General features: G+C 41.0%; 4 protein-coding genes across 5 annotated transcripts; 2 read left to right on the forward strand and 2 right to left on the reverse strand.

The window, feature by feature from the left end:
- The first annotated feature begins 8,897 nt into the window (after positions 1-8,897).
- Positions 8,898-18,467, forward strand: LOC124149492 (oligoribonuclease, mitochondrial-like). Its single transcript, XM_046521116.2, has 6 exons — positions 8,898-9,097; positions 12,066-12,149; positions 13,362-13,439; positions 13,903-14,123; positions 15,420-15,473; positions 16,650-18,467. The coding sequence occupies exons 1-6, from the start codon at positions 8,966-8,968 to the stop codon at positions 16,717-16,719; spliced, it is 639 nt and encodes a 212-aa protein (XP_046377072.2). The 5' UTR covers positions 8,898-8,965; the 3' UTR covers positions 16,720-18,467.
- Positions 18,468-23,736: 5,269 nt separating this feature from the next.
- On the reverse strand, positions 23,737-55,837 carry LOC124149494 (sialin-like). Its single transcript, XM_048394220.1, has 12 exons — positions 55,465-55,837; positions 47,465-47,661; positions 46,630-46,707; positions 37,795-37,953; positions 35,555-35,642; positions 34,267-34,362; positions 33,087-33,208; positions 31,486-31,635; positions 29,296-29,428; positions 28,422-28,577; positions 26,693-26,778; positions 23,737-24,556 (listed from the first exon to the last, which is right to left on the reverse strand). Exons 1-12 carry the CDS (start codon positions 55,514-55,516, stop codon positions 24,326-24,328), a joined length of 1,548 nt encoding a protein of 515 aa, XP_048250177.1. The 5' UTR covers positions 55,517-55,837; the 3' UTR covers positions 23,737-24,325.
- On the forward strand, positions 52,025-76,965 carry LOC124149493 (sialin-like). 2 transcript variants are annotated; one of them, XM_046521118.2, is made up of 11 exons: positions 52,025-52,275; positions 57,731-57,924; positions 60,760-60,993; positions 62,301-62,388; positions 66,307-66,402; positions 67,645-67,766; positions 68,841-68,990; positions 71,778-71,910; positions 72,214-72,369; positions 75,231-75,316; positions 76,056-76,965. In XM_046521118.2, the coding sequence occupies exons 1-11, from the start codon at positions 52,272-52,274 to the stop codon at positions 76,293-76,295; spliced, it is 1,503 nt and encodes a 500-aa protein (XP_046377074.2). In that variant the 5' UTR covers positions 52,025-52,271; the 3' UTR covers positions 76,296-76,965. The 2 variants fall into 2 exon arrangements, with proteins under 2 accessions (XP_046377074.2, XP_046377073.2); XM_046521117.2 differs by lacking the exon at positions 52,025-52,275 and adding an exon at positions 55,975-56,562.
- Positions 76,966-82,064: 5,099 nt separating this feature from the next.
- LOC124149495 (sialin-like) lies at positions 82,065-118,069 on the reverse strand. The gene is made up of 11 exons (XM_046521121.2): positions 117,946-118,069; positions 100,073-100,272; positions 99,357-99,590; positions 98,096-98,183; positions 97,281-97,376; positions 93,770-93,903; positions 89,909-90,064; positions 87,269-87,398; positions 86,459-86,614; positions 84,167-84,252; positions 82,065-83,243 (listed from the first exon to the last, which is right to left on the reverse strand). The coding sequence occupies exons 1-11, from the start codon at positions 118,025-118,027 to the stop codon at positions 82,944-82,946; spliced, it is 1,662 nt and encodes a 553-aa protein (XP_046377077.1). The 5' UTR covers positions 118,028-118,069; the 3' UTR covers positions 82,065-82,943.
- Positions 118,070-137,615: the final 19,546 nt, after the last annotated feature.

Consider the following 137,615-nt stretch of genomic DNA (forward strand, 5'->3'; position numbering starts at 1 on the left):
TTGTCAGAGCAGTGTCCCCTGGAAAACGGCACCCCTCAAGGCAGCATTCTTAGCCCCACACTTTTTAACATAATGATAAACGACCTATTTGATGGCTTATCCCCCAAAATAAACACCTCAAAATTTGCGGATGACGGAGCCCTATGGATCCGCTCCAAAAGTATCTTAACATCTCAGGACTTACTACAAAAATCCCTAAACAAAATACAAAACTGGGCAGACAAATGGGGCTTCTCCCTAAACTCCGAAAAAACGACAGGAATAGTATTCAAACACAAAAATATGAGACGGGCCTCCCCTCTCCTCAAACTAAACAATAAACCAATCATATTTCAAAAGCAAACTAAATTCCTAGGTCTAATCTTCGACGAGCATCTCTCCTGGGATGCTCACGTCCAAAACCTAACCACCAGATGTAGCAAAGATCTAAACACACTAAGATGCCTAACCGGCTCCAACTGGGGAGCCTCTAAAGATACCCTCCTCAGCCTCTACACATCCCTAATCAGATCTAAACTAGACTACGGCTGTGCCATATACGATACCCTAAACGAAACCCTAACCAAAAAACTAGATTCAATACAATATCAAGCCCTCAAACTAGTAACACGTACTCAACATGGCACCTCCCTCACATCACTTCAGGCCCTTACAGGAGAAATGCCACTAAATTTACGTAGACAACACTTAACACTAAACTTCTGGGCAGCATCTCAATCAAACCCCCTTCTCCAAAACATGCTAAACCAAAACATACGTCCCCAAAACCAGGCACTAACTAGAAAACACCCTCTACTCACCCCAATATCCCAACGAATAATAAACTACCATAACGAACACCAAATAGGAAACCAACAACAAAACTGCAAACAATCAAACGTATTCACCCCAAAACTTAAAATCCCCAAAATAGACACATCCCTAGCCAACACAATAAACAAACAAACCGACCCAAACCTAGCTAAAAGCACATCACTAGCTTACATCCATCATAAATGGCCAAATTGGTGTCACATATACACAGACGGATCCGCTGATCCGATCACAAATCACACAGGTTTCGGAGTCCATATAGCCCAACCAGTCAAAAATACTCAATCCTTCCGACTCCCAAACAACCAATCTATATTCACCGCAGAGCTCATGGGTATCGCCACGGCGCTCCACAGCCATCACACCAAAAACCAAAAAAAAATCTTAATACTCTCAGACTCACTAAGCGGACTTCAGGCCCTCCAAAACAAAAACACCAAAAACCGCCCCAAATTAATAAACCAAATTCTCAAAAGCGTAAACAAACTAACAGAGGCAGGCAAAAACATACAACTTATCTGGATACCAGCTCACGTAGGAATTTACGGGAATGAAAACGCAGACAGAGCCGCAAAACAATCCCTAAAAATACCAGACATAAGCCTTAAGCTACCAATATCTAAAGCAGAAATCAAAAGTATAAACAAACGTAAAATCACCCAAAAATGGCATAACCTCTATCAAAACACAAAAACCCAAATCCTAAAAACCCTCAAAAAACCCCTCACCAAACCAAAAATCCTCCATCCCTCCAAAAAAATCGATAGAATAATCACCAAACTCCAAACAGGACACACCAAACTAAATAACCACCTTCTAAAACTAAAAAAACACGCAAACGGGAAGTGCCCACACTGCACTCACCCAGAAACAATAGACCACGTACTACTACATTGCACCCACTACCGCACACAACGTACAACATTACAAACCAACCTAAATCCAAATAACGCTCTTACCTTAGAAGCAATCCTTAACCCCCAAAATAAAATAGAAAACTTCAAAGCCCTAGGCATTTACCTAACCAAAACAGAACTAATTAACCGTATTTAAAACTTCACTAAACCACCAACACTAAACATCCAAAAAACATCAACTCACCCCCACACACTCCCTTAGTCCCAACCACTCCCCCAAGGCATGTATTCCAAATCTCAAAATTTCAAAACTTTATATAAGCAACCACTAAACCCCCCTCCTTGGTTGCACTCCTCTCGCTACCACTTTTATACCACTAAATGGCCCGGCCGGGCCCGTGTGCGAAATACGCTCCAGTCGGAAAGCGCACGTAAAATCTCCTAATATAAGTAAGTAAGTAAGTAAGGATTACAAAGATTTTTTTAATGATATCTCTCATAAGCACATGTCAGTTGGCTGCAAATTATTTGCTGAACATGTGTGTCTTCCGTGTCTTCTTTATTTCAATTTACATTCGCCACAGCCATGGACGACTTCATTCACTTGGACGATTTCGTCTTGGACCTAGATATGCCACTTGAAGAATTCCCTCTCTTCGACCAGGGGTTGGTTTCGGATGACTCTTGGTCTAAATAGAATGACAGTGATGTTACCGCTACCAAGCCGTTGGTAAATACCTCCCAAAAAGATTCACTCAAAGAAAAAGATAGGAAATGAAAATATGACGTATGTCCACAAGCGTAAGTTTTCGAGGGCGTATGAAGAAAAAGCCGTTCCGATATCAAAAGTATTTTATAACGTATTCTATTTGTTTTAAAAATCAGTTAAAATATCTAATTTTTATGCTGCAATTGTTAACTATTATAAATAAACAAATATACCAAATCTACTACGAACGCCACAGAAAACTACGATCCGGTAAACTGCACAGGAACTCAGGAAGTGTAAATAAAACTCATCCAGAAGCAGGGAAAACACTTGTAACATATCACCATATTCCCGATGTTCACAAAATATATCTCCATATTAACTTCATATCTTATAATAAGTCCAGACTAGATTTACTTGCAAAAATGCATGATCACCGACTGGTGTAAATGCTTTACTATTAGCCAGAAAAAAAATGACGCCATATTAATGTTTTTATTTCATGTAAATTCGCTACTATTTTATAATGCTAATAGTTCCAATGAATTAGAAATACACATTAAACTACGAGCGTTGTTAAATGAGTTTTCGATGTGTCCGACAATGGGCTTCGAAAGAATCAAAAGTTATTGGTTAATGCTAGTTTGGGGCTAGCAGTGATAATGGGGTTTGCTGGAGCGAGGTAAGTTTTTTTTCAAAGGGAGGCTACTGTTAAATTCCAAATATTCCGATATTACCCGATTAGATTGATATTTCAGCATACAAATAATTAGGTATTTCAGGTATAACAATATAGCTTCAACGAGCATGGTACCAGATATGTACTAGTATATCGTAAACTGTAGTAACGTTTGTTGTTTTCAAAATTCTTTCATCATAGTTTTCTATATCTGATCAATGATAAACAAACTTTAAACTCTAACCTGGAACAAAGCATGCAACTACACATGTATTACTATTAAAACAAAACAAAACATCACAAACTCTGACATATGTAAATGTATTTTTCACAGAAAAGGACAATAGACCATCTATATATTTTACTGAATGACACCTTCGACCTTGTTGTCTGGAACTTCTCTCCCGACGAGTGCCGATATAATCCTTCTTCTTTCTTGGCATTTACAAAGCAAATGATAATTTTATTATACAAATATTTCATGTAACGGATTTTTATTTTTGTATGATGTTTTCATTGTTGTGTAAATACACGAAGTAAGTAGTACCTTCATCATATTTACATTATTATGATTGGGTTTAGGCCAATATAATTTTGCTTATAATCAATATTTACACGGCATAAAAACAATAATCGATAAAATGTAGTCATGATTTATACAGACAAAACCTACAGAAGATAACAAATATGTAGTATTGTAGTATGTAGTATATGCGCGATATGTGATTAGGCCTAACTGAAACAAAGTTAAACTTACGAAGAAATGGCGAAAGCAATGGTAAAAAAAATACGCGTTTTACAAAAACAATTCTAATATCATACAATATAAGTCACTTTGTAGAATGTTTCACAGGATATATGCGGATGATAATCACAGACAAAATGCATGTTATGTCGTCTGCTATATGGTAATTTAACTTAAAATATGTGACGTAAAATATGGCCTTGCGCCAAAAATCATACCAAAAAAACTACCGATCGTACCTAAATAACGTTGGTACCAAGCCATAGGGGAAATCGTGATGAATGTAAAACTATTAAATTCAGGACCGATAATAGGAACACATTCGTCTGAAAGCATGCGAAAATTAAGAGTTGTGGTGTAATTATTTCGGGAAAATTCAGATTTAGTCCCATTTCTGGAGTCAAAATCTGAAATTTCGGATCCGCCCTAAATTTGTTAATGGCACTAAGCCAATTTTTAACATATCTCCTTTTTATACACCTAGGTAACCAAGGACTTTCATTGCGAATTAGAGGCCGTTATTGAAAATCCAAATCTGCACTTTTGCCGATTTTACATGTGCGCCATTTTGTTCTCTCGGACAAAGACAAAGCGTGATCACAGTCATCAAATACAGTGACAACGACATGCTTTAGGGCACCAACAAATCTCAGTTGTAATGTTAACAATGTTAAGAAATATATGAGTGTAATTATGTATTGTGAAATATATCTTTTGCATGGGAAAAAAAGGCAACAACGATGACTGCAGTGAACGCGTTTCTGCTCGCTTCCGGACAGGCTGCGCAGTACAAGCCGTAGCACTGATGGTTTCGCGCATAGGCTAGAGGGCCGTCCCTCTATTATATGGTCTCTGGTATCGGTCAGAAAGGCGGCAAATGGTGCTGTGGTGGACGTTGAAGTGGCGTGCAACAAAAGACTGCGACTCCCTTCTTTGGATACGTCCTATGGCGATGTTCCGATCGGCAGCGCTGAGTCCCGGCATTTTCGAACTTGAAAATGTTGACAATTGAATGACAAATTATTGGCTTGTACTTGCCTTTTTATAGCCCCTAACACGAGTTACGAATGCCATAACTTGCACGTGCATTTTGCTTTACTGTTTTCCTCCATGACATTTTTTAACAAGTGTGAAAACAATGCCATTAAAGGGGCACTGATCTAACCCAATTCCCCGGACTGGTTGTTGCCTTTGTTATTGTTTTTTCCCCCGTGAGTACCCGGATGATACGCAACGCAACTGAGCGTGACCAGAGACTGGGCTACCGTCTGCAAGGACAGCTAAATACACTTGGAGGCCGGAGGCAATATTTGTTTTACGAATTTTTGCATAAACACTGATTGGTTAACTGTGATCTATAAGGATTTCGACAAAGGGGGCATGTAAATTAATTTCTTCAGCCTAAACAAACAGACAAAAAGAAAGGCGGAGCTCAGCGGATTTGGAAATACCCCAGATGGTTATACATGTAGTTTAATACTACAAAAAAATATCTATGCAGTGAAAGCATTTTCGGATTTCGGATTGCGTCGATAATACGACTACTACTCCCTTGTTGTCATCCACGTTTTCTGGTATAACCCTACACTTGTGTATTTGTCGTCATTCACTTGATGCTCAGTTAATGAATTTATTACAGGTACAATTAGTTGTAGCACCACTTAGATTACCTGACAAAGGTTCCCATTTTGCATTTATTGTGTCTGGGGTAATTATTCAATCTAAATCAAGGTTTGAAGTTAGGTGAAATGTGTGTTATGTAATATGCACGTGGCAGACCAGCAAGAGGTGAATGATCAATTGATTTACTTTTTTTTGTAAATCAACGGATCGTTCCAAGTCATCAAAGGATTAACAGAAAATACGTTGATTGATTAATTACTGTTATCTTGCACAGTGGATATGTCAAAAGTGAGTGTTTACATGTCTAGGTTTACTAAAACAAAGGGAATACACTCATTTCATGGCGTGAAGTGCCGATGTAAAAACAACATACTTTGTTCAAAGGGTTAACTGATAATACGTTCATTGATTGATCATTGTTATCTATCACTCAATGGATTTTTTAGGAACCGTGGACGTTATGAAAATAGTTGTCACGTGGGCTTTCTCAGCCGACCCTTAGACTTGACACCTATGTGAACGCCTGACACAATCCAAGTGATCAGTTGAGTAACGAACACGGGTTATAATATCCCGAAACGATATATATCTTTTAAAATATTTGATTGTTACAGAGACACGTGACATCGAATAAGTTTCTTTGTACAGCTGAAGGACGAGTGGGATATTGTTCCTTTGTGTGGATATTCACGGATACATTCCTCGAACTAGGAAGCTCCTAAAATTTATACACATACATTTGGAAGGTTGCAATTATGGTATTTGCATTTTGTTTTCCTTCATTTGAACCGATTCGTTCTTGTTTCTCAACGTCTTGGTTGGGAAATTCTTCAATGCACGATAGACGTTGTTTTCACAGGTCTTTTCCTTTGTAAGCGTGTATATATTACCGTCAATTTGTAAATGTGATTCTCTCAGGCAATTTATAAAATGTGTAAATATTTCAGTCATTTTGACTAAAACATCTGTCCAGATTGATTAAGATGATCAAAAGGGCCTACAAACATCACAACAGATTATTATGTAGGATTAGAAGCCAAACAACATAGAAATGTACTTTTCAACGTATCATTTTCAGTCTCTTGGTGGTGACATTAAACATAATAATGTTTGGAATTCGTTAACATAATAATACAAATGGAAATGTTTTTTAGTCACTTTTAATAAATTTGAAAATGTTACACATTTTGACAGTAAAAAAATATACACACTATAAAAAAGCAATGCTCAGGTGAAATATTTACTTTGTGTTGCAAGTCAAAATAGTGTAAACGAAAATCGCAAAATTACCAAGCAAGTGACTTCGTCACCATTACCGATGCTACCCACAAATATACCTACATTTCCTTATTATCTCGAAAACTGTATTTCATTTTGTTGATCAATGTGACCATACGCCCTTATTACTACCCATGAAAGTGACTGATGCGCTTACGAATTGCGCAGCAGAGGTCGCGAACTAGTCTAGATTTTTGCTATACATCCGGGTACTCACTGGGAAACAATAACAAAGGCAACAACCAGTCCCGGGGAATTGCGTTAGATCAGTGCCCCTTTTAGAAAATTGTCAATGGCTGCGTTTTGACGCACCATTCGTCGAATATCAGACCACCAACATTTTCCAATAACATATATCCAATTTATATACCGGATGTTTTATGTAGTCAGGTTCAATGAACTACATACTACCTGTGCGTTTCTTTTTTTGAAGAGTGTACTGGTTTGAACATGCAAAAAGAAAAAACACTGCGCGCTCACACTATATTTCCAAAAGTCTTTGCCTGAGAACCATTTATTTTAGCCTGTTAATGCCAAGCGCCAGCAGGGTAACAAATAACATATTTTAGTGTCTTTATATGACCCGGTGAGGGGATCAAACCACCGACTTCCCAGTCTCTTGTCTACCACTTTATCCATTACACCACATAGTCAAAGGCAATATGATGTGTGTGGGTGCTAAAAATGCTAAATTAGATGACATGAAATTAGACAAGCGACCAATTACGACATGGGGAAAAACACTAGGTTTCACGAGTTTTAGTCTATACTACAAATTGTACAAATTTGGATATGGTTATAACATGTAGACATGCCAAAACGTTTTAAAGCTGTTTTACCCACTGGTGAATGTAAAAGATAAGTTTATTCAGAAATGGCATGGTTCACTGTCAACTTCTTGAAAATCCAAGTACTTCACTAAATATTAAATTCAACTTTATCACTGAGCGTTGATAAGTTATCTCTCATATGTAAATTTACTCAAGTTAAGGAAAGTTATTTCACTATTTTGTACGTTCTAGCATATATGATCTTTTTTCATTGAAAATAGCAGATATGAATGTACTTTATGGGAGCAAAGACTTTAAAAATGTATATATTATGTAAAATTAGCTTAACTGAAGAAGAATATCACGTTATATGTTTGTCCAATTTACATTGTCTAAGAGCCAATATATACACGACTGTTCTACCTGAACCCGAATGTAAATAAATGTTTTTTTATTAGGCCATAAAAAAATGAAAGAATTGGTTCTCAATCAATGGCTTTTGAAAATAGTGCGGGAGGGTGGTGGGTTTTCTTTTTGGGGGGTTGTTCAGACTGGTATGTTACCAAATAAAAAGTTGTGTGCAATCAACCTGGGAAAGGGCCTCCCAACATAAGTGTATTCTAAGTGGAGTAAAATAAAGTATGCGACTGCCAGTGTGTGCATAATATACTAGTATAGCAAAGAATGAGCTTGGACTTTATTTGACAATGCTAAGACAGGCTATCGGACAATAGAAGTGTTCATTGTGTATCTTGACCTCCGTGGTCTAATGGTAGAGCGTCCGCCCGGAGAGCGGATGGTCCGGGGTTCCATCCCCGGCCGCGTCATACCAAAAGACGTTAAACGATGGTACTTGTTGTTGTCCTGTCTGGCGCTAGGCGTTAAGGGTCTAAAACAAGGACTGGTCGGCTCGGAGTCAGTATACTGTGTCTGAGTGGGGTATTCATGTTAAACTGCGGCATGGTATCTCAGTGTGCTAGCACTATAAATCGGCATCAGTCCGGACTAGTACACAACACACACGCACGCACGCACGCACGCACGCACGCACGCACGCACACACACACACACACACACACACACACACATGCTCTCTCCATCCTAGCATTCATTCACCTGATGAAGGAGTAATTAATTAAATGGATACTCCGAGCGTTGTGTTCCTCATAATATAAAGAAGTTGACATCCATAATTTTTCTCTCTTATCATGAAAATTTCATAATATTTTCAAACTTTTGGTAAATGTTTTCATTGACAGATTATATTTCCAGTTGGTCAAAATGTTACCTTAATATCATAAATCGAGATATATCGCGTTCTGTTTTAGAGACACTCTACCATAACACATTTGAAGTAGTATAAGATTCAGAGTTACTCCCCCTCGTGGGCCAAGCTCCCATGCAGCGCGAGAAACTTTCGTTATCATCCCGGTATCATGGTATAGAGAGCCCCGCAAACTGGCTATCACTGTGAGGAGATTGGTTTCAATCATGCTGTCGAATGTTGTCAAGCGAAGCGTCAGCCAGTTCGGTGTTTTCGTGAGGCAGATGAGCAAAGTGAATAATTCCTTGTCGGCGACACAGGATGGACAGAAAAATAGAATACTATGGATTGACCTGGAGGTGTGTTGAAGTCCAGGTTCTGGGATAAAATAGTTGTCATCAAACCGAAAGTAGGCCCTACACTAAAAAAAAGAAAACTTCCATGAAGCGGTACACACCATTTAATCACTTGAACTCGATGTTAGCGTGCACAGCGTAATATATTCGTATAGAAAATAAATCAAACCCATATGTATAGAGGGGTGATTTTTTACACTTGCTCATCCACAACAGTATGTGCTATGGATTTCGGGATATATACGGGGTTGTGCATTATTGGAAAATAGCTCAAATAAGTTTTAGAATTGTAATTTGGGGAAGAAATGACAGACAGATAGTTGGCTATGACAGAAATGAATAAGGCTGTGTATTGACCTGGATTTTGTAACGCAATATATTGCCATACTTTAACCTGTATTGCGATACGTATTGAAAGATATTGCCAATTTACATTTTCATGAGTTAATCAGTTATAACTTATACCCTGTATTTATGTCAGATACCATCAAGCTACTTCCCAGCGCTTGATATCTTTGTTATATTGTACTGTTGGTATGGAGAGGTCCGCGGGCGGGCTATCGCTGTGAGGAGCTTGATAGTCACGATGCGTACACACTAATTGATAAAAAGATCGTCAGAGGCAAGTTGTACTTAAGGTTAGGGTTAGGTTCCCGATTAGTGGCTATTAGATTACCCCAAACTTCACCTTAGCCCTTGGGTCTCCTTTATGATTACCGTATTCGACGTAATAAGCGCCCCGCTCTAATAAGCGCCCACGGCGGTATTTGCTAATATATTGGCTAGTGAACAATCCCAATCAGCACCCCTTCCGATTGATCAATGTTCACAAGACTTATTAATTCGCGTACAATACGCACTCGTGTGTTATTTGCACCCTTGATTATGGAGATTAAATTCTAGAAAAATATATCTTTCGTACATAAACATTTCAGGCTGTCAGCATAAACCACGAAATGTATCTTTCAACTCATTTTTTTTTCACCAAAATAATATTCTAATAAGAGCCCCCTATTTCTAGTTTTGAGAGCGCCCTGGGCGCTTATTACGTCGATTACGGTTTTTAGGGTTAGGTACCCGTTTAGTGGCTATGATTGATTCTATAGCTGCTCCTAATATTCTTCACACAAAAACGTCGAGAGAAAAAAAGGATGAAATGGTTGAGTGTCGAATATTTTGGCTATTGGAAACTGTCCTGGAACATTCACACAAGCCTCTTTCACCTGCTACATTTATTCAGTACTGATTCAAAAGCAAACTCACCCTTGTGTCGTCACTAGTCATGCTCATGCCTCCCTCGTTCCGCACAATTATCCACATTATCCTTACAGTGTTCCCTACCGCACTTTACTGTCACAAACACCACCTGACAAATTATTAAATCCCATGTCATTCATGCATACCCGTGAGTTCGACATCTGATGCCTGATGCCAAGAGCCGTTTTCAGTTCTTGCCATATTGACTCATTCCTCACCACTCAATATCTTGTAGATTACGGAATGGGACGAGTATGCCAAATGGCATTGGGATCACTCGTGTACGTAGACTAAAGTCACAGGACACCATACCTACCCGTAACATTCGGAAGTGTCCATCACCTATTCAACCCTTTTCATTCAGTTCCGTAACGGAGTAGGCATGACAATGTAAATTTGAACTTAGTAAAATTTATAAATATTGATCTGCGAGTTTGTTATTATGGAATAGTAGTTACATCGTCCTGTAAGTAGCTATAATTAACCAGTACATCCCAGTGTAAATGGACATGGAGGTGTACACTTAGGACATATGCCTTCTACAGGGTAATAAATTTACATCACCACCAGGAGATGGGTTGACTTAATTGTTTGTTTGCATTGCTCTAAATGTATTGTCTCACTTGCTGTAGTTAGTATTTTGCAACCATCCCAGACGTTGGGACAACATTGGTAAGTTATTATTTACGTTGGGCCAATGATATTTTTTGGACTTACGTTGATAGCCAACGTTGGCCGAAAGTGGATGGCCAATGTTGGCCCAATGTTAGATTAACGTCTGTTTTATTCATTCACCTCCCAGGCAGCCTGAAATGTTTGTACCAATCTAGTTAAGACATCAGGTAACAAGCAATACATTCTGCAAGCTGAATTCACTTTAAACTCTATCCATGAAACACAAGTCCATGAAATGCACTAGCTTGGTTCAGGGTAATGTTATTAGTTACATGTACAATTAGGTTATTTAATATTTATTTTCCAAAACATCTTTCAAGGCTATGTGCAAATTGTTCACAAATGTTTCTATGCAATTAAAAGGTGTTTTTTTTTATATTTTCCCAATAGTTAGCAACTTATCCATCCACAATAAGCCTTGCACAAATTGAAACATTTACATTTTCTTGGCCTCACCCCATACATTCACCATTGAGAGCAAGACTGAGACAAGCAGAATAGTCTATGCATCTGATGTCCTGTGATCCATTTCCTTGATCCATTAGTCATGTTTTCTGTCCAAAATGTATGCCTCAGATACATGTACTGTGGATATTGTAGAAACTGCAAATCTCTATATTTATATTTAACTGCACATATTAAATTATTTATAAATGCCTACTGACAAAGACTGAGAAAGAACTACTTTTCTATAAATAAAAGCTTACGCAGTGATGCGACCATCAAATCAGTGATTGAATCTGATTTGATACCTCTGATTGACCAATCAGGATGGAGTAATTTCTAACTCATGGCAGAATGTAGCTTCTTGATGCTGTTGGACCAGGCAAATTTACATATTCTCCAAAGGCGTGTTTAGATTGGCCTTTATCATATCAGAGAAAAAGCAATATCTGTAAATCTGATTGTGTGTTTGCATTGTTTCTGAATTGAAAAAAACATAACTTCTGCATTCCCTGCTAGAGTGGGAGTGCCCAGGAGTGTTAAGGGTTCCACTGACTAGATAATGCACGTGATTAAGAGAATGTTTGTTTTTCAGATGACAGGGTTGAATGTAAAAACAGATCAGATCCTAGAGATTGCCTGTCTTGTCACGGATGCACAGCTCAACATTGTTGCAGAGGTGGGATACAAATACTGAAACATGTGGGATACAAATACTGAAACATGAAGTAAATGCATGTGAAATGAATGACACATGTACATACGTCTTGTAAAATTCCTTTGTGTGTGTGTAAGCAGCAGTAATTTAGTTCAATATGATTTCATTCAGTTCTAAAGTTGATGTAGATTGAAAATCACATTTGTAGTAAATATTCCAAGTGTTCAGTATCGCAGAACATCATCAGAATGATTCAATATTACCATAAGACACTAATATTGGTGAAAGTTTGTTTGTTTTGTTTGTTTTGTTTGTTTGTTGTTTAACGCCGCACTCAGCAATATTCCAGCTATATGACGGCAGTCTGTAAATTATCGAGTCTGTACCAGACAATCCAGTGATTGATATCTTGAGCATTGATCCACGCAATTGAAATACGATGACATACATCAGCGAGCCTGACCACCCGATCCCGTTACTCGCCTCTTACGACAAGCATAGTCGCCTTTTACAGCAAGGATGGGTTGCTGAAGACCTATTCTACCCCGAATCTTCATGGGTCTGGTGAAAGTAGTTTCGGTAATTTTAACAATACATGATGATTGTTCCACTTTATCCAGTCGTTTAATGCAGCATCTACCTTGAGGTCATTTCAACGTATTGTTGCAAAGCATTAATGTATATATAATTACTGTAAATCGCTGTGTATAAAGCGACCCCACGTATAAGACAACCCCCCCCTGTATACGCCTTTAAAATCGGCCTCAAATCCTATACTCCCTGTATAAGGCGACCTGGAATGAAGCACATCACAAGTGCGCACACAAACCTTATATTAGCAATAAAAATATGTTTACCCTTATTGTTTTTTCTACGATGATTGGTCACGTGTGTAACTCCAGCACAGGTCGCCATTTTGTGTTTACACAGCACGACACCAAATTAGTAATGTAGATACAATTAAAGTTGATATCTTCAGTTTTTCATTACATCACAGACACTTTTATGTTATTCTTCCTACATATATTGCCTGTTTTCCACTTAAACTTTCTTCACTAAAAACAGCTCAGGACTCTGGGCGTGATCCTAAATTCCTCCTAGCTCATAGGTTATTCTATAAATAAGTCATAATGGTATTTATAGTTAGTTGACAACATGGTGATGTAAGGAACTAGTTTCCTAGATAACAGTATTCATGGTATTGCAATGATTGCTTGAACTGTTGTTGTTCAGGGCCCGAGCCTGGTCATCCATCATCCTGACTCTGCCCTGGATGCCATGGACGACTGGTGCACACAGCATCATGGGAAGGTATTAACTCCTGACCACAAGTGCAACACATATAAAAATACACTAAAGATTTTAGCTTGTAAAGCAAATATGTCAGCTCTGTCCTTGGGGTTAGATACCAGTGCTGCGTCAAGGCCACTACTGGACCATGAGAGGAATCATGTGGGAACGTCACTTTTTAAGGGACTCGATTTGACTATGTAGGTTTATAAAAAAATGGCCTTAATGTGCTCATTATTGTGACTTGTTGTTTGAACAACATTTTTTCAGTTGGTAAAAAAAACTAGCATTGATCTAACTCAAGCACTTACTGGGTGGTCGGATAGCCCAGTGGTTGAAGCGTTGACTTGAATACAGGTTCAATTCCCTACTTGGGTATAATGTGTTAGGCTCTATATTGCTACCAGCAGCACAAATCTGTTTTCACTCTCACTGACGCAACCAATCATACAAAACCCCCACTATAAATAAGCCTCTGTTTCAGTCTGGTTTGACAGAAGCTGTGAAGAAGAGTAAGATCACGTTGCCTAACGCTGAAGAGGAAGTTCTGCAGTTTGCCACAACGCACACGCTCCCTGGGGTGTGTCCTTTAGGGGGCAACTCTGTACATGCTGACAAGGTGTTTCTGACCAAGTACATGCCACGGCTTGCCAACCACCTGCACTATCGCATCATAGATGTGAGCACAGTGAAGGAACTCTGCAGGTAGCAGCACCATCCTGTAACGTATAACATCCAGTGGTGGGCGTTATGGGGAAAGTGTCCCCTGTGTTGGGTGTTATGGGGAAAGTGTCCCCTGTGGTGGGTGTTATGGTGAAAGTGTCCCCTGTAGTGGTTGTTGCAGCACTATCTTGTTACGTGTGGCATCCTGTGGTGGGCGTTATGGGGAAAGTGTCCCCTGTGGTGGGTGTTATGGGGAAAGTGTCCCCTGTGGTGGGTGTTATGGGGAAAGTGTCCCCTGTGTTAGGTGTTGTGGCGAAAGTGTCCCCTGTGGTGGGTGTTAGCTACATATGACAGAGTGAAACACTGTTTAACTACATTCAAACTTTTGACTTGTGGCTAGTGAATAACAAGCAATTTGTTTGGATGATGGCTTCTCAGTTTACAGTTTGCTGATGCAAGCACCTTTATCAAAGCAACATCTGCCCAGCAACATTGTATACAAGGAAGTTGTCCTCCATACAAATTGCTCGTAATAACCTCACCCAACTTCTACTATGTACTAGAGTATTATTGTGAGTCAACTAAAGTGGGGTCCCATGGCCACAACAATCTGAGTATGACAGTTGTTGTGAGTCGGTGTTGAAACAGAATGGGGCAGTTATCAGTCTGAAGCACCGGGTTTGACTCCACATGTACATGTGAGGTCTCTTCTTGGTGTTCCCCATCCCGATATGGCTGGAATATTGCTATATCAAGTAACACTCCGCAGAAACGAACTCACTCATGTTATGGACTGTTGCCATGTCTGAATGTGATGGGGGGCGGTCGGGTAGCCTAGTGGTTAAAGCGTTCGCTCGTCACGCCGAAGACCCGGGTTCGATTCCCGACATGGGTACAATGTGTGAAGCCCATTTCTGGTGTCCCTTGCCGTGATATTGCTAGAATATTGCTAAAAGCGGCGTAAAACCGTACTCACTCACTCACTCTGAATGTGATGGCCATCTATGACATATCAACTCAGTCCTCCACCCAACAAGGGTAGCCGTGAGTGAGTGAGTGTTGTTTTACACTGCTTTTAGCAGTATTCCAGCAATATTATGGCGTGAGACACCAGAAATGGGCTTCACACTTTGTACCCATGTTGGGAATCGAACCGGGGTTTTCGTCGTGATGAGCGAACACTTTAACCACTAGGCTACCTGTTGGCCATCTGTGACATGTCCACTTACTCCTCCCTCCAGGTTGGGTAGCAGGTCCCTGTTGTGTAGCTGTTGTGTGGTTGTAGTGCTGACCATGGTTTTAATGACTTGCATAATGTAAAGAGAAATATGTTTGCAGGAGGTGGTACCCTGAGAAATATGAAGCAGCACCCAGGAAGAAGCTTTGCCACAGGTTTGTAAACATCTGTCATGACTATTCTGTGTTCTTCCCTGGCTTTCTATCAGGAGAGACAGTTTGTTTGATACATGTTGATGGATGGGGGACATTTGGTTTGATTCTCTGGTAATGTTTATGTCACATAAGTGGTGAAAACCATTGATGATTGTTTGGCCTCATCAAGTGGTTAGTTCCATGTCTGTTTGGCATCACGTGGCACTCGTTAAGCTGAAACACTGTTGTATCACTGAATTACCGACAGCTGTTGTATATCTGAATAACTGACAGCTGTTGCATAACTGAGTTACAGACAGCTGTTGTATAACTGAATTACTGACAGCTGTTGCATAACTGAATTACAGACAGCAGTTGTATAACTGAATAACTGACAGCAGTTGCATGACTGAAATACTGACAGCTGTTGTATATCCGGATTACTGACAGTTGTATAACTGAATTACTGACAGTTGTATAACTGAATTACAGACAGCAGTTGTATAACTGAATTACAGACAGCTGTTGTATAACTGAATAAATGACAGCAGTTGTCTAACTGAATTACTGACAGTTGTCTAACTGAATTACTGACAGCTGTTGTATAACTGAATTACTGACAGCTGTTGTATAACTGAATTACTGACAGTTGTTGTATAACTGAATTACTGACAGCTGTTGTATAACTGAATAACTGACAGCAGTTGTATAACTGAATTACAGACAGCTGTTGTATAACTGAATTACAGACAGTTGTTGTATAACTGAATAACTGACAGCAGTTGTCTAACTGAATTACTGACAGTTGTATAACTGAAATACTGACAGCTGTTGTATAACTGAATTACAGACAGCTGTTGTATAACTGAATTTTTGACAGCTGTTGTGTAACTTAATTACAGACAGCAGCTGCATAACTGATTTACTGACAGCTGTTGTATAACTGAATTACTGGCAGGTTGTTTACTATTACAGATTTTCTGACAGGGGGTCTATGCAATAGAATTAATATTCAAAGTTGTGTAAAAGCCACACTCACTGCCTCAACAGTGACCAAATATAACATGATATTCATGAATTATCCATTTTTATATTTGATTTTACTCTCATGCTGATAGTATTTCATTTGTCAAGTACTTATGTTTTTCACAACAATGCTGCTCTATTCCTGTGAATAAATTGTTTGGGTTGTTTCAGAGCGCTGGATGACATCAAGGAAAGCATCGAGGAACTCAAGTATTACCGCAGCACCATATTCCGCTCCTAAAACATTCACACAGGATTGACATGTACTGAGTGGTGAATGTGAGGGATGTGGACATTCCTGGTCTTTGCTGAACATTCTTAGGATGTAGAATCTGTAACACATTCCTTTCTTACAAGGCTATACTTAACCTAGAGCCGGTCATATAAAGTCATGCAGGTGCAGGGAGGGCGTGGGTGGCCCAGTCGTCTAAGGCACCGCGATTCGCTGTGCAGAGTTGCGTCTTGGGCACGCCAGAAACCTATGATTGTGGGTTCGAATCCTGGTTTGCCCCGATTATTTTTCTAGGTTTGTCAGCACCATACCAGTGCTCGTGGGTTTCACCGAAGTGGTCAACGTCTGAGAACTGCATGACTTCAGGCTTACCTCCCACATTAAGCTGACACGCCGCGATATAACTGGAATACTGTTAAAAGCGGTGTTAAACCCAACTCACTCACTCATTGCTGCAGGGGGCAGCCAATGGCCTCATCCCCCTAAACTTGCTCTGTGACTTGTGCCAGGACCCATTGCATTGTAGACATTGTCTGTTGCTGCTTCATATGTGTTTATGGGGCTGGTATTAAAGCCTGCGTCAATGTCTGTGCTTTCCCCCATTATACTGTTGCCAGGCTGGGTCTATTTTGTGGTACATGGCGGCATCCCAGTAATGCTAACTGTTTTCTCCCAAACATCTGAATTTATGTTATGGGTCTTTGTTTGTTGTCCGTCAGTCCATCCATCCATTATCTCTGAAGCTTAAAATCTCTTCTTCACGAAATCTACTGACTGTATCAATATCATTTTCAAATGACATGTTCTCTGTGGGCTACAGCTACAGCTACAGCAATTGTGTTGATCGATGCTCATGATGTCAATCACTGGATTGTCTGGTCCAGACTCGATTATTTACAGACTGCCGTCATATAGCTGGAATATTGTTGAGTGTGGAGTTAAACAACAAACAAACAAACAAACAAACAAACAGAAGCTACAGAAAAGTAAACTTTTCATTTTCAAAAGTTCAAAATGGTCTCCTCAACAGACGTTAAGGGTCAAAGGGAGACTACTCTTCAAACCTCAGAGGCTAAACCATGTTTATAATTTTAACTTTATACAATCTTCATTAAAGTCATGAACGTGATCCAATAAAACATTAACATCCTTGCACATCAAAATTACTGATATAAAAACACAAAACAGTGTCGAATAACACATTTCTGTACCAGAATTGTCATGTGAAATATGTGAGGTGGGTGTTGGAAAATCCAAAATGGCTGTTACTGACGGTATAATTATAGAAGTAAGAACCATCTTTTTTACGGATGATATAAGGGCTCATATGGGGTTAGTAGTTCTGCTCTCTGATTGGTCAAACTCACTTTGAGGCATAATAAAATCTCATATGCAGCAACTATGTGGTTTTTGGAATAATATATCATAGCTTTTTTGGCATCTTTAGATATTTTATCAGGCTACAACCTTTGACTTTCACGTACAATATTTATACTGCTTCTGCATTTTCAGCATCTTTACCTCATATTCTTATTGAGGGAGGTGGAACCTTAATCGAAGACAGAAACAGATGACATATCTGAAATGTTTTGCTAAGTAACTGTGCAGGTAAATAAATATTGCAATTAAGTCGCTGCTGAAAAAGTTCTTTCATAGTCACTGTCACCTCATTATAAGGCGATGATGGAAACTTCCAACCTACTTACATTGTGCATGTAGTGTCATTAATTCATAGATAAAGGATACACTGAATGTTGGTGATTACATTGTTGTATTTTACGACTTAGAAGACGTTACGTAAAATGTTTTGTCTCAATCACTATGAATAGTGTGAAGCAAGCACCTGTTGCCCATAAAACTGTTGATGATAACTGAAAGTTCAGTATATGGAAGTTATCTGTGCCTGTAGCAGTGACAGGGTGGGTAGCCTAGTGGTTAAAGCGTGTCACCGAAGACACGGGTTTGATTCCCGACATAGGTAAAATGTGTGAAACCTATTTCTGGTGTGCCCTGCCGGGATATTGCTGGAATATTGCTAAAAGGGGCGTAAATCCATACTCACTCACTCACTGTAGCAGTGACCTACGTCAGTGCATGTGATGTCATGTCACATGACACCAGACAGTGTGAAATGTACATTTACTCGTTTCACATACACACAAGAAAATGTCTGAATGACACTGCCTTTCAAATAAAAGATATGCATCACATGAACTGACCCAGGTTGTGTTTTAACCTTTTAACCACAAAAGCAATACAGATAGCTCGGACGACAGAATTTTCCCATGATCATTCACAATTCTGAAATTACATATCTGGCTAGGCTAAAACAAACAATAGTCTTGGTTATCAGGCACCGCCCACATCGTCATAAAGTTTCCCGCATGTTTCGTTTTTGTTTCCATTTTTAAAAAAGAAAAAAAAATCCATAAAATTTCTAAGTCCAACGGGAGTCAAATTCTGTATTCCTGTATTTTGCTCATCAAGGAATACATTTATGTAGGGAGGCTCTTTCCCAGATTGATTGAACACATTTGTTTATTCGGTTATACAACTGTTTATTTGGTTACATTCTAGTTTGAACAACCAAAAATACTCAAAAAAACACTGCCCATCCACACTATATTTTCTAAAGCCATTGCCTGAGAACCGATTCTTTCATTTTTTAAGCCTTATGTACAAGTATTTCTAAGTTCCTTACCATATTTGAAGAGTTAGAGGGTAGAACTTAACTAAATTGTACAAACACCCACACAAAATTACCTTCCTTCCTTCCTATGAGTTACACCAAACTAACAAATAATGCAGATTTTGTCAAATAATGTATGTCTAAATATACATTTTATGATGATCATTAAGTTATTCAAATATGACTGACTATCATAATTTTCATGTTCCTGTATGCATAATAAGTCAACCTTTAAGTCGACTAATATTAATTGCCTGATAGCTTCAGTGGAATTTCAGTTCAACTTGACTACCAGTATTGAAAATAATGCATGACATAAAATTATCAAGCATATCAGCTTTCTAATTATAAGATCAACCAGTAACTGATGTATAATGGATGAATTTACATTAAAATCATGCCAGTGTTAAAAAATACGATTCCACTGAACTCACAGGACACGGGTAATAATAATGACTCGAATGGAATTGTTTATGATACCTCCACATCAGAATGAGATCTGATTGGTTCATGTGATCTTGATAAAATACAGTGTATCCCGCCTTGGAGGGGAATAAAAAATTTTGCGGGAGAATAAATCTCTTATACCCCAACACGAACAAAACAGCTGTAGTTTATGGCCCCTCATGGATGACTAACATACCACTCTGTAACGACCTTGTTGACATGTCATCTTTGACGTCTTTATCCATACTGCATCTCACTTTCAGGACTATGGGTTGGAAGTTTCATTGGAAGTTTGAGGCAACCTACAGGTATGCAGGTCGTTTGAGGCAACCTACAGGTATGCTGGTCGTTTGAGGCAACCTACAGGTATGCAGGCTGTCTGAGGCAACCTACAGGTATGCAGGTCGTTTGAGGCAACCTACAGGTATACTGGTCATTTGAGGCAACCTACAGGTAGGCTGGTCATTGAGGCAACCTACAGGTATGCTGGTCGTTTGAGGCAACCTACAGGTATGCAGGTTGTTTGAGGCAACCTACAGGTATGCAGGTTGTTTGAGGCAACCTACAGGTATGCAGGTCGTTTGAGGCAACCTACAGGTATGCTGGTCATTTGAGGCAACCTACAGGTATGCTGGTCGTTTGAGGCAACCTACAGGTATGCTGGTCGTTTGAGGCAACCTACAGGTATGCTGGTCGTTTGAGGCAACCTACAGGTATGCTGGTCGTTTGAAGCAACCTACAGGTATGCTGGTCATTTGAGGCAACCTACATGGGTGGTGAGTCTTGGTTACAAAGTATTGTTTGATAGCTTGTCATTGTACCCAATCAGCGTGCATCATTGCATATATCAATCAATGAATTGTCTGCCCCAGACTCTGTTATTTACATGCAGAAACCATTTTGCTGGAATATTGCTAAGTGTGGGGTTAAATAACGAACAAATCAACAAAGTTTTCAGGTATGCAAGTGGGAAGCTGTGTTCATCGCTGATTGTTCATGAAAGTGATTCTCGTGAATGCAATGCCCGAGATCCTACTCATCAAGTGTTCCAGTTCTTGGATGATGAGCCTTGGTTTGTCTGAATGATGCCCGTGGCTTTCAGGAAATTGGTAATGGTAATCTTGGCCTTTTCTCACATAAGCTGATGTATCCTGAAATATCCTGAAAATACTGTTCAGTCAAAACTCACTGATACTGTTCAGTCAAAACTCACTGATACTGTTCAGCTAAAACTTACTGATACTGTTCAGTCAAAACTTACTGATACTGTTCAGTCAAAACTCACTGATACTGTTCAGTCAAAACTCACTGATACTGTTCAGTTAAAACTCACTGATACTGTTCAGCTAAAACTTACTGATACTGTTCAGTCAAAGCTCACTGATACTGTTCAGTTGAAACTCACTGATACTGTTCAGTCAAAACTCACTGATACTGTTCAGTCAAAACTCACTGACCCTGTTCAGTCAAAACTCACTGATACTGTTCAGTCAAAACTCACTGATACTGTTCAGTCAAAACTCACTGATACTGTTCAGTCAAAACTCACTGATACTGTTCAGTTAAAACTCACTGATACTGTTCAGTCAAAACTCACTGATACTGTTCATTCACTTTGGGCTAAATATGCAATTTTTGTAAACAAAAACTCAAATCTAATGGGGCGTAAAGTTTATTGAGTATTATGTTATGGTACTTACATTTCCGGTAGTTGGCACACGTTTATTGGAGAATACCCACATAAATAAATACACGTATTGGAAGATACTGGCAAGATGGCATTGATAAAACAGACCTGTACATCGTTCTACCATAAGCATTAAATAGTGTATTATGTTTTTAGCGTTTATGGAGGTGTACACATAAAAAACGTGCATACTGCGTAAATAAGCACAAAAACATTGAGGTCAATTTTTATAAATATATCAATAATACCCAGGTAAAAGCGTCACAGACTGCTTATTCACTCATTAACACAAAAAAAACACCGGTTGACTAGAGAAAAGAATCTGTGACATCAGCAACCCAAGCCCTGCCCATTATACTTTCAGCCAATCAGGAAATAGCAGCCCATAAATGGGCATGGAAAAATTGTTTTCTTGATTAATGGAAAAATAAAAATAAAATAAATTGCTTGCTTAGCCAATCAAATGCCATGGAATTACTTGCAATTTTCAATACAATAACAACACTTCACAATCTTACATCAGATCACAACAAGCATGCCCCAGATCGGACCTGTCAAATCTTTTTTGACATATTGAATAAATTGATGCTTAATAACTTGCATCACCTCGACTGGTTCAGTGTACAGTTCACACTGGGGTGTTGATACAGACGTGCAGGAACACACATCACAGCATTAATACTAGGGCTGGGACGGGTAATTGAGTAGGACCTGGGTACCCACAGGACTACCTGGAGCCGTGGTTAGTCATGTGATATGATCATACTAGTCATATATCGGACATTTTCTACCAATCTCTTGAGAGGTGGAATGGGGTTTAACGTCGCGTCCAAGATTATTGCACTAATAAAGCGACGTGCATGTACGTGTGTGTGTTTGTGTGGCTGCTTGTACTAGTCCGGACTGATGCCGATTTATAGTGCTAGCTCACTGAGATACCATGCCGCAGTTTTACAGTCATGAATACCCCAATCAGACACAGTATACCGACTCCGAGCCAACCAGTCCTTGTTTTAGCCCCTTAATGCCGAGCACCAGACAGGGTAACAACAAGTACCATCTTTTAACGTCTTTTGGTATGACGCGATCGGGGATCGAACTCCGGACCTTCCGCTCTTCGGGCGGACGCTCTACCACTAGACAACGGAGGCGGTCCCATCTCTTGAGACCTACAGCGGGTACCTAGATAGGGTAGGGTAATAAGGGTGTTGGGTACCCGGATAGTAAATTTGGACTTGTTTGTCCCAGCCCTAATCAATACATGCACTGGTCCTACTGACCTCACTACTTTGGTGGATGAATTCTTCTCAAGCATTTTACACTTCTTTCTTTCACAGACCTAACTGGCTTGTGGCAGTATATATATGTTCTGTCACCTTTATGATGTAAATACAGACACAGACACAAAATAATCTGAAGAATATCTGTTGAGCTGACAGCCAGTTATAACTTCCCTGTAAATCAACAACCATTTTGGTTTCAGTAAAAGAATGTGGTATTTTGGAATGTTTGTTTGTTGTTTAACGCCAATCTCAGCAATACTCCAGCTATATGACGGCGGTCTGCAAATAGTCGAGTCTGGACCAGACAATCCAGTGATTGACATCATGAGCATCGATCCATGCAATTGGGATACGAAGACACGCATCAACCAAGTCAGTGAGCCTGGCCACCCGATCCCGTTAGTCGCCTCTTACAACAAGCATGGGTTGCTGAAGACCTATTCTAACCCGGATCTTCTTGGGTCATTTTCGAATGTACTTTATCCAATATGACAACATCTAATCAAGTTACTATCAGACAAGTAAACACATCAAAGTTATGCTCACTGTTACATATCAATATCTCCAGCACAACAGGACAGAGTTGTACAACTTACTCTCAGAAAAATAATGTGATTGTGCTACATTATTACCCTGATCAATAGATTAGTGTGCACTCCTTTTTCATTTTCTACTCCCTGGGGAGTATACAAATCAAACTGCCTTTGAGGTGCTGGAAAGTTAAGAGTCACATCCTACCAGGTACCAAATCCTCGAAACCCTCAGGAGGCGAGGTGCCAAATGTGGTCACCCATGACCACTGTTGCTTAACTTCACCTGATTTGTGACCTGTGCGCTGTGCACAGGACCATGTGCCACCACAATACAGACCAGACACACCTCATTAACCATCCCACGTAAACAACAACATGCACAAACACACAAACACACAAACACACAAACACACACACTGATATGTGTGAGACCCGGGTTACAACAGGTACCAAGCACTCTCCTGCTTGGGTCGGGTGGTCAGGTTCACTAGCTGACTTGTTTGACACTGAACGTGCCACTTCCATGTCAGTACTGAATACTGCTTGTATGACATCTTCAAGAAGTTGGTGATGCAGCGGCTTGGAAATAATCCAGTCTGGACGAGACAAGAGTCCAGTTGGATGTGAGAATTTCTATCTAATCTGTATGTCCATACACAAGAGTAGGTATCAAAACTTGGTTTTCGACTTACGCTCCTAAAGTGAAATGATTATCGACAGACAGACAGACAGACAGATGAGGCGTAGACTATATGCCCGGGGGATAAAAAGGCAGTGATTGATTTTGTCAGCCACAATCCACACCATGGCTACATTCAACTGAGTCTGACCACCCAATCCATTTGGTTCCCTCTTACAACCAGCATAGGTTGCTGGGGACCTGTTCTAAGCAGGAATCCACATGGTCGGTATGGTGTATGAATATGACATATATTGCACTATTTAATACATTTACAACAAACTCAGTGTCACAATATCACGAAGAGCTCTTAGTAGGTGGAGGTATAAGGACCTCCTGATCATAAGGAGCATTCTGCACAGTTGCTTGTATGGAAGACTCGGATTTCTTGAAGACATCTTCCTCCTCAGGTTTCACTTTGGCCCAGGACTGTTCCTCTCCACGAGCAAAGACGATGAAGATGATTGTCCCGACCACATAGACGCCTGCCGTGATGAAGAACACAATTCTCCACCCTGCTATCGTCTCCTGTGGGCAAGTGCACAATGTATGACAAGTATTTCATAGCTCACAAACAAAACTGAATTAAATCAGAAGATTACATATCCCCTTTTTTCTTTTAATATAAGCCCGATAAACGAACACAAAATCCATCCCCTTTTGAGACTTGGTACAAATTGTTTCCATGGAAATTGAGAAAACTTAAAATGCCAAAAATCTGTAAATTGACCATTGACAATATTCCCACCCATTCAATGCCGGAGGATAAATATGATATGCTTCATTTTAGATACTGGTGTATTTGTAACTAAATTCTGCAGTGGCCAGTGTAGAGTTCATACCTGGTTTGAAAATACAGTTGACTCACAATAAGTGGCAAATCTCAAGGGATGAGCCTAAAGTATCTACTTATTCAGTTTGCCATTTATCTGACTTGTTTCCAACTTTTATATCCTTGTAGTTAACACAAACTACAAAGAGTCTGTTCCATTAATAAATTGTTTTCACTGTCAGTACAGGAGTACAGACCACAAATAACTCGGTGAGATACAGTTAGTGTTCTCTCTGTTAATCCATTAAATGTCACTAAAAAATACAAGTCTCATGATTGAAACTGTAAATTTGATGAAGGACATACTAATCTGTAAATCTGAGTGTCAAGAGGGTTATTTTTATTTCTACCCATTCCACCAATACATTCTACATGGTCATCTCTTACCAATCGTGTTGGTGTTCAGTAACTGTATCCATCCTTGTGGAAAATATCATATGCACACACACCTTCTCACTTACGTTTCGTGTATGCTCCCGATCAACCCCGGAGGCAAGAGTGTCCACTTCCCTGTTTATCAAAGTCATGTAGAAACTAGGCTTTGATACAGGCTAGTGGACACGCTCGCCCCGGGAAGATGGCTCCTGATGAGAAATAATGTGATTGTAAATATACAGAAGTGTGTATGATTCTGTTGGGCCATACAATAACCACACACTTGAGGATGAACAATAACAAACAAGCATGCAATGCTCATATCCCCCGTCCGGAAACAAACACTATAGCCATTTTCAAAGTCAAAGTCAAAGTCATTGATATGGCTACTTGAAAATGTCAAAAATCCCCAAATATCAAAAGTTTACCACTAGACCTATCTATGTGCCATGTTTGGTGAAAAAATATTGTACTGATTCCAAGATCTGCCCCGGTCGTTGCCATGGAATTTCGAAAAATACAGGAGCCTTTCGATCTGGATTTTGGACAGGTCACCAACAGTACAAGTCCTATTAAATTTGAAGAAGTCTGTGTTAACACCAATGAAATATGGCAAATAATCAACAGTCGTGTTATTGGTTTCCAAGATAAGTTTGAAGAAATCTAAGTTTGAGATCGAAGAGGTACGACTTTATTCTTGCATGAAAGTGCCCTGATGTGACCTGATGGACAGCCCTAGGTTGATTGTGAGAGCCGACATGTTTGTAGAGGAATATTGGCAAGTAAGTATGGTGGAAATAACACTCGAAGTTCATCGTTTCATTTTGGATTATGTGATGTAACAATATTTTGACTATTCTTTTATTTGCAATTTTGTTTCACTAAAGTTTACATTGGAAAACATTCACGAAAACCGTAGATCTGTTGTAGCAGTGAGATTTCTTTGTATCCTGGATTTGACGAATGACATGCTTGCTGTATGACATAGCCTAATTTAAATACATATGAAAAAGCCAAGCATGAACTTGTGCAACATGATAAAAAACTTTGCACAATCAGATATACATTGTCTAATTCATCATGTTTCTTTTGATTTGGAAGGAGACGAGCGAAATCATCTTGGATTGTGTTGACAATATTTGTGATTTATATCTAATTTAAATTCAAGAATAAATATGTATCCGATCTCAACACGGCTATGTCATGTCATTGCGTTAAACTGTCATGGTATAATGAGTGCATGACTGGTTGTAGTTTTATGAATGAAAAGTAGTGATAACTCTGATAACTTCTCAGTCAATCAAACACATCATGTACACATATTAATGTGATAATCACACTGCTGGAAAGGGATATTTTCTCACTGAGAAATTACCCCAAAGTAAATTCACTTTTGGGTAATGATACAGTACGCGCCCTGAAACAGATCAGTGCAGACACATCGCAGGTGTACTTACATTATTGTTGGTGATGATGCCAACCACTTGGGGGCCCAGGAAGCCGGGAATCGTAGCAATCCCATTGGTTATACCCAGCAACACTCCTGTAACCATAGCAACATCGGTTACTACATCTGTCACAAGTTCCAAGAATGGTAGAGTGTTGAACAAATAAGTTAATAATGAAATTAAATTCATTGATCATTATACATATTACAGCAACATATTTGTTTGTTTGATGTTTACTACAATATAAGTGTAGCGGCTATAAAATTTCCGAGTCCCGTGATGGGATTCGAACAACGGACCTTCTGATCAGAGGTCGGACGCCTTGTCCACATGACCAAAGAGGTTAACCCCGTCAGTAAGCTGACAAGGTAAGGATGTCATCTGTGGGATGACTCCACGCCCTGCTACATACTCCCCAGTCAACAGAAGGCACGTCCTGGGCCGCATAGTATAGGGTACTGAGACTTATTTTGCTCAAATTTAATATGAACATGCTCAGCCCCATGTTGGGCTCCAATGTAGAGGCCATAAAATTTTCGAGTCCCGTGATCGAATTCGAACCATGGACCTTCTGATCTGAGGTCGGACGCCTTGTCCACATGACCAAAGAGGTTAACCCCGTCAGTAAGCTGACAAGGTAAGGATGTCATTTGTGGGATGACTCCACGCCCTGCTACATAAGCATTTCCCTATAACCCCATCCAGCACGGGTCAGGGGTTGACAAGCCAGGATCTGGGCTTCAAACAAAGAAACTATAAACCCATGCACAGCTTAGGGTCTCAACTCAAACTAAGGTGTCACAGGCCATGTATACAGTTTCTTCGTGTGCTGTTTAACACAGCACTCAGCAATATTCTAGCTATATGACAACAGCCTGTAGATGAGGTGAAATGGGGTTTAACGTCATGTCCAAGATTATTGCACTTATATAGCGACATGCATGTACGTGTGTGAGTGGCTGCTTGTACTAGTCTGGACTGATGCCGTAGTGATAGCCCACTGAGATACCATGCCGCAGTTTAACATGAATACCCCACTCAAACAGTATAGTGACACCGAGCCAACCAGTCCTTGTTTTAGCCCCTTAATGCATAGCGCCAGACAGGGTAACAACAAGTACCATCTTTTAAGGTCTTTTGGTATGACGAGGCTGGAGATCGAACCCCGGACCTTCCGCTCTCAGGGCGAACACTCTACCACTAGACCTCGGAGGCGGTCCAGCAGCCTGTAAATAAACCACCAGACAATCCAGTGATTGATATTATGAGCAATGATCCATGCTATCAACTATACGTCAACCTTGACGACGTGATCCATTAAATGGCCTCTTACAAACAGCATAGGCTGATAATGACAAATCCTACCTGGAAACCCCACGGATGGAGTCTTCTGTATACTGATGCAATGATTGAGACAACACTAATATCTGACAATAGGTTTTGCATTTTCATGTCTTGTGATGTCATTTATCACATCCCACTCAAAAGTTTCTCTCTATTGGGATGCCAGGTTAGAATTAGCCGCCAGCAACCCATGCTTGTCGTAAGAGGTGACTTAATGGATCTGCTGGTCAGACTCGGGACTTGGTTGATTGCGTGTCATTGTGCCCTGAGATTTTGTGAACCGTTGCTCACAATATCAGACACTGCATTATCTGGTTAGTCTTTAGTGATAGTCTTTATCCTTATGTGATTAAACAAGAGTTTATATTCAGACACACTGAAGATGTCGAGATACCCGAGAACTTGGGCGCAATGTCCAGATGGTTGATCATGTATCCCCCCATTGTGATCCCACTGGTTCCCAAGGCCAAGGTCAACAGCGTAACTGCCCACACGTGGTTACAGCCCACGTAGCTGACGCCGATCACCATGCCAGCAGGGAGCATCAGTCCTGAAGGCATTCAAAAGGAATTTCTACAGAAAAATAGGAATTCACAGAATGTACGAAAAAAGGTTGAGTATCTGTATCTGTATCTCACAGATCACCCCAAAAGTCCCAGATGTTTTCACATGTCAGACATCCAATACCTACATTTACAATTGAAATCTACTAGGTGAGGTGAGGTGAGGTGAAATAGGGTTTAACGTCATGTCCAAGGTTATTGCACTTATATAGCGACATGCATGTACGTGTGTGTGTTTGTGTGGCTGCTTGTACTAGTCCGGACTGATGCCGATTTATAGTGCTTGCTCACTGAGATACCATGCTGCAGTTTAACATGAATACCCCAATCAGACACAGTATACTGACTCCGAGCCAACCAGTCCTTGTTTTAGCCCCTTAGTGCCGAGCGCCAGACAGGGTAACAACAAGTACCACCTTTTAAGGTCTTTTGGTATGACGCAGCCGGGGATCGAACCCCGGACCTTCCGCTCTCCGGGCGGATGCTCTACCACTAGACCATGGAGGCGGTCTGAAATCTACTAAGCGTAATTAAACAATTATACAAGCAATGACAAAAATAATATTTGCTGTCCTCTGATTTTATCCCATCCCCCCAAAATTAGAAAAGGATTGAAAAGCGGGATGTTTGAAAAAATGTGTATGCCCCACAAATGTGTGCTAAAAAATCCCACCCCTTACTGAAAGTAAGATGTCTTTAACTTACCTAATGAGTTCATGAGTTTGCGGGTGGCAACGGTTGTAAGGTAACCATGGGATCGGAGATAGTCGGCAACGAACCCAATCAGAACTTGCACAGACCACAGGGCTGCATATGGCACAGCAGACAGCAAACCATCCTGACAGAAGGAAAGAAAATTTGACCATGAATTTGGAAATTACTTCATACCGATTGGTCAATCAGAGGTATCAAATCACAATAGCCACATCTGATTTAAACAGCTGATCCGATGGCCGCATTACTACAGAAGCTAATATTTATCGAAAAGTAGTTCTTTCTCAGTCATTGTCGGTAGGCATTTTCAAATAATAGTATGTGAAATAATAAGTTACAAAATGCAGATTTGTGGTATTTATAATGCTCAAAGTATGTGTGGCAATACATTTTGGCCAGAAAACAGATAAAATGGACTAGAAGAGTGTGTTTCAAGTTTTAAGGAGCTTAAAATTTGACACTTATTTACAGCTGACTGTGAGGTCATATTTTCTGTGTCACAGTGGGCAGTGTGACATTGATGGGATGTGCAGAGTAGAGCTCAACCTTGCAAGGCTTGTTTCATTTTCTTTAGGGGTGCCCAAGTTATGTCGCTTACTAAGTTGCTGTGCTACACCCTTTCAATGCCTGTTGTATATGCAAATATAAGATAGCGATGCGATAAATAGCAAAGAACAGTGAAGAATGAAGTGTGGTTTATTGTTCTATCATGACGTCATTTCTGGAGATTCGAATATGCGCTCATGACTTGATGACGCCGTACATTGGACAACGTTATTTTTGAAAGGGAAGTATCTAGTGATTTAGCTAGGCAATGTAAATAAACGCAGGGGTCGAATGATAGCATCGAAAAGTGGGAGAGCTATGACAATCAGTATTGGGAGAAAAGGTACAGGTAATCGACGTGAGGACTGTGAGAATATGCAGAAAACACCGACACCAAACCCATCTGTTAATAAAATGGACTTGTGTTCTTGTCTCATGTAAGAAACAAATGACTCGTGGTCGCTGTGCCCCTCATTGTTTATTCTCCCTGCAGTGTTTTATTGTACGATAAACAACTCCCACTCATCGTTTATTTCTTATATGACATATCAACATCATGTACATCCCATTTAAGCATGTTGGTAAAATGTACAAGTTTTAAAAATATTTTCCAAAATTTAAATACCTTATTCGACGTAATAAGCGCCCCGCTCTAATAAGCGCCCATTGCGATATTTGCTAATATATTGGCTAGTGAACAATCCCAATCAGCACCCCTTCCGATTGATCAATGTACACAGGACTTATTTATTCGTGTATAATAGGCACTCGTGTGTTATATTACCCTTAATTATGGGCAATTAAATTCTTGAAAAATATATCTGTCGTATGTAAACACTTCAGGCTGTTAGCATAAACAACGAAATTTATGATCTTTCAACTCAAAATAATATTCTAATAAGCGCCCCCTATTTGTAATTTTGAGAGCGCCCTGGGCGCTTATTACATGGAATACGGTAATGATGATTCCCTGTAGAGAATCTGACCTGGAAATGTCGGACAAGTCCATTAATGAACAGGTGGGTTTGGCTTGCTATTTCACACACATTCTCACAATCCTCACATCAATTAGAGAGAGTGGAGAGTTACTACCGAAGAGACATCCACAAGTTAAGGTATCGTGCATCTACTCGCAACTCTGCACAGCCAAAAATGGTGACAGTTCTTCAAACTCTTCACTTTCAGTTCTACATTAGGGGTTTGTTTGTTTGTTGTCAGGTTAAATTATTTTTGGTAATTCTTGCTGAGTACAATAAGCTTCGCTTCATGCTGATTGGCTTGTTTGTACCAACTGTTTTCGTTGTGTGTGAAGAGGTCACATGAATGCATTGTCGCAAATATTGAAGATGTCATCCATTGTTTGGACGTCACAAATGATATCTTGTGACATGTTTCCCCAAACTAGATAACCTGTCCTGAGATCAGAAAACACACATTAATTTTCAATTATTTCTCACCAAGGCTCTGAACATACAAAATCTATTCACTCAAAACGGATAATCCATAGTTCTGAGTTGCGAGAAGGATCGTCTGTATGTTACGTATAGTCATCTTTTGGAGACATATTGAAAAATGTGGACTTCCAGAGATATCAGCTCCGGAACTCCATAGGTCATTCACTACATTCCAACTTACAGACTGGATATCAAACTTGAGGATTCTCTTCATGAACGTCGGGAGGCAGGTGAGGAATGTATACTGGCCCCAGTTGGTTGCCACATGACCGCCAACAATCCCCCACAATGCCCCAGAGGTGAAGATCTTCCTCCAGGGTGTCTTCAGATGCTGCAAAGTACATGAACAGATTCCTCACAGAGCGTTCCTCACAGCACCTTCCCTACAGACACACAACATTGCACCTGGAATTTCCTACAGGCACATATACAGCACCTTTCCTATATTTCTTTTTTTTTAAATGTATTTGTCTATAAATTGATAAATGTCATTTCAGTAAAAAAAAAAATACAAAGTTATTTTATTTTTTACCAAAAAGAATTTCACCTACATAGATCATGTTAAAGAAACTTATTTTAACTATAATTTCTATTTTGACAATGGTTTTAGAAAGAATACCTAATTTTACAAATTAAACATAATATATATACCGTATTCAACGTAATAAGCGCCCCGCTCTAATAAGCACCCACGGCGATATTTGCTAATATATTGGCTAGTGCACGATCCTAGTTAGGACCCCTTCCGATTGATCAATGTACACAAGACTTATTTATTCGTGTATAATGCGCACTTGTGTGTTATATACACCCTCAATTATGGGCAATTAAATTCTGGAAAAATATATCTGTCGTATGTAAACATTTCAGGCTGTCAGCATAAACCACGAAATTTACGATTTTTCAACTCTGTTTTTTTTAACCAAAATAATATTCTAATAAGAGCCCCCTATTTCTAATTTTGAGAGCGCCCTTGGCGCTTATTACGTCGAATACGGTATATATATATATACTAAAGAAAAAAAGTAACTAAGTTTCATATAAAGTGGACGGCACACAATGATTGTTTAGCTACCAGGTGATCATAGAAACACTTTAGTTTAACTGTAAATAACGCTTACGCAATGCCACAGATTGGTGAAAATCAACGTCCAAGCACTGCAAACAGGACTGGCACAAAACAAAGTGCAATACATTTGAATCATTCACATGTGATGTCAGGTCAACAGAACAACCGTATTCAGTTGGTGCATCAATGGAATTGATACCAAACTGCCACATCAACAGTTGGGATAATTCCTGGGTTAAGACTAATGAGTGGCAGAATCGTATGCAACTAATTGAGGAAGCACAACATCTGACCCCAACTTTTGAAACAACATCTCCTTGGATGTTGTAAATCATCTGGGGACCCGTGGAGATTCCGGGGTAGAATAGGTCTTCAGCAACCCATGCTTGCCGTATAAGGCGACTATGCTTGTCGTAAAAGGCGACTAACGGTATCGGGTGGTCAGGCTCGCTTACTTGGTTGATGCATGTCATCGATCCCAATTGCAGCGTTAAACAACAAACAAACAAACAAACAAAAATAAATCATCTGGTGCCTTCAATGCACCACAGCTGCCTCACCTGTATCAACTAAATGGTGGATACACCACCCTCTTTTAGGGCATATCACCCTGTCTCCTATTAACAGGTATGAGTTTTGTCAGTGAATTTGTTATGACTTCTGTGGGTATATATCATAAGGATTGATAGGGTTTAAATGTATCTGGCACCTACCGTTTTCTTGCCCACAGAGCTTTCAATGTACTCCCTCTCTTCTCTGGTTATTCGAGGGTGGTCAGCAGGAGTTTCATGCACCAAGAGCATCCACATGATGAACCACACACAGCCCATCACCCCTGAAGTGTGATAACAACACTTAGAAAGACACACAGAGACACACACAGGCACATGACACACACAGGCACACAGAGACACACACAGGCACATGACACACACAGGCACACAGAGGCACATGACACACAGTCACACAGAGACACACACAGGCACATGACACACAGGCACACAGAGACACACACAGGCACATGACACACACAGGCACATAGAGACACACACAGGCACATGACACACACAGGCACACAGAGACACACACAGCCCATCACCCCTGAAGTGTGATAACAACACTTAGAAAGACACACAGAGACACACACAGGCACACAGAGACACACACAGGCACATGACACACAGAGACACACACAGGCACATGACACACACAGGCACACAGAGACACACACAGGCACATGACACACACAGGCACACAGAGACACACACAGGCACATGACACACAAACAAGATCGGGTTGTCAGGCTTGCTGACTTGGTTGATGCATGTCATCGTATCCCAATTGTGTAGATCGATGCTCATGATGTCGATCACTGTATTGTCTTGTTCAGATTTGATTATTTACACGCAATCATCCAGTAGTTTTGGCTCTTAGATATCATCAGTATACATGGCAAACACCCAGTATAAGGGTGACATGTATTGTGTCCAATTCACCAAACTTCTTGAGAATTCTATTGACAAATAACTGACAACACGTAATTTGAAAGTTCATGAGAACATAAATTTACACCAAATTTGTAACTATTAATGTAAGGCATATTAAGGAAGTCATTGAAATATATATAATATATACCACATACCATTTAATATAGCCATTCAACCATGACATCCCAAATACCTGCTGAAGGCAAACCTTACTGTGGCAATTGTTACAGCAACCCTAGATGGAAGTCAGCAAAAACCCATCGAGTTGAAGACCCAAACAACGACAACAACAATGATAATAGTAATAATAATAATAATAACAACAACAATAGATTTTTAGTCTGTGTGTTGTTCAATAAGACAAGGGATAGCACAAATTCAGTTGTTCAACAAATATTCAACCTACCAAAGGCATAGAAGACAGACGGCCAGCCTCCAAGAAATGTTGACGCACACAGCAAGCCAGAGATTGGCATGGAAAACACCACACCCAACTGTGCCCCTGTCAAACAATCACACACAAAGAGGATGAGTGAATGTTGTTTTAGGCCAGTGTTCCCAACAGCAGCTACATCCAGCGACCAGCAAACAATATTGTCTTGGCCTGGCCAGCCAGAGGTTGTCAGCACAGGCAGTGATCCATGCCGCTAGGTACAATGCCACACAATTAGCAAGGACACCTTTGCAATCTAGTTCTCATTTCTGGTCACTGGTGAGTCCCCAATGTACTTAAACATCTAGGGGCGCTCGGGTCGCCTAGTAGTTAAAGCGTTCGCTCGTCACGCCAAAGACCCAGGTTCGATTCCTGACATGGGTACAATGAGTTAAGTCCATTTCTGGTGTTTCACGCCATGATATTGTGGTGTTATCATTAAAAGCGGCGTAAAACCATACTCACTCACTCACTCACTCACTCACTCACTCAAGCATCTCTTTCATTATTTTTGGAAAGAATAATTAGATTTAATTTTTTTATTTGCAGTTGTTTGATCATTGAAAGAAAGACAGCTTAGTGTATTGTTTGTGTAACACTCTATCATGTCTAGCAAATTCTGAATTAAATTATTCTCTATTAGAACATTTACATAAATGAAGGTCATAACTGATCAATGAGAGATATAATCCATGCCTTAACAGAGGACAAGTTATATCCTGCAAGATTATATAGTAAATATTACAGTCATTACATAAAGATTGCTTCAATGAAGACTATTCAACTCCTGAACATATTCTTTAGTATACAATATAGCTTGACAGTTGATATACTGACTTATCTTCTCAAGTGAAGTGTCGAGTGAACGCTATAACCAATAGGCTACCCTGCCTAGCTTCATTAGTATTTGTTTGTTTGTTTTTTGTTTAACACCACCCTCAGCAGTATTCCAGCTATATGACAGCAGTCTTTAAATAATCGAGTCTGGACCAGACAGACCAGTGATTGACAATCATGAGCATCGATCTACGCAATTGGAATACAATGACACGAATCAACCAAGTCAGCAAGCCTGACCACCCCTCCCTTTAGTCGCCTCTTACGACAAGCGTAGTCACCTTATATGGCAAGCATGGGTTGCTGAAGACCTATCCTAACCAAGATCGTCATGGGTTAGCTTCATCAGTAAAGATGATAAGGCAAACAACACATTTCAGTATAATAATCTATCATGCAACATGTCTGACAAGGGTTCCAATACCAGCATAGGAAAATCCTGCAAGCTTGCTCCTCTCCAAGATGGGTGCCCAGTTCCCCCACATGGCGTGCATAGATGGGAAGGTCACCCCCTGCAACAGGACACCATGAAGACAGAGGTGGGGAAATGGGCAATAACATTATGTTCACAATTCTTACTCTTCTGTAGTAAGATGAGTGTGTGTGTGTGCATGTGTAGTAATAGACACAGTATACTGACTCTGAGCTGACCAGTTCTTGTTTTTATCCCCGTAATGTAGAGTGCCCGGCTGGGTAACAAGAAGTACCATCTTTTAAAGTATGAAGCGGACAGGGATCAAACCACCGACCTTGCTCTCTCTGGACAGACGCTCTATCAACTAGACCGTGGAGGTGTTCAGTGAGGACAGAAGGGCAATAGTCAAGCAGACCTTGTGTTCTCAGTTGACAGTGATTAACAGAAAGAGATTAATAACAGAAACCTAACATCTAATAGCCAGGTTGGTTAGTGATGACAGATCTCTCCAGTATCTCTTACTTAGTCCTTGATGATCAGCTGCACTCCCCTATCTACTTGTCATGAACTCACCTCCCCTATCCCCTTGTCATGAACTCACATCTCCTATCCCCTTGTCATGAACTCACCTCCCCTATCCCCTTGTCATGAACTCACCTCTCCTATCCCCTTGTCATGAACTCACCTCTCCTATCCCCTTGTCATAAACTCACATCTCCTATCCCCTTGTCATGAACTCACCTCACCTATCTACTTGTCATGAACTCACATCTCCTATCCCCTTGTCATGAACTCACCTCCCCTATCCCCCTGTCATGAACTCACCTCTCTTATCCCCTTGTCATCAACTCACCTCTCCTATCCCCTTGTCATTAACTCACCTCTCCTATCCCCTTGTCATGAACTCACCTCCCCTATCCACTAGCCATGAACTCACCTCCCCTATCCCCTTGTCATGAATTCCCCTCCCCTATCCCCTTGTCATGAATTCCCCTCTCCCATCCCCTTGTCATCAACTCATCTCCCCTATCCCCTTGTCATCAACTCACCTCTCCTATCCCCTTGTCATGAACTCACCTCCCCTATCCCCTTGTCATCAACTCACCTCTATCCCCTTGTCATGAACTCACCTCCCCTATCCCCTTGTCATGAATTCACCTCTCCCATCCCCTTGTCATGAACTCACCTCCCCTATCCCCTTGTCATGAACTCACCTCCCCTATCCCCTTGTCATGAATTCACCTCCCCTATCCCCTTGTCATGAATTCCCCTCTCCCATCCCCTTGTCATGAATTCACCTCTCCTATCCCCTTGTCATCAACTCCCCTCCCCTATCCCCTTGACATGAATTCACCTCTCCTATCCCCTTGTCATGAATTCACCTCTCCCATCCCCTTGTCATCAACTCCCCTCCCCTATCCCCTTGTCATGAATTCACCTCTCCTATCCCCTTGTCATGAATTCACCTCTCCTATCCCCTTGTCATCAACTCCCCTCCCCTATCCCCTTGTCATGAATTCACCTCTCCTATCCCCTTGTCATGAATTCACCTCTCCCATCCCCTTGTCATGAACTCACATCTCCTATCCCCTTGTCATCAACTCCCCTCTCCTATCCCCTTGTCATGAATTCACATCTCCTATCCCCTTGTCATCAACTCCCCTCTCCTATCCCCTTGTCATCAACTCCCCTCTCCTATCCCCTTGTCATGAACTCACCTCTCCCATCCCCTTGTCATGAACTCACCTCTCCCATCCCCTTGTCATAAACTCACCTCTCCTATCCCCTTGTCATCAACTCACCTCTCCTATCCCCTTGTCATCAACTCACCTCTCCCATCCCCTTGTCATGAACTCACCTCTCCTATCCCCTTGTCATGAACTCACCTCTCCCATCCCCTTGTCATGAACTCACCTCTCCCATCCCCTTGTCATGAACTCACCTCTCCTATCCCCTTGTCATGAACTCACCTCTCCTATCCCCTTGTCATGAACTCACCTCTCCTATCCCCTTGACATGAACTCCCCTCCCCTATCCCCTTGTCATCAACTCACCTCTCCTATCCCCTTGTCATGTGCTCACCTTTCCTATCCCCTTGTCATGAACTCACCACTCCTAACCCCTTGGCATGAACTCACCTCTCCTATCCACTTGTCATGAACTCCCCTCCCCTATCCCCTTGTCATGAACTCAACTCTCCAACCCCTTGTCATGAACTCACCTCCCCTATCCCCTTGTCATGAACTCACCTCTCCTATCCCCTCCAGGACTCGCACAGCTATGAAGACAGGCAGCCCCCCAAGTCTTGCCGCCACTGGTGTCAGAAGGGTAAGTATGGAGGTACAAAGGATTCCGAAGCCATACAACTTCTTGGCACCAAACCTCTCAGCTAGATAACCGCCTGGCACCTGCATTGAATCATAAAGACTTTGCCATATTTATGGGACACCTCAAATGACATCGATTTTCTTAATGTATTTTATGCAATATGGTTGTGATAACAACACAGGCCATTTCATGACAGAAACATTACAAGAAAACCACACATGCATGTTAGTCTGATCTGAAGCCACATTTAAAAAATGTGTTTCAAATTCTGTCATTAGAAAGAAAGAGTCAATTTTGTTTAACGCCATGATCAGTTGTATCACCAGACACATATTTCTCACCTGTGTGGTGATGTATAGACACACTTTCTCACCTGTGTGGTGATGTATAGACACATATTTCTCACCTGTGTGGTGATGTACAGACACATATTTCTCACCTGTGTGGTGATGTATAGACAAATCTCACCTGTCTGGTGATGTATAGACACATATTTCTCACCTGTGTGGTGTTGTATAAACACATATTTCTCACCTGTGTGGTGATGTAGAGACAAATCTCACCTGTCTGGTGATGTATAGACACATATTTCTCACCTGTGTGGTGATGTATAGACACACATATCTCACCTGTGTGGTGATGTATAGACAAATCTCACCTGTCTGGTGATGTATAGACACATATTTCTCACCTGTGTGGTGTTGTATAGACACATCTCACCTGTGTGGTGATGTATAGACACATATTTCTCACCTGTGTGGTGATGTATAGACACATATTTCTCACCTATGTGGTGATGTATAGACACATATTTTTCACCTATGTGGTGATGTATAGACACATCTTACCTGTGTGGTGATGTAGAGACATATTTCTCACCTGTGTGGTGATGTATAGACACAAATATCTCACCTGTGTGGTGACGTATAGACACATCTCACCTGTGTGGTGATGTAGAGACACATATTTCTCACCTGTGTGGTGATGTATAGACACATCTCACCTGTGTGGTGTTGTATAAACACATATTTCTCACCTGTGTGGTGATGTATAGACACACATATCTCACATGTGTGGTGATGTAGAGACACATCTAACCTGTGTGGTGTTGTATAGACATATTTCTCACCTGTGTGGTGATGTAGAGACACATATTTCTCACCTGTGTGGTGATGTATAGACACATATTTCTCACCTGTGTGGTGATGTATAGACATATTTCTCACCTGTGTGGTGATGTATAGACACATATTTCTCACCTGTGTGGTGATGTATAGACACATCTCACCTGTGTGGTGTTGTATAGACATATTTCTCACCTGTGTGGTGATGTAGAGACACATATTTCTCACCTGTTTGGTGATGTATAGACACATCTCACCTGTGTGGTGTTGTATAGACATATTTCTCACCTGTGTGGTGATGTATAGACACACATATCTCACCTGTGTAGTGATGTACAGACACATCTCACCTGTGTGGTGATGTAGAGACATATATCTCACCTGTGTGGTGATGTATAGACACATATTTCTCGTCTTTGTGGTGATGTAGAGACATATATCTCACCTGTGTGGTGATGTATAGACACATCTCACCTGTGTGGTGATGTATAGACACATATTTCTCACCTGTGTGGTGTTGTATAAACACATATTTCTCACCTGTGTGGTGATGTATAGACAAATCTCACCTGTCTGGTGATGTATAGACACATATTTCTCACCTGTGTGGTGTTGTATAGACACATATTTCTCACCTGTGTGGTGTTGTATAAACACATCTCACCTGTGTGGTGATGTAGAGACATATATCTCACCTGTGTGGTGATGTATAGACACATATTTCTCGTCTTTGTGGTGATGTAGAGACATATATCTCACCTGTGTGGTGATGTATAGACACATCTCACCTGTGTGGTGATGTATAGACACATATTTCTCACCTGTGTGGTGTTGTATAAACACATATTTCTCACCTGTGTGGTGATGTATAGACAAATCTCACCTGTCTGGTGATGTATAGACACATATTTCTCACCTGTGTGGTGTTGTATAGACACATATTTCTCACCTGTGTGGTGTTGTATAAACACATCTCACCTGTGTGGTGATGTATAAACACATATATCTCACCTGTGTGGTGATGTATAGACACATATTTCTCACCTGTGTGGTGATGTATAGACACATATTTCTCACCTATGTGGTGATGTATAGACACATCTCACCTGTGTGGTGATGTATAGACACATATTTCTCACCTATGTGGTGATGTATAGACACATCTCACCTGTGTGGTGATGTATAGACACATATTTCTCACCTATGTGGTGATGTATAGACACATCTCACCTGTGTGGTGATGTAGAGACACAAATATCTCACCTGTGTGGTGATGTATAGACACATCTCACCTGTGTGGTGTTGTATAGACATATTTCTCACCTGTGTGGTGATGTAGAGACACATATTTCTCACCTGTGTGGTGATGTATAGACACATCTCACCTGTGTGGTGTTGTATAGACATATTTCCCCCCTTTGTGGTGATGTATAGACACACATATCTCACCTGTGTAGTGATGTACAGACACATCTCACCTGTGTGGTGATGTAGAGACACATATTTCTCACCTGTCGTGTGATGTATAGACACATATTTCTCACCTGTGTGGTGATGTATAGACACATCTCACCTGTGTGGTGTTGTATAGACACATATTTTTCACCTGTGTGGTGATGTATAGACACATCTCACCTGTGTGGTGATGTAGAGACACATATTTCTCACCTGTGTGGTGATGTATAGACACATATCTCACCTGTGTTTTGATGTAGAGACACATATCTCACCTGTATGGTGATGTAGAGACACATATTTCTCACCTGTGTGGTGATGTATAGACACATCTCACCTGTGTGGTGTTGTATAGACATATTTCTCACCTGTGTGGTGATGTAGAGACACACATATCTCACCTGTGTGGTGATGTATAGACACATCTCACCTGTGTGGTGATGTAGAGACATATATCTCACCTGTGTGGTGATGTATAGACACATCTCACCTGTGTGGTGATGTAGAGACACATATTTCTCACCTGTGTGGTGATGTATAAACACACATATCTCACCTGTGTGGTGATGTAGAGACACACATATCTCACCTGTGTGGTGATGTATAGACACATATTTCTCACCTGTGTGGTGATGTGGAGACATATATCTCACCTGTGTGGTCATGTATAGACACACATATCTCACCTGTGTGGCGATGTAGAGACACATATCTCACCTGTGTGGTGATGTATAGACACATATCTCACCTGTGTGATGATGTAGAGACATATTTCTCACCTGTGTGGTGATGTAGAGACATATTTCTCACCTGTGTGGTGTTGTATAAACACATATTTCTCACCTGTGTGGTGATGTATAGACACATCTCACCTGTGTGGTGTTGTATAGACATATTTCTCACCTGTGTGGTGTTGTATAGACACATATTTCTCACCTGTGTGGTGTTGTATAAACACATCTCACCTGTGTGGTGATGTAGAGACATATATCTCACCTGTGTGGTGATGTATAGACACATATTTCTCGTCTTTGTGGTGATGTAGAGACATATATCTCACCTGTGTGGTGATGTATAGACACATCTCACCTGTGTGGTGATGTATAGACACATATTTCTCACCTGTGTGGTGTTGTATAAACACATATTTCTCACCTGTGTGGTGATGTATAGACAAATCTCACCTGTCTGGTGATGTATAGACACATATTTCTCACCTGTGTGGTGTTGTATAGACACATATTTCTCACCTGTGTGGTGTTGTATAAACACATCTCACCTGTGTGGTGATGTATAAACACACATATCTCACCTGTGTGGTGATGTATAGACACATATTTCTCACCTGTGTGGTGATGTATAGACACATATTTCTCACCTGTGTGGTGTTGTATAAACACATATTTCTCACCTATGTGGTGATGTATAGACACATCTCACCTGTGTGGTGATGTATAGACACATATTTCTCACCTATGTGGTGATGTATAGACACATCTCACCTGTGTGGTGATGTAGAGACACAAATATCTCACCTGTGTGGTGATGTATAGACACATCTCACCTGTGTGGTGTTGTATAGACATATTTCTCACCTGTGTGGTGATGTAGAGACACATATTTCTCACCTGTGTGGTGATGTATAGACACATCTCACCTGTGTGGTGTTGTATAGACATATTTCCCCCCTTTGTGGTGATGTATAGACACACATATCTCACCTGTGTAGTGATGTACAGACACATCTCACCTGTGTGGTGATGTAGAGACACATATTTCTCACCTGTCGTGTGATGTATAGACACATATTTCTCACCTGTGTGGTGATGTATAGACACATCTCACCTGTGTGGTGTTGTATAGACACATATTTTTCACCTGTGTGGTGATGTATAGACACATCTCACCTGTGTGGTGATGTAGAGACACATATTTCTCACCTGTGTGGTGATGTATAGACACATATCTCACCTGTGTTTTGATGTAGAGACACATATCTCACCTGTATGGTGATGTAGAGACACATATTTCTCACCTGTGTGGTGATGTATAGACACATCTCACCTGTGTGGTGTTGTATAGACATATTTCTCACCTGTGTGGTGATGTATAGACACATCTCACCTGTGTGGTGTTGTATAGACATATTTCTCACCTGTGTGGTGATGTAGAGACACACATATCTCACCTGTGTGGTGATGTATAGACACATCTCACCTGTGTGGTGATGTAGAGACATATATCTCACCTGTGTGGTGATGTATAGACACATCTCACCTGTGTGGTGATGTAGAGACACATATTTCTCACCTGTGTGGTGATGTAGAGACACACATATCTCACCTGTGTGGTGATGTATAGACACATATTTCTCACCTGTGTGGTGATGTGGAGACATATATCTCACCTGTGTGGTCATGTATAGACACACATATCTCACCTGTGTGGCGATGTAGAGACACATATCTCACCTGTGTGGTGATGTAGAGACACATATCTCACCTGTGTGGTGATGTAGAGACACAAATATCTCACCTGTGTGGTGATGTATAGACACATCTCACCTGTGTGGTGTTGTATAGACATATTTCTCACCTGTGTGGTGATGTAGAGACACATATTTCTCACCTGTGTGGTGATGTATAGACACATCTCACCTGTGTGGTGTTGTATAGACATATTTCCCCCCTTTGTGGTGATGTATAGACACACATATCTCACCTGTGTAGTGATGTACAGACACATCTCACCTGTGTGGTGATGTAGAGACACATATTTCTCACCTGTCGTGTGATGTATAGACACATATTTCTCACCTGTGTGGTGATGTATAGACACATCTCACCTGTGTGGTGTTGTATAGACACATATTTTTCACCTGTGTGGTGATGTATAGACACATCTCACCTGTGTGGTGATGTAGAGACACATATTTCTCACCTGTGTGGTGATGTATAGACACATATCTCACCTGTGTTTTGATGTAGAGACACATATCTCACCTGTATGGTGATGTAGAGACACATATTTCTCACCTGTGTGGTGATGTATAGACACATCTCACCTGTGTGGTGTTGTATAGACATATTTCTCACCTGTGTGGTGATGTATAGACACATCTCACCTGTGTGGTGTTGTATAGACATATTTCTCACCTGTGTGGTGATGTAGAGACACACATATCTCACCTGTGTGGTGATGTATAGACACATCTCACCTGTGTGGTGATGTAGAGACATATATCTCACCTGTGTGGTGATGTATAGACACATCTCACCTGTGTGGTGATGTAGAGACACATATTTCTCACCTGTGTGGTGATGTATAAACACACATATCTCACCTGTGTGGTGATGTAGAGACACACATATCTCACCTGTGTGGTGATGTATAGACACATATTTCTCACCTGTGTGGTGATGTGGAGACATATATCTCACCTGTGTGGTCATGTATAGACACACATATCTCACCTGTGTGGCGATGTAGAGACACATATCTCACCTGTGTGGTGATGTATAGACACATATCTCACCTGTGTGATGATGTAGAGACATATATCTCACCTGTGTGGTGATGTATAGACACATATTTCTCGTATTTGTGGTGATGTAGAGACATATATCTCACCTGTGTGGTGATGTATAGACACATCTCACCTGTGTGGTGATGTATAGACACATATTTCTCACCTGTGTGGTGTTGTATAAACACATATTTCTCACCTGTGTGGTGATGTATAGACAAATCTCACCTGTCTGGTGATGTATAGACACATATTTCTCACCTGTGTGGTGTTGTATAGACACATATTTCTCACCTGTGTGGTGTTGTATAAACACATCTCACCTGTGTGGTGATGTAGAGACATATATCTCACCTGTGTGGTGATGTATAGACACATATTTCTCGTCTTTGTGGTGATGTAGAGACATATATCTCACCTGTGTGGTGATGTATAGACACATCTCACCTGTGTGGTGATGTATAGACACATATTTCTCACCTGTGTGGTGTTGTATAAACACATATTTCTCACCTGTGTGGTGATGTATAGACAAATCTCACCTGTCTGGTGATGTATAGACACATATTTCTCACCTGTGTGGTGTTGTATAGACACATATTTCTCACCTGTGTGGTGTTGTATAAACACATCTCACCTGTGTGGTGATGTATAAACACACATATCTCACCTGTGTGGTGATGTATAGACACATATTTCTCACCTGTGTGGTGATGTATAGACACATATTTCTCACCTATGTGGTGATGTATAGACACATCTCACCTGTGTGGTGATGTATAGACACATATTTCTCACCTATGTGGTGATGTATAGACACATCTCACCTGTGTGGTGATGTATAGACACATATTTCTCACCTATGTGGTGATGTATAGACACATCTCACCTGTGTGGTGATGTAGAGACACAAATATCTCACCTGTGTGGTGATGTATAGACACATCTCACCTGTGTGGTGTTGTATAGACATATTTCTCACCTGTGTGGTGATGTAGAGACACATATTTCTCACCTGTGTGGTGATGTATAGACACATCTCACCTGTGTGGTGTTGTATAGACATATTTCCCCCCTTTGTGGTGATGTATAGACACACATATCTCACCTGTGTAGTGATGTACAGACACATCTCACCTGTGTGGTGATGTAGAGACACATATTTCTCACCTGTCGTGTGATGTATAGACACATATTTCTCACCTGTGTGGTGATGTATAGACACATCTCACCTGTGTGGTGTTGTATAGACACATATTTTTCACCTGTGTGGTGATGTATAGACACATCTCACCTGTGTGGTGATGTAGAGACACATATTTCTCACCTGTGTGGTGATGTATAGACACATATCTCACCTGTGTTTTGATGTAGAGACACATATCTCACCTGTATGGTGATGTAGAGACACATATTTCTCACCTGTGTGGTGATGTATAGACACATCTCACCTGTGTGGTGTTGTATAGACATATTTCTCACCTGTGTGGTGATGTAGAGACACACATATCTCACCTGTGTGGTGATGTATAGACACATCTCACCTGTGTGGTGATGTAGAGACATATATCTCACCTGTGTGGTGATGTATAGACACATCTCACCTGTGTGGTGATGTAGAGACACATATTTCTCACCTGTGTGGTGATGTATAAACACACATATCTCACCTGTGTGGTGATGTAGAGACACACATATCTCACCTGTGTGGTGATGTATAGACACATATTTCTCACCTGTGTGGTGATGTGGAGACATATATCTCACCTGTGTGGTCATGTATAGACACACATATCTCACCTGTGTGGCGATGTAGAGACACATATCTCACCTGTGTAGTGATGTATAGACACATCTCACCTGTGTGGTGTTGTATAGACATATTTCTCACCTGTGTGGTGATGTAGAGACACACATATCTCACCTGTGTGGTGATGTATAGACACATCTCACCTGTGTGGTGATGTAGAGACATATATCTCACCTGTGTGGTGATGTATAGACACATCTCACCTGTGTGGTGATGTAGAGACACATATTTCTCACCTGTGTGGTGATGTATAAACACACATATCTCACCTGTGTGGTGATGTAGAGACACACATATCTCACCTGTGTGGTGATGTATAGACACATATTTCTCACCTGTGTGGTGATGTGGAGACATATATCTCACCTGTGTGGTCATGTATAGACACACATATCTCACCTGTGTGGCGATGTAGAGACACATATCTCACCTGTGTGGTGATGTATAGACACATATCTCACCTGTGTGATGATGTAGAGACATATTTCTCACCTGTGTGGTGATGTAGAGACATATTTCTCACCTGTGTGGTGATGTAGAGACACATATTTCTCACCTGTGTGGTGATGTATAGATACATTTCTCACCTGTGTGGTGATGTAGAGACATATTTCTCACCTGTGTGGTGATACAGAGACACATATTTCTCACCTGTGTGGTGATGTATAGATACATTTCTCACCTGTGTGGTGATGTAGAGACATATTTCTCACCTGTGTGGTGATGTAGAGACACATATTTCTCACCTGTGTGGTGATGTATAGTTACATTTTCCCCCTTTGTGGTGTTGTATAGACACACATATCTCACCTGTGTGGTGATGTAGAGACATATTTCTCACCTGTGTGGTGATGTAGCCATAAAAGAAAGAGCCCAGGATCAGTCCTTGAGTCTGCTCATCCCAGTCAAACTCTCCTGTCTGAAACAGACAGCATGTCTCTTGCAGGGACCTGGAAACCTGTTTGTGCCCTGGACTTGTGCTATTGCAACTGCAAAATGTGCTATTTGAAATAGTGCAAATCTGACATTTTCAAATTTGCCAACAGGACATTTTTTAAAAAGTATTAGCAGTGTCCAGCACAGAGTGTGAAGGGGATTTTCAAAACAAAACCTCATTAAGACGCGACTGAGATGGCATTTTTTACTGAAGACAAAAACATTGTGTTACTCAGCAGTAATATTGATATCGGTGTTAGAACCTACACGAAAACGTCGCTCTTAATTGTAATAAAGAAGTTGTTCATCCATAAATTCTTATCCTTACTTAGTACTCCAACTTCTAAATGCCTATCAAAGAAGAAAATATTGAAGCTGTGTGGGTGTTGCCAGTAAGTGATTCAAACCAGTGGGTCATAGAAGGAGCTGTGTTTCAACTCTCGGGTATTATGACACGCAAGAAGCCAGGTTACACCTTCCAACAATCTCACACTTGGACCTTATCACAAGAATAGGTTACTGCTGATATATTTGGTGACCTAGACTCCCTATGTGGTACTTAATATCCCGTGAGCCTGAAGTTCAGAAAAAATAGTGAAGTAATGGAATATTTATTCTCAACCAGCCCAGTCCTGTGGGGATTCCAGGTTAAAATAGTTCCCCAACAACCTATGGTGGTCTAAAGAGGTGATAAAATAGATCTGGTGGTCAGGTTCAATATATATTATTATCTCACTCACAGTGTGAACAGTGGTATTGCTGAAGCCTCCAGGAGCGTGACATTCCGTGCTGTCGTTGACATCGCTTTTAGCCTGAGTACTGTTCACCATAGCAACCAGCGCCACACTCAGGTTGACACGGAGACAATAGACAACAAAGAATCCCAGGAAGGCCCAGAGAGCCAGAACATGTCGTGCTTGGATGAACTGGCATGGTACTAGAAACAAAAAAATAAAAGCATGCTTCTAAAATGTTTAAGAAATGGCTAACTCAAATTGCGGCATCACCTCGATAGGGTTAAGAGGGTTCAGGGTGTTTGACTTACTGAGTAATTTCAACGATCGGGACAGTGCCAAGTTGCCTGTTTCTGCCTCAGATTCTTAATCACAATACAGCTTGTTTGTGTCTTCTCATGTGTTTGATTACCATGTCCACAACTTATGTCAGCTTTTGTCTTATCAGTAACAACTTTGAAGATGAGACCTGTGAAGATTCCGGGGTAGAATAGGTCTTCAGCAACCCATGCTTGCCGTAAAAGGTGACTATGCTTGTGGTAAAAGGCGACTAACGGGATCGGGTGGTCAGGCTCGCTGACTTGGTTGGTTCAAAACTGTTGAGATAACAGTGAGATAAGATTAAATGACCTTTCCTTTCTAGCACAATGGGACCGCCTCCGTGGTCTAGTGGTAGAACATCTGCCCAGTGAGCAAAAGGTCAGGGGTTCAATCCCTGGACGCTTCGTACCAAAGATGTTAAGGGGTTAAAACAAGGACTGTTTGACTCACAGTCAGTATACTGGTATGGTATCTCAGTGGGCTAGCACCATAAACTCGGCATTAGTCCGGACTAGTACAAGCAGCCCCCACCACACACACACACACACACACACACACACCACACACCCACACCCATCCACACACACACACCCCATCCACACACACCCCATCCACACACACCCTATCCACACACACACCCCATCCACACACACACACACACACACCCCCCATCCACACACACACCATCCACCCACTCACACACACACCCCATCCACCCACACACACCCCATCCACACCCCCCATCCACACACTCACACACCCCCCCCATCCATCCACACACACCCCCCATCCACACACACCCCATCCACACACCCCCCTCCCATGCACACACTCACCCCATCCACACCCATCCACACTCACACACACACCCCATCCACACACACACACACACCATCCACACACACACACACACCCCATCCACACACACACCCCCCATCCACACACCCCATCCACACACTCACACACACACCCCATCCATCCACACACACACCCCATCCACACACACCCCATCCACACCCCCCCCTCCCATGCACACACTCACCCCATCCACACCCATCCACACACACACACACACACACACCCCCCCCCCCCCCCCCCCCCAACACACACACACACGTGCATGTCGCTATATCAGTACAATAATCTGGAATGCGACAGTAAACCCATCAAGTTTCTGTGACAACAACACATCTGTACTCTTTACTGTCTATCAAAGTCCGAACATTTCCTACATAGCACACCTATACTGCTCACTGTACATCTCCAGACTGTATCCCAAATAGCAAGTCCACTAATATATATTTATGATTTATCTAAACTATCGATGACCAAGGCAAATGACATAAAAAAATGTGTCATACCCCAATGACATACGCATGCAACTGAAACAACCAGAAACTTTACTTTTTGGCACTGGTGCATGTCAATTGGTGTTTTCATTAACAACAGAACAATATTTCAAAAATATTTATCAAATAGTTCCAGGAACATTTTTTCCACAAAAAGACTTTCCAAAAACATGTTGTTGGGTTATTTATTTTGCTTCACATTGCCATTACATTGCGTATCTCGACACAAAATCTACACACAGGACTTGATTTAAGAAGCATCATTTAACTTGCACCAGGTGTATGTTGATATGAAAACCCAGTTGCACCAGAGTAAACCAGGTTGTAGTGTGGAAAAGTAAGGCTCAGCCAGACACAAGGTCGAATTTTTTTAACATGGTGCATGTAGACATTAATAGTACCTTTATAAATAGTAGGTTTCAGTCTTCAATAATAGGTTGCACTGGTGCAAGTTTTATATTTTAAGTTAAATCGAGCCCTGCTACCATATACTGTTTGTATTTGCTTCTAAATGGGAAAAAACTTAAAAAATTGGTATCTACCTCATCAATTCTTGACAAATTCCAACTAACTCGGTGTATATTTCCTGTTTTAACAAACACTTGTGATAAATGCTCTACATATGTGTACACTGTCACAGAGAATGTGCAAGCTGTTATCTAACCTGACAGGACAATTTTGTGTGCACCATGTACATCATGTACACAAGCACATGCGAGTGACATATTTATCTGCCCCTAAATTCTATCTCATTATTAACGCTTTATGTTTTGTAGAATGCAGTGAAATGACAGAGATATTCTTTTATGGAAATATTTTTAGTACAACAGGATATGCCCCACACCTTACCATTGTTAAACTGTTACCTAACAAGTCCTTACCATTACCAGTGATACGTCACATTTCATTTAATCTATCAGCAAGTGAGTGAGTGAGTATGGTTTTACGCCGAGTATGGTTATTCCAGCAATATCACAGCGGGGGACACCAGAAATGGGCTTCACACATTGTACCCATGTCGGGAATTGAAACCGGGTTTTTGGCGTGATGAGCAAACGCCTTAACCACTAGGCTACCCGACCGCCCCTCTATCAGCAAGTGATCAGTACACTGTTATTATTACATTACACATACACATAGATTAACAAGCTAAAATTGATGAAAACTACTAACAATACCATATATTCTTGAGTATAGTGCACACTTTTTAAAAAAAACCCACAGCTGTGTAGAAAGCGGTGGTGCGCATTACACACAAAATCATGAGTTAATTTTATTCAAAGTTCCTTTTAATATTGTTTTAATTAATTTTGGCGAAATCGTGTGTGAAGTGATCGGAAGATCGCACAACTCACCGTTATTAACAGCAACAAAGGTCAGATTACCGCTATTGACGCCTTGAAACAAACTTTAGTTGACAGAGAATGGATACATGTATCATAAATGCCATACTTTGACTCGTTAAAAGTCATATTTGTTATAGTTTGATGATTCTATGTCAACACGGTGACTGGTCAGACTGGTTCCATGTGAAAAATAATAACCAACAATAGCAATCAGCTGCTTCGCTTAGGGTTATTATTATTTTGAATATGTTTATTAAAAGCTGCAACTAAATTAACAAGATATTGGAATATATTATTCCTGATAAAAAAAATAGTTTCAGATACAATTATTGCCGATTCTTGCATTAAAATCCTGTAAAGTTATATCATTGGGTGTGTCTTGACCTAATCACCGGTAGATTCCAAGAAAACGTGTGTACAGCTGATTGCTGTTTCCGGCTTAGTTTACGAGAAAATACACAAGGTAATCTTAATCCCTAGATGGAAAACAATGCCTAGCAGAACAAAATATACAATTTAAACGGTAAATCAACATGTCTGGTGATTTTTTATCTCAAATTTTGAATTTGTACTGACCAAGTTTCTCATCCTTTACCGGACTTCGCTGAAGAGGTACGGTGTAATTTTTTTCTGTGCTTGATAAGCGAATTATTTTTTTCAAAAATACTGAATCCGCTAAAGGGGGGGGCGCATTATACATGGGTGCGCACTATACTCAAGAAAATACGGTAGTGATAAATGATGACATTGGAGAAAGCCTTGTGTGTGTCACTGTTCTACTATCTAGATGTATTTCTTTTTTACGTCCATTTATTGATGAAAACAATTTCAATTTTGTGATATCACTTAATCATTTTCAGATATCACAAATTCCAAATGTATTTATTGATATAAAAAAAATAAATGAATTATTAATAATTCTCTTCTTGGTACATATCATTTTAAATACGCTATTAGCAATATTGCTGTCTCTCACACATTTAACTTTAAAGTGTTATATGGCAGTGAAATTTACTGTTAAACAATAATTGAAACTGTGTTAGATTGTTTCTGTTGATATTCAGAAGAAGCTCATTGCATTGCATTTGGATGATGATTGGTTGTCAGTGGTTAGGAAGTTATCATATTTAGATGCTTGGATTATCTGTAGCGTAATAGAAACGTGGAATATTCTGTGATGTTCTAGTGACACTTGACTGGTCTAGCACTGTATGGCAAGTGCTGGAAGCTAGTTAGTAGGGCAGGGACGAGTCCAAATTTAATACCCGGGTACCCATCACCCTATTACCCGACCCTACCCGGATACCCGCTTTTGATATCTAGAGATAGGTACAAACTGTCCGATTTGGAAAAGTTTGACCGTAGCCCTGGCAAAATGTTTTTAGATACACATGTAAAGCGATCTGGTCATGCATACGCTGCATGAAGTTTTATCTTAATTCAAATATATAAAAGATAGAAGGAATGCGTGCATAGTCAGAAAGAAATGGAAACATTAGTGACATGTAGTGTAATTATAGAGTTTTAGATAATTTTTGTCATTAAACAATATATCACGTGACTATAACCACGGGTCCGGGTAGTCCTGTGGGTACCCAGGTCATACTTAGGACCCGCTCGACCCGAGTACCCAAGTTACCCATCCCAGCTCTACTAGTTAGACTATTTAAATGGAGCAGGTGCGTGCCTGCCTGTCATCTCACATTTCATCTGATCTTACATCATGACCAGCTTTCGTGTGAAGATCACTTAGCTTCCCGGATTCCCAGCACAGGCCTATCTCGGAAGCTGGTGTGGATGGGTGAATATCATTATCACTGAACTTTTTGCTATTACCACTACCATCATATTTTGTATTTTATACTGCCATTAAATATTGTACTACCACTCTATTGATTACTGACATTGTAATTGATGTGCAGTAATTTGTATTGATTTGTAAACCTAGTAAACTGTGTGATACAATTGTTGATTGAATACCATTCGTTGGTTAATTGTTGGTTTAACACTCAGTTCTTTTACTTACAGATATATATCTGGGTTAACATATAATTTGTGAATTGACAGAGGTTAGGTCTACTATCGCCTGCAGTGCACTTTGCCTACAGCATTATCAGAACAATGTTATGCACCAGTGGCCGTCACTAATGAGCTCCCATTACCTTCAGTATGAATGGCAAAGGCAAAGTGCACTGTAGGCGATAGTAGACTCCACCCCCATCATAAGTGTTGGATAAAGCCAATTGTCGGATTAACGAGTGTCGGATTAACAAGACTTGACTGTATTTCTTTCGGCTTGTGTGTGTATTAGATTTAGGACATTTTGCTGTTTAATAAACATTCTTCTAATATAATGCTCCCAATCTGCACAGTCATGGGATTAGTTAATGTGTTAAAAGTTAATTCAATTTATAGATATCCAAAATTCATCTTATTCTCACAAATGATTTATGCAACGATAATATTCTCAGACAGTACGATATACGATACATACTGGCCTATATCAATTCATAATTTAATCCTGTATCAATTCATATCTTAATCGTGTATCGTTTCATACATGAAACATATAACACAACAGTGGAATGACTTTGTTGGATAAATGGATCCTTTCTACATTCTAATAAATAATTCTATCTCTATTAATTATGCTACATCTACATTATACAATGGACTTAGTTAATGACGTAGATTCTGTTCTAGTCTTTTTCAAACTGGTATTGGCAACTGCAAAAGTTCATGCAAAATTGCTCAAAAGTAAGTATTACAATACATGTCATATCTTGAACTACCGGTATATACCGCGATATGTATCGTAATAGGGGAAAGTTGTATCGTGACATCCCTCTTAAAATATACTTCTGATTTTTAGATATCACAAATCGTAATTTTTGATATTATACAATGCTATAAATTGCATTATATGTTATGTCTCAAAATACATTCATTGATATTATAAATTCATTTATTCATATAATAAAAAATGGAATGTAAGATATCAATATTTTATAATTAAAATAATTATTTTATGATATCATAAAAAACATTTTTTTATCCTGTTTATACATATGTATAGTTCATCTTGTGTTATCAATACATGAATAAGTCTGACACAGAGGTAAATTACACACGTTGAACCAATATGCTGTAAATGGAAAATTGTTATCTTGGTTCAGAATCTATTTAACAGAAAGGAAACAAGGTTCCTGTCAAGGGACATCATCAGATATGCTTATCAGAGCTGGAATGCCACAAAGATAAATATTGACCCATTGTTATCTTTAGTTTATATTAACGACATCTCAGACATGTCAGATAATATTTTTATTATTACTAAACTGTTTGATGATGACACAAGTATAGGAATCTCCTCTGATGATGTACATCTCAGTCTTAATGAAGATCTTACTGCACTTAATGACTGGGCACACAAATGGCCCCTCAAAAAGTGAAGTCAACACCATCAAGAATTTAATCCATACTTTTACTGGACCAATATTAGAACACTTGTCAGAAGTCTGGGATAACTGCACAACCTTTAATGAAACAAGAATCATTACAAGTAGAGGCAGCAAAGATAGAGATTGTACTTACAAAGTTTTCATAACGTGAGAGACTATATTACGAAACAGGCTGTGTACCACTTAAGGAAAGGCGTAGTCTTAAAAAACTACTATTTTGATACAATCAGTCCACAATCAGTGTTCATCATATATGTCTGACTTATTACCTTCCAACATTACCTTCGGTTACTAACATAATTTGCATCATAAAATCAACATAGTTACCGAATTTGACGTAATAAGCGCCCAGGGCGCTCTCAAAATTAGAAATAGGGGGCTCTTATTAGAATATTATTTTGGTGAAAAAAACAGAGTTAAAGGATAAATTTCGTGGTTTAGGCTGACAGCCTGAAATGTTTATATACGACAGATATATTTTTCCAGAATTTAATTGCCCATAATTTAGTGTGCATATTACACACGAATGCGTGTTAGATCTATACGCGAATACATAAGTCTTGTGTACATTGATCAATGGGAAGGGGTGCTAATTGGGATTGTTCACTAGCCAATATATTAGCAAATATCGCTATGGGCGCTTATTAGAGCGGGGCGCTTATTATGTCGAACACGGTATACTATTGGCTCATAAAACCTTTCAGAACTCCTTGATTCCAAGTGCTTGAATGAATGCAGGAATTCTTCTACATTTATAAAAATAATTCTTTTCAAAATTATCATATCAATAATTTTGTTTCATTTAAGGAAACGAACAATTTTATGGATAACAACTTCTGGTTAATTGCATTTTGCAATGTTTCGATGTAGATTCTTACATGTTATCAAGTCGGTGTGACAAGAACCAATTTTTAAGTGATGAGAGGTATATACTTAGACCATACCGTATTCGACGTAATAAGCGCCCCGCTCTAATAAGCACCAACGGCGATATTTGCTAATATATTGGCAAGTGAACAATCCCAATTAGCACCCCTTCCGATTGATCGATGTACATAAGACTTATTTATTCGCGGATAATACTCACTCGTGTGTTATATGCACCCAAATTAGTTATGGGCAATTGAATTCTTGAAAAATATATCTGTTGTATATAGACATTTCAGGCTGTCAGCATAAACCACGACATTTACGATCTTTCAACTCTGTTTTTTTCCACAAAATTAATATTCTAACAAGAGCCCACTTTGTCTAATTTTGAGAGCGCCCTGGGCGCTTATTACGTCGAATACGGTATTATGCATCATTGCAAATTCTTGGTTGTCACTCCAGCTTGATAAAGGTGTAAGAATCTACATCAAAATGTCACTATATGCAACATAAACCAGAAGTTGTTATAATGTTATCCATAAAATTGTACGTTTTCTTACTTACTCACCATCTTCTGGAATACCAATCCAAAAGTTAATAATTCATTATGTGATTATAAATGAATCATTGATATCATAATAAGGAATAAAATCATGTACCTTCCTTATGTCCTCGGCTAACAAGAGGTTGTTTTTCTTCTGTGTGGCTCATTTCTACGCTGTTCCAGTTCCAAGAGGCCACGGCGTCTTTTATTAATATATCGTTGTAATGTTGGCAACTTGGAAGACAGTTGTTTTGACAAGACGTCCGAGTTCCACACAAGTTTGCACTTCATAAAGTTATCAGTTTCGTGTCTACAACCTTGAATGTTTGATAACAACCGAATGATCACACTTCTATGCCGTGGTTTGTTTTACTGTAAAGCTAACAGTGAATGGAGTTGAACTTTGACAGTTCTGTTATCATCGGGATACACGTGACAGGATACAAAACAAAACTCACTTGTAGGATATCACACGAGTAGAAGACAGGAGAAAGCTGGGCTCTGTCTCTATGTCTCAATTTGCGCAAAGAATACGGGAAACCAGATAAGAATTTGGATATCCCCTTAATAGTGTAAGTGTCGAGCAATGTCTTTAGAAGCTCCTAACAGCGACAACGCATTCACCCAGCTCACTGATAAAGGCGGCCGTAGTTCAAACTCCCTCGCAGCGCCGTTTCAAGAATCACGTGCCATTGAATCAATATCAACATTGTGACAGCATAAGGGATGTCGTGTGCTAGCTTTACAGTCTTCTCGGTGTAGTTTGGCTCCTTTTAGAACTGTGAAATCATGGGTTAACTTTTTTTTTAAATCAGTAATTCTTCTCTTAAGCCTGCCACTTGTGCCGCTATGGATTGATCGCATGTGACGCTAATTAACCAGCAACCTGTGTGAATGACAGCTTTGTCCTGAGTGAAACAGTGGACAGTATAGATGTATGTTTGACCTGGCACGGACAATGTGACAAGTGTCTGGCACTGCCCAACTAGAATTAATACCACACTGAAAAAAACATTCCAGACTTGTGAATCGTTACCAGGTGCTTAAATTCCGATAAATAACGACAGTCTGACAGTAGATCTAATTGGTAAATCATTGTATTTGTACGTTAATGAAAACATGTCTCGTACTCTATCACATTCCGAGTCTGAAAATGAAGAATGCCGACCGCTGATCCGCGATGATGGTACAGAATCGAAACAGAGAGAAGATGGTATTTATTTGTTGTAATATTTTACAAGTCTAAGATCATTTGTATTAATTTAAATCATATCTCTTTATCATTGTGTCTAGATCCCTAATTGGAAAATAAATTCTAAACTAAATTAGAATGTATTACCCATACTCAGGGATTTATTTAGAATTCTAAACTAATTGCCCTTGACTTGAAAATTGGGGGGATAATCATAATTTTGTTCAAAATTGGGATTTTTTAAAGTTCCTATTTCCCCAAATTCATATTGAGGTTTTTGAACATTGCAATATGAAACAAAGCATTAAAACCTCTTCCAATTTAATTCCAATTTGGATATTTTTACTGACATTTCCTGCAGACTTGGGATCTAATAGCTGCCTCTGAATAGGTCTAGATAAATCCCTGCATATCAATATTTTTATTATTATAAATGTTTAGTCATCTGACTGTTCAGAAGTCAAGTGAGCTTATCAGTATCAGACAAATTCTTTGGTAAAATTATCAAAATTATGCGCTAAAATATACCAAAAGAGTGTTACTTTTTACTGGGTATTTATGGAGGAAGTACTTTAATATCAACACTGACAGCTTCTTTTGCTCAGTAGCTGTCTATGTTGAATTGTTGACTACATATCCAAGTGAGCTACAGAGTCGATCAGCACTATTTTTCTGAATTGAATAATAATAATAATATTTCTGATGTATCACTGGTAACATAGTGTCAATTTCTTAAGTAAAATAGTACCAATAATTCTCAACCATGAAGTACAATTTTGATGGCCACCATGGCTAATATAACATATCCAGGAAGTGTGAAACAGTGTTCAAAATAGCTGCCTGCCACTGATTTTTAACCTGTTTAAATTTGGCTAGTAACATATCCGTTAAGCTGGCCTGACTGTCTTGTTAATCATTTTAGCCAATACATACTTATTTCTACGAATCATCCAGTCAGTTATGGCATCATTTGATGTGAAAGTCTGTTGTCCATTTTTTGTCTTTTTGAGTTCATCGGAAGTGTTTTGGCTAGTAAAATATGATGAGGGCTTGCAACTGTTTTGTTAACATGCGCTGCTGGCCAGTGAACTTGGGAAATAATTCATACACTATTGTGAAAAGAAGTTGAATATCGAGTTTTGTTTTCTCCATGCTCACAAATAACCATGATTGCATTGTTGGTCAACAGCGTCATGTCAGTGGATTCAGGCGAGACATTTCCTGGCTCTCATGGCCTTCATGGGATTCTTCAACGTCTACTGTCTCCGCGTCAACCTCAGTATGGCAGTGGTTGCCATGGCGAACACATCCTCCAGCACACACAATAATGACTCCACCTCCCAATGCAGACCACTATACAACACATCAAGTCCTTCACAGAACGTAGGTACAGATTTGGTTGGTTTGGTTTGGTCAGCAATATTCCAGCTGTATGACGGCTGTCTGTAAATAATCGAGTCTGGACCAGACAATCCAGTGATTGATATCATGAGCATCGAAGTTGATAAAGTTGTGTGGTCAACGATTCCAGAAAACCAAAGTAAAATACAAAAGTATCACGTCATCGAAACAGGTTTTCTAATGAAAAGGTTTGATTGTATTTAGCGTTACCTTAAACCAAAGGGGGGAGGGGGGGGGGGTAAGCATGTCCGACTTCGATCTCTTGAAGGATTTTTCTCAATATTTCAGCCGTGGTACTTCCAAGAGTAATTATACGGAAATGTCAATGAGGTGAACGAAGATGCAGAGCATGCGTCTCATCTCCATCACCTGTACACGTTTTGTTTGTTTGTTTGTTTGTTGTTTAATGCCGCACTCCGCAATATTCCAGCTGAATGACGGCTGTCTGTAAATAATCAAGTCTGGACCAGACAATCCAGTGAATGATATCATGAGCATCAATCCACGCAATTGGGATTGATGACATGCAACAACCAAGTAAGCGAGCCTGACCACCCGATCCCGTTCGTCGCCTTTTATGACAAGCATAGTCACCTTTTATGGAAAGCATGGGTTGCTGAAGACCTATTCTACCCCGAAATCTTCAAGGGTCAGAGTTGGAGGGTAACATGACTGAAATGCATTTATTTACATGTCTTTCATAAGTGTTTGTTAAACAGTCGATTGTGGTTGTGTATTTCAAGGAAAAGTTATAAGAAAAATGATGCATGTTAAGAAGATGGATTTTATTCCTAATTCTGCACACCAGTCAATGTGAGATTGCCAACTTGTATTGTTCTTTTATTTCATCGCATATGTGTGCCCACTTGTCACGAATACATCTCAATGTCTATTCCACATTTTAACATCGTGACTGTGGCGTAATTATGATAGGTGCACATAACTGTTATATTTGGTACAAGGGAAGTAACTCTTGTCCTATGTTACAAGCCCAGAGAAGTGAAGACACACTGGAACAATCAATGTGTTGTTGGTTAAGTTATGAGTCTTCCTTCGACAAACCAAAACATAAAACATGTTAAAGTATCCATATAAAAAATGATTGCATGAACTTGACAACAGAGACATTCTAGTGTTGGGTTTGTGGCAAAAATATGAAAAAAAATTTTTTTTAATTGTTTCCAGAGTTGTAGAGTAATACAGTATTCCGTCGAGACATATTTCGGATTGCATAGAATTACACAATACACTCTTTAAAATTTAAAGGTTTTGAAACAGACATTGTCACATTTCAAACTAAAAAGTCTGCAACAAACATTCAGACTCAAACATAGCATGTATCAACAGAGAGCTAAGAATAATATGCTGAAAATAAAAGTAACCATTTTTTGTTAAAGTTATTTTTGTCATCCTTTTATATAGAAATATATGTTTATGTATATATTATTTTCGGTTTGATTCCTTAAATTCCAAAAAACATGAATATTTAAATTGGTATTTGTCTTGAAAAGGTCTTGAAAATAACCAAAGTGACTTGAAACGACCTTGAATAACACTTTGATTTGACTAAACATCATTTTTGGGGGTACTTTTCATTTACTAAATACAATTGTGCTTGTGAATGTCCATGAACATATGCAGTAATGCTGCCTGATAACATCCGTCCATCCGTCCATAATCATTTCGTTTCCAGAGTGTAACTCAAAACCCATTCAATATTTTTCAACAAAAATTGGCAGATATACCAAACAGATCCTGAAGTGGTGCCTTTTGCTGTTGATTGATTTTTGGCATTTTTATCTTTCTTATTTCCATGGAAACAATTTGGACTTGGGGAGCTAAAGGTGGGATGGATTTCATGTCCAGAGCACAACTAAAAAAACAATCAATATCTTTCAACGAAACTTGGCAGATATATCAAACAGATCCTGAAGTGGTGCCTTTTGCTGTTTACAAAATACCATGGTATTGTTTTGATAGAACTACTCTTGTATACGGAGAGATTAGTTAGATATTCTCTCAGGTTGGAGTGAGTGAGTGAGTTATGTTTAACGCCGCTTTGAACAGTATTTCAGTTATGTCACGGCGTGTCAGCTCAATGTGGGATGAAAGCCCGAAGTGATGCAGGTCTCAGACGTTTACCACTTCGGTCAAACCCACGAGCACGGGTATGGTGCTGTCAAACCTAGAAACATAATCGGGGCAAACTGGGATTCGAACCAATCATAGGTTTCTGGCATTTCCAAGGGACGCAACTCTGCACAGCTAATTGCGGCGCCTTAGACGACTGGGCCATCATCAAGTTAGACTTTATGTTACAGTCAGATGATTTGTTCTTTTGAATTTGTAGGGGCCGGGGTATTTGTCATCTTCTGATGACTCTTGTTTCATAATGTCTTCCCCACATTCCACCAATGAGTGAGTGAGTGAGTGAGTGAGTTGGGTTTAATGCCGCTTTTAACAGTATTCCAGTTATATCACGGCGTGTCAGCTTAATGTGGGAGGAAAGCCCGAAGTGATGCAGGTCTCAGACGCTTACCAATTCGGTGAAACCCACGTGCACAGGTATGGTGCTGACAAACCTAGAAACATAATCGGGATTCGAACCCACAATCATAGATTTCTGGCGTTGCCAAGGGACGCAACTCTGCACAGCGAATCACGGTGGCTTAGACGACTGGGCCACCGGTACCCCCTCCACCAATGATTTTTCACTATAACACTTGTAAATTATGAAATAGAAAATCTAGCCCCGAAAGCTCAATGTGGATAGCCAATCCAAATAATTGTGTTCAGTTCTCTGAGGTCTCTTTGTAGAGTGGAGAGTTCAACTGGGATGAACAGACACAAGGCCTCATCCTTGGTGCCTTCTTCTACGGTTACGTTACGACGCAGGTGCCGGGTGGATTCCTGGCAGAGAGATATGGCGCCAAGCGTATCTTTGGATTTGGAATTCTGTGCACATCAGTCCTCACACTGTTCACACCGCTAGCAGCTCGATGGCACCTCTACGCTTTCTACACTCTCAGAATCCTGGAGGGCATAGGGGAGGTAATTCAGTCACTTCCTTTTTCACTCATCGACGTTTTCTTCATTCTTGATTTTGAAAGATTTATGTCATTTTGATTTTAATTGGGTTACAAATTCACACCGTCAACATTTAACACATGTGAAATAAACATTTGCTGAATCGTGATCTTCTTCCTCCAAGTTAACAAATTTAATAAAAATTTCTTTGCTTCACCCAACCAACAATAGTTCTAAGGAGATCAATTCTTTTTAAAGTTTTTATTAATTGTTATTTCGACCACCTTTGGAAAACAATCTGTACACAAAGTTAAAAAAACAAAGAAGCTTTGTGCAATCTCTACCCTCCTTTATCAAATGGGGGCACAGGTAGTCCAGTCATGTATGGCGATGGAATTTGCTGTGCAGAGATGCAATTGGAAAACTGTTCAAAGCAAAAGAGTAAAAAACTCACTGGCTCACTAATTAGTGAGGACAGTCAAATCCAGATGTAACAAGGTTAGAAGAAACAAATACTAGTAGTTGCCTTTAAAAGCCACACGGTGACACAAAGAAAAGAACATAGGCCACGCCCACTACCGGACTACTGTTTCTTGATTGGCTGATGATGAATGAGTTGGGATTGTGTTGCATCATTGTGCTGGAAGATGTCACTGCTTCTGTACTGTTGTCTACAGTTATTGAGTGTTATTGATTGAATAAGCCGTCTGTGATGTTTTTATTTTTGACGTATTTATTTATAAGAATTGACTTTTTGCAATTTATCATGTTTATTGAAGTATAAACTTAAAAAACAGTGTTCACATCTTACACAGTGTTCACACCTCTTTTTACCTGTTTACCGCTGTGTGATCTGTTCCAGGGTGTGACGTTTCCTGCTATGCGATTTGTTCCAGGGTGTGAAGTTTCCTGCTATGTGATCTCTTCAAGGGTGTGACGATTCCTGCTATGTGATCTGTTCAAGGGTGTGATGTTTCCTGCTATGTGATCTGTTCCAGGGTGTGATGTTTCCCGCTATGTTCCAGGGTGTGACGTTTCCCGCTATGTGATCTGTTCCAGGGTGTGACATTTCCCGCTATGTGATCTGTTCCAGGGTGTGACGTTTCCCGCTATGTGATCTGTTCCAGGGTGTGACGTTTCCTGCTATGTGATCTGTTCCAGGGTGTGACGTTTCCTGCTATGCGATCTGTTCAAGGGTGTGACGTTTCCTGCTATGTGATCTGTTCCAGGGTGTGACGTTTCCTGCTATCTGATCTGTTCAAGGGTGTGACGTTTCCTGCTATGTGATCTGTTCAAGGGTGTGATGTTTCCTGCTATCTGATCTGTTCCAGGGTGTGACGTTTCCTGCTATGCATGCCATGTGGGGAAATTGGGCCCCTGTCTGGGAGCGGACTAAACTTGCAGGCTTCTCATACTCAGGTGAGTTCATTGCCAGGAACAGATAATATATAGTGCCATTTTGTTTCGTGATATCTGTCAACTGCATCAATCATTCGCTATCACAATGAAATAGACCATTATTGTGCTTAACTGAATAAATGCATGTACACCATCACATTGAACACCATCAAAAGAATATACAATTTTTTAACTAATGCATTTGCTGTGTGAGATGAAGCTGTGCGAGGTCCAACTGAAGAAGAATCTGTTCCCCATAGTTGTGTGGCTAATCCCATCACATAGCGCCCACATGAACACGGAAGTGATGACGTCACAGAGAATCACATAACTGTTTGTCATCGAGACTGACAAGTCCTGTAGAATAAAGTGTCCAGCTTTTACACTGGCATCCTTTTGATTGTTGCTTTATTCAGCATTTATTGTGAATTTTATCATTCTATGGTTTGTGTTTTCCCATATTTTTACTGTCGCATAAATATTTTGCACGTGATGGTGGCTACAAGTCACTGTAAAATCATATGCTTTATTTTTCCAATTAGCCATTTTTATTTGCCACGTGGTCACACTCTCGTGTCTCTTTGTTCTTTTTTAAAGCTTGGTATTTTCTTTCATATTGTCTTATCTAAAGTTTCCCGTTTGGAAAAGTAAGTGTTATTTTACCCTTTAACCTCCGTGTCTCATAATGGGTTCAAAATTGCTGTAATTTCTCTTTGTGCTTTTTGTGACAATGGCTTCTGCTTAATTGCAGATTTATGCTTGCTCGTTGTTCTGAGTACCTGCAGGGCAGCACCATCATTACCTACCTGGTGGCCATTAACTCGGTGTTGGCAATTCTGGAAGATCATAAAAAGACCATGATATCCGGAACTCCAAGCTTTGCTGCACTCCAACAGACTTGAAGATCAGAAGGCCAAGTTCAGACCTCCTGCTTGGTACTGAACATTTTCAGGTTTCTGCGTGGCTCTCCATTTGAGCCTACTCAGCAGCTTCCTTCTTTAACCTCAACATGAAGACATTATTTCCTCACCCAGGTCTGATTTGAGGGGGGCACGGGTGGCCCAGTCGTCTAAGGCGCCGCGATTCGCTGTGCAGAGTTGCGTCCCTTGGGCATGCCAGAAACCTATGATTGTGGGTTCAAATCCCGGTTCGCCCCGATTATGTTTCTAGGTTTGTCAGCACCATACCTGTGCTCGTGGGTTTCACCGAAGTGGTAAACGTCTGAGACCTGCATCACTTCGGGCTTTCCTCCCACATTAAGCTGACACACCTTGATATAACTGGAATACTGTTTAAAGTGGCGTTAAACCCAACTCACTCACTCTGATTTGAGTGTAGGGCGCGTTCACCTTGGGCTGTCCCTGGACTTTAGCCAAGAATCAACTCCTTCATCCCAGGTCCTTCATCCCACCACTCTTCTCTATTGTGGGTGCTGAAGACTTCTCGATTGTGGGTGCTGAAGACTTCCTGATTGTGGGTGCTGAAGACTTCCTGATTGTGGGTGCTGAAGACTTCTCGATTGTGGGTGCTGAAGACTTCTCGATTGTGGGTGCTGAAGACTTCTCTATTGTGGGTGCTGAAGACTTCTCGATTGTGGGTGCTGAAGACTTCTCGATTGTGGGTGCTGAAGACTTCTCGATTGTGGGTGCTGAAGACTTCCTGATTGTGGGTGCTGAAGACTTCCCGATTGTGGGTGCTGAAAACTTCTCGATTGTGGGTGCTGAAGACTTCCCGATTGTGGGTGCTGAAGACTTCTCGATTGTGGGTGCTGAAGACTTCTCGATTGTGGTTGCTGAAGACTTCTCTATTGTGGGTGCTGAAGACTTCTCTATTGTGGGTGCTGAAAACTTCTCGATTGTGGGTGCTGAAGACTTCTCTATTGTGGGTGCTGAAGACTTCCCGATTGTGGGTGCTGAAGACTTCTCAATTGTGGGTGCTGAAGACTTCTCTATTGTGGGTGCTGAAAACTTCTCGATTGTGGGTGCTGAAGACTTCCCGATTATGGGTGCTGAAGACTTCTCTATTGTGGGTGCTGAAGACTTCTCGATTGTGGGTGCTGAAGACTTCTGGATTGTGGGTGCTGAAGACTTCTCGATTGTGGGTGCTGAAGACTTCTCGATTGTGGGTGCTGAAGACTTCCTGATTGTGGGTGCTGAAGACTTCCCGATTGTGGGTGCTGAAGACTTCTCGATTGTGGGTGCTGAAGACTTCCCGATTGTGGGTGCTGAAGACTTCTCGATTGTGGGTGCTGAAGACTTCTCGATTGTGGTTGCTGAAGACTTCTCTATTGTGGGTGCTGAAGACTTCTCTATTGTGGGTGCTGAAAACTTCTCGATTGTGGGTGCTGAAGACTTCTCTATTGTGGGTGCTGAAGACTTCCCGATTGTGGGTGCTGAAGACTTCTCAAAACTTCTCGATTGTGGGTGCTGAAGACTTCCCGATTATGGGTGCTGAAGACTTCTCTATTGTGGGTGCTGAAGACTTCTCGATTGTGGGTGCTGAAGACTTCTCGATTGTGGGTGCTGAAGACTTCTCGATTGTGGGTGCTGAAGACTTCTCGATTGTGGGTGCTGAAGACTTCTCTATTGTGGGTGCTGAAGACTTCTCTATTGTGGGTGCTGAAGATGAGGTGGAACTCCTTCTGTGCCAAGTTGTGCACTGGGGGTTTCATTTGCCGATCTAAGACTCAACGTGGTTCCTGGGAACGGCTTTCCATCCTCGTCTCCAGGACATCCACAGCAGAAGTCAGTCATAACACATTATCCTTGTAGTTACGTGCAGTCATCCAGGCTTATGAGGCCACTGGTCTTGGTCCCCCCAGGGCCTACAACCCTCACAAGATCTTGGCGGTCACTTCTATGATGGCTCTCCACAGTAAATGCTCCTTCATCATGGAAGGATGCTTCTGGAGATCCAACACTTTCTTTGCAAGCCATTACCTGAGGGACATGGCTTTGGAAGGCGTCGAAGGTATCCACAGTTTTGGTCATTTGGTGGTTGCCCTGCAGGTCTCCAACCCCAGACACCATTAGCTTCTCCAGCAGTCAAGAGCCGACCATGATTGTTGTGAAAGGCGACTTACGGGATCGGGTGGTCAGGCTTGCTGACTTGGTTGATGGATGTCATTTTATCCCAATTGCGTAGATCAATGTTCATGATATCAATCACTGGATTGTCTGGTTCAAACTCAATTATTTAAAGACGGCCGTCATATAGCTGGAATATTGCTGAGTTTGATGTTAAACAACAAACAAACAAACAAAACACCCCAGATAAGGAGGCTTACATGTTGCAAGCATTGGCTAGGTAAGTCAGTCTCTGACTCTAGCATAAGCTATTTTCTACTACTGTTCTTTGCCTGGACTTCCTCACACTCTCGTTCTCCCTCTGGCAGGAATGATCTCCTGGTTCCTGATCATCACAAAAGGCTGCCGTGATGGTGGCCTGGACATTTGATGAGGGTTTTCTGAGGATCACATCTGAAGGTATGCCCACCTCCATTACATCCAATTCAGATGCATTAAGGAGTAATGCAGGATAAGTTACAATATTTAGTAAAATCGAATTTTTTTACATTTGTATACTTATCCTGCTTTACTAAGTCTAAAGTGGCCCAACCATCACAGAGCTGCCTCCCCACGATGTCTTCAGATGAAACGATGAGGGAGGAATGTGATGTTCTGTGGCGTCATCATTTTCATTTTTCGCTGTTGGATGGTATTAGCCACACAATTAGTGGGGACAACTTCTTCATCAGCTGGACCTCACACAGCTTTGTCTTTCTGTAAAAAAATCAGCAGTAAATACATTAAGGATTAATGCAGGTTAAATATACAATGTTACAAATATGTAGATTTTGCTAATATCTCTACCATCAGATTTATAAAAATAAATTATCACCTACATTTTTCTACTTGATAAGTTTACTATTGTTTGCAGGGTCTCAGCTAGGAACAGTGATCTCAATGCCGATATCTGGACTGCTGTGTGAGTCTGACTTCCTTGGGGGATGGCCATCAGTGTTCTATATATTTGGTGAGCATGTGTTCATTGTTTGACGTCTTGTATGCCTCATCCGGCAATATTGCAGGTAAATATTCCATCCGCCTCTAATTAATCAAGACTGGACCAGACAATCTAGTGTTTCATATTATGATCAACTATACACACCTACAATGACAGTTATCAACCAAGTCACTAAGTTGTATGATCTGTGTCTACTGTATGACAGGTTGTATAAGCTGTGTTTACTGTATGACAGGTGGTATAAGCTGTGTCTACTGTATGACAGGTTGTATAAACTGTGTTTACTGTATGACAGGTTGTATAAGCTGTGTCTACTGTATGACAGGTTGTATAAGCTGTGTCTACTGTATGACAGGTGGTATAAGCTGTGTCTACTGTATGACAGGTGGTATAAGCTGTGTCTACTGTATGACAGGTTGTATAAACTGTGTTTACTGTATGACAGGTTGTATAAGCTGTGTCTACTGTATGACAGGTTGTATAAGCTGTGTCTACTGTATGACAGGTTGTATAAGCTGTGTCTACTGTATGACAGGTGGTATAAGCTGTGTCTACTGTATGACAGGTTGTATAAGCTGTGTCTACTGTATGACAGGTTGTATACGCTGTGCCTACTGTATGACAGGTTGTATAAGCTGTGTTTACTGTATGACAGGTTGTATAAGCGGTGTTTACTGTATGACAGGCTGTATAAGCTGTGTCTACTGTATGACAGGTTGTATAAGCTGTGTCTACTGTATGACAGGTTGTATACGCTGTGTTTACTGTATGACAGGTTGTATAAGCTGTGCCTACTGTATGACAGGTTGTATAAGCTGTGTTTACTGTATGACAGGATGTATAAGCTGTGTTTACTGTATGACAGGTTGTATAAGCTGTGCCTACTGTATGACAGGTTGTATAAGCTGTGTTTACTGTATGACAGGTTGTATACGCTGTGCCTACTGTATGACAGGTTGTATAAGCTGTGTCTACTGTATGACAGGTTGTATAAACTGTGTTTACTGTATGACAGGTTGTATAGGCTGTGTTTACTGTATGACAGGTTGTATAAGCTGTGCCTACTGTGACAGGTTGTATAAGCTGTGCCTACTGTATGGCAGGTTGAAAGGTGTGCCTACTGTATGACAGGCTGTATAAGCTGTGTCTACTGTATGACAGGTGCTGTAAGCTGTGTCTACTGTATGACAGGTTGTATAAGCTGTGTCTACTGTATGACAGGCTGTTTAAGCTGTGTTTACTGTATGACAGGTGCTGTAAGCTGTGTATGGGTGATTGCTTGGTTCTGTCTCGTACATGAAACACCATCCGACCATCCTCGTATTTCAAAATCAGAGAAGGAATATATCGAGAACTCTATTGGGAAAAGAGAGGTTAGTGTGTTCTTCATTAAAAAATGCATTTGTGAGTTTATACTACTATAGTAATTAATCATTTCATAAACTGCTTCAGTTTCTGTTCTAACTATACATAACACTGGATGAAGTAAGTTGATGTTTTGAAATACAAATACTTGAAATTCCTATATCCCTTCTTTGCTGCTGCTTTTTTTTAAAAATCCATAACATACACTAAAAAATATAGACTGTCAAGTAAAGTTTCGGTCTTTGTAGGGGGACCCATGAAGATCCGGGGTAGAATAGGTCTTCATCAACCCATGCTTGCCGTAAAAGGTGACTATGCTTGTCGTAAGAGGGAACTAACGGGATCAGGTGGTCAGACTCGCTGACTTGGTTGATGCATGTCATCGTATCCCAATTGCGTGGATCGTTGCTCAATCACTGGATTGTCGGTCCAGACTCGATTATTTACAGACCGCCGTCATATAGCTGGAATGTTGCTGTGTGCGGGGTTAAACAACAAACAAACAAAACAAAACTTTGTAGGGGACACTTATAAAGATTACTTACAGCCTGGCCTAGAAGTTGATCATGGAACGTTTATTGTAGCAGTGTTCTTAATACAGCGAATACTGTAATCTGATTAACCTCGTCTGTTCTAAGATATTCTGTAGATAATACCATGCTTGTTTTCCTTGAAGAACTGTTTTAATAGTAAAAAGCTTATACAAAACAGCTACTATGTAATCTAACTACCGTATTCGACGTAATAAGCGCCCAGGGCACTCTCAAAATTAGAAATGGGGGGCTCTTAATACATGTAGAATGTTATTTTGGTGGAAAAAAAACAGCCTTGAAAGATAAATTTTGTGGTTTATGCTGACAGCCTGAAATGTTTATATACGACGGATATATTTTTCAAAAATTTAATTGCATATTATTCACGAAAAGATAAGTTTTTGGTTCATTATACAATCGGAAGGGTTGCTAATTGGGATTGTTCACCAGCAAATATATTAGTAAATATCGCCATGGGCGCTTATTAGAGCTGGGCGCTTATTACGTTGAATAAGGTATTATCGATGACATGACGTGTACACATACCAGAGGCTGCCTACCCCTTGGAAGAAGATCCTGACCAGCAGTGCATTGTGGGGGATTGCTGTGGTCAGTTTTACCAACAACTGGGGAAGCTACGTCTTTCTTACCTGCCTCCCAACATTCATGCAGAGAATTCTTAAGTTCGACATCAAGTCTGTGAGTATATCTGAAGATATGTGAAAGTGTATTCTTACTCCCTATATATAAGTTTTCTTATGTATGTTCTCTGTCCATTTACATTGTATGGCAACACAGAGGGACGGGGTTGATAGCACCTGTTTGTACATCAGATGCCAAGATACATGGAATTCCAAATGGCTCTGTGCAGTACCTGTATGCTAGAGCTTAGTATCGCCTGGTATTTTGCGATACGATTCGTATCACGATATGGACTGACTATACTATTGGTATCACAATACACCACATCAAAAAGTAAGAAATGATGAAATCACTGAAATACGGCTCTAAAACCTCTTTCTTCATACATTTCTTATTGTTATCTCAAAAACTTTTACAAAGAAAACCAAACAAATGAAGGGATGGTTATTAAATGTAACAGTTAGTCGGCTCGTCCTCAGCTACCACATCCTTGTGTTCTGCCATGCTTACTGGTGGTGCAATGCTACTTCTGCCATTATGGGATGTAACTCTGTTAGTTCCTGTTCTATTTACAGTAAAGTCTCGTTAATCCGACACTTGTTAATCCGACAATCGGCTTTATCCAACACTAATGATGGGAACTTATTAAATCAGTGCTATTTAGACCCGTTAATCCAACAGTCTCGCACTCCGACTCCGACACAACCTAATTTGCAACGAATTACCGAAATCACTCATTAATCAGTCCCGTTAATCCGACACAATGATCAGCGTACTCCATGGTCATCTGCCCACGAGTACATAGCCAGTGTTTTGATGCGAGAGTAGTCGGCTGGTAGCTGCATATTACAAAGCTGCAGAGATAAACAGTTAATGCTTTAGATAAACAAATCAGGATTAATCACATGCTTAGATTCCCTCAATCTCATTAAAATCAGATACAAGTATTCGCTATCACCGAGGACATCCCAAACAGGTCACATCAGAAGAACCTTTCGCGAACTATGACCGACGAACGTTGGTACTACTTAATTGAAGACGTACTTGTTAATCCGACATAATCATATGCAAGGGACTTGACTGTATAGTGTTTCGCGATAGTGTGTACCTATTAAGTATCGATGATATCATAGGTATGGGTGAATCGTTACAGCCCTACTGGATGCCATGAAGAGTTTTTCTGGTACAAGGTCTTTTGATATGCCGGTATTTCTCAAAGTTGAAATTTATTTCATGTCCTTTTATTCTTGCAAAGCATGACAATTCTCTGTAATAATTTGCCCTAAGCCTTTGAACTTGCAATGTCATGCTTTCTATGTAAAAGTCCCAGACTAATTTATTTGTACCAGGTGTGTACATGGATATGACTCAAGAGTTCGTAAATTAAATTCCAATACAAATGTCTGTATATAATTCACCTGTATTCCTTATAGCATATCTTCCTCCATTTGTTGTTATAGCATGTATTCCTCCATGTGATGTTATGGGATGTATTCCTCCATGTGATGTTATGGCATGTATTCCTCCATGTGATGTTATGGCATGTATTCCTCAATGTGATGTTATAGCATGTATTACTCCATGTGATGTTATGGCATTATTCCTCTATGTGATGTTTTGGAATGTATTCCTCCATGTGATGTTATGGCATGTATTCCTCCATGTGATGTTATGGCATGCATTCCTCCATGTGATGTTATGGCATTATTCCTCCATGTGATATTATAGCATGTATTCCTCGGTGTGATGTTATGGCATGTATTCCTCCATGTGATGTTATGGCATGTATTCTTCTGTGTGATGTAATGGTATGTATTCTTCCGTGTGATGTTAAGGCATGTATTCCCCCGTGTGATGTTAAGGCATGTATCCTTCCGTGTGATGTTAGGGCATCTATTCCTCGGTGTGATGTTATGGCATGTATTCCTAAGTGTGATGTTATGGCATTTATTCCTCTGTGTGATGTTAGGGATGAATTCCTCAGTGTGATGTTAGGGCATGTATTCCTCTGTGTTATGTTACAGCATGTACAGTCGTGCCCCGCTTATACGGACTTCAGATATCCGGAAACCTCGGTTCCCGGACGATTTTCATTCAAAACGCAATAATTACTATATAAATTTACCCGTATATACGGAAATTCAGTTTCCGGAACCGGACGGTCATTTTCATACACAAAACACTGAAATGCACACAAAATTGTCTCACTTATCCGGACAATACACTTCCGCTGGTGGTAATCCTTCAGCTGGTGGTAATCCTTTGATTCGTGAGAAGTCAATTAACCAAGTGACACTGAGTTACGTTTGAGACGAGCTTGTTTATTGTACATGTAATCCCCTTCGATAAATATGGCGTCTGTTGAGGTCAGAGGTCAAAGTTGTGTAAGTATGGCCTGTCAACCAGCGAAACGTAAGCGACACGCAGTTACAGCACGCGAAAAAAGGGAAATTTGTCTGTTTAAGGAAAAACACCCGTCAGTAAGCATTATGGCACTGAATTTGGACATACCATAGGAAAATCGACATTCTGTCATCTGTCATGAGTTGCATAATTGAAGGGAAGTAACTCTTCCAGTAAGAAGCTGGTTTCAGTTATACGGAAATTCGTTTATACGGACAAATTGTGAAATGACGCAATTGTCCGTATAAACGAGGCACGACTGTATTGCTCTGTGTGATGTTACGGCATGTATTCTTCCGTGTGATGTTACGGCATGTATTCCTCCGTGTGATGTTACGGCATGTATTCTTCCATGTGATGTTACGGCATGTATTCTTCCGTGTGATGTTACGGCATGTATTCCACTGTATTAGGTTTTATCATGTATTCTCTTCACCACAGGATGGTCTGCTGTCTGCATTGCCGTATGTAGCAATATGGATAACACAGATGATGTCTGGATTCATCGCAGATTATCTCCGTACAAACAATTACCTCAGTACCTTGGCCACTCGTCGGCTAATGACATTAATAGGTCAGTTAAATACTTTCATTAGCTAGCCTGGCTATAGAATCCAACTCCCTTTCCTGTCCACATGCTTTGTAGATCGTGTTAGGTAGGCAGAGCATGTTCTGTTTTGTTGGTCATCTACCTCCTACAACTCCACCTCAGTTATACCGCTGATCGTCTATAATGCTCATCAATTATTTGGACCCCAAAGGTAATAAATAAGTTTTATGCCTTGAAGCAGTGACAGAAAAAAATATTCTGTCTCCAAGAAACATTCCAGGCCCTCCTTCAGAAAAATAAATGGCCCATCCAAAAAATTGCTTTCAGGTGAGGTGCTGCCAGCTGCAGCTGTGATCGGCGTCAGCTATGTCGGTTGTGACCATATATGGGCTGTGGTCCTTTTGACTGTTTCCCTTGGGACGAATGGCATCAGTATGGGAGGCTTCAATGTCAATCACCTTGATATTGCTCCCAAATTTGCAGGTAAGTGCCATCTCTATGGATACTTCAGAGTTGTCTCCCTTCCCAAGAAGATCTGGGTTAGAATAGGTCTTCAGCAACCCATGCTTGCCATAAAAGGCGACTATGCTTTTTGTAAGAGGCGACTAACAGGATCAGGTGGTCAGGCTCGCTGACTTGGTTGATGCATGTCTTCAAATCACAATTGCGTAGATCGATGCTCATGAAGTCAATCTCTGGATTGTCTGGTCCAGTCTTGATTTACAGACAGCCATCATATAGCTGGAATATTGCTGAGTGCAATGCAATTATTAAAACCCTTGTAATAGGAATGGGTAGTTACAATGGTGCTTGTGTATTATCTACCCCTGATATGCTTGGATCGTTGCTCATGCAGTCAACCACTTGTTTGTTGGGCCATACTTGCAGTGGCAGGTGTGGCTGAATTATTGCTGACGTCAGCTTAAAAGTTTTAAGTTAAAACAATATTAATTTATTCACTTGCTCATTTTTCATAATATTACCGAACTAGTTTGCTTGTTGTCATAAATGTGAAAGAAGGAATGGCCTGACAGATACTTGCTGATCTGACTTTTTGTTGCTTGTTTATTGGTCACCAGTCAGCAACAATTCAGCTGTAATTCATCAAGGGCCCGACAACCAGTGTTTGATATTATTAGGTACATGTACATCCCATGTAGTCAAGGTATGATGACACACAATCGACCTTGTCAGTAACATGCTCTTAAAATATACTGAACAACAAAAGTTCCTGTGACATTGAATAAGATTTAATGCAGAGTTATGTTTTTTACCAAATCTGAAACAACTTCGGTTTGCAACAGATAAAAGACTCCTGTAAGTGTTCAAATGGTTTAATTTGCCATACTGACTTCAGAAAATGTGTGTTTTCATAAAAAACATGAACATGCCAAAATGTCAATTTACAAATCAATAGCGTGTGTCTCCACCTCTGGTTGCGATGCAAGCAACACATCTTCGTCTCATGGAATGGTCCAGGCATCGCACAAAGTCTTGTGGGATATCTGTCCATATCTGCTGGAGCATGTTTCGAAGTTCCTGGAGTGTCTGTGGAACACGTGGTTGACGTCGAAGGCGCCGATCCATCTCATCCCTCATGTGCTCGATTGGTGAGAGATCAGGGGAGCGAGCCGGCCAGGGGATGACATTCATGTTGTTTTGTTGAAGAGAATCCTGAACAAATAGAGCAATATGAGGCCGGGCGTTGTCATGTTGAAAGGTAATGCCTGGGCCATGACGTCGCAAAAACGGTAGAACAACAGGGCCGATGATCTCGTCGCAGTAGCGCTGTCCATTGAGATTTCCCTCTACCACTATCAAACGGGTCCTCTGTCTTGCTGTAATCCCACCCCATACCATAACGCTGCCACCCCCGAACCTATCTTCTTCCATGACACAATGATTGACGTAACGTTCACCTCAGCGTCGGTACACTCGAATACGTCCATCGCTGTGGCTGAGGTGAAAACAAGACTCGTCAGTGAATAGAACTTGTCCCCACTGCATGGCCGTCCAGCAAAGACGCTGTCAGCACCACTGTAGACGTGCTTGACGGTGGTTTCCTGTCAAAATTGGACGTCTGGCGGGTCTTCTGGCGACAATCCCTGCGCATCTGAGGCGGCGACGTACGGTTTGTGAAGATATTCGCCGAAGGCCAGGGATGCTTCTTGCAGTCATTGTTGCTGGCTGGAATCTATTTCGTAGGTGTGTTGTTCGAATCCAGTTGTCTTGTCGATTATTGGTTACAAGTGGCCTGCCACTCTGAGGATGGTCTCTGACTGCATTCGTCTGTTGCCAAGGTTGCCATAAACACCAAATGGTGTTTCTGTGGATGTTAAATTGTCTTGCAACATCACTCGATCCTGCTTCAAGCACACCAATGGCTCGCAGACACTCATTTTCGGACAGGCGTGGAATTTCATAATGTTGAATAATTGCGTAATTTTGTTGTTTTTCTGAGGGGTTGTTGTCAGCACGATGCTGAACAATGCATATGGAATCCCTTTAACGCACATGTTTTTATACCCATTCTTGGGTAGTGAAATGCATGGGGCTTGCATAAAAGTTAACTTTTGCATGGAATGCATTCTTTTCTGTAGCAGTTGCATTTTTGTGACTTGATTCCATAAATGTACTACAATATTCTAAACCAAACTTTACTTGTATGAAAAATATACTAAAATATTGGTGTCACAGGAACTTTAGTTGTTGAGTATATGTAATAATCAGTAAGCCCCGAAGTTGCTAGTTGCTTCTACTTCCAGAATCAACGGATTCAAGTGATTTCTCTGACCTAAATCATGTTATGGTTAATATATAATATCTCTATAATTTTGGATAATGACTTATAGTTGCATCAGTTTGACTTGTTCAGATTTTAAGTAAGGATAAGAATTTATGGATGAGCAACTTCTTTATTACAATTAAGAGCGACGTTTCGGTGTAGGTTGTAACACCGTTATCAATCTGATTGATATTGGTGTTAGAACCTACACAGAAACGTCGCTCTTAATTGTAATAAAGAAGTTGTCCATCCATAAATTCTTATCCTTACTAACTACTTCTAAATGCCTATGAAAGATCAAAGAGGTTGTTTAGATTTTGTTCAGAATGGTATGTGAGTTCCTGGCTCAGACACAACATTTGTGATTATGGTTTAAATAGTGGCACATGTAACTACTGGTAGGATGCACTGTCATACAAGATGTTGTGTTATGAGACAGAAATATTGCTCACACAACATGTCATCTGTTTGTTGTGTATTCTGAATTCTGAAAGTTGGGGTGCATGAACTTTTAATGGAATCTTTAATGGTTTTTTTCATAGCATGTTTTGTGTCTTAGGTGTGATGCTGGGGATCACTAATGGTATAGCCTCCATCCCAGGATTCCTGGCCCCGGCAGTTGTGGGCTACATCACCAACAATAGGGTGAGTTTCCCCACAGTCAGGGGCTGTATCACCAACAACAGGGTGAGTTTCCCCACAGTCAGGGGCTGTATCACCAACAATAGGGTGAGTTTCCCCACAGTCAGGGGCTACATCACCAACAATAGGGTGAGTTTCTCCACAGTCAGGGCCTGTATCACCAACAACAGGGTGAGTTTCCCCACAGTCAAGGGCTGTATCACCAATAACAGGGTGAGTTACCCCACAGTCAGGGACTGTATCACCAACAACAGGGTGAGTTTTCCCAGTCAGGGCCTGTATCACCAACAATAGGGTGAGTTTCCACACAGTCAGGGGCTGTATCACCAATAACAGGGTGAGTTTCCCCACTGTCAGGGGCTGTATCACCAACGACAGGGGGAGTTTCCCCAGTCGGGCTGTATCACCAATAACAGGGTGAGTTTCCCCACAGTCAGGGGCTGTATCGCCAATAACAGGGTGAGTTACCCCACAGTCAAGGACTGTATCACCAACAACAGGGTGAGTTCCCCCAGTCAGGGCCTGTATCACCAACAAAAGGGTGAGTTTTCCCACAGTCAGGGGCTGTATCACCACCAGCAGGGTGAGTTTTCCCACAGTCAGGGCCTGTATCACCAACAACAAGGTGAGAATCCCAGTAGTCAAGGGCTGTATCACCACCCACTAGGTGAGTTTCCACCTAGTTTCTTCAAGATGATGTAAGACCCAGTTCAAGTTGTCATTAAGTTTGATTGTTCTTCAGGAAACTATTGAGGGATGGCGATATGTTTTCTTCCTGACTGCTGGGATCTATGTCGTGGGTGCGCTGGTGTATGTTGCCCTGGCCCGCGGAGACGAAATGGCATGGGCCAGGGAGAGGCCGTCGCACAGCAGCTCTCTCAGTGTGAGTTCTGCCAATATACAGACACACAGACAACCATGGCAGCCGCCGCCGCAACAGGAAGTCGACATCCCTCCACCACCAGAGTACACAGAAACATGACATCACCCGTAATTCATGTACTTTTATATCAAGATTATGTGTAACAAAAAATAATGTGGTTGTCTTTCTGAGTGAGAGTCAAGAGTTCACCTGATTATGATTTTGTTGTTTCATACGTTTTAATGAAAGTGATAAATGCCACGACCTGCACGCTGTGATGTTACTGAGATACTCTTCATTGTGATCAAAGATTACTCCATGTATTTCTTAATGTTAAAATCTTGCAAGGTTTTTCTGTGCCAAAATATACATGGTTGACAAAACAATTTTAATAAGTAACTTTGATGCATTGATGGTCATTGTTTATAAGTTTCGTTATTGTTATTGTCACAATATATCCAGTATAAATATAAAGTTGCTGAATTCACTCTTGCAAGATGTTCCTCAAAGGCAATTTGTAGAACATGTCTTGAACCCATGATGTGATGTAGTCATACTGATGTACAGTTGAACCCTGTTGTCTCAAACTAAATTTGTCGTCCTGCATTAAAATAATTTAGGACATACCTTGATACGTTGGAAAAACACAACTTGGATTTTGTAGCAAGTGTACCATCTTCCCGAGGCAAGTGAGTTAACTGACTATAAAAGTCCAGTTTCCACCCTTGCCGAACTAGGCTGGTATTATGGAGTTACATTTTGGCTGGGCTAACGAGTCTATGCATAGTCCAATCAAAATCGCGCACCAAAATCAAAATCCGGTTCATGCAGATTTCGGTCGACTGCAGGATTTGCAAAGCATGTGCACCGCTAACTCGTTGTCAACAGATGTTTTCTATATCTTTTCATGTTTTTAATCAAGGTGCTCACGTGATTTGATGCACTTCGCGATGTAAGACTCGTTTGATCACAATATAGATCTTGATTATCGATCAGATCGTCTTGACTGGGCGCCACCGTTTTGTTTGAAGCAAATGCAAGTGATACGAGAGGTTGAATCTGATTGGTCCATAGGAGAGGCATAGAAAGGACATTACTAGTAATAGCCACTGGTGGCGCTACAATCGAGCCCAGGAATTCCAGCCTAGTTCGGCAAGGGTGGAAACTTGACTTTTAAAGTCAGTTAACTCTCTTGCCTCGGGAAGATGCAAGTGTACTGGCCAAGCTACTATATAATGTGAGACAGAAAACTGTTGATTGGTTGTAAAGGCTGCCATGACTAATTTCCTTCACGTGTACTCAATTAAAGAAGTGATGACTCTATAAACATTTGAGACAGTCAATACCCTTGCCCGACAACTAGTAGTCACATGATCTACTTTTAAATGAACATATGACAAATGCTTCTGTGTTTATCTTTGGTAATAATGGATGCAGTTCATGCTGCGCACAAAGTTCTACCCAATTTGCGTATTTAAGACTAATGATGCATTCCATAAGAAGAACAAGTAATTAAAAATTTTCAGTTGACGCTGATGGTGCCAACCTTTTGGTATGCGGGATGTAAGTGGTTTTCAGATGCTCAAGTGCAGTACACTGGATGCCAAGAAATGTTCATCTGGTACGTGATGCTAATATTTCAAATGTATGGTTGTGTTGTAAGACCATCAGTTCAACAAGTGCGTGATATCATGTTTTGTGAAGTATGTACATTGTACAGATTGCAAGTGTAAAATGACACCAACAATTTCCTTTGTGAAGTTTCAAATCTCATCCTTAAGGAACCCATTTGTCTTTCATTGTGTGTTTGTTCTTGAGTGAATGTTTGACTGTATGTTAAAATGAATGTGTATAGTCTCTTCCTTTATGCTGCAAGCACAGTGAATCATCAGGCTTGGCCTTACATATGTGTATATTAGAGCTGGGACGGGCAACTCGGGTACCCGGGTCGGGTGGGTACTGTGTAGGACCCCGGTACCCACAGGACTACCCCGACCCGTGGTTAGTCACGTGACATATTGTTTCATGACAAAAAATCACTGTATAACTACATGGTTACACGACAATTTTAAGTCTCTAATGTTCGCATTTCTTCGTGACTATGAACACGTTCCTTCTGACTTATGTGTGTTTGAACAAAGCTAAAACTTCAGTAAACTTCAGTGTATGCATGACCACATCGTTTTATACGTGTATCTAAATACATTCTGTCAGGGCTACTGTCAAAATATTCCCTATCAGACATTTTGTACCTATCTCTTGACACCAACAGCACGTACCCGGGTAGGGTCGGGTAATAGGGGTGTGGGTACCCTTGTAGAAAATTTGGACTCATCTCAGCCCTGGTGTATATGCTGTTGGTGATTTCCTGTGGGAGTGGGCATGGGTGGTCCAGTCGTCTAAGGTGCCACAATTTGCTGTGCAGAGTTGCCTTCTTTGGACATGACATGCAGAAAGCTATGATTGTGGGTTCGAATCCCAGTTCGCCCCAGTGTCAGCACCACACCCGTGCATGTGGGTTTCACCAAAGTGGTAAACCATCTGAGACCAACATCATTTCGGGCTTTCCTTGCACATCAAGTTGACATCATGTGATATAACTGGAATATTGTTCAAAGCGGCCTTAAACCCAACTCACTCACTCCTGCAGGATTTTTTGTAGGATACCATGTGGAATCCCTGTATGCCATCCTGAAGGATACGATGTGGAATCCCTGTATGCCATCCTGTAGGAATTTTTTGTAGGATACCATGTGGAATCCCTGTATGCCATCCTGTAGGATACCATGTGGAATCCCTGTACACCATCCTGTAGGATACCATGTGGAATCCCTGTACGCCATCCTGTAGGATTTTTTGTAGGATACCATGTGGAATCCCTGTACGCGATCCTTTAGGATACCATGTGGAATCCCTGTACGCCATCCTGTAGGATTTTTTGTAGGATACCATGTGGAATCCCTGTACACCATCCTTTAGGATACCACGTGGAATCCCTGTACGCGATCCTGTAGGATACCATGTGGAATCCCTGTATGCCATCCTGTAGGATACCATGTGGAATTCCTGTACGCTATCCTGTAGGATCTTTTGTAGGATACCATGTGGAATCCCTGTACGCCATCCTGTAGGTTACCATGTGGAATCCCTGTATGCCATCCTGTAGGATCTTTTGTAGGATACCACGTGGAATCCCCGTTCGCCATCCTGTAGGATACCACGTGGAATCCCTGTACGCCATCCTGTAGGATCTTTTGTAGGATACCAGGTGGAATCCCTGTACGGCATCCTGGTGGATCCCCAGATATGTCCTTATTTAGACAGACGAATTGTTTTATCTTGACAGAAACCTTCTCATCTCAATGGAAAGGTTTTCATATCCTGAATAATTGCCTTTCTTAACTTTGAAGAAGCATTTTCTCATTTTGGTAGAAACATGTATGTATCTTGAATGCAGCATTCAATCATTTTTTATAGAACCATCTTTTATCTTGTCAGAAACACTTTCATAGTTTGATTGAAGCATTTTTCTATCTTGATAGGAGCAAATTTATTTGCAAACATATGAACATAAACATTTCAAACTTTCCGACTTATTATAAAAGTCCGTTTTCCACATTTATAGTCAGTTAGTGCCCTTGCCTCGGCAAGATGCATTTTATCTGGGTGCACAATGGTACAGAATCAGTACATGTACAGTACTTAAGGAAAATAAAAAATCTATTTTTTCAATGAGTTGCTGTTTTTGAATTCATACTTTCATTATGCAACCCCCTCTAAAGGTCTGCTTAATATGGAAATCAACCGCTGATGCAGTTATTGTTCTTTCACAACAATCCTTGTCAGTACTTGACAGGTTTGTACACACTAGTTCCTCCATCCCTGAATATATATATATTTATATACTTTAGTTTTTTATTTGTATGTTGTTTTTGTTCATGCAAATTCATATTTTCAGTAACATCTTATGATACCTCCAGCTCTAATTGCCAGAAAATGGAATGTCGAGACCTAAAACTGTTTAAAGTTCCTTATGTTTTCTAGACTTCCCTGGTGCACTTCAACCTAAGCCAGTGCTGAGTACAAAAGAAAAGGGCCACGTTACGCCCATTAGGTTATGGTTGAAGGTGGTTAGAATTTGGTTGACGGCCAGCAGAGGTCAAAGTAACCAGAAATCACATTGTAAAACATGACATTAGTACTTTGTTAGTGAACAAATATTGTTCATTGATACATTATTAACGTGGAACCAATACACGCCAATACAAAGTAAGGACAAAGAATCGAATCATTTACACAGATCTTGATAACAGTATGATTATATAGAAATTAGATTTCCTTAAACGGGAGGGAGTGAGTGAGTATGTTTTTTACGCTTTTGGCAATATTCCAGCAATATCACGGTGGGGGACACCAGAAATGGGCTTCACTCATGTGGGGAATCGAATCCACGTCTTCTGCGTGACGAGCGAACACTTTAACCACTAGGCTAATTACCGCCCCTTAAACCGGAAGTGTATATAACATGTAGAATAATATAATGTATAAGGTCATACTTGGGTAGTTTGAGGTATGGGACTCCGCTCTGAGGATGAACTACTTTAGGCATGTGTACTTATGACTTGAATGTGATGTCACGGAATTGCCTATCACTTCTTATTAAAGTAGTTGGAGAATTGAGTTTCCTGTTCTGAGATGGCACGGCATTAGAAAACACATTGTTGGCCACCGGAAGGAGTATTATCTTTCTTATTAAGTTAGCTAGATTCAAGTGAGTGATATTTCTGGTGGTATTGCATTATGCAAGTGTTTTCACAAAACTTGAAGAGACATGCTTTTTCCTCAACAAACCTTCATGTACACCAACGAAAAGGGATCGAGAATATTAGTATGATGCTGAAGTCACATGATTTCTTGAAGTGCCATGAGGTCATTTCTGTTGGAATGTGTTGATTTGTTACACGTTTTGGTCAATTGGAAAATCGGGATTGTTTTTGCGTCTGTTTCCGTATATGTCCAACATCTTGCTGGTCGCATTATGGCTGTTGTCGGCACAGGGTTTATCATTCGTGACCACTCGTGTTATTCCGGGACAAGCCGAAAAGGTTACAGAAAGGGGCGAGTGGTGACGAATGGGGGATTATATAAATTTACCCCAGGTATGTTTCTGTATAAACAAATGTACCCAAGGTACCATTCTGTACAACCTAATGTACCCTAGCTTGAGGTGTACAATGTCTGAAGTACTGCCATGATCAAGGGTTTAGACTATTCAAAGAAATATTCAATATTGTGGCTTAGCGCCTGGTGTACATTCTGCAGAACCTGTCCCGACAACGAACACACAGTCCTATTATGATCACTGTGGCATACATTCACATGCCTTCATTACTTGAGTGAACATCAACATTGCAACCAGCACCACACAACCTTGTATCTAGCTAGTGCACTGTTGACCATGGCAGACTGAACCACGTATGGCTGTGGGTCACTATCTGTTGAAGCAGGAACTCTACACTTGTACAGACACTCGGGATGAAAGTAGCCATGAGCATGATCTTTCCACTTTCCAGCTGTCCCCGTTTGTTATTAACGAACTTGAGATCTTGACAGTTCCTGTTGTATGAGTTTAGCCCATGCGTGTGATCTGTTCCCAACTGTTCTTGTGGAGTGAGTTTAACCCATGTGTGTGATCTGTTCCCGACAGTTCCTGTGGAGTGAGTTTAACCCATGTGTGTGATCTGTTCAGAACTGTTCCTGTGGAGTGAGTTTAGCCCATGCGTGTGATTTGTTCCCGACTGTTCCTGTGGAGTGAGTTTAACCTATGTGTGTGATCTGTTCAGAACTGTTCCTGTGGAGTGAGTTTAACCCATGTGTGTGATCTGTTCAGAACTGTTCCTGTGGAGTGAGTTTAACCCATGTGTGTGATCTGTTCAGAACTGTTCCTGTGGAGTGAGTTTAACCCATGTGTGTGATCTGTTCAGAACTGTTCCTGTGGAGTGAGTTTAACCCATGTGTGTGATCTATTCCCAATTGTTCCTGTGGAGTGACTTTAATTCATGTGTGTGAATTGTTCCCGTGGAGTGAGTTTAACCCATGCGTTTCATCTGTTCCCAACTGTTGCTGTGGAGTGAGTTTAACCCATGTATGTGATCTGTTCAGAACTGTTCCTGTGGAGTGAGTTTAACCCATGTATGTGATCTGTTCCCGACTGTTCCTGTGGAGTGAGTTTAATTCATGTGTGTGATCTGTTCAGAACTGTTCCTGTGGAGTGAGTTTAATTCATGTGTGTGATCTGTTCAGAACTGTTCCTGTGGAGTGAGTTTAATTCATGTGTGTGATCTGTTCCCGACTGTTCCTGTGGAGTGAGTTTAACCCATGTATGTGATCTGTTCCCGACTGTTCCTGTGGAGTGAGTTTAATTCATGTGTGTGATCTGTTCAGAACTGTTCCTGTGGAGTGAGTTTAATTCATGCGTGTGATCTGTTCCCGACTGTTCCTGTGGAGTGAGTTTAACCCTTGCGTGTCATCTGTTCCCAACTGTTCCTGTGGAGTGAGTTTAGCCCATGCGTGTCATCTGTTCCCGACTGTTCCTGTGGAGTGAGTTTAGCCCATGCGTGTCATCTGTTCCCAACGTTTCCCGTGGAGTGAGTTTAACCCATGCGGGTCATCCGTTCCCGACTGTTTAGCCCACGCATGTGATCTGTTCCCGATAGGTCCAGTGGAGTTTCAGCCCAAGTGCCTGAACATGGCGTCCATTATTACACATCAACATACACTATAACCATTAACTGTAGGTGTGTCAGCAGGACGTGGTACATGCCTTTTCGTATACTTAAGTTCATTGTTTATCCCTGAGGATTTTTTTTCGGTGATTATGTGGCATTCTTTGATAACAGGCGGTGGTATTATAACATCAATGCCATTTCTCAAAGATTTTGAGCCGTTCCCTGAATGTTTGGACCACTCCACCTCCTCGCCCTCTGAGAAGATAAGAAATACTATTCCCCCGCAGGCGTATATTGCGGATGTGATGAAGAAGAACAACCTCCACTGACCCATCGATGGCTGAAAAAAGATAGGATGTTTTATCTGTGAGTGAATGTGTTGAACAATATATAACCTGCAGATAAGTAAGTATCCGGCAACATTTTTTGTGGAGAGATGAGAGCAACTTGTACAGTATTAACTTCAGGTGGCGGTGCTTCAAGACATACGATTAATTCGTTTGAATGACAATGGTAGAAAGATATTATTTTCATCAAGGCATATCTTCAAAAGGTATTTGCCACTGAAAAGTGTTGAAGTGTAACGTTCCTGGAATCTGGCTTAAAACGCTGTAATGTGTAAGCTATATTTTGAAGAACACTTTGCGTTTGATAGTTTGATGTGACGTTCCAAAAAAATGAATCCACTCCTCTTTTACTCAAAATTCAAATCTAAACCATTTTACAAATTCAACTTCTAGTATTCCATCTTCACGAGGCAAGAGCGGTAACTGACTCTAAAAATACAGGAAGTGAATTTATGGATGTCAACTTCCTTTTGAGGAACACGTTTGTGAGTATATGCTTACTCGTTCATCAGGTGAACAGATATTTTCCAAATGTGTTCATGTTTTTTTAAGCAAGGGGCTCAAGTAATTTGATGTACTTTGTGAGGTAAGGCACGTTTATTGCAATATAGATCTTGAAATCAATTATCGCCTTTAAGAATGGGCGCCGCCATTTTGTTTGAAGCAAATGCCAGTTAATGTAATAGGTGGAATCTAATTGGTCAATGGGAGGGACTTAGAAGGGACATAACTCGTAATAGCCATTGGTGTCGCTACGATCGAGCTCCGAAATTCTAGCCAGGGTGGAAAACGAAATCCTTTAACTCCTTTGCTTCGGGAAGATGCAAGTATTCTATATCCGGAACGCGATGCGAGATCTGGTATTTCAATAGAGGTGAGCTGAAGGATATGTGCATGTTTGTATTTCAAAACTTACGTTGTCTTTTGTTAGGACGCCGACCACCAATGGACCTATGAAGCCTGTGGTGGTTCCAAAACTGTTGGATATCCCCATCAATATACCTGTTGAGATGAAGCAGTGTAGTCAGGTTAGATCTGCCATTGACGCCACTAATGCGACGCCAGCCCGTTAACAGAATAATATACACATCTACCTTTTCATTTATAAGTACAGATGCATCATACACCAAATACTCAATCAGAAAATAAAAACAAAGGACAAAAGTTGGGACAAATAGGAAGAAACAATGTAAATCGGTAAAATAAAATACTACCGTGTATGGAATTGTGTCAAGTTCTCATATTCAGTAGCGAGGGTGCCCACGTTGAACATTGAAACAGGTCTGACACCTTCGCCTCATTGAGATCACTCAACGTAGAAGAAAGGCCCGAGGAATGGGGAATATGCTTGTCGTAAGAGGCGACTAACGGGATCGGGTGGTCAGGCTCGCTGACTTGGTTGAAGCATGTCATCAATCCCAATTGCGTGGATCGATGCTCGTGATATCAATCACTGGATTGTCTGGTCCAGACTAGATGATTTACAGACCGCCGTCATACAGCTGGAATATTGCTTAGTGCGGCGTAAACCAACAAACCAACCAAACCGAGGAATGGCATTCCGTATCCAAGGTAGGATAAGCCGGAGTTCCTGCAACATTGTTGGATTAGGGAGATGTGTCAATCGTGGTTCCATTTCATCCCAGTCATGTTCAATTGGTAAAAGATCCAGGATATTCCAGGCCAGGGTAACACATTAACACTGTTCTGAGTCAGACACTGCTGCGCAACACTAGCAACATGTGGTCTGACGTTATCGTACACCAATATAGCTCTGTGCCAAAACGGTTAAACGTCCGTATGCAAAATCACATCCAGGTATCTCGTAGCATTCAAATTCCAGCCAATCACAATCAATCGGTTCTTCCTGGAACCGCTATTCCACCCGGGATCATAACGCCACACCTACATTTGAAGCGACGCCTGTAGAGGTCGTCCTGCCTTAGGATAAGTGAAAAGGACCTTTCTCCACTGAGCGCTGTCCACCGCAAGTGCTGTCCGCCCCGCTGGGACGTCGGCCGACTGGCAGAGCGCCTCGCCGTGGATGCGTATACGTCGTAGGACTATCCTCGCAAATACGCCTCTGTTGCACGGCATGGTACGGGCTTAATTGCAAGAGCTGCTGCCTGGTACGTGTGTCGAAGATGCGTGGTTCGAATCCGTACGTCTTTGTGAGGCGTTGTCACAGGTGGGCTATCTCCGACGTATTTGTTCTGTGGAAAACGTACCATGAGTTTACATGGTGTTCCTGTGGACGTACAATTGGCGTCAAGCTGCGAGGTACCGGATTCAAACATTCCCATGACTCGCCATGTATCATCTTCATACACTTCAAGCAGGGGCGGTCGGGTAGCCTAGTGGTTAAAGCGTTCACTCGTCACGCTGAAAACCCGGGTTCGATTCCCGACATGGGTACAATGTGTGAAGCCCATTTCTGGTGTCCCCCGTCGTGATATTGCTGGAATATTGCTAAAGGCGGCGTAAAATCAAACTCACTCACTCACACTCTTCAAGCAACTTTCCCTAAATATTCGTTGTTTCGTACCAATACCAGCGTTTCATTGGTTCCAATAACAAAAACGTTAAAAGGTTTGTAAGAGAAAAAATCCGTGTCACAATAACTTTGGCCTTGAGTATGAGGTAGAAATAACTTAATTTATCAGTTGGCTAATCGGCGGAATCAACAGGGAGTCATTTTTACAATGTAATGTTTGGATATTCGCAAGTTTCAAGTGAGTAAAAAACCTCCTTTGTCTCACCTTACATTAGAATACTAGCTTCTGATTGGTTAAGGAGTGGGAAATTATTTTCCATGTAGTCTGCGCATGGTACCCCTCTGAGAAATCAATCGTAACACACCTTAGGCAACTTGCCTATCTCGCATAAGTATCGTTAAGCTGAAATGAACCGATGTTTATGCGAATGCATTTGTTTCGGGAAGTAACCATGATTGTTCGCGTCGTCTGCAAGCTGTCAAAATGGCTGAATCAAACGTATTACTCAGTGAAACTTCAGACATATATTCCGAGTATGTTTGAATGGATGTCGGTGGGAAGTTCGTTGTCAACCGATTCCTCGGGCCATATGGTGTGATGTACGCGGTGAGTTAGCTCACACACAGGGAACACCACACCACATACCCCTCGAGGTCGGTTGACAACTTAGAACATACCCCTGTATTACCATCCCTATCATCCAGCCTACGTACCAGCGAACCTGGGAGCGATGTCGATATGGTTGACACTGAAGCCGGACAGGGTGAAGCCGCTCATCCCCACCCCCAGGGTGAGCAGCGTGACGGCCAGCACCGGGTCACACCCAACATATCCCACCCCCAACATCAGCACGGCAGGTACAAACAAACCTACAAGAAAAAAGTGCATTATTTTACGTCGTGGAAACAACAGCTCTGCTATCTCAGTTTATCAGCCTGTTTGTATAACTCTGAACATGACTATATCAGTAGATTTATGAGATATGGCTACACTCCATAGAAAGTCGCGCCAAATAAACCAAGAGCAAACTTTACCGCCTAATCAAAATAAAGGATGCGCTGGTTCTCGAGCTGCGCTGGTTCTCGGATGTCATCTTTCTAAATTGAATCAGCTACATTTCTTTACCATCTCGATTCGGAATTTTTTATTGTGCAAAAGAAAACACAGAACACACAAATGCCTCCCGTGGTCCTCCCTGTTGGGTGTAGATGACTTGGCGCGGCCTTTATATTTGCATTTGCGAGATACAGAAAAGAGAAATGCTTCGCTCGTGGACGTAACGAGAAATTAGTTCAGACTACTAAGTAACTCGCTCAGTTCAGGGGAGTATAGCATCAAACCGCAAATTATTTTGTGGAGCAAATGACGGTGTGTTATGCCTTAAGCTTTAACCACTGGGCTATCCAACCGCTCCCAACACACACATGTTCTGATAGATTCTGATATAATTATAGTTTTAAGAAAAGCTAAAACAAGCTGTTTACTTTGTATAAACGGTAGGCAAAATCCCGTGAAATAATTACCTATAGAATTCATTATTTTTCTTGTAACTTTAGTGGAGTAGCGCCGGCTTCTGAGACCGTCAGCGATTGGGCCACTTGCTATGTTAGCTAGCCACAGCACCACGTAAGGCAACGCTGATAAACCTCCATTCTGAAATTTGAGTGGAAAAAACGCATCACTGTTAAATATTGTTTTGTAAGATTCTGGGGTTTATGGCGGACAAAATACACAGGATTGTGTGAATTACTGAGATAATACCAACGCAAGATTTCAGCAAAATCAAATTAATTATTTGTACGTGGGGTGCTTTTTGGTGAGAAATAGATTTGAAATGTAAATATTAATTATATAAAGTTCAGCGTGACTGGTTTTTTTTTCAATTCTGGAGAGCCTGCATTCTTAAAAGTGGCTTCGTTCTCCATGAAGGCTATTTTCCTCAGGGAGGCTATTTTCTTCAGGGAGGCTAGTTTTCTCGAGGAGGTTACTTTCACAATAAACGAAACTGCTTTCCACAAAGGAGCAATCTCATTAAAATCAGACCTTAGTTCTCGCTACCGGTAGCGAGAACTAAGATCTGATTTTAATGAGATTGACAGAGGAGTTACTTTCCGAAAATAGGCAACTTGCCAAAGGGATGCTTCTTCCCGTTGATAGGTTGCTTTCCCCATAAGAGGCTACTTTACCCAGAGAGGCAAATCTCCCCAAGGAGAATATTTTCCCAAACGAGGCTACTTGTCAAAGGGAGGCTACCTTACTCAGAGATTACTTTCCCCAAAGAGATTATACTTTCCCAAATTAGGCTACTTTCCAAACGGAGGTTACTTTCCCAAACGAGGCTTCGTGCCAAAGGGAGGCTACAATTTTGTCAATGGAGACCCAGGGAGGATGCTATCCCAAAAGAGGCTACTTGTCCCAGAGAGGCTATTTTACCGAGGGAGGCTACCTTCCACGAGAGCCTCAAGTTAGCCAACTTGCCGCAGCATGGTAATCATGGTTATATTATCCCCACCCTTTTATCGCGAAAAGAACGCAAGCATTCCTGCTACCATTTGTTGTCGGCTTTAGTGATAATAACTTGAATTGTGAGCTGAATAATGTTCACTGTGTTCCCTTTCAACCTAATGTATATGAATTTATGTTGATGGTAAAGTTAAGATCAACGACTTCAAGGAATTAGTTGCTATGAGAAAAAGACTTCAATACGAATCAACTTCGTGATACTTTTAAACGTGAAGGTCGTAATGTCCTTATCGACCTCAGATCAAAAATAGTATCTATTTGTGGTACAACCAGATGTACGCACGCACGCAACCATTATCAGTAATTGAACAGCCAAGATTAAAATGATTCGAGACATGTGTGAAGTTCACAATGTACTAGCAGTGAGACTATTACGATTCCCATTCACCAGTTATCTCGCTATAATGCCACTTATCTAATCTCTGCAATAAATGATTAAACCGTAACTAGATCTTTAGACTTGCACAATTCTGTCTTGTCGATATATATATGCTTTATATCTCCTGGGCTCGCATTTCAGTAAATTGCGAAATGCGAACCCGGAAGATAATTATGGTTTGTTTGTTTTTTGTCTAACGCCGCACCCAGCAATATTGTAAACAATCGGAGGATGGTAGATATATACTGTAACAGGATATTTCATGTGTCGATTGAAATATCATGTTTCACTCATCGAGTGACGGAGGGAAAGGAGATATTTTTAGGAGTGGCGTCCTTTAGTCACGAGATTAGGGAAACATGATATTTCACTCGACACATGAAATATCCTATATATTATATACTTTTAATGCAGTTATCTACATTGAGACGTAAATTCTCCCTACCTTACACACAGGGAGGGTTCACCATCCCTTGTACTTTGAGACTAAAAAAGTAATTTTGTGTTTGCAAAACCAAAGTTTCAAAAGATATTTAGGATTACGTAAATTCTGTATCATACATATAGATATGATTATATACCAAATCAACTTTACAAAAAAATAAACTTGAAAACTACGAAACCGCAGTTGGAAGCGAAAAAATACACGCTGGTCAAGTAACAAAAATGGCGCTTTGCAAGTGAGAAATCTACAGTTTATAACGAAACCTTTTCAAGAGAGTAACAAATGGCATGAAGCGACATTAACTGGATAAATGACCATCTGTCATTATTTTGCCTTGTCAATGTGGAACTAATTAAAGACATAAAGAATTTAGGTCAACAGTTTGTGAACGGACCAGGATCTTACGATAAAGGGAGACAATTTGATGGGAGGTCACTCTTGTATAACAATAGTTCCGTCAAAGTGTTATGTTCACAGCAGTGAAACATTAGGTGTTATGTTCAGTGCAATGAAAATATCACTTTTCTCAACTTCGGAAAACTCAGTCTCTAACACTTTAGTATAATAAATCACAATATGACCATCCTATCAGTACTGAACATACCAGTCCTTATAACGTGGTCTCACTGACCAGACCCCAACATGCATCGCTCTCTGGGCGAGGGCGATTTTATCTCGCTTCATGTGGTGTGTAAAGGCCAACGTGGGAATCAAATATGGCGGGTAATCTACCCTGAAATAAAATCTCATCGTAACATTATTTGCCAGACTTGTGCAAGGCTACCACATCTTCTGGTTCAGCCACAGGTTACGCACCTCCTGGATGTCAAACTTGAGCACCTGTTTCATGAACTGAGGCAGCAAGGTGATGGAGGTGAAGCCTCCCCAGTCGTAAGCGATGTGTGCCCCTACAATCGCCCACACCGCCGGTGTTGACAAGACTGCGCCCCATGGAGGTTTCAGTTTCTTATTCTACAATAATAAACTGTACAATTAGGAAAACACACACAGTAAATATGTGTAAATGATGATGTGGGCATTTTGACAATTGAATATCAGTGCTGTAGTATGATATCAGTGCTGCAATACAAATTTCGGCAGGCCAGAATGCATTTTAGCTGTTCGATTTATAAGCAATTTAGAATCCATCCGTTAAAAGTCCTACTGTTAAATTCATCCGTGTCATCCGTGTCATCGCCCCGATATGTTTCTAGACTTTGTAGCACCATACCCGTGCTCGTGGGTTTCACCAATAGATGGATTCCGAAGCTTCTTGTTGATGAAGTGAACTCCATCCTTCCACGCATGGATTCTAAAGGTTCGAGAGGGAGATAGATCAGTTGCAACCGTGAAATGCATCCGTGAATCAGTCAAATGCATCCGTGAAATCAGTCTCAAATTTGAAATCCATCGGTGGGTATCTATTCATAAGCGTCCCGCCGGGCGGCCTTTGCTACAGATATAAGGTAGCACTGTGTGACACCGGCGACATTCGTGGATGATAACGGATGATTGAATCTTTGACTTGAGCGATTGATGACTAATGAATTAACTAATTAACGATATAGTGTGGGCATTTATCTACAACGACTCTGTAGATTCCTGTAGCAACTTATTTAACTGTAAAGAAACTCTGTTTTAATAATATTATGATGTTTGAAACTTTCGAATTCAAATCGTATAATATCTAGATTTAGCCTTGGGGAATTAGCTCGGAGTGGGACACCACCTGCAAAGAAACCAAACAAAGTGTCTATGGCCAGCTCCTTTATTGGGGATGTCTCAGCAGAGAGGTACCCCGGGGCTAGCCAGTATATATTCTCACATTGACACATTGAATGGTCATGAATTTACTGCATTTTCAATTATCTGCTTGATAAGAAAATTTGCGTTCGTGCGCAGAGAAGATGGATTAAGCGGCTTTCCTAAGAAGTTTGGCCAACTGATGTCCACAGAAGTTGAATAATAATTGAGGAGTATTCCGAAAATATTGATATAAGTTAGGCGTATCAGCAAACGTGTGCCAAGCGGTCATTGTGATGCAGGCTGAGACACAAACAGATAGATAATACTGAGCATGCTCCAAGGATGTTATGCAATTTAGATAGATGCGACCTTCACATGTGAGACTGACTACATCTGAATACAACGCTTTACGTTTACCTATATTTAACACAATAAATACTTTTACCACAGTTAACTTTTATATAGATATGGAAGCAAAAACGACTATTTTAGCACTATGACAGTGTGAATGACAACATCATTTGTTTATAAACGTTAAGATGCAGATTATGCGGTATGAAATAGAGTTTATATCATAGTACGTCTGATTATTTTGTGTTTGTTTGTTTGTTTGTTTGTTTGTTGTTTAACGCCGCACTCAGCATTATTCCAGCTTTATGACTGCGGTCTATAAATAATCGAGTCTGGGTCAGACAATCTAATGATTGACATCATGAGCATCGATCCACGCAATTTGGATACGATGACATGCAGCAACCAAGTCAGAAAGCCTGACCATCCGATCCCGTTGGTGGCCTCTTACGACAAGCATAGTCGCCTCTTACGACAAGCATAGTCGCCTCTTACGACAAGCATAGTTTCCTCTTACGACAAGCATAGTCGCTTACGTCTTATTAAGATGGAAGACACAAACCATTGAAACTACACGTATTTAAGTAGATTTAAGTTTTCCTCGGAAATAGTTTCATGAACTACTTTCTCAACTCATACGGAGGGGCGGTGGGGTAGCCTAGTGGTTAAAGCGTTCGCTCGTCACGCCGAAGACCCGGGTTCGATTCCCGACATGGGTACAATGTGTGAAGCCCATTTCTGGTGTCCCCCGCCGTGATATTGCTGGAATATTCCTAAAAGCGGCGTAAAACCATACTCACTCACTCACTCATACGGTGCTAATACCGTAACCTGTGTAGTTAAAAAAACCCGTCTCCTCAATGTAAGCTATAGAAACGAGGAGCTTACGTCGCTCGAACCTATATAGAGACAATACATCAGACATTCCCATGGTCGCTTTAGGCACCTGCTTTAGGCAACCTGTTAAGGATGTACATATTATAAGAAGCTGTATCATGTGGACATATATAATATTCGTTTATAAATATTGTTATGGCCCCAATGTAATATAAAAGAGATCAAGTAAAACATATTTCATACATAACACCTATTATCTTAGTTTTAAGGTAAATTATAAACAATGCTTCGGTGGTATTGAAAGCACATTCTGGAAATATGATACTTTCAAGAATATTATTGAAATACGGCATCTATATAGTGAAATATGTAGCTACAGGAATGTAGATAAATTCCCACACTCCAATGTTAATTAGTTGATTCATTAATCATCTATCGCTCAAGTCAAAGATTAACGAATCCACTTATTCAATCATCTGTTATCATTCACGGATGCATTTAACTAATTTCATGGATGCATTTGACTAATTTCACGGATGTATTTGACTGATTTCACGGATGCATTTGACTGATTCACGGATGGATTTCACGGCTTCAACTGATCTTTCGCCCCCTCGAACCTTTAGAATCCATCCGTGGATGAACGGAATTCCTAATATCACGCAAGAAGCTTCGAAATCAAGGCTAAAAAACCTAGAAACATATCGGGGCGAACAAGGATTCGAACCCACAATTATAGGTTTCTGACGCGCCCAAGGGACGCAACTCTGCACAGCGAATTGCGGCGTCTTTGATGACCTGTATTTGTATAAGAAGAACAATCATTCACAGCCTTGTTGATGTTCATAATAAATTTGAGTTTATAATCAAACGTGGTTGGTCTTGAATGACGTTAATCAGAATTGCTGGGACTCCCAAACTGGTCCCTATTTCGTTAATGGTCGCAATTGAGCGGCCATTGAAGCTTAATTCAGCAACGCGACTTACACTTTTCCCACTTCAGTTTCACTTGATTTCTTCCACACGAGTCCTAGCTGGGCTTATAATAATAATAATACCGTATTCTACGTAATAAGCGCCTCGCTCTAATAAGAGCCCACGGCGATATTTGCTAATATATTGGCTAGTGAACAATCCCAATTAGCACCCCTTCCGATTGATCATTGTACACTTATTTTTATTCGTGTATAATACGCACTCGTGTGTTATATGCACCCTAAATTATGGGCAATTAAACTCTGGAAAATATATCTGTCGTGTATAATACGCACAGACCATCCTTTGTATCATTTCAGGCTGTCAGCATAAACCGCGAAATTTACAATCTTTCAACTCTGTTTTTTTTCCTACCAAAATTATATTCTAATAAGAGCCCCCTATTTCTAATTTTGAGAGCGCCCTGGGCGCTTATTACGTCGAATACGGTAAATAAAAGCGACAAAATCTGTTCCATATTCATAAGAAATCTCGGCTATGAGCAGTGTCGAATATGCGATTCAGACTATATAATGAGCATGTGTTTACGAATCGTTATCAAAGAACGATGGTACCAGACGTTCGCGAAAAGGTGAGCGCGATGTTTACAGAAAAGGAAGTCAAACGTGACGTATTTAAGTCACATGTTACTTTTGATCTTCCAGACTTTGGGTGTCGCTTGATGTCCTTCTTTGAGGGCCATCCATCAATATATGCCAGGTCATGGTTACATAATTACGACAAGGGTTTTTGAGCGTTCTTACTTACATCCAAATGCGTTTCCCTGCATCCGACAGACTTGAGTATATAGTCTCTCTCCTGTGAGGATATATGGGGGTGGCGGGCTGGGCTATCGCTCACCATCACAGCCCAGGCGACACACCACGCTATGCCTAGACATCCTGCAACAGTCCATGTTTCAAGTATCTGTATGAACAGGTAGGGGCGTATGTGGAGTGCCGTTGTACAAAACAACCTCAGCGCTACGACTGTCGTAAGTCTGTGTTAAGGTATGGGAGTTATGATTACCTGAGGGGCGGTCGGGTAGCCTGGTGGTTAAAGCGTTCGCTCGTCACGCCGAAGACCCGGGTTCGATTCCCGACATGGGTACAATGTGTGAAGCCCATTTCTGGTGTCCCCCGCCGTGATATTGCTGGAATATTGCTAAAAGCGGCGTAAAACCATACTCACTCACTATGATTACCTGAGCGCAAAGATCGCTTTGTACAACGGCACCAAGTTGTCTAAGGCGCGCAATTCGTTATGGGGCGTTGCGCGCCTTAGGCTTTGCAATAACCCTATGATCGTGGGTTCGAATCCCAAATTCGCCCTGATGTTTTCGCTTTTATGGTTCTAGGTTTCTCAACACAATAACAAAGTTTTACCAAAGTGGTAAACGTCTTAGATCTGTTTCATTTCGGGTTTTCTCCCACACCAAGCGGACACACTGTCATCTTACTGAAATGCTGTTCAAAGCGGCGTTAAACCTTTGTCTGTTGTTTAACGCCGCACTGAACAATATTCAGGCTGTACGACGGCGGCCTGTAAATAATCGAGTGAGTGAGTATGGTTTTACGCCGCTTTTAGCAATATTCCAGCAATATCACGGCGGGGGACACCAGAAATGGGCTTCATACATTGTACCCATGTCGGGAATCGAACCCGGGTCTTCGGCGTGACGAGCGAACGCTTTAACCACTTGGCTACCCGACCGCCCCTGAAAATAATCGAGTCTGGACCAGACAATCCAATGATTACATCATGAGCATCAATCATTGTAAATGGGATACGACGACATGCATCAACCAAGTCAGTGAGCCTGATCACCTGATCCCGTCAGTCGCCTTTTACGACAAGCATAGTCGACTTTTACGGCAAACATGGGTTGCTGAAGACCTATTCTACCCCGGATCTTCACGGGTCCGGCGTTAAACCGAAGTCGCCCCCTCACTTACAGAGCAGGTATAAACATAAGTACGGTCGCCGCTGTAAATGCAATGTCATTGTCATCTCTCTACAATATCAAAGTGTTCCGGTTATCAAGTAGACAAGGCCGTCGTAGGTAAATAACTGGATACAAATGCTTTTGTTCTTATCAAGTGACCTTCTTTCTGGCACATGCTTACAGATAAAATTGTTTCGCCATTTATGGTAATATGGAAGCCCTTCTGTGCCAATAACCTAGCTGTGAGGTCAGGTGAAATGGTATTTGACGTCGCTTTAAAAATTATGGTACTTATTAGCGACGTTCATGCACGTGTGTGTGTGTGGCTGCTTGTACTAGTCCAGACTTATGCCGATTTTATAGTGCGAGCCCTCTGAGATACCATGCCGAAGTTTTTCAAAATTGGATAATCCCTTCAGATATTTTATACTGACTCCAAACCTTGTTTTATCCTCTCAATACCGAGCGCCATACAGATACAACAAATGCCATCTTTTAACGTCTTTAGGTATCACGCGCCCGGGGATCGAACCACCGACCCCCCGCTCTTCGGGCAGACATTCTATCCACTAGACCACGGAGGCGGGCGCTTTGCTATGAGTAATCAGTGAGGTTACATCAGTTTTATGTAGCATGGACCAATAGGATTAGCCCATTCAGAAGTCCTCATGTTTATACCACGAACAGAAATAATGTGATGTGCTCACCGTCAATTATTCAGTGTATTATATTCTACTATGACTAAAACCATGGTTCCATTCGTTTTGAGCCGACCGCATCCGGGGTCTAGTGGTAGAGCGTCCGCCAGGAGAACGGAAGGTCCGGGGTTCGATCCGCGGCCGCGTCATACCAAAAGAAGTACTTGCTGTTACCCTGCCTGGCGCTCGGCATGAAGGGGATAAAACAGGGACTGGTCGACTCGGAGTCAGTATACTGTGTCTGAGTGAGGCATTCCTGCTAAACTGCGGCATGGTATCTCAGGGGGCAAGCACTATAAATCGGCATCAGTCCGGACGTGTACAAGCAGCCACACACACACACACACACACACACACACACAATAATCTTTAAACCCCAGACGTTAAACCCCATTTCACCTCACCTCACCTCACCTCGTTTTGAGCCCGATGCATATGGCACGACGCCAATAATATCTCTAGCCGAATCAAACCACTCCTGTGCTCAGAGTGAGTGAGTGAGTGAGTGAGTTGTGTTTAACGCCGCTTTGAACAGTATTCCAGTTATATCACGGCGTGTCGGCTTGATGTGGGACGACAGCCCGAAATGGTGTATGTCTCAGACGATTACCACTTTGGTGAAACCCACGGGAATCGTGCTGACAAGCCTAGAAACATAATTGGGGCGAACCAGGATTTGAACCCACGATCTTAGGTTTCCCACTTGCCCAAGGGATCTAAGTTTGCACAGCTAATTACGGCTCCTAAGACCACTGCCCATGTCCCCACTCTGAGATGAGAGCAATTGAAATGGTCAGTACCGACAGGAAGCTGTGATGTTAATGGGTCCAGTGTATTTATCATAAACAACATAATGCACTGGATTATCGAGGATGAGCTATCGTCGGTGAACTGGTGATTGGTCGCGTCTCAATAACATCTTGTTGACTGTTTCCTACACGTGTGACTATGCTTATCAGCGTCCTTAAATATAGAGTATTAGTTTCAGACAGGTGTGTCAGCGCCATAGTATTTGAAAAGTGCGTTTAGATTTCACCAACGTGGGTTTTCCTCTCACAAGAACTGCCATGATGAGATCGAATGCTGTCGTGGGCGAGAGGAGACTTGCTTAATCGATTTCAATTACAGCCGTGAGATTGCGAGAGGGCTCTAACACGAGACGAGTAAGTGTAAACACGAGACGAGAGAGCGATAGCAAGAACTAGAGAGCGATATCACGAGACGAGTAAGTGTTAACACGAGAGGAGAGAGCGATAGCACGAGACGAGAAAGCGACAACACGAGACAAGAGAGCGATAGCAAGAGACGAGAAAGCGATAGCAAGAGACGAGAGAGCGATAGCAAGAGACGAGAAAGCGATAGCACGAGACAAGAGAGCGATAGCAAGAGACGAGAAAGCGATAGCACGAGACGAGAGAGCGATAGCACGAGACGAGAGAGCGATAGCAAGAACGAGAGAGCGATAGCACGAGACGAGAAAGCAATATTTAGTGCGCGAGAAACTGTCGCTATCTAGCCTGGGGTTATAGCTTTGTCGTCTCGTGTTATGGCTTTGTCGCAATTTTGCGGCCGTAAGTCGCTAAAGCGATGTTCCCGCTCGGCCACCATAAATTACTCCTTCCCTCACAACACTTACCAAATACATAGAAGGCTGACGGCCAGCCCCCAGCGAAGCCGTGCTGACAGAGGACTCCAGTGACCGGCATGGCCAGCACTGTGCCTGCTTGAGCCCCTGCAACAGACACCCGTTAATCATACACTTTGAAACCACTCTCTAACATAGGTTGCAGGGTTGCCAATCAAAACTGATGGTAAGCAACAAAATAAAGTTTAGTAACATTGATACAGGTGTCGACAATTGGACATATAATTTGAAAGTAATGTCATAAGGCTCATTACACAATAAGATAATAAATATATATATATACATAAAACAAAAGAAAGATACTGTTCGTATCCTGTACAAAATATGATACACAGTAATATGCATAATGTGTTTAATACATGTTCATGAAATAAATAACTGATTTCGTTTATACATTTTATAAAGCGAGCGTGCTTATTAAACTAGTAAGTTTTCTGACTTTAAATTGTATAAATACAAGCTTGTTTAAATCAGTCAGATTTGTTAGGGTAGGATTTAATAACATGCAATATTTAAAACGTCAGGGCCTTACATGTTCATAAAATATACACGAAATTCACAAAATGTAATACATCTTCATGCTTCTGTTATTAATCGGTTTAAAACTGGACAAATTCTGTCTAGAAAATAGGTTGGTGGTTTGCTAAAAGGCCCAGTTTCAATGGAAAGGGGTAAAGATCCAAATTCTACACAAAGCAAAAATTCGACGGTGGTCCCTATAATTTACATTTAAAACCTAAGATTGCCAGACATGGAGAGAATATATGGTGACGTGCCGCGGGTTGTTAGAGAGAGACTGATATTACCTGCGTACGTGAAGGCGACAAGTCGACTCCTTTCTTTAACAGGAGCCCATTTGGACCAAAGTGAGTGGATGGATGGGAACGCGAATCCCTGTAAACGGAGATTGTAAAATGAATGCGAGTGTGCTGCAAACCCTGCAATCTTATTGGTTACAAAACATTAAATGTTACATCGTTGCTACATCGGCGACAGAGCGAGAAAATCACTATAAAATTATCAGAAAATGAAAAAGAAATTCTTCACCCCCACACCTGTCTTCAGTTAATGTTTTACAACAGATAACGCATCATTATGTTGCTAATTTTCTAAACATAACTTTCTGTTTCTATAATTACACAAAGAAAAAAGTCAACCACCCCCTATATATTTAACAATCACTGGTCCCACGAGCGTTGGCATTGAAACCCTGATAACATGACCTCGGAAAAACGAATCTGGTTTGCAATAGAACACCTCTGACAATAAGAAGCCTACACAGTTTAACCTGTTTTGAGATTGACATCATGATTCTAAGCAAAACTCAGGGACACTGTATTTGTTAAAAACAGAAGCCACAATAAGTATGTAGGGGCAGAGTCAGGAACACAATTCCACACAATGATAGATGAAGAAAAATGCCATTTTCAGTCCAAAGGTGACATTCATAACACAAATCATCAATAGCGGGCCAAACCCGTCACGAGCTTCTAGCTTTCGTCTCATCCCTCCAGCAAGTCGTCTGATCTGCAAAATTGGCACCTGCCGCCATTCCCGATGAAGAGCTACCTCCAAGTGTGTAACAATGAACCTGTATTCGACGCCCCTTGTGTCCCAAATATGGTTTGCCCATCCATTCGTACCAGTCCGCTGAGTACGGTATAACGATACCCCAGTTGACGACCTAAGCTTTTGTAGGTTATACCAATAATATGCCACCTTTGCGCCTCTGATACCCTTCACAGATAATTCTTCAACAATGTAAGACAATGACATTAAATGCCGACAATTGTGGTGCACAGATATTGCATTTTGAAAAACACATGGATGGCATGCTGCACGTGCATGTCGTGGTGCGATGTGACGTCACAGTTGCCCTTGTACTGTCCTTTCATTTTGACAGAACACTAATCTTTACATATTCATCACGAAATTTGCAGTTGTTGCGAATGGAGATATATCAGTATTAATTATTTCAAGGTGTGCTTAACATTTTTCTGTGTGTATATATTGGAGCATTTACCACACATACCGCTTATATAAGCTATGCACACATTAACATTTTACCTGAGCCATGCCCTGCAACACTCTGACGACGATGAGGGCGTACACGTGGAGAGAGGCTGCTGTCGGCGTCACAAGCGTCAAAATGGAAGTGACGAGTACGGAGAAACCGAACGTACGCTTTCCCCCAACTAGTTCGGCTAGCCACCCTCCCAAGACCTGGGTCAGACAGTACCCGTAGAAAAACGAGCCCAGCACATGACCTTGAAGTTGTTCGTCCCAGTTAAATTCACCATCCTGAAGTAAAATTGAAATATTTTACATGTGATTAGCTTTTCCGCTAGCCGGAGCCTCGTTATGTCACATCACGGATGATTCGGGAAATACATGGGGATCTTGGATTAAAGAAAATTTCTTTCAGAAAATACTGCCAAATATTATTTTGCCACAGGTTTTACAAAGGGTGAGTGAGCGAGTGAGTTGGGCTTAACACCGCTGCAACAGTATTCCAGGTATATCACGGCGTGTCAGCTATATCTGCGAAGAGCACGATGTGTAATCTGCGTGACTGTGTGCGGACGTACCCCAGCAGTGTGTATGTTTGCCAATTACTTACGGGTCGCAGTGCTATAATGGTGCGTAATAATGTTGAGTGCGGCGTGAAGCAACATTCATTTACTCATCCCCTCACTCTCTAGTATACGTAGATCTCTGCGTCGCCTTTTTAAAGACTACCCTGTCTTTGTCGATTTCTTGGAAACTCGGCATATTCCGCCTACCTTCGCCTCCTGAGCTTGTGACCCATTGCTGTTCTGAAGTCCGCACTCATCGTTGCTAGGCGACGTATTCAACACGAGCGTGTAGTTCACCATAGCAACCAGAGCGACGCTGAGATTTACTCTGAGCGTGAAGAGATTAAGGCAGCCAAGGAACGATAAGATGGCGAGCACGTGGCGTGCGGGCACGTGTCTATATAAACCTGTAACGACAACACAACATTAGAATACACATAACTAGACAGCAGGAATTGTTTCTGTACCTTTCTTGGAATCACGGGAATGGCCATTGAGCACTGACAGATAAGGGCTGATTTGACGTAATGGGGCCATTAGTAATGGATGGATCAAGTTTGTTTACATATGTGCAACAGTGACAAATTGCCTCAGAATTGGTTTAACTGTGGTTAACCGGAGATACAAATGGAATAAAGGAAAAACTTGCAGACGTATTCGAACGGACATATTTAATTGCATTTTCACACCACTAGACTCATTTCACAAGTTGGAAGGCAGTGACGTTTTATAGGGTTGTGTAACCCTACGTGTACATGCATACTGAAAAAAACCAGTTCGGGATCATGAATAATTTGGGGGGGGGGGGGGGGGGGGGGGTGTTGTTGTTGTGAACAAGACTGGGCAGTAGAGTATTTTGTGGACCTTCAGCACTTAATATTCACAGGGCACCTTATAAGTGCTGAAGGTCCACAAAATACCCTACTTCCCAGTCTTCACAACAACCCCCACCCCTAAAAAGTGAAACAGAAGGCTATCTGTTTTGTCCAGGACCAGTCACTTCCCACTTGAAACCGTCAGTGTGTGATTTTGCATCAAGATGTAAATATGAAAGGTAGATTATACAAGGAATTTGGTGCAACACATCGTCAGTGGATGCCCACCGTTTGCACAACCACAGTATCTTAAGCGCCATCAGTTTTATTACCGTCTTCGCCATGGTTGAGGTTTTGACATAGAGGTCCATCCATGGTATGACCAAGAATATGTAGAATATTACGTCTTGGAAAATGATAAATACCAAAATTCTTTGGAATAAGCCCATATACAGCCTCAGACCTATCCAGGCCAAAAAATCTGATCTTGTCCTTTTTTGATAAATCCAATGAAATCATATAAATTATATCATTGAATTTTCTGTCCCTTTTGACACTTATGTGATTCAGGGAAAACTTGGCAAATAAGAGGACCTTGCTTTCGAAATGTCATGCTTGCTTCCCAAGTACCAAGTTGTATGACTCCCCATTATTCTTGGTGCCTTAGGTTTGGTACATCCCAATCTTTTGACTGACATTGGGAGATTACCCGGGTTTGCTACCAGGAATACAGCCGTTCTGACAATCTGGGTATTGCAGAAGGCTGCAGTGTTGGGGAGTCTTCACATTCTCCCAAAAGATCTTGGTGGGTTTGACTAGTTTCCTGAGACAATCTAAAACTGAGTAAGACCACATTTCATCTAGACTGTTCACTCTAAACTCTAATGGGAAAATGTATGTTTCACTTGCTTATGCAGAGAATAAGAGTCTTTGTCATTTAAAGCTCCGTCTTATTTTCTTGACACTGAACGTGCGTTTTCTTTGCCTCTGTAATGCTTGTTGGAATTGTATCGGACTAAAGAATGAGCCCGGATTACGAGAGTTAAATTAATAATTGTCTAAATAATTGTCTATCCGTAGATGAATGTCCTGTGTCTGTAGCCACGATTCAACTGTGAAAAGCAAACTGAGTCTCCACATAGATACCTTGGATGAGTGAGTAATCATATCTAAAGATGATAACAAATAATCACAAAACAATCACAAAATGTGACCTAAATCGATGTAGATGTGTGAACAGATTTGTGTAAATAGAAACAAGACATGGTTCACAAACCTGGGAAAATATACCTTGTTTTGTGGGTATTTTTATTTTTTGTTAACCAAACCTTGGCTACGAACTAGGATATGACGATACATTATAAGGTTTTCCAGTTTTGCTTGAGAAGGTTTTTTTCTTGTTTGTTGGTATTTTTGACGAAAATAAATTGTCAAACGGAATATTTTCACTGAAACATTTTCTAATTAAGTAAGAAAGTGAAAATATGTCTTGAAGCCATGTTATTTCTCTCTAACCTTTCACGTGAAATTGTTTGTGGGTTCTGGTTAATCGTGATATTTTAGTGTGAAGTTATGTGCAACAGGGACATTTTTAAACCAAATATATTTATATTATGAACAATATTCTTAAACTAACAAATTGAGGTAATTCATGAAAAAAATGGTACTTTAATTACCGTCATTCCTATTTTGCTGATATTAAAGTATAAACAATTCAAAGTGCAGAGTGAATTGGATCGATATAATATTTAACCAAAATTATGCCCCCACAGTTAGGCAGTAACAGCGTTGACACATTGTCCCCTCACTGGGTTCAAAAGTTTTTTATGAGTGTATTTTATTCATGTACAGAGTCGTTCTAATTGCAACAGTTTTACAACACGTGTATTTCACTAGCTGATTCACTGAACTTTCTTAAAAAATTGCATTATGACAATCTGTACGATAATATTGACATACAGTGAATGCCGACACCTTTTTTAAAGAGAATAATGATGTTCAACCATGAGAATGTCGCTGACTTATTAATATTTTACCTAGTAAATTCTCTCCTCTCCTCTTGGATGGAAATACAATATTCGGGTCATGAAGAGAATGTCCAACAGACCAACGTTTATCATGAGGACTAACCGTTACGAGATACCTAGGATAAGAGTTTATCAGAATGTTTTCTATGTAAGCAGACTGACGATATTTTGCAAGAGATACTTTTTGTGCCACATCAAAGCTGACTTTGTCCCCTCGCTCATTGGTTACCCAATCGTTTCTGCTCTGCAGGTGATGAACGTTTTAAAATCCCCTCGGCTGGATCCCAATCCCAAAAGAACTTGGACTAACACGGTACGAACCTGTCTGTTATCATCGTTACCATGACGAGACGTTCACACACACACACACACACACACACACACACACACACACACACACACAGAGACGCACGCACGCACGTACGCACACACGCACGCACGCACACTCACACACAAAGGTTTTCAGAACAGGTGCCTGGTGAAAGGCGGTTGAATGGAAAGGCGAACGGATGTCACATCTTGAAATGACTTGATTTAAATTCAGTGGCTGTTGAAAGGGAAACGCAACCTGATTGGTTAGAATTCCTTTTTGCATCATGTTTATTATTAACAGTTAAAGTGGTTGTTCCTGTATCACAAACGTCGAAGAGAAACTGGCTATTTTGAACAGAGAAGGGTATTAACATGTGAATGGCATTTTCAGTCATATGAAAACTAGGATTTCACAACCATTTTATCAGCTGAGCATCGACCTCTACTTGGTTTGTGTGAACGGAGAGCAGCACATCATGCTGGGGACCCGTGAAGATCCGGGGTAGAATAGGTCTTTTGCAGCCCATGCTTGCCGTAAAAGGCGACTATGCTTTCCGTAAGAGGCGACTTACGGAATCGGGTAGTCAGGCTCGCTGACTTTGTTGATGCATGTCATCTATCCCAATTGCGTGGATCGATGCTCATGATGTCAATCACCGGATTGTCTGTTCAAGACTCGATTATTTACAGACCGCCGTCATATAGCTGGAATATTGCTGAGTGCGGCGTTAAACAACAAACTTAAGGCGACTATCGAATCTCTTCATAACGGCCCCGCCCTCTTTGTGACGTCATGCATGTACGTAGAAGGGACCCAATATTTGTTTGCTTTCACATTCAAGAATATGCCTGAATAAACACGTATTCTAGTCATGTTTCTATTCATTCCATAAGCATGAGGTATTTGCTATTCATCAGGTAAAGACACTGACATGCTTCGGTACAATTCAATTATCATTTTATACGCATGCATCACCGTGTTTGCCTTTCATGGCTGTGTCTAACATTTTAACATGATATTTGAGAATTAATGTTCTGTGTACCCTGTTTTTGGCAATAAATCTTACAGTACGCGCCTGGTGAATACAATAACCCGGCTTCGAGTGATATATTTTGTAGATTAAGGAGGAGGATGTCACGTGGAGGATTAGGGGCTTATTAAATGCTACGGTCGTGATTGCAGTACTGCAGATTGTGTATCAGTATATCCCTGTTCATATTGTACACGGGACATTCAAAGAAATAAAGGAATGAAGTGCATGTACGTGTGTGTGTTTGTGTTGCTGCTTGTACTAGTCCGGACTGATGCCGATTTATAGTGCTAGCTCACTGAGATACCATGCCGCAGTTTAACATGAATACCCCACTCAGACACAGTATACTCACTCCGAGCCGACCAGTCCTTGTTTTAGCCCCTTAATGCCGAGCGCCAGACAGGGTAATAACAAGTACCATCTTTTAACGTCTTTTGGTATGACGCGGCCGGGGATCGAACCCCGAAACTTCCGCTCTCCGGGCGGACGCTCTACCACTAGACCACGGAGGCGGTCCAGTTGTTCCATGAAAGGAACGTGCTGCAGACCGTTGACATGACAGTTCGTGATGTAAGTTTCAACATCGTGGCTGCCAAGATTCATCACAGTTCTACCAACCTGTAGGTCATATAATCACAGGTGACTTCCCTATTGTTAACAATAACAATAACAATCTTCGTCTGTTATTCAAATATGGCCCAAAATATGTGAGCAGCCTCCTGTTTGTTTGGAGTACAAGCGAATCCCCCCCCAAAAAATCCCTTTATGTCGAGCAATATTCACCTGGTGTCATCACTATTTGAGAGTGATTCATAAAAAAACATGATATAGTAGGAATCGGCTGAGATTTCTTATAAATGTGGAAAGGGTTTTATCGTACACCAGCTCTTATATATTTCTTAGCTATATGGGGGCACGGGTGGCCCAGTCGTCTAAGGCGCCGCGATTCGCTGTGCAGAGTTGCGTCCCTTTGGCACGCCAGAAACCTATGGTTCGAATCCCGGTTCGCCCCGATTATGTTTCTAGGTTTGTCAGCATCATACCCGTGCTCGTGGGTTTCACCGAAGTGGTAAACGTCTGAGACCTGCATCACTTCGGGCTTTCCTCTCACATTAAGCTGACACGCCGTGATATAAGTGGAATATTGTAAAAAGTGGCGTAAAACCCAACTCACTCACTCACTCACACTATTAATATGTGTTTCTACATTCAAACGCGCGTTTATTTTTGTCTTTACATATGCCTGTTCTGAAACCTCTTTGTAAAACGTGAATACTTCCAGTTCTGTGAGAAACACAATTAATAATCTCCGATAAGAAGCAAAGGAGGATGTCCATTATAATTCAGATGGGTCATTATCAATTGCATCCAGAGAAAGTAACTCCAACTATTGTAAGTTACTTAGACTTATTGTGAAGGATTCTGGTACCACAGCAATTATGTCCCTTTGGGTTTTGATGTTTCAAGTGCGCCAACAGAATCGGAAAAGTCTGAACCATTGAATACCTATTTTAGTCCAGTTAAAAGTATCGATGACTTAGCCCTGTGTTACCTGAAACATGCAACATATGATGGTGAACTGAACGATTTTCATGTTGAACAAGCGAAATAATCGATTTAATAAAGTCATTTCCGGTAAACAGCGCTAGTTGTCCAGACCTAATTAATGATCGTTTATTGAAACATATTGTCCATTCTATAGCCACTCCATAGTTTGTCTTTGTTCAAGGGTCTTGTCCATAAGATGGTGCAAGATGTATGCACATTAGCATGCGATCATGTATAAAACAGGTGCTCGACTTATTTGACTTTAAATATGTTGAAAGTCCCAAAAGCAACGCGTGAAATGTGTTACGATCCCACTACGATCCCAAAAATCTAGCATGTTTAGTGTGGAATCTAGTTAAAACTGTCTGGTTCGGAATATAGTTAATAGTGGCTAGTGTGGAATCCAGGTAATAGTGGCTAGTGTGGAAACTAGTTAATAGTGGCTAGTGTGGTGACATCTAGTTAATAGTGGCTAGTGTGGTGACATCTAGTTAATAGTGGCTAGTGTGGAATATAGTTAATAGTGTCAAGTGTGGAATATAGTTAATATTAGCGAGTGTGGAATCTAGTTAATAGTGGCTAGTTCGGAATCTAGTCAATAGTGGCTAGTGTGAAATCTAATTAATAGTGGCTAGTGTGGAATATAGTTAATAGTGGCTTGTTCGGAATATAGTTGGTAGTGGCAAGCGTGGAATCTAGTTAATAGTGGCTCGTGTGGAATATAGTTAAAAAGTGGCTAGTGTGGAATATAGCTAATAGTGGCTATAGTGAAATATAGTTAATAATGGCTAGTGTGGAATCTAGTAAATAGCGGCTAGTATGGAATGTAGTAAATAGTGGCTAGTGTGGAATATGGCTTATAGTGACATTCCTTAGTCACCCCTTCTCATTTGCGTGTCAACACGAGGTACTTACATTTACAGAGACCTTCTGCCGTTACAATTGTTATGTAAATATCACGAATAGTCTTGAGGAAACATTTTCGTTGTGCTAAGTATGTCATCAAGCATTAGTCAGAAGAGTCGACAGTTGTGGGATACCATTTAATTCTTTCAGTGATCAAACACATATTATTACTTTGACAATATCAAAACACAAACACATTTGAATATTAAATACTTGATTCTCTGAAGATTATATAATAATAATTTCTTTTGATAAATACAGTAGCATGCAAGAGTCGTGTATTGTAGAGATGCACTTATGTGAACTGACATGTTATTACTTGAAATCACTTGGTGTTGTGGTTGTCCAATTGTAATCATGGCAGAGCAAGATATACCAGGTAAACGGCAAACATGTCAATCATAAGTTTATATATAATGTGGTTTAAACATGTTGAGTATGAGTGAGTGAGTATGTTTTTTTCCGCTGCTTTCATCACTCTTCCAGCAATATCACTGCAGCGGACACAAGAAATGGGCTTCACATCAGTAATCATCAATATATGATTTTAGAAACGCTGTACTAAGGGCAGTTTGACAGAATATTTATTTATAAGATATATCGTATCCAGATAATGTTGATGACACCTATAACATTAGTGGAGTAGCTATAACTGACGTACAGGCACAAGCAGGTTACTTGTATTCGCATTTAGTCAGCCACATCGGTGTAGATATTGATTTATACAAATTTGAAAATATAAACGGTTTGGTAACCGAAAACAAAAATAAACAAATACAATTCAAAATCTTCACAGTATATTTCCATGTGTTATATATTTACAAAAAATTAGTATCAAGACCAGATATATAGGTGACAGATGTGGAGTGTCGGAGTCAATACAACATTATTTGTTTTACTGCCAAACTGTCCTTCCATTTGGGGTCAGTTTTTTTAAAAGGATAAAAGTGAATATTAATGATACAGTATCATTTGGAGTGAAAAGGTGGGTGTCCACCGACGAAACGATACCCAATTAAGAATTGACCTTCACTTTGCATGAGTTCATTGGAGTATGAACCTTCATACAATGTTTGGCCCTCACTCTATGAAGGTTCATACTCCAATGAACTCACACAAAGTGAAAGTCAATTCCTATCATTTTTTATCACAATTTCTTACCTCAAAGGATGTAGGCCAAGATCTAAACACAATTTTATTTAGTACGTGTGACTTCATGTTTACACTGACAGCCAAACAACAACCAGCTATATCGCGGAATAAAATAGTTCCCCAAAAAGAGAGGTGACATGAGCGAATGGATGCAGAACTTGCTCTTCAGAAACATCTTACGCAACACGTGTTCATATAATGTCCCCATAAGATGAGAAAGGTCTGTAATGAACTACCTCATTATGTCAGTCACAATGACAGCGCATCGTAATACATTTACATCAAGTACAAGACGTCAAAATGGCCGACACGATAAACGTGACGGGAGGATTTCCGAAGTTGTTAATGAACCTGTGGCGGTTACATGTGTTAGTCATCATTGATCAACTGACCGATTATTAAAAGGTGATTAAAGATGCGTCAAACAGACACCAAGGTAAATTCGTAGATTGATTGAGACGGTCACTGTCAGCCTAGACACAGATCGAATCGATACTGACGATAGTTTGGATGTGCATTTTTTCGTTTGTTCATTAGGATGGGCCGTAGCGAGGAAATTCGTGAACAATCATGCAGTCAAGCTCTCTTACGTTTCTCAATGTATACTGAAATGCTGAGACCAAGATTAAAGGTTCTAAATGTTCAGAAATAATGCTTATGTATGAATTCCGAGGGGTTTCCCCAGGAATGTGGAAGTAGTCCGTCAGTGTTTACGTCATTTCAAGAACACGGGGCTCGTTGCAAGCCACGAATTGCTTAGAGAAAGCAAATTCATCGCTCAACCCGGGGTCTGCAACAGTTCGAAGCCCTTGCGCACTCTTCCAAAATGGCGGCACAACTACCGCTTGATTGCCTTGACGTTTGTTTGTTTGTTGTTTACGCCGCTAGCAGCAATCTTCCAGCTATATGATGGCGGTTTGTAAATAATCGAGTATGGACCAGACAATCCAGTGATTGACATCATGAGCATCTATCCACGTAATTGGGATACGATGACATGCATCAACCAAGTCAGCGAGCCTGACCATCCGCATAATGAAGAACGTTAAAGAAGAGGCTCGATGACGAGCTGATGAAGTTTATGAATACTTTGAACACGTGGAGCAGACTGAGGATGAATGGGTGTTAGCTGCCTTTGCTCATTTTCTCGTTGATCCAGTCAAGAATTCCTTGTTCCGCTGTCAAAGTAAGCCGCCATTTTGGTTTGAGAACGAAGCGACCTCAGTCAGCGATTGTTTCGCTTGCAAGCGGCTGAAAGTTAGCGCACTGTTGTAAGGCGAATCGCTGTACATCGCTTACAAGCGATTGGCGCTTTGCAACGCACCCCTGGACTCGTGAAAAACGTATGAACGTCAAATTGTGTCGTTCATACACTTATGAACGTCAATTTCGCGGTCATGTTCTTGAAAATTCTTGAAAAGATCTGTACATTTAGTAACTATGTTTAGGAGCTAGAGATCCATGTACAAATTATGAACAAACATCAGAAAATGGACGATGTAAAGTTAGGGCGAATATCAGAAGCCCTAACTAAAACAAGCAAAAAATGTCAAAATTAACCAAAGCGCTGCAATGCGACAACGCGCCATTTGTCGCATTGTCGCTATTTGCATAACAGTTTTTTTTATTTTACCAAAGGGCGACAATGCGACAAGGTCAAAATATGTCTCACTGTCGCCCCATTAAAAAATATGTAAAAAAGCGTCATAGCTCCATGTATGTTTGTCAGGTATGTTGCTTTTGTTGGTGTAAATGTAAAGTTAGCATAGCTGCTTCTGTTCAGTCTGCAACTAAAACACACAGTGACCACGATGGAAGGAAACGGGAAAATTACCCTGAAAAACTATGCTTTCGTCCGTTAGATACGTTTTGAAACACACTCGTAATTAAAACGGTATCTAACGGGGACTCATTTAGTAATCTATATTTATCATGACATTATGCAACCACACAGCATTCTAGGTAGACATGTTTAAATGCTTTATTTATAAATATTTATAGTTACTATTTTTAGAAACTACCAGTTTATGCTGATAAAAACTGCTCCAAAGCATGCGCATGATATATTGTTCAGCTTAGGGTTAAAGCTATCCGACCTTCAGGTGTTAAACGTGGTGAACTTGGGTTCACGTGCGCGTCACGTCTAGACGGTGTGTTTGCTGAGCATGTCTGTCACATTCCTACTCATACAGCGTTGTTCTCTTTCTGTTTCTACAGATGGTTTCGCCGTTGTTTACTCCGAGCCACATGGTGCATAGCACTGTGATGGTGTGGGTGTTTGTAGGCCAGGTCAGGTCATGCCGGAAGTGAGCAACAACCATTCTTGTCGTTTGCGGTGATCTAGATAAGCTTGTAATTTTATATCATATCTATCTGCCCTCTATGTCCAAGGTTTGTTTCCTTGCCTTAAGTTGCATTAACATCTTGAAGATTCCTAAAAAAAGAGACTGGAATTTAGACTATTGTCTCTTCGAATGTTGTGTTTTGAATAATGGGCCAAACTTCGCCCATGGGCAGGCCCATGGGCAGGCCCATGGGCGAGATGGTGTAAATATTGAGTTTTTGAACTTCTTTTTTTTCATTTTTTCTTCCTTAGTATGTTGCCATGAAAACAGCATGCTTATTTTTGTAAATACCTTTGACCGAGACTGGGAAAAGACCGTAGAGTTTCTGGACTTTTGGGTTTCCAGAATTAAAATGGGACGTGTTAATTACTTCCATTATATTTTTTAATAATAGATTAAATTGGAATCCCAAGACTATTCACTAGATATTTAAATGTCCTTTGTAAATCTTCGCTGGAAAAGAAACATCAGTTTATAATGATCATATTATTTTTTACACATTCCTGAGATTTTGTTTGACAAAAGCTTGTTTAGACACACGTTTATTTCTGAGTGACTCTGTGTATTCTTTTTTTGGCAATAATAGTTTTGTTTTAATTTAAAACACTTTTTTACTTATTTGAACTCGTGATATTTTCTCTCCATATTATGTTAGCTAGGAAATATATACAAGTAAAGTGAAACGTAGATGTATTTTTAGATTAAATGCTGAAATTATTTGTAGTACAAATTATGAATTATGAATGTTTGCATACTATTGTGATGTTTCCTTTCTACCTTTTAAATTATCGTTTACCTATGATGTTGTATATTTCCTACAACTTAAACCTTGGAGAGATACTCACACTCATCACACTCAGTGTCACTGGTGTGGTCATCTGGTCAGAATACACCCCTACTCTAATAGGCTGTGACAGGTACTTGCCGTCCGCAGGGCAGAGTTATGCTGTAGGAGAGATAAGACTGGGGTATCAGATGACGTGATTGGGCCCCTTCCTTTTGGAAATGCACTTGAGTATGATGCGGCAATTTAATCTCCCATTCGGCTTATTCCGGGACCCCACGATTATTCATTACCCGTCACATTATCCCTGCTAGGATATACTTAACCAAACGAACAGTACAATTACCTGTCGGCGCGACTACATGTATCACGTCAGAATATTAACGGCACAATTACAGGGCAGACGCGACTACATGTAACACGTCAGAATATTAACGGCACAATCACAGGGCAGACGCGACTACATGTAACACGTCAGAATATTAACGGCACAATTACAGGGCAGACGCGACTACATGTAATACGTCAGAATATTAACGGCACAATCACAGGGCAGACGCGACTACATGTAACACGTCAGAATATTAACGGCACAATTACAGGGCAGACGCGACTACATGTAATACGTCAGAATATTAACGGCACAATTACAGGGCAGACGCGACTACATGTAACACGTCAGAATATTAACGGCACAATTACAGGGCCGGCGCGACTAGATGTAACACGTCAGAATATTAACGGCACAATTACAGGGCAGACGCGACTACATGTAACACGTCAGAATATTAACGGCACAATCACAGGGCAGATGCGACTACATGTAACACGTCAGAATATTAACGGCACAATTACAGGGCAGACGCGACTACATGTAACACGTCAGAATATTAACGGCACAATTACAGGGCCGGCGCGACTAGATGTAACACGTCAGAATATTAACGGCACAATTACAGGGCAGACGCGACTAGATGTAACACGTCAGAATATTAACGGCACAATCACAGGGCAGACGCGACTACATGTAACACGTCCGAATATTAACGGCACAATTACAGGGCCGGCGCGACTACATGTAACACGTCAGAATATTAACGGCACAATTACAGGGCCGGCGCGACTAGATGTAACACGTCAGAATATTAACGGCACAATTACAGGGCCGGCGCGACTAGATGTAACACGTCAGAATATTAACGGCACAATTACAGGGCAGACGCGACTACATGTAACACGTCCGAATATTAACGACACAATTACAGGGCAGATGCGACTACATGTAACACGTCAGAATATTGACGGCACAATAACAGGGCCGGCGACATGTAACACGTCAGGATATTAACGGCACAATTACCTGCCGGTGCGACTACACGTAACGCGTCAGTGAGGAGTTAAACAACCAACAAACAAACGTAAGCAGGAGCAGTCAGCTTGAGTGAGGGTATTCAATGCGGTATCGGTTCCTACTGCACGGTATGTCACGTTGTTCGAATGGTAAGGCCGCATCACAGGGCTATACGGTAAACCGTATCAACAATAACAGTAGTTTCAGGATTACGAAGGGTATCTAACCAGACAGTGAGGCATCGTCTTGCTTAGGCATGTGTTATAGCCAGGCGGCCTGAAACAGATCCAACAACATCGTGTACTGCGACGTCAGTGGTGTCAAGCATGACGTAACCAGCGATGGAGGCCTGGAAGCGACGAGTAAAGATTTACGTTGCATGGGGTTGAAGGAAGAACCAGGGTAGACGGAAAGTTGCTTTGTAAACGTCTTTTTGTATCTCCCCATGCGGTCCCTGTTATAATGTCATTAAATTGTGATTGTCACCTCCCATCAGTGTGTTTGTCCATAGACCTTTGAGCCTATTTACGGCATCCAGACTCACTGGGATTGTGTAATGTGTTATTCATCAAAATGCTGATAGATTTATAGAGTTCGTGATTTGAATTTATAAAGATATATATTATAATGGAACTCACACGAGTAAAATAATATCTATGTACATAATAATCCATTCATCAATATCCCAGGACTTAGTTCCAGTATTCAACCGACAACCGAGCATTTGGCACTGGATACTTCAAACATCCACCATAAGGGACCTGTATCAGTTTCAACATTCAACCATTCAAACATCGACCACCAGGCACATGTATCAGTTTCAGCATTTAACCATTCAAACATCGACCACCAGGCACATGTGTCCGTTTCAACATTCAACCATTCAAACATCGACCACCAGGCACCTGTATCAGTTTTAACATTCAACCATTCAAACATCGACCACCAGGCACCTGTATCAGTTTCAACATTCAACTATTCAAACATCGACCACCAGGCACATGTGTCCGTTTCAACATTCAACCATTCAAACATCGACCATCAGGCACCTGTATCAGTTTTAACATTCAACTATTCAAACATCGACCATCAGGCACCTGTATCAGTTTCAACATTCAACCATTCAAACATCGACAATCAGGCACCTGTGTCAGTTTCAACATTCAACTATTCAAACATCGACCATCAGGCACCTGTATCAGTTTCAACATTCAACCATTCAAACATCGACCATCAGGCACCTGTATCAGTTTTAACCTTCAACCATTCAAACATCGACCATCAGGCACCTGTATCAGTTTCAACATTCAACCATTCAAACATCGACCATCAGGCACCTGTATCAGTTTCAACATTCAACCATTCAAACATCGACCATCAGGCACCTGTATCAGTTTCAACATTCAATCATTCAAACATCGACCACCAGGCACATGTGCCCGTTTCAACATTCAACTATTCAAACATCGACAATCAGGGACCTGTATCAGTTTCAACATTCAACCATTGAAACATCGACCATCAGGCACCTGTATCAGTTTTAACATTCAACCATTCAAACATCGACCACCAGGCACATGTATCAGTTTCAACATTTAACCATTCAAACATCGACCATCAGGCACCTGTATCAGTTTCAACATTCAATCATTCAAACATCGACCACCAGGCACATGTGTCCGTTTCAACATTCAACCATTCAAACATCGACCATCAGGCACCTGTATCAATTTCAACATTCAATCATTCAAACATCGACCACCAGGCACATGTGTCCGTTTCAACATTCAACCATTCAAACATCGACCATCAGGCACCTGTATCAGTTTTAACATTCAACCATTCAAACATCTACAATCAGGCACATGTATCAGTTTCAACATTCAACCATTATAACATCGACAATCAGGCACCTATATCAGTTTCAACATTCAACCATTCAAACATCGACCACCAGGCACATGTATCAGTTTCAACATTTAACGATTCAAACATCGACAATCAGGCACATGTATCAGTTTCAACATTTAACCATTCAAACATCGACCACCAGGCGCATGTATCAGTTTCAACATTCAACCAATCAAACATCGACCATTAGGCGCATGTATCAGTTTCAACATTTAACCATTCAAACATCGACCATCGGCCAAATGTATCAGTTTCAACATTCAACCATTCAAACATCGACCATCAGGCACATGTATCAGTTTCAACATTCAATCATTCAAACATCGACCATCAGGCGCATGTATCAGTTTTAACATTCAATCATTTAAACATCGACCATCAGGCACATGTGTCCGTTTCAGCATTCAACCATCGACCATCAGGCACCTGTATCAGTTTCAGCATTCAACCATTCAAACATCGACCATCAGGCACCTGTATCAGTTGTAACATTGAGTCATTCAAACATCGACCATCGGGCACATGTATCAGTTTCAGCATTCAACCACTCAAACATCGACCACCAGGCACCTGTATCAGTTTCAACATTCAACCATTCAAACATTTAAACATCGAGCATCAGGCACGCGTATCAGCTTCAATATCCTCTGATTCAATTGAAATATAATAAAGAATACAAATAGTAATGTTTGAAAATATGTATCATTGTGAATTCCAGTGATTTGTTATCTGCCACCGGATACATTTATCAAGCATTTGTCTCGATTCAAACTAAGTAAAAGTACTAAGTAAAATATATATTTTAGTTATCAGGCATATATATTTAATGTATATGCACACTATTTATAGGAATAGCATCTCTAGGCACGCTATATTATGTAGGCACCCAATCTCTTGACACAACACCTATAATCCCGCCATATGATGTATGTACACCATCTGTTGACACAACACCTATATTCCCGAAATATAATCATGTATTTAACCATCTGTTGACACATCACCTATATTCCGTCATATTATGTATGTACACCATCTGTTGACATAACACCTATGTTCCCGAAATATAATGTATTTAACCATCTGTTGACACAACACCGATATTCCCGCCATATTATGTATGTACACCATCTGTAGACATAACACCTATATTCCCGAAATATAATATATTTAACCATCTGTTGACATAACACCTATATTACCGAAATATAATCATGTATTTAACCATCTGTTGACACAACACCTATAATCCCGCCATATGATGTATGTACACCATCTGTTGACACAACACCTATATTCCCGAAATATAATCATGTATTTAACCATCTGTTGACACATCACCTATATTCCGTCATATTATGTATGTACACCATCTGTTGACATAACACCTATGTTCCCGAAATATAATGTATTTAACCATCTGTTGACACAACACCGATATTCCCGCCATATTATGTATGTACACCATCTGTAGACATAACACCTATATTCCCGAAATATAATGTATTTAACCATCTGTTGACATAACACCTATATTACCGAAATATAATCATGTATTTAACCATCTGTTGACATAACACCTATATTCCCGCCATATGAAGTATGTACACCATCTGTTGAAACAACACCTATATTCCCGTCATATTATGTATGTACACCATCTGTTGACATAACACCTATATTCCCGAAATATAATCATGTATTTAACCATCTGTTGACACAACACCTATATTCCCGCCATATGATGTATGTACACCATCTGTTGACATAACACCTATATTCCCGCCATATCATGTATGTACACCATCTGTTGACACAACACCTATATTCCCGCCATATTATGTATTTAACCATCTGTTGACATAACACCTATATTCCCGAAATATAACGTATTTAACCATCTGTTGACACAACACCTATATTCCCGCCATATCATGTATGTACACCATCTGTTGACATAACACCTATATTCCCGTCATATTATGTATTTAACCATCTGTTGACACAACACCTATATTCCCGCCATATCATGTATATACACCATCTGTTGACATAACACCTATATTCCCGCCATATTATGTATTTAACCATCTGTTGACATAACACCTATATTCCCGAAATATAACGTATTTAACCATCTGTTGACACAACACCTATATTCCCGCCATATCATGTATGTACACCATCTGTTGACATAACACCTATATTCCCGTCATATTATGTATTTAACCATCTGTTGACACAACACCTATATTCCCGCCATATCATGTATATACACCATCTGTTGACACAACACCTATATTCCCGCCATATTATGTATTTAACCATCTGTTGAAACAACACCTATATTCCCGCCATATGATGTATATACACCATCTGTTGACATAACACCTATATTCCCGAAATATAATGTATTTAACCATCTGTTGACACAACACCTATATTCCCGCCATATCATGTATGTACACCATCTGTTGACATAACACCTATATTCCCGCCATATTATGTATTTAACCATCTGTTGACACAACACCTATATTCCCGCCATATCATGTATGTACACCATCTGTTGACATAACACCTATATTCCCGCCATATAATGTACATACACCATCTGTTGACATAACACCTATATTCCCGCCATATAATGTATTTAACCATCTGTTGTCACAACACCTATATTCCCGAAATATAACGTATTTAACCATCTGTTGACATAACACCTATATTCCCGCCATATCATGTATGTACACCATCTGTTGACATAACACCTATATTCCCGCCATATTATGTATGCACACCATCTGTTGACACAACACCTATATTCCCGCCATATTATGTAGGCACACTATCTATATGCATGCCTATATACAATAATAAACATGACTCGAATCTTCGATCTCCTTCTATATGCCCAGGACAGAGTTAGCTATCACGTGATAATGTATTTAACCATCTGTTGACATAACACCTATATTCCCGCCATATTATGTAGGCACACTATCTATATGCATGCCTATATACAATAATAAACATGACTCGAATCTTTGATCTCCTTCTAAATGCCCAGGACAGAGTTAGCTATCACGAAGCAACTGATGATAGATAAAGAACACATGTCAACAAACTGATTCCGTTAATTACCCGTGCTGTCCCCTCCACGCTGTGACATTGCCATGATATATGTACAGCTGTGGCTGACGATAAACTTCAAAAACAGAATGCTCTCGCAAATGATTTGATGAATCTAATAGCAGACACACCATTTGTATTGCGAAAATATATGTACATGCAAAACGATACAAATGTATAACAAACCCATACTACATATTTTACAAATGACATCCATATCTTGACATCAGGCATACCTACAGCACATAGGTCAGTTCCTGGGATGCACAAAGAAAGATAAAGGAAACTAGGTCCATCGAGTACTCGAAGAAACATCACCAGTTTCATGACCCTGAGACAGTTTCACTAAATGGAGCTACAGCTATTCGAACTTCTAGGATTTCTTTTAAAAGCGGATGATGCTACAACTGATATTTCATGGTACGTTTGAAGTATGATGCTATGAAGTATGATGATATGTTGAAACTGGTGGGTGGGGGGGGGGGGGGGGGGGGGGGGGGGGGGGATGTAGCCCAGTGGCAGGTGGTTCGCTCGTCTCACCTGACCCAGGTTTCATCTCCACATCGGTACAATGCGTGAAGCTATTTCTTCGTGTAATATTGTTGGAAAATTGTTAAAGCAACGAAACCCAAAATTCATTTAGTTTTGTTTCTTTATTTGAACGTATACATCTTTAAATTCCCTAAATTCGGTATAACGTACGAACACTTTCGGAAAGGTTAATAAGGCCTGTAATATGGTAAATTCAACAAGAAAATCTTACCTGTGCCTGCAAACGCTGGCCTTAGGTTATCATTCCCGTTGGGTGGAGTCTCTCCGAAGTCGGAGTGTGAGATCTCCAACATGCATTCTGACTGATTCGTATTGATGAGTCCCTCCTCCTCCTCCTCCTCCTCCTCCTCCTCCTCCTCCTCCTCCTCCTCTTCCTCCTCCTCCTCCTCGCCATCACCATTTTCATCATCATCAAATCGTTTATTTGTCTCAGGTTCTGGTAAGTACGTTTCACTGCCCCGAGTCCAGTCAGCCGCCCCTCCTACCTTCAACGCCCGAAACCCCCCTTCTTCCCCCTCAAGCAGCTCCGTGGCGACTCCCCCCGCGCCACCCCCTTCCTCACTCCCACTCAGCGACGTCTTGTCTGGCATTACTGCTGTATACCACACACCATCGCAATGTCAACAGTGGCTTGATGTCAATTCTTCAAAACGATGCACGAATGGAGCCACCATGTGATATCACTGTCAATTTCAAAAGACACAAATTTGGATATGACTTGCCCAGTGTGAGGACTGCTCTCACCTGTGAGTTTCACGCTCTGAGAGACTTGTAGAAAGTTGTCTCTACGCGAACCAACGCTAAACACACGTCCAACAGTCCCATCTCGCCAAGAGCTACAGCTGAACCAAGGAAAGATGAGCGACCATGACCAGAATATGAGGTTGCGTCTGTGTATACACAGCTCAACCAACGTCAGCCGGCATGGAAGCGTGAAACGACTTCGAGACATAATGTGTATCACATGTTATATATTATATGCGATATTATCTGTTATGCGTCGATAGTGAATGAGTTCGGTTTAACGACGCTTTTAACATTATTCCAGTTACATCAGCTCAATGGGGGAGGAATGCCCGAAGTGATGCAGGTCTCAGACGTTTACCACTTCGGTGAAACCCGCGAGCACGGGTATGGTGCTGACAAACCTAGAAACATAATCGGGGCGAACCGGGATTCGAACTCACAATCATAGGTCTCTGGCATGAGCGAAGGACGCAACTCTGCACAGCGAATTGCGGCGCCTTAGACGACTGGGCCACCCCTGCACCCAGTGTTAACAAGGGATTCATTTGGGGGGCGGGGGGTGGGGGGTGGGGTATTTGTATTGTAATTAGCACTGCGATATTATTAAGAGAACTTTCCACAATGCCTATATTGACATGATGACAAAATTTGTAATTTATTTGTTTCGAGTCTGGACCAGACAATCCAGTGATTGATATAAAGAACAACGATGCACGCAGTCGGGGTGAGATAACACGCAGTCCTTAAGTCTCTGAGTCTGACCACCGATCGATTTAGTCGCCTTTAACGGCTTGCACTTGTCGGGCAGCCCAATTCGTTGTGCAGAGTTGCGTCCCTTGGGCACGCCAGAAACCTATAATCGTTGGTTCGAATTATCTTTCTAGGTTTGTCAGTCCTATACCCGTGCTCCTGGAAAACGTCGAAAGACGGCATCACTTCGGGCTTTCCTTCTGCATCAACCTGACACGCGGTGATATTTGGAATACTGTTCAAAGCGGCCTTAAACCAAACCCACTCACTCACTGCTGATGGTCTGGTTTATGTTATTTTCTAAGGCAGTGGAAGAACGAGTGAGTGAAGTGGGCATGGGCGGATACAGAGGGGGGTGCGGGGGTGCGCCCCCCCCCCCCTTTTATTTCGAAAAAAAATATTTATTTCTGTATAAATCACCACCAAAGACAATATATAGATCTTAGTTGTGCATCCCCCCTTTTAAAAAAAAGCTGTATCCGCCTCTGGTGGGTGTTACTTCGCGTTTCACAATTTTCCAGCAATGTCAGGACGGGTGACACCACAAATGGGCTTCGCAGATTGCACCTTTGTAGGGCATAGAACCGCGCATTTCGGCTTGACGAGCGGACGTGTTAACCATCTCGCTACCCCATCACCCGATGTGTGACACAAGGCAGGCTACGTCATACCTGTACACAGTTGATAACAACGTCTGTGCAATGGGCTTATAGATAACATGTGGACTAATAACTGCCCCGGACACGTACACATGTACCGTGGAAATGTGCCAAACAGCGGTCAGGATAGCGTAAATCTATGCTGGCCGAGATGGGACATCGCTTTCTCGCCCTCAATTACGGCTGCGAGAGAGCGATACCACGAGACGAGAGAGCATTAGCACAAGCCCAGAAAGCGATACCACGGGACGAGAAGTAATAACACGAGACGAGAAAGCGATAGAGCGAGAAAGTAATCGATCGAGAAAGCGATAGAGATAGAAAGCGAAAAAGGAATAGAACGAGGCGAGAAAGCGAGAACCCGATGGTGCGAGAAAGTGATAGAACAATACGAGAAAGCGATGTTTCCCATACTACCGTACATTAAAAAGGTTTTTGCTGATATTCAGTGATCCATTCCTATAATTTTCACCGCTATTTTGTTTGGTGGCAGAGAGGGACATCGCTCTCTCGCCTTCAATTATTGCCACCAGAAGGCGATAAAGCGATAGCACGATACGAGATAGCGATAGCATGAGACGAGAATATTTACTGGGGCAAGAATATTTTATCCAGTCACATTTCAAATTATACCTATAAAGGGATAATTTAACTGTAGAGATGTAGGTGATTTGAAAAAATCCACGGATTTCTGATTGGTTTATTGCCATATCAAGGAGTTTTATGTGACAATCACGCCGAATGACAATACGCTCTAAATAAATCAGATTAAAATCAAAATATATACTTTTCAAAAGAAGTTAAAGAACACCCGATTCTTTCATATGACTATGGTTTATCAGCTGTGGCTGATTGTATTGCAAAACACATTTTTATAATTGCTGGCGTTCATACACTTGTTTTGAGTTGTATACAATGTTAAGCTATTGTCCATAAATATTCGTTTTGACATTTGATTTATGATCAACTTGTATTGTGTCGCGTGTCTGCGTAAAATGTAATTGAATAATTTATGGTCCCATTTAGGAGTTTAATAAGACTATCAAGCCGTCAGTGCGTGGCGGGTCATGGCAATAATCTAAATACTAATGTGAGACACACTAATTTTAGTATAGGAATATTCATAGTTATGTAACAATTCCCTATGTATTAGACTGTATGGTTGTTATCAGTTGTGCCTTCTGATGTGAGTTGGGGCCCCGGACACGTACACATGTACCGTGGAAATGTGCCAAACAGCGGTCAGGATAGCGTAAATCTATGCTGGCCGAGATGGGACATCGCTTTCTCGCCCTCAATTACGGCTGCGAGAGAGCGATACCACGAGACGAGAGAGCATTAGCACAAGCCCAGAAAGCGATACCACGGGACGAGAAGTAATAACACGAGACGAGAAAGCGATAGAGCGAGAAAGTAATCGATCGAGAAAGCGATAGAGGGAGAAAGCGAAAAAGGAATAGAACGAGGCGAGAAAGCGAGAACCCGATGGTGCGAGAAAGTGATAGAACAATACGAGAAAGCGATGTTTCCCATACTACCGTACATTAAAAAGGTTTTTGCTGATATTCAGTGATCCATTCCTATAATTTTCACCGCTATTTTGTTTGGTGGCAGAGAGGGACATCGCTCTCTCGCCTTCAATTATTGCCACCAGAAGGCGATAAAGCGATAGCACGATACGAGATAGCGATAGCATGAGACGAGAATATTTACTGGGGCAAGAATATTTTATCCAGTCACATTTCAAATTATACCTATAAAGGGATAATTTAACTGTAGAGATGTAGGTGATTTGAAAAAATCCACGGATTTCTGATTGGTTTATTGCCATATCAAGGAGTTTTATGTGACAATCACGCCGAATGACAATACGCTCTAAATAAATCAGATTAAAATCAAAATATATACTTTTCAAAAGAAGTTAAAGAACACCCGATTCTTTCATATGACTATGGTTTATCAGCTGTGGCTGATTGTATTGCAAAACACATTTTTATAATTGCTGGCGTTCATACACTTGTTTTGAGTTGTATACAATGTTAAGCTATTGTCCATAAATATTCGTTTTGACATTTGATTTATGATCAACTTGTATTGTGTCGCGTGTCTGCGTAAAATGTAATTGAATAATTTATGGTCCCCTTTAGGAGTTTAATAAGACTATCAAGCCGTCAGTGCGTGGCGGGTCATGGCAATAATCTAAATACTAATGTGAGACACACTAATTTTAGTATAGGAATATTCATAGTTATGTAACAATTCCCTATGTATTAGACTGTATGGTTGTTATCAGTTGTGCCTTCTGATGTGAGTTGGGGCACGGGTGGCCCAGTCGTCTAAGGCGCCGCGATTCGCTGTGCAGAGTTGCGTCCCTTGGGCACGCCAGAAACCTATGATTGTGGGTTCGAATCCCGGTTCGCCCAGATTATGTTTCTAGGTTTGTCAGTACCATACCTGTGCTCGTGGGTTTCACCGAAGTGGTAAACGTCTGTGACCTGCATCACTTCGGGCTTTCCTCCCACATTAAGCTGACACGCCGCGATATAACTGGAATAGTGTTAAAAGCGGCGTTAAACCCAACTCACTCACTCACTCTGATGTAAGGTATGCAATTATCTAACACATATGTACACAAACAGTGAGTCAGTCAGGTGGATATGCAGACAAACGGAAACCTACCTACCTACCTACCTACCTACCTACCTACCTACCTACCTCCCCCCTCCCTCCCTACCCACCCACCCACCTACCTACCTACCTACCTACCTACAGCTTGACAGAGGGAGACAGGCCGACAACACACCCACCCAAATACATAATTTGACAAAACTATACTTAATATATACATCAAATATTAGAATGACAGCTGATTGAAAACATGTTATAATTATTCATAGTAATGCGCTTCATGTTATCAACGTTAACTGTGTGGCCACACCAATTAGGATGTCTCTCCATATGTGCAGTTTACCCAAGTACACATATCAACTGTGACAACGCTGCCGTGATAACACCATTGATCATTAACACCACTGTGCACTTTATTCACCTTCTTACATACATAACCGCCCCCATGGTCTAGAGGTAGAGCGTCCGCCAGGAGAGCGGAAGGTCCGGGGTTCGATCCCCGGTCGCGTCATACCAAAAGACGTTAAAAGATGGTACTTGTTCTTACCCTGTCTGGCACTCGGCATTAAGGGGCTAAAACAAGGACTGGTCGGCTCGGAGTCAGTATACTGTGTCTGAGTGGGGTATTCATGTTAAACTGCGGCATGATATCTCAGTGAGCTAGCACTATAAATCGGCATCAGTCCGGACTAGTGTAAGCAGCCACACAAACACACACACGTACATGCACGTCGCTATATAAGTGCAATAATCTTAGACGCTACGTTAAACCCCATTTCACCCCACCTCACCTTCTTACATACATGATAACATAAAAGTCAACCTCTCTGCGTTCAAGGATTTGTTGAGTCGGAATTGGAATCCTTCCAAGTTGGCTTCTATAACAGTGAGTGAGTGAGTGAGTGTTTCTGATTTTACGACGCTTTTAGCAATATTCCAGCAACATCACGGCGGGGAACACCCGAAATGGGCTCCACACATTGTACCCATGTCGGGAATCGAACCCGGGTCTTCAGCGTGACGAGCAAACGCTTTAACCACTGAGCTACCCGACCGCCCCTGTTTCTATAACAAGCCGCTCAACAATCACACAAAACATAATAACACCACTAGAAAAAAATGTATTAATTTATTTAATTTATTCAATAATTTTTTTTTTCAATTAATATATTTAATTTATTTAAATCATATAATTCATTTCTTATATGTCTTGTATTTATTCAAAGTGATTACTGTATATTTGCTCTAGTTCTAATGGGCACTGGCTATTCCATTATCAATGATAGGAGTGTGCCAGTTGTGGTTACATAACCCCTGTATCTATTTTGGGCTGTAGTTCTTTTGGGAGAAACCTTTGTCACGGCGATTGGAGCGGTGGTTAAAGCGTTCGCTCGTCATGTCGTAAACCCAGCCTCGATTCCCCACACGGGTACAATGTGTGAAGCCCATTCATGGTTTACCTTCGACTGTACAATTATTAAGATCAACATTCTCTTCATAGGTATAATTTGAGTGAGTGAGTGAGTGAGTTGGGTTTAACGCCGCTTTTAACAATATTCCAGTTATATCGCGGCGTGTCAGCTTAATGTGGGAGGAAAGCCCGAAGTGATGCAGGTCTCAGACGTTTACCACTTCGGTGAAACCCACGAGCACGGGTATGGTGCTGACAAACCTAGAAACATAATCGGTTCGAACCGGGATTCGAACCCACAATCATAGGTTTCTGGCGTGCCCAAGGGACGCAACTCTACACAGCGAATCGCGGCGCCTTAGACGACTGGGCCACCCGTGCCCCCAGGTATAATTTGAAATGTGACTGGAAAAAAATCTCAGCTCTGTTAGTGATGAAAAGACTCGTCGTGGTTTGTTTATATCTCAGGATGAGAGGCATCAATAGGGTGCCAAAATCAATGTTGTATCTTGACAAAGACAATCTTTGTGCTTCAAATGCAGAACGATCCCAGCAAACAATTTCACGTTGTGACAACGTTATATATACGTTGTGACAACGTTGTTATCTTACGTCAATACAACGTTATTCTGTGGAAGACCATTTACGTTGTCACAACATTGTGCACCAACCTTGTGTTACGTAACTTTCACGCTGTCACAATGTTATGGGAACGTTGTAGTTACGTTGTGGTAACGCTGTGGTAACGTTGTATTTATACGCTGAAGTAACGTTGTGTTTTACTTTGTGGTAACATTATAATATTATGCAACGTTATTCTGTGGACTACCATAAACGTTTTAATTACGTTATCATAGACAGAGGAATAACGTTCTGGCGTTTTCAGTATTTTTAAAGGATGAAAATCATAATGATGAATAAAAAGGAAAGTAATGCATTACTGCATTGCTCCTCTGACGAAATCAAGTTGATTTTGACGAATCACTTCAATTCATATGACTATCGTGAGGCAATCTGTATAACGTCGCAACAACGTTTCAGAAACGTTGATACAAAAACGTTGTGTTATGTCCGATGCACAACGTTTTCACAACGTAAATGTGCAACGTTATTATTACTTAGTGGAATAACGTTCCACAGCGACGTAATGATAACGTTGTGGAAACGTTATATCATTACGTCACCAATCCACAACCCCACCACAACGTTGTGAAAATGTAGCGCTTTAGCTTGGATTATTTAAAAAATACGAGGGAAAAACTATGACAAGCAAGTGCATCCACACAATGTGTTCGAGGCGCCCAAAATAACCTAATTTTATCTCACATGCAAGGCAGGACATGTTTGGTATTGCCGTGGCCTGTCGCGTGCACATCCGGGTCCCAAGGGTCATCGGTCATAACCGAGTCCAAGACAATGGATGCACAGTGGTGCTGTCACGTTAGTACGTGACGTGGGCTTATTGTAACAGCTAAAGGGGGTCGGACCGGCCGTCCTAGATTCAAGATGGGCACTGTTACTTTTAAAGTGTCGCCATACATGTACTCTCAACGCTGGCACTGAACGCATCTATGAACACGCCTCGACCTCTACATCCGCGTGTTTACATGCACTACCATATCCCCGTAACGTGGACTGTATTTTCATTCTGTAATAACTAAAATTATTCTTTTCTTCTATTATATGATTTATATTTAGAAAAGAGGGAATATTAAAGGTACCGCCCTTCATTCAGTATTTATTTCATACTAAATAGCCACATGATATTCATTAGTCATAATTGTCATGTTGATCTTTTATCACAATGCCCAGCTGTGTTTTCTTGAATGCATTTAAAAATAAAACTATGTTTTGTTTGTTTGCTTGTTTAACACCGCACTCAGCAATATTCCAGCTATATGACGGCGGTCTGTTAATAATCGAGTCTGGGCCAGACAATCCAGTGATTGACATCATGAGCATCGATACACGCAATGAGGATACGATGACATGCATCAAACCAAGTCAGCGAGTCTGACCACCTGATCCCGTTAGTCGCCTTTTACGACAAGCGTAGTCGCTTTTCACGACAATCATTGGTGGCTGAAGACCTATTCTACCCCGGATCTTCACGGGTCCACAGGTGTATCTGGCTCACAGCTGGGGTGACAGTGTGTTTGGCCGCAAAATGTGAACTTTTACGTACTGGGATGCGGCGGTCAGTTAGTGAAATATTTCCACTGAATTTACTCTGAGAGTATTCCTGTAAATTTCCAAATAAAACTTAATCAAAATATATACCTTACAGAAAACTGATGTTATGAAACTAGCTATGGCAGTTTAGATCGAATCTTATGATGTCAATTGCTGAATTGTGGGGTCCAGACTCGATTATTAGAGACCGCCGTCATATAACTGGAATATTGCTAAGTTCGGCGTTAAACAACAAACAAACCATTCAATGCATAAAATAGTGTTCTTTGATGTTTTATATCCAGAAAAATGATAAACGTTCCTGCTTTTGATTTCGTAGAAGTTAGATCAACAGTTGAAGTTTGGATTTTAAAGATAGCAAATAATATATAGTTTTTAATCGAGCTTCCATCAGCCAATACGAAGTCTACAGTCTTGGTGTTTTCGTTTGCTGATTAGCTTCTACAGTTCAAAAGCAGGGCTAGTCACTTTAATTTCATGACACATTAAAGCCAGAGGTCTTCACTCGCATTAATTTTGTGACAAATTTCCTGATTTACAGTAAAGAATATTTAATGAAGGACCAACCGCATCGGGGAGTAGACCGGAGGGGGTCGTTGTCAGCATGGGTACTACACATAAATCCCCCAGGTACGTTTCAGTACACAGAAGTGTAGCCTCGCCAAAATCAGTATTTTATTATATTCATGCCAGCTCAAACGTAATTTTGATTTGTTTTTATAGTATCCCCCGAATGACTAGTATTAAACATGATATATTTAGATGACATAAAGCCGAATTATATTTGCTGTTTACATTTCTACAAAATGTTTAAATCCAAAGCACGGCTACTCATTCTCAACATGCAAGGCACAATATAACCAGCGAGAGGGGACCTTCCCCTTGGTCAAAAGTCACCAGTGACCATGGGGCTTATTGTGAGGCCAGGCTTGTCACGGATTGGTTGAGAACTGCAGGGTCTGAGGGCAGTAAGTTGATGGTACAGACAGATAAGAGAGATCATTTTACAACTGCAAACCCTTATTCCCCAAAGAAAATAGCAATATTCCTACAGCCCCAGCCTTTGTTTATACATTTCACAACTCTTTTAGGTACACTCGGACATGCTCTTTCTTCCAAGATTTCGAAGAGTGTCACACGACTCTTGCTCAGAAGTTGTTTCACCAAGGCTACAACTTTCAAGGCCTCAGTAAAACATAAAAAAAGTGTTATGGTAAACATGTGGAGGACATTTCCAAATTTGCCGCATCAGTGACCAAAACATATGTCCGATGCAATTCCATATTTCGACTTGTACCGCTATGCTCCCATGTTTTTTTAGGTTGACAATTGACTTGCCTTTGCATGTGTTTGTAACGGGTGCTACCAGTGGGTAAGGGTACGTTTACCATTTCGCGAACACCTGGTATGATCACTACTTGATATATAGTGATGTATAATCATAAGATCACAGTGTGGTCGGAATCGTTCAATGGAGCTTTCTTTTTAATATGGAAAGTGTTTTGTCGATTTGATTTTATAAACAACTAAAATTTGGAGTTGTTGGCAAAATACGGGTTTGGGGGAGAAATATTTGCCACTGTTAAATCAATGTTTGCAAATGTAAAATCGGGCATCTGTTGTGTTGATACAGTGACTTGATATAAGAGATCTTATTGATTGCCAGATAGGCTTACGCCAAGGATGCGTTTTAAGTCACATACTTATCTTAATTTATTAATAAATATGTTGATAGCACGCAATCTGATAGACATGGCATCTGAAGTCTTCCCTGACATAAAAGAACTTTATGCTACTTTTTGCTAATGATGTGATTTTGCTGTCTAGGCCTATAATTGGTCTACAGACGCAGCACGACATACTTTGGAATATTCAGATGAATGGAAACTTGGTGTTAATCGTAATACAACAACTATTGTTACATTTTGCAGAGGAGGTTCAGTGGTTGCAGAGAAATGTTTTTTAAAGGCGAATATATTAATGCTGTGGAATACCTTGGCATACTGTTTACCCAAACACTGAATTTAAATGAGTCTGTAAGTAATCACACTACCAGAGCAAAGAACGATCTATTACAAGTCCACTTTGTTATCCTTTAGTTATTTCAGAGTTATATCACCGAAAATATATTTTAATATATTTGGTTAAATCTCAGTTACAACCTTTTTACGTATGGGTGTGAGAAATGAGGGTCTAAAGGGTTCTATACAATTGAAAAGGTTCATCTCCTCGTTATTAAAACCTTTTTGAATGTTGGTATGATTTATGGGTTATGCTGGCGATTCCAATTGTACGTTGTATCTTACGCTCATTGTTTGCAGTATTGGTGTAAAATAATAGTAATGGCTGAACACCGTTCGCCTAAGAAAGCTTACAACATGCTGGTACCTCTCGATAATCTTGGTAAGAATATATGGGCTTCTTGTATACGTACTTGTAATCCCCAACCCCCTTCCCGGCACACATCGCGGGGGATATTGGCATCATCTGGTCTGTCTGTCTGTCCGTCCGTCCGTCCGTCCGTCCGTATTTCGTTTCCGGAGCATAACTTCAAAACCGTGAAAGATTTTTCATCCAAACTTAGTACCTTAGTACATGATTATATATTCATAATGTATTTATAAGGTAATTTAATAATTAAAATAATTAATCTTATTGCTATGCGCCATGTGTTATGGTGACATGAAAATGTTAGGTATATTTTGGATCATATACACTCTTCAAAAAAAGAAACGCACAGGCTGTATGTAGTTTATTGAACCTGACTACACAAAAAATCCGGTATATAAATTGGATATATGTTATTGGAAAATGTCGGTGGCCTGATATTCGACAAACGGTGCGTCAAAACGCAGCCATTGTCGATTTGCAATGTATTAAACGGCATTGTTGTCCGAGAACCGGCCTACCAAGAGTTACCACCCGTGCACAAGATCGCTACATTGGACTGTCCCACCTACGTCATCACAATGCCACCGCTACGGAGACTGCAGGACACATCACTGGTTTGAGGAGGAACCACCATCGCGAGGCTGGAATCCGACCCAGAAGACCAGTCATCGTACCTGTTTTGCAACAGATCCATCGACAGCGACGCTTACGTTGGTGCCATACCTTTACGACGACAAGCATGGGTTGCTGAAGACCTATTCTAACCCGGTCCCTCACGGGTCAGTATTTTATACATTTCACCGAAATGTTTATAAACAATAATGTATGGGTACCGTCCACATGTACCGAAAGCCTTATATTGAGAGTGTTAATTCCTGTACCAAGATCGTGTTTACACGCGAGATATTGGAACCTTTTTAATACCTCCAATCTTTGATGTCCGCATATTTCGCATCCATAAAGAGTGGGATCAATTTATTCATCCAATATTTTGATGTGGGATTTTGCCATATGCCCAAGCCAGTTAAAACATTTAATAGTGACTTTTTCAGATTTAATACCAAATATAACACCACCCTGGTATAAACAAAGATGGAGTCATCAATAGCCAATGTACTTTTATTCTGATACCTCTACATTACGATAATACCATTGCTCACATTGTTTAACAATTCCCCCATCAGGAAAAGCAATCATTTTAGATTTCGACAGGTGCAATTTTAACTTCCATGCTGAAAAATGATCACCTAGAATATTCAGTTATAAAAGAATATTCAGAAATAAAAATAACATATGTTATGCTTGATGATTGAGGATGGTAGTAAGACATAGCAACAGAAAGTGCCCGGACAGGGAGATTTTGCGGACTGCACACGTATCTTGTCAACTGCTTATTAGGGAATTTGTCCAGAGTCTGTTTATGAAAGGGTATACATGTTTACCACACTCGAACTGGTGATCTGGCGTTATGCCATATTTTGTAACAAACACCTTCAAAGACATATTCAAGAGGCAAAGAGTGAAATGTCAATTTCGATTTCTGCACGATGACCGCAAAACGCTCCCAGCGAATATAGAATTAACAAATGTAACCACATCAAGCATGAAAACATGTGACGATGACGTCGTCCACCTCAAACAGACCGAGGTCCGAATTATGAACACTGTCATAGGGACATTCGTAAATCTCAAAGAATCATTACACAAGGATCTGAAAAAATAACATTTCTTTCTTTTCAAATAACTGCTAAAAAGGCCATGGAAGCAGGTTGTAACAAGTATGTGAATATTATTTATTCAGTTGTTCGCGATATAATAAATGACATGGTATCCTGACCGATACGTTATGTCGGACAACAGCATGCTACTCGCTGTTACACCAAGGATCTACCGGGTCGCAGATCCTTCAAGAAGAAGATCATCGTTCACCTTCAAGATGATTGCCTCACGCAATAGTTTGTTTGTTTGTTTACATGTTGTTTAACGGAACACTCAAGAATATGCCAGCGATATGACGGCGGTCTGTAAATAATCGAGTCTGGACCAGTCAATCCAGTGATTGACATCATGAGCATCGATCCACGCAATTGAGATACATGTATCAACCATCAATCATGGGTTGCTGAAGATCAATTCTAACCCGGATCTTCACGGGTCCCTCACGCAATAATAAAAGCTAATAACCTAATCAATGATGATAGTCTAATAATGAAATTCTAGTGCTGAATAATTTATTATATCATTATCATATTATACTAACCATATGTTATTGTATAAACATAAAACCTGCAAAGACGCAGGCTGAACAATTATCAATAATGACTTGTTATACACGTATGTGCACCTCATCTGACAACGTGTCAAGTTTATGAAATAAATATCCAGATGACGGCTCGATCCCATAATGAATTATGGCAAGTTTGCAATTGGATATTTTTCTATAAATACATTAATGACATGGTGTGTTATTTACATGCTTAAATATATAAGCAGGACAGGTGTGCGTTTTGTTCGTGTAAGAGTAAACCGAGGCCGATCTTCAATTCCGTAAGAGCATTCGGTAGTCAGCACCCCCTATATTTACAACACTGAATACTTCCCTCCGATACAATGTAACCTACATTGGGCTTATCATTGTGATACTTTCTTTATATTCACAGAAAGTATTTCAGTAAGTTAGTCGAATTTATATCATGTGGATTCTCCAAATCTCCAAGCATATGCACCCGTGAAGATTCCGGGGTAGAATAGGTCTTCAGCAACCCATGCTTGCCGTGACTATGCTTGTCGTAAAAGGCGACTAACGGGATCGGGTGGTCAGGCTCGCTGACTTGGTTAATGCATGTCATCGATCCCAATTGTGTGGATCGATGCTCATGATAATAATCACTGGATTGTCTGGTCCAGACTCGATTATTTACAGACCGCCGTCATATAGCTGGAATATTGCTGAGTGCGGCGTTAAACAACAAACCAACCAACCAACCAAGCATATGCTTGAAATCTTGCAACCTCAGATGAGAGCCAAGTTGCATGCTGTTAACACATTTGTTTTTTCAGCTTTGTACACCACTATCCCACATGACAAACTTAAGGGGAAACTTCATTCCTTGATCCAGGGGGGCATATCTTACCTGACGTGGTGACCATATATACATTTACATATCTTATTCGGAGAATCCGGATAATTTGTAATAAATTAAAGCAAATGCCATCTGAAGTTTACTGAGAAAACAAAATGTGAAATGTTGGACACCCTTATTGATAACATCTACGTAAAATTTAGGTGCAAGACATTTAGGCAAGAAGGAGTAAGCCCCATGGGCACCAATGGCTATGTCCTTCTTGCTGAGCCCAGTCGTCTAAGTCGGCCGCGATTCGCTGTGCAGAGTTGCGTCCCTTGGGCACGCCAGAAACCTATGATTGTGGGTTCGAATCCCGGTTCGCCCCGATTATGTTTCTAGGTTTGTCAGCACCATACCCGTGCTCGTGGGTTTCACCGAAGTGGTAAACGTCTGAGACCTGCATCACTTCGGGCTTTCCTCCAACATTAAGCTGACACGCCGCGATATAACTGGAATACTGTTAAAAGCGGCGTTAAACCCAACTCACTCACTCACTCACTCACTCCTTCTTGCTGATCTGTTTTCTCATGCAAATACATCTGATTTTCTGCTCTGATTGGCAAAGGCAAAACAAGGTAATTTGGCCAAGCAATTTAACTTAAGCTTCAGGTATATCGATGATCCGATATCGTTCAATAATCATAAAGTAGCCAATTACCTTCCACTGAATTACCCGCCTGAACTAGGAATAAAGGAGAACAATGAGGTCTCCCCGTCTGATGCATTATTTTTATTGTGATCTGTGCATATAGATTCTAAGTGACAAAATACTCGCCATAAGACTGTATGACAAGAGGGATGACTTTAACTTTCCAGTAGTCAACTTTCCCTCCATGTCGAGCAATATTCCAGCAGCTCCAGCCTTTGGTGTCTACATTTCACAACTTTTGAGGTACGATCGAGCGTCACGACTCAAAAGTTGTTTACAAGGTTACAACAATCAAGTCCTCAGTAATGCTTTTAAAAAGCTTTATTGCTGCCATGTGGGTTACATTTCAAAATTTAACGCATCATTGACAAAAATGATGGCCGATGCAATTCCTTAGTTTGACTTGTAGCTCATGTTCCCGTGTTTGTTTTAGGTAAACAATTGACTTGCATGTGTTTGTTTGATGTTTAACGCTGCACTTAGCAATATTCCAGCTATATGATGGCGGTCTGTAAATAATCGAGTCTGCACCAGACAATCCAGTGATTGATGTCATGAGCATCGATCCACGCAATTGGGATAGATGACATGCATCAACCAAGTCAGAGAGCCTGACCACCCGATCCCGTTAATAGCCTCTTACGAAAAGCATAGTCACCTCTTACGACAAGCATAGTCGCCTCTTACGACAAGCATGGGTTGCTGAATATCTAATATTATTTTAACCCATATCAACATCCATACGTCTGCATACAGCAATATTTCTATCGGTATTATGTTCAAACCACGCTCGACGTATGGCACAGCAGCAGTATACTGCATCCATAGTTAATGCACTGACACGACGTTACACGACATGGTGTTACGGAAGCTGACGCGATACAATTCAATATTATTTCACCGTCGCCTTTCGTCTCTGTTGTATCGGTTTACAGTGAAATGCCACTCCTCCATTTATGCCTGAGGTATTATGTGGGTAACAGAACAAGCCAAGTGGACCCGAATCCAGAGAAATTGTCTGGAGTCCGCTTGCTGAGACGTCCGATTAAGCTTCGGTTGATATGGCGTCTAAGTGTCCGACTTTAAGCTATAGCGTGTTTTGTTTTAGACAGAAGGTGTTTGTAGTCGTCCCCACAAAAACTTGCATTGCTCTCTGAAAGGAAGAGCCAACGAAAGTATTTTCGTGAACCACACACGCACGCTAGCACGCACGCACATACATAAACACGCATATACACAAACATCCCTCTGAGGTCCTGCTTAAGATGCTGGGGATGCCTGGATCCCAATGGTATATAAAGGCTTTCACCAGGTCGCTGTCATTGACATATGCTCGAAAGGTAGTTCTTTCGTGAAGTTCTGGAAAAGGTGGAAATCTGAAACTGCCAAATCTGGTGAATACGGAGGATATTTAATGAGTTCAAAGCCACAGTCATGCATTCCGCTCATGGCGATAACAAAGTTGCCTTTTCCTGGTGGAAAAACACAGCTTTAGTGACCTTTCCACGACGTTGAGCCTTGATATTCTTACGCTGTTGCCTGATCAGGTTATCATACTATTGGCCAGATGCTACAGTGTCAAGTGATAGAATGGACTGCGCCTTCTTCTTTGGGGGAGACGTTAGATGTTTCAATGCTTCAGCTGCTGAGTCTTGGTGATAGTAGTGAACTCAAGACTCATCAGCTTTCTCTGCTTCGAAACGGCGTAAACTCTCACGAGAGATGATGAACCCGGTGCGTTTCTGAGTCAGAAGTCTTGGAACCAAGCCTGCTGAAACCTTTGTCTTGTACAATCCATTCCTCGTGGGATAAGCCTACTGTATTGGCTGTGTGATGTGTGGTGAGTTGTAGATCATCCATGATCATATCATGTATTTTATCAACGTTTTCCTTAGTGGTTGCTGTTGAAGGTCTTCTGATCTTGGATAATCTTCGAGGCTCTGCCCTCCGCTGCCCACCCCTTGACAGTGGAGCATCATCCCACCGACACCATGTCTGCATGGTTGGCTGATGGAGTAAGAGATTTCATTTGGCGATACACGACGACAGACTGTTAGCCACTTTTGTGCATTTTTGTCCAAAGACAATACCTATTTAATGCCCACAGAAGTATTCTTCCATTGTGTGTATTTGGTTCAAATGCAGCCTGTAAGCATGGACTAAAACTATGCAGACTGTATGGGATTTACTATACATCATTCGTAGTTTGGCTCAGAATATTTCCGTTACCTGTTGTTTTATTCTCAGTGGCAACAGCTACTTTTTACAAACACTTGTCCTGGTTTCAGTGGGCTGGGGGTCAAAATTGAAATATGGAAAAGACACGGAAAAAATTCGTTATAACGGAAAAAAGATTCGTTTTTACGAAATTAAATTCGTTATAACGGACAAAAGATTCGTTTTTACGTAAATAATTTAGTTATAACGAATATTGTTCTCGTATTAACGTTTTTTCCCCGTTATAACAAATTTCTATTCGTTTCTTTTCCATAGTTCTATTTTGACCAATTTTGATAATATGGCAATAGGCTTTCGTACTTGTCAGCTATATATAAATGTTCGTATGTGGGATTGGGGCCTACAGTACATGTAACGGACTAGTCGCGCTATAGCAGCAGTGCAGTTGGCACACCCTGTCTGTCTGGTCGGAGCACTGTCGGGAAGTAGGAAGCAGTATAGACGCAAAATAAACTCTTTCATGTTTCTGCCCGAGTTGGAGAGCGATTCAAATGTTCGATGTTGGAAAAAACTAAAAAGTAAACAAAACATTGATACGTGAATTTAAAAAAAAGAAAGAAGTAAAATAAACAAATCTGTCAGGTCTGGAGTCCTACCACATGGAATAAGGATTTTAATTCTAATTTTGACTAACTTTGGTACAAGTATGGTAGCTGTCGGCACTGTGATGCCGGCATTGGTCCGAATTCGTACAAGCGCCCCCCCCCCCCCCCCCCCCCACAAACACCTGTGCTCTCGCACTTATATATCCCGACTATGCCATATTGGTAGAACCGCCTCCGTGGTCTAGAGGTAGAGCGTCCGCCCGGAGAGCGGAAGGTCCGGGGTTCCATGCCCGGGCGCGTCATACCAAAAGACGTTAAAAGATTGTACTTGTTGTTACCCTGTCTGGCGCTCGGCATTAAGGGGCTAAAACAAGGACTGGTCGGCTCGGAGTCAGTATACTGTGTCTGAGTGGGGTATTCATGTTAAACTGCGGCATGGTATCTCAGTGGGCTAGCACCATAAATCGGCATCAGTCCTGTCTAGTACGAGCAGACGCACACACACGTACATGCACGTCGCTATATAAATGCAATAATCTTGGACGCGACGTTAAACCCCATGTCACCTCACCTTATTGGTAGAAGCGGTGTCCGGGTAACACTTGGCAATTCATTTTTCAAACGTTGTTCGCGTCTCACTTCCATATTCCGTGATATGTTTTAGAGAACAGAAACCTTAGAAGCTTGAATTTGCTGCTAAATTTAAACTTCCATTTTATAGTTTGGGAAGTTAATGTTATGTGGCCATTGTTTCGTTAACTACCTTCTGTCAGAAATAGGGAAGATGAGATTTTACGACATACAAGCTCTTTTACGACAGTCGATGATATCTTAAGCTTATATGCTTTAATCTTTATATGCACTTGCAGTATTGGTAACAAATATATTAACCCTTTATATATAACAGAAATAATAATTTCCAAACAAACATAGTCCGAAAATAAGAAAATAAACTTAGAAATTGTATTTTTTTAGATTGGATTATGGCAAATATTTTACGTGCGCTTTAAACTTTTTTTCTGTGTATATCTTGAGCGGGTGACTTTTCTATACTGAATACGGTCTATTAATCAAAAAAATATGTTAAACTATGTTAACTATGTTCTAACTCACATAAACAGTTTATATTAATTCTGCATCGGGTAATATATAATATAAATCAGTTAAAATATGTACGCGTTATTCATCCATGACGAGCGATTATATGCCCCGGTCAGTGGATCTATTTTCTTTCTAATGTTTCCCACCGGGTTTCTCTACCGGGAGACCCGTGAAGATCCGGGGTAGAATAGGTCTTCAGCAACCCATGCTTGCCGTAAAAGGCGACTAACGGGATCGGGTGGTCAGGCTCGCTGACTTGGTTGATGCATGTCATCGATCCCAATTGCGTGGATCGATGCTCATGATATCAATCACTGGATTGTCTTGTGCAGAATCGATTATTTACAGACCGCCGTCATACAGCTGGAATATTGCTGGGTGCGGCGTTAAACAACAAACCAACCAACTCTGCCGGGTGAACAGAGGCACAGTTCGAACAAAGTCACTTGCCTAAGGAGACACCACAAGAGCTACGTAAACACCACAAGAGCTACGTAAACACAACAAGAGCTACGTAAACACCGCAAGAGCTACGTAAACACCACAAGAGCAACGTAAACACCGCAAGAGCTACGTAAACACCACAAGAGCTACGTAAACACCACAAGAGCTACGTAAACACCACAAGAGCTACGTAAACACCGCAAGAGCTACGTTAACACCGCAAGAGCTACGTAAACACCACAAGAGCTACGTAAACACCACAAGAGCTACATAAACACCACAAGAGCTACGTAAACACCGCAAGAGCTACGTAAACACCACAAGAGCTACGTTAACACCGCAAGAGCTACGTAAACACCACAAGAGCTACGTAAACACCACAAGAGCTACGTAAACACCACAAGAGCTACGTAAACACCGCAAGAGCTACGTAAACACCACAAGAGCTACGTAAACACCGCAAGAGCGACGTAAACACCACAAGAGCTACGTAAACACCGCAAGAGCTATGTAAAAGGCAAAACACGACTCAGAGGTATTGGTTGACATGATAAAGAAAGCTGGAAAAACAGAGGGCGAAATCTAAAGAAACGCTCGTAAAATATATCTGTTGAGGAAATGAACCACAGATCTGGTCTATATTTTGTTTGTTTTTGTTTTACGCCGCACTCAGCAATATCCAGGTATGTGACGGCGGGCTGTGAATAATCGAGTCTTCACCAGACAATCCAGTGACTGAAATCATGAGCATCAATCCACGCAAATGGGATACGATGACAGGCAACAACCAAGTCCGCGAGCTCGACCACCCGATCCCGTTAGTTGCCTCTTACGACAAGCACAGTCACTTTTTACAGCACGTATGAGTTGCTGAAGACCTATTCTACCACGGTTCTTCACGGGTCAGACCTGGTCTAATGGTTTAAGTTCTTGACTACTCTTCAGGAGGTTGTAGGTTCGGTTCCCGTCATTCAAATGAAGAAGTTTCATTACCTGTCTT

This window comes from Haliotis rufescens, unplaced genomic scaffold (assembly GCF_023055435.1).
Source record: "Haliotis rufescens isolate VD_foot unplaced genomic scaffold, xgHalRufe1.0.p SCAF_1, whole genome shotgun sequence".
Lineage (NCBI taxonomy): Eukaryota > Metazoa > Mollusca > Gastropoda > Lepetellida > Haliotidae > Haliotis > Haliotis rufescens.

Excerpts from the sequence above, each read along its gene's own strand:
- LOC124149492 (XM_046521116.2), top strand. The coding sequence starts at position 8,966 with ATGCTGTCGAATGTTGTCAAGCGAAGCGTCAGCCAGTTCGGTGTTTTC. Across the intron at positions 9,098-12,065 it reads TACTATGGATTGACCTGGAG|ATGACAGGGTTGAATGTAAA; the intron begins GTGTGTTGAAGT and ends TTTGTTTTTCAG. Across the intron at positions 15,474-16,649 it reads AGGAAGAAGCTTTGCCACAG|AGCGCTGGATGACATCAAGG; the intron begins GTTTGTAAACAT and ends GGGTTGTTTCAG.
- LOC124149494 (XM_048394220.1), bottom strand. The coding sequence starts at position 55,516 with ATGAGCCACACAGAAGAAAAACAACCTCTTGTTAGCCGAGGACATAAG. Across the intron at positions 35,643-37,794 it reads TCCTGGAGGGGATAGGAGAG|GGGGTGACCTTCCCATCTAT; the intron begins GTGAGTTCATGA and ends GTCCTGTTGCAG. Across the intron at positions 31,636-33,086 it reads GCTCTGTGGGCAAGAAAACG|CATCTGAAGACACCCTGGAG; the intron begins GTAGGTGCCAGA and ends TGTACTTTGCAG.
- LOC124149493 (XM_046521117.2), top strand. The coding sequence starts at position 56,469 with ATGTCTCGTACTCTATCACATTCCGAGTCTGAAAATGAAGAATGCCGA. Across the intron at positions 72,370-75,230 it reads TATTGCTCCCAAATTTGCAG|GTGTGATGCTGGGGATCACT; the intron begins GTAAGTGCCATC and ends TTTGTGTCTTAG. Across the intron at positions 75,317-76,055 it reads GCTACATCACCAACAATAGG|GAAACTATTGAGGGATGGCG; the intron begins GTGAGTTTCCCC and ends ATTGTTCTTCAG.
- LOC124149495 (XM_046521121.2), bottom strand. The coding sequence starts at position 118,027 with ATGTTGGAGATCTCACACTCCGACTTCGGAGAGACTCCACCCAACGGG. Across the intron at positions 99,591-100,072 it reads CACAAGCTCAGGAGGCGAAG|GATGGTGAATTTAACTGGGA; the intron begins GTAGGCGGAATA and ends ATTTTACTTCAG. Across the intron at positions 84,253-86,458 it reads CATCGCTCCCAGGTTCGCTG|GTATATTGATGGGGATATCC; the intron begins GTACGTAGGCTG and ends TCATCTCAACAG.